At 41.9% G+C, this 144,179-nt stretch overlaps 1 protein-coding gene across 5 annotated transcripts; it reads left to right on the top strand.

The window, feature by feature from the left end:
- Positions 1-55,149: 55,149 nt before the first annotated feature.
- Positions 55,150-140,056, top strand: LOC140201416 (BTB/POZ domain-containing protein 3). Of its 5 annotated transcripts, none has more exons than XM_072265487.1 (6): positions 55,150-55,227; positions 61,752-61,863; positions 110,369-110,585; positions 113,533-113,623; positions 116,537-116,655; positions 132,350-140,056. In XM_072265487.1, exons 3-6 carry the CDS (start codon positions 110,449-110,451, stop codon positions 133,380-133,382), a joined length of 1,380 nt encoding a protein of 459 aa, XP_072121588.1. In that variant the 5' UTR covers positions 55,150-55,227; positions 61,752-61,863; positions 110,369-110,448; the 3' UTR covers positions 133,383-140,056. The 5 variants fall into 5 exon arrangements, with proteins under 5 accessions (XP_072121588.1, XP_072121587.1, XP_072121586.1 ...); XM_072265486.1 differs by lacking the exon at positions 55,150-55,227 and adding an exon at positions 55,413-55,599; XM_072265488.1 differs by lacking the exons at positions 55,150-55,227; positions 61,752-61,863 and adding an exon at positions 109,541-110,195.
- Positions 140,057-144,179: the final 4,123 nt, after the last annotated feature.

Below are 144,179 nucleotides of genomic sequence, written 5' to 3'. Positions count from 1 at the left end.
GCTTAAAGTAAAACCAAAACTAGGACTTCTTCTCCTGGGCTCCTGTCTTTTTCCTATCAATTAGCATTATGTTTGAGAATTACAAAACATACACACATCGAGCCAAATGGCCTGCTTCTAAGTATATAACTCTATGGCTCTAGGAAATACGTTCAAACTTACTAAGCAGCAGTTAGAAAAAGATTACGGACTGAATAATTGTATTCAGCTGGCATGTACACAGTGGGATAAAATACCCTCTTCACTCCATTGCTTATAACTAACACATAAAATATTAACCAAAAGAAGGAAGAAGCTTGTTCAGTACTTTGGCTTTGAGATAGGTTTATTTTGTTCTTTAGCCCAGCACCTCCCATGAGAAACATGGCAGGAGATCAGCTAATATCAGGCAGTTTCCTTTACATAATTACATGCACTTATCAGAAAAAAAAACCTTTTCTAAAGATAATTGGTGTGCTCTGCTGTTGTCAAGATGTTCTTAAATGTTGTTGGCTATAAAATTATAGGTCTAATCTGAAATTGCCTAGTAATAAAATAGTGCACTTGTTATTTTTTATTCCAGTACTAAGACTAAAATTAAACGGTATAGATACCAGCTTCCATGATAATATTACATTTGATTTAATGCAATTTTGATCGATAATAAGAAAATATAATATTTAGATTGAGTGCCAGCAATTATAAACTGCAATTAAAGAGTACAAAAAATCCTTAAGCAATTGCCTTGCTTATCACTCTTGTCAGAGCAGAATAGTAAGATTGGTAGCTTATGATTTGAGTAATAATTGAAAAAAGCAACTTCAGCGAGATCACAGAACATTCTAAAACAGTTTGCAGACAATGAAACACTTTTGAAGTGCAGCTATTATTATAATGTAAGAAATATCAAGCTTCCACAAGCAATGATAATCTTTTGTAATAATGTGATTTAAAATATAAACATTCTGCTGGACACAAGGGAGAACTCCTCTGCCCCTCTGCAAAATAAAATCATGAGTTCTTTCATGTCTACCTCTGCAAACTGCGCCTTGGTTTAACATCTCATGCACAAGATGGCACTTCCCAAGCATTATCCTGAAATACCAACCAAGGTTTGGTATTTAATTTTTTGGAGTTGCATTTAAACCCATAACCTCCTGTGAGATTGAGCCACAATAATTACATGAGTTAGCTAGGATTTTCTTAAAAACTTATGTTTAAGCTTACATTGTCTATGAGAATAAACAATAAATTTGATGCAATTGACTTTTTAAATTTTATTTATTGAGATTGGGTGTGGAATAGGCCTTTCTGGGCCTTTGAGCCGCGCCACCCAGTAATCCCCCGACTTAACCCTATCTTAATCACAGGACACTGTAACATACCGACTGGTATGTCTTTGGACAGTGGGAGGAAACCAGAGCACCCGGAGGAAATCCATGCATTCATGGGAAGAAAGTACAAACTCCCTTACTGACAGCTAACCACTACACTACCGTGTCGCCCTGATAAACCATATAGTGAAATAATTTCACTTTTACCTTCTGGGATGATATAAAGGTTTCTCCTTTTCAATCACAATCCTAAATAAATCTTATTGCTCCTTTTAAATGTAACATCCATTTCACTGTCTTCTAATAATGATGATTGTAGGTAAGGCATGGAAATTGTGGGTGGTCAACAAATGGAGTCATGATTGTTTAAATTGGAGTCACAATAGTTCAAATGAAAGTCACCACCCCAAAGCGAAAGCCACTGAATCAACTCAGGCCTGATCCAACTCCATCACTAATCATGTTCAATGTACTGCAATCAAAGTACGTTTGGCAACCCCTCATTATTTAGGAAACCACAGATTAATTTAGCTATGTAAATGCTCTTTTATATTGTGTACTTCAAAGACAAAATGTCAAAGTCAAAGTAAATTTATTATCAAAGAACACAAACAGTATGTCATCGTATACCATCTTGAGATTCATTTACATGCAGGCATTTATAGGAAATTAAGGAAATACGGTAGAATTTATGAAAAACTATACATAAACAAAGATTGATAAATCATCAGTGTACAAAAGAGACACATCGTGCAAATTAAAATTAAAAATAAAGCAATAAATAATACTGAGAAAATAAATTTATAAAGTCCTTGAAAGAGAGTCTACAGCTTGTAGAATCAGTTCAAAGTTCAGGTTTCTTCTTTTACACAATCAGTGACTTGGCAAAGAATATAGAAGTTCATTTCCTCCCCATTATAGGATCTGTTCCGTAACATGACAAAAATATTGCAGCTCTAGGGATATTAAGACCTGCCAGCTGCCATTCCCAACCTGCATTAATTGGACTGAGAACAGCAAAACCAATTGCACACAGGCTTTCTGCTAAATGTCGCTTTGTTTTCAATGACATTTCCTATGGATAACACCATGTCCTAAACTCTTTGGTATTTGTGCTGAGATGAATTGAAGCTTCTATGGGAAAGCGTGTACTAATTGTAGGGATGCAACTGGAAATGCGGAAAATAGTGCACTTGTAAAAGGTGTTTGCAATGTTAGGAATAATTTAGATTTCTGTGGTGGGAGGAATCGGGGGGGTGCAAGGGGGTGGCAGAATAAATAACTGAATCACCACCTATTTAGCTGGAAATTTGGATTGGTCCTATCATAAGCTGCCATGAGGTAAAGGTGGACCCTGGAGAACTATGAGCAAAGGTTGACAGTTCAGGTGAGAGGAAACTCATTTTCACTTTGAAATTAACAGAAGTAAAAATTAGGGTAGGTATAGATAGGACAATTATTTTATACTAAGACCTGTAGTCTGCAAAGATATGAATCCAGGAAAGTTCCCAGTCTTAACTTTGAGCAGCAAAGTATGACTCTAGGGCAGAATACTATATCCTGTGCTTTATTTTCTCTGAAGTATTTCAACATTTCCAAGGTCAAGAATGCTGAAATTTAAACAGAAGCTTTTTTTTTCCTTTCTGCGGTTTTGTGAATTTTCATTTATCTCAGGGCCTGGGAGTGTGTAGCAGCCATCTCCAAGTACGGCAAGCCAGCCATTTGCTTTTCCCAGTTGATCTTAATTAGAAAAGAGCAGAGGTAGAGATGGAATTTGATAGGCTTGAAGCAGGTTTGGTGATGTTTATGTCACCAAAAGAAAAATGTATGAAAATGTCCATTTGAAGCATTTTTCAAACAAATAAAATGGTCTATGGTCAGCCTTGCTTTATTGAGATAAGTTTAATTAAGACACCCTGATAAAGGTTAACACTGCCTCTGATTTATATATATATATATATATATAGAGAGAGAGAGAGAGAGAGAGAGAGAGAGAGAGAGAGAGAGAGATACATAGAATAATACAGCACAGTACAGGCCCTTTGGCCCACATTGTTGTGCTGACCCTCAAACTCTGCCTCCCATATAACCCCCCACCTTAAATTCCTCCATATACCTGTCTAGTAGTCTCTTAAACTTCACTAGTGTATCTACCTCCACCACTGACTCAGGCAGTGTATTCCACGCACCAGTCACTCTCTGAGTAAAAAACCTTCCTCTAATATCCCCCTTGAACTTCCCACCCCTTACCTTAAAGCCATATCCCCTTGTATTGAGCAGTGGTGCCCTGGGGAAGAGGTGCTGGCTATCCACTCTATCTATTCCTCTTAATATCTTGTACACCTCTATCATGTCTCCTCTCATCCTCCTTCTGTCCAAAGAGTAAAGCCCTAGCTCCCTTAATCTCTGATCATAATCCATTGTCTCTAAACCAGGCAGCATCCTGGTAAATCTCCTCTGTACCCTTTCCAATGCTTCCACATCCTTCCTATAGTGAGGTGACCAGAACTGGACAAACGTGGCCTAACCAGAGTTTTATAGAACTGCATCATTACCTCGCGATTCTTAAACTCTGTCCCGCGACTTATGAAAGCTAACACCCCATAAGCTTTCTTAACTACCCTATCTACCTGTGAGGAAACTTTCAGGGATTTGTGGACATGTACCCCCAGATCCCTCTGCTCCTCCACACTACCAAGTATCCTGCCATTTACTTTGTACTCTGCCTTGGAGTTTGTCCTTCCAAACTGTACCACCTCACACTTCTCCGGGTTGACCTCCATTTGCCAATTCTCAGCCCACTTCTGCATCTTATCAATGTCTCTCTGCAATCTTAGACAATCCTCTACACTACCTACAACACCACCAACCTTTGTGTCATCTGCAAACTTGCCAACCCACCCTTCTACCCCCACATCCAAGTCGTTAATAAAAATCATGAGAAGTAGAGGTCCCAGAACCGATCCTTGTGGGACACCACTAGTCACAACCCTCCAATCCAAATGTATTCCCTCCGCCACGACCCTCTGCCTTCTGCAGGCAAGCTAATTCTGAATCCAACTGGCCAAACTTCCCTGGATCCCATGCCTTCTGACTTCATGAATAAGCCTATCGTGTGGAACCTTTTCAAATGCCTTACTAAAATCCATATAGATCACATCCACTGCACTACCCTCATCTATATGCCTGGTCACCTCCTCAAAGAACTCTACCAGGCTTGCTAGACACGATCTGCCCTTCACAAAGCCATGCTGACTGTCCCTGATCAGACCATGATTCTCTAAATGCCCATAGATCCTATCTCTAAAAATGTTTTCCAGCAGCTTTCCCACCACAGACGTGAGGCTCACTGGCCTATAATTACCCGGACTATCCCTACTACCTTTTTGAACAAGGGGACAACATTCGCCTCCCTCCAATCCTCCAGTACCATTCCTGTAGGCAATGAGGACATAAAGATCCTAGCCAGAGGCTCATCAATCTCTTCCTTCGCCTCGTGGAGCAGCCTGGGGAATATTCTATCTGGCCCCGGGGACTTATCCATCCTAATGTATATCCATGACCTTCTTTGGTATGGTTTCCCCCATTGCATTTATAATGACATTCATGTTTATATAATCTTCTCCAAGACATTGGGCTGGCACAAAAATCAACCTATTCGCTCTTTCTCTGCTTTCCAGTTTCTAATCTCTTACAGCATCTTGAGAAATTATTGTAAAATATTGCCTACATTTTTATATAAAAGTTCCCTGGCTTCTGCTTGAAATGAGTTTCTTGGCTTTTGTTCATCTGGAGAATAATGTATAAGATGTTAAACAAAACAATTTCTCTCCCACTGCAGGAAGTATTTGATTGAAATTTGTATGCAACTTGGGAGCAGCCGAAATGAGATGGACAGGGAATAACATAAGTGAACCCATGAAATCAAATTGGTTTTACTCCATACTCACCATAGCTTAACACAAGCAAAGACTAAAATTGTGTAAGATGTGAGCAGGAATACAGGCATTTGCATGTATGAAGTACTGCTAACATGTTCAAGATATCCAAATACACTTTTCAGCCAATAAAATATTTCTGAAATGCAGTCACTGTTGCAATGCTTTACACAGCCATTAATTTCTGCACATCAGGACCCTTAAAACTGCATAATGATAATGCAGCGGTAGTTTGTTCCTAGTCATGTAAACTTGAGTACTGTATGTGTCAGTGAAGAGCTCTCTGTACACTTCAAATAGGATTTTCAGTTTCACAGACCAGCACTGAACTAACTCCATCATTTTCACAAGTAAAAGCAAAAAAATTTTGGAAACACTTAGCATGTTAGGCAGCATCTGTGGTGCGAGAAAAAAGAATTAACTTTGCAGGTCAAAGACCATTTGTCAAAATCTATATGCAACTTGGGACCGGCAATGCAAGGAATGTTGGGGATAGCCTAAACTAACTGCGTAGGTAGGCCAACTAATTGGCTTACGTGGTTAGTTTTATAGAAATATCTTCCCAAACAAAATGCTTGCTGAGGTTGTAGGCATGAAGACTGTACTCTGTTATATTGACTTCCTGCATATCTGAACGAATTGTTATGCTTTAATTAATCCAGGTATCACATTTTCATTGTAATATATTGGTGTTAGTGCAAAAGTTGTGCAGATATACAAAAATGACATCTGGGCTGCATTGTTTAATTGAAAGGGAATATAATATCATTTTTCAAGATATTTTCCCACATTATCTTGGGTAAGGTCAGCAGGTTTAGATGGAAATACTACTGTTTTATTTCGTGAGAAATTCGGAAGCCCTGCACTGTTCCTGACTGGTGATCACTGGTGCTTTGGAGATCAAATCTGGGTCAAAGAGTAGTGCACTAACTTTCTATAATTCCCCAGCACTAAAGCTGAGGAACCTGCCTGCTGGAATTTAGTGAGGTTGGACCTGCTGCGTGTTCAGCAGCTTTATTCTTCCCAACTGCTGCAAGAGAGAAAAACAAGTTCTTGGTAAGTTGCACATTTTTAATTAATCAACTTAACCACTTTCAATTGCTTTTATTTTTTTCAAATTGTTAGTAACTTTATTAAGAGCGCAACAAAAAGTTTTGGAAGTTAGCTGAAAATAGCTGTGAATTCTATTGAGGCATTTTCTTCGGCAAGGTTTCTTTAACATTGAAATGCCATCAAGGTTGAAGCCAACTTTAATGAGGTGGTTGTTAATTTGGAGATCTTCCAAAGATAAGCACTGACCTAGCTGGCAGTTCAGTACTGCCAGCAATAGAAATAGAAAGCAATTTTTGCTGCTTGAGGAAGCTGGGACTAGGGTACATTATCTAAAAGTTAGAGCTAGTCTTTTCAGAAGTGAAGTTAAGAAATACCCTTACATGGAAGATTGGAACTCACTTCTACAAAAGATAATTGATGTTTGGTCAATTGAAATTTGACATTAATGTCCTTTCTAAACCAATGTTATTACAGGATATAAACCATGTTAGTTACTCAGTTGCCTGAGGCTTGAATAATAGAGTATTATTAAGAGTCTAAATGGACTATTTTCTTCCTTTCTTCCAAAGCACAAATATACCTTTGACTGTTAGCAAAAAAATTAAAAAATACTTCATTGTTTGGCCCAAAGATGCAATGTATATTCAGTTGATCAGGTGCATGCTCTAAGTGAATGTTCAGGCTTGATTCAGAGAAGAAGATATTAGAAGGATTAATGTCTCATGAGAAAAACACAAGCTCAGTTAATAAAAGAGAATTGATTATTTATCACAGACTTGGGTTGCACACAGTTCTCCCGAAAAAAGGCCCTTTCATTACCTGGGGACTGTCTCCAGTGTTAATAAGCAATGAAAAATGAGCAATAGAAATTTAAAAACCAATGTATTACCTACCAAAGTAAAATCATATAATAAGGAGTATAAAAATGAACAATAGAAATTTTTAAATAGCTTATTATCTACCTGAGACTGGAGGACTTGAGTTATTAGGAAAGACTGAAACGGTTAGGACTTTATTCTTGGAACATTGAAAATTGAGGGGAGATTTGATAGAGATATACAAAATTATGAGGGGGTATAGACAGGGTAAATGCAAGCAGGCTTTTTCCACTGAGGTTGGGTGAGACTACAGCAAGAGCTCACGGGTTAAGGGTGACAGGTGAACAGTTTAAGGGGAACATGAGGGGAAACTTTTTGACTCAGAGGGTCGTGAGAGTGTGGAATGGCCTGCCAGCACAAACGGTGCATATGAGCTTAGTTTGGATAGGTACTTGGATGGTAATGGTATGGAAGGCTTCAGTCCCAGTGCAGTTCGACGGAAGTAAGCAGTTTAAATGGTTTTGGCATGGACTAGATGAGCCAAAGGGCATGTTTCTGTGCTGTACTTTTCAATGACTCTATGACTTTCTGACAAAGTAAAGTCATTTAAAGGTGTTTATTTATTACAAATCTGAATATGTTTGCATTTATATAGTGTCTTTCACAACTTTATAATATCCTAAAGCATTTTGCAGCAGATGAAAGAGATATTACAGTGCTGGAGCTGTGGTAATTTAGAAAATGCAGCACCCAATTTCATGACAGTTTTCTCTTACATGAATTGGTCTACTAAGAAATGCTCTAAAATTGTTAATGAAAATTGTTTTTACTGTAAATAAATAAAGAAATATTTTTATTTGTAGCTTTAAATAGATTTGAATACACTTTGCAATTATTTGTCACTCCTTTGAATTTGTAGTTCCAATTTTCTTTCACTGTGCAGAATAAATCAAAATTTTTTATAGTTTTTATATAATGGCTAGAAAGGGAGATGGTGGCGGGTGGCGGGTGGGGGGGGGGTGCTAAGGATGTGGTATGGGGGCCAAAGCGGCAGTAACCCAAAAACATTTGGGAACCACTGGTCTGAGAGAATGGTGCGTTAGCAAGAAATGAGGTGATTACCTGATCATTGTAATCAGTTATGAGACTCTGTGGATCAAATGCTTATATTAAGTACTTTAATTCTGAAATTAAACCTGTAATTGCTCAGATGCCCTCCTTGCTACCAAGCACCCCACCCCACCACCCCTTTACTTTTATCAACCCTTTAGAGACTCCTACCACTCCCGAGCGGTGTGATAGTGCCCAATTTGAGAATCACTGGTTTAATTAGTTCAATACAACATCGTAAGCTGAAAGCTTGTCCTGTGCTTATACTAATCCATGTTCTCTGCTGGATTAGAGTGATGATTCCTTTCTAAAGTGGGGATTGGAGTGTGCGTGATGAGACTTGGACAGACCCCACTTGGAATACCTTGAGCAGTTTTGGGCCCCTAATCGATGAAAAGATATGCTGGCATTGGAGAGGGTCAAAATGGAGTTTCAGGGGAATGATCCCAGGAATGAAAGAGTTAATGCATAAAGAGACTTTGATAGCTCTGGGCATATACTCACTGTTTAGAAGAATGAGGAAGGGATTTCATTCAAATGTATCAAATATTGAAAGGCCTGGATACCGTGGATGTAGAGAGGATGTTTCTTGTAGTGGTGGAGTCTAGGACAAGGGAGCACAGCCCCAGAATAGAGGGACATACCTTTAGAACAGAAACGAGGAGGAATTACCTTAACCACAATGAATCTTTGGAATTCATTGCCACAGACTGCTGTGGAAGCCAAGTAACTGGGTATATTTAAAGCAAAGGGTGATCGGTTCTTGATTGGTCTGAGTGTCAAAGGTTATGGTGAGAAGGCAGAAGAATGAGGTTGAAGGGGATAATAAATCAGCCCTGGAGGAATGGTGGAGCAGACTCAATGGGCCAAATTGTCTAATTCTGTTCTTATGTCTCATCTAGCAATAGAATAATGATCAGACTATTTGATTTTAAGTAATGCTTAAACATTACACAATCCGAGAATACTTTGCTGCATTTCTCAAAAATAGTCTCTTATGACTGATTAGATCCACCTAAAGGATCCGAGCTTCAGTTTACCCCCAACAGTGCAACTTTCCCTCAGGACTGCATAAGGGCAGCAGCCTGGATGTCAAACCCTTGTTCCTGGAGGAACACACAGTTCTGTTATTGAAAGGAGAATGCAATCCAATGGACTGCCAATGACTAACTGTAAAGTTTGATTAAATAAAGTTATGACCTACATATCTGATTTATTATGACAATTTTACCAGCACATTATTTCACTCATCAAAGATAGAAGGAACTTCAAAGTAATTTATTCATGCAAAAAAAGTTGAACCGGGGCAAAAAAACGAAGACTCATAATGATATTATCCTTTATCACTCATTATGGGCAAAACTTCAGAAGTGATACTATGTTTAAAAATTGTATCGATGTTACACGAGAAAGTGATACTAGTAAGATAACGATCCCTTCCTGATTTAGGATGTCACTCTGAAATTGATTCTTAAATTTATCTTTCACAGCTTGGCACCAAGTATACACTCCTTGTGGCAATTCAGCTGAAACCCTAAGTGATATGAAGACATATTCAAACCATAGATCCAGTGGAAGATAAATAACTGAGATGGTAGCCTTCAGAGATAAGCTAGCAGTCTTTTGAATAGTTTTACTGTTTGGCCTGGGATTTCCCATGATATGAAAAAAGTGACAAGGGATATTTCTTTCAAATTCATATCTGGAGGTCGCAGAATGTAATAGACAATCAGATAGTGACAGAATGGATATCATCTGCAGACAACATAACATTGTTCCACCAGTCGATCTCTCTGACAGGTGCGAAGGAAACTTCAAACTTCCTAAAATTCATCTGTGAGTGGAAATGAAAATAACCAGGGATGCTTAGTGGACCAAACAAAAGAGCCTTATCTAGATTGCTTAGTTCCTGCCAAAGAGAAGAGCTGTGACTTCCCAGTTACTTCCCGAGAAGTAAATAATAAATATTACCTGTATGTTTGAGAACAAGATTTGGCTTACCACAGAGACCCCTATGTCACATGTTTTATTGGATGGCACCAGTATAGAATCGATGCCTTAGAAAAAGTGTTCTGGTCAAGGAGTCACTTAAACATGCAACACAAGAGCAGGCAATTTGGTTTGTCTGTGTTGACTTGGTATTTGAGATCTTGAATTTGATACAATCCATTTGCTTTCCGTTATAGTGCATCAGCATGCTCCTTTTCGAATAGATACAGGTGGCCCTCGTTTTCCGAACGTTCACTTTACGACACCTCTTTGTTACGAAAGACCTACATTAGTTACCTGTTTTCGCTAACAGAAGGTGTTTTCACTGTTACGAAAAAAGGCAGCGCGCCCGAACAGCCAAGCTCCTCCCCCGGAACTGCATTCTAGCCGGCATTGCTTAAACACGTGCTTTATCCCTATTTATTTTGTGCATCCATTAGCAAGATGAGTTCTAAGGTATCGGAAAAGCCTAAAATAGCTCGAAAGGGTGTTACACTTAGCGTAAAACTAGACATAATTAAGCATTTCGATCGTGGTGAACGAAGTAAGGATATTGTCCATGCATTGAACTTGCCTGTGTCCACCATTCTCACTATTTATACGCAGAGAGAAAAGAATTTTGAAAGCTGCCGATGTTACTGTTGGTTCTGCTCGTAGCAAAGTGGTCTCTCTTAGTCAGCATCCAATAATGGATAAAATGGAAAGTCTATTGCTTGAGTGGATTGATCGGTGTACAAAGCGTGGTGTTCTGTTAAGTTTTCTTATACTTAAGGAGAAATCAGTCAGTCTTTTTAATAAGCTGAAACAGAAAGCACTGGACGATGGTGATGAAAGTGGAATTTAAAGGTAGTCATGGGTGGTTTGATCAGTTTCTGAGGCGAGGGCAGCTTCATAGTTTAAGCAGTGATCCCCAACCTCCGGGCCACAGACCAATACATTGCCACAAAGAATGCAGTGGAGCAGCGGTAGCCAGAATGCACCCAGCACATCTTTAAGAAAAAAGCCGAAATAAACAAGCTAATTGATTAGGTGCCGCCCAGCACGGAAATGTCTGCCCAGATCAAAGGTGATTGCCGATTGCGTCAGGTGGTTATTCGTATAAGCAAGGGTTTAACTGTGACGAAACTGCAATTTATTGGAGTCTTCCCGATTCCAGTAAGTGAAACTACACTGTACATACGTCATTTCTACTTTATATAGGCCGTGTATTTTTATGTGTAAATTGGTATGATTTGGCAGCTTCATAGCTTAAAGATTACTGGAGAGAGTGTTTCTGCCGCGAGCGCTTCCGCAAGATTTTCGCTGTGCTAGACTGTGCTGCAGAAAAGTATTTCTACTTTATATAACCTGTATATTTATCATATAATTTCTGGTTTTACCATATGTTACTGTTATTTTAGGTTTTGTGTGTTATTTGGTATAATTTTGTAGATTATTTTTTGGGTCTGGGACGCTCAAACTTTTTTCCCATATTAATAAATGGTAATTGCTTATTCACTTCACAACATTCCGGCTTACAAACCGTTTCATAGGAACGCTCTACCTTCGGATAGCGGGGGAAACCTGTATTGTATCTCGTTGTACAAAATAGTGTAGAACCTGTCAAAGAAAACTCTCCTCATCTGCTAATTCTTTATTTTTGCAAGTACCTTACATTTGCATCCTTTGGTTATTAACCCTCCTGTTAAAGAAGGAAAAGTTTCTTAGCATCTTATTAAAGCCCTTCATTATTTTAAAACCCACTGTTAAATCTCTAACTACTTCTGCTCTAAGGCAAACATTTCTCAACTTCTCTAGCCTTTCCATATAAGCAAAACTACTTATCCTTTCCACAGATGCCTGCCTGACCTGCTGAGATTCTCCAGTGTTTCTTTTTATGTCAAGTTCCACGTGCCTCCATTATATTTTATTAACATTTACTCTCATCCTTGGCACCCTTCCATAAATCTCTTCTGTGACCCTTCCAAAGTCCTTTCATCCTTCCTAATAAACAGTGTCTGGAAATGGACACAATGCTCCTGCTGAGGCCTAGCCAGCAATAATAAAATCTTTAACATTGCATCCTAATAGTTACTGGCAACGGAAAAAAATTGAAAGAAATCTAAAGTAATATATAAAAGTGTTTCTGTTGCTTTTTCCTGCACCTGCTAACAAACTAAACTTGGCTTTAATTTCAATTGAAAATCTCCACAGCAGCCAGTATGTGGATATTTCCAACTGGTATGTGTTAAATTGAGCAGACAAATTAATTTGCAGCTAGCATTCCAACAATAATTGGAGGGAATCTTCAACAATTAAATTATAAAGTTTGCATCCAAATAATGTTCCTTTTCAGTCATTACGGACTCCAGCTTTGATGCTTTCAACAGGGCATCAGTATTTCATATTCAGTGGAACAAGAAGACTTTAACACTATTTCAGCAGAGAGGGAGAAGATGTGATGGGGTGCGGGCAATAGATGATGGTTCCCTGAACCACTCCTAGATATGGACTGTTTTGATCATCCAAACAGCTTTCCAGCTCCTCCAGTCTTAGGGAATGGGTAAAACCAGAGGTGGAGAGGATCAGTAACTTTAAATTCCGGGGTGTCACTATCTCAGAGGACCTGTCCTGGACCCGTCACATAAATATAATTACAAAGAAAACATGACAGCGCCTCTACTTCGTCAGGAGACTGTGGCGATTTGGCATATCATCAAAAACCTTGGTAAACTTTTATAGATGTGTGGTGGAAAGAGTGCCGACTGGCTGCATTGTGGCCTGGTATGGGAACACCAACCCCTTTGAGCAGAAAATCCTACAAAAGATAATGGATTCAGCCCAACACATCACAGGTAAAACCCTCCCAACCATTGAATGCATCTGCATGAAACATTGCCATAGAATAGCAGCATCCATCATAAAAGATCCTCACCACCCAGGCCATGGTCTTTCCTCGCTGCTGCCATCAGGTAGAAGGTATAAGTGCCTTAGGACTCACACCACCAGGTACAAGAACAGTTACTACACCTCAACCATCAGGCTCTTGAACAAAAGGGGATAACTACACTCATTCCATTTCTGGTGTTCCCACAACCGATGGTCTCCATTTAAGGACTCTCTAGCTTGTTATCTCATGCTCTCATTATTTACTGCTAGTTATTTATATTTGCATTTGCACAGTTTGTTGTTCATTGATCCTGTTTACAATTACTGTTCTATAGATTTGCTGAGTATGCCCACAGGAAAAAAAATCTCAGGGTTGTATGTGGTGACATGTATGTACTCTGTTCATAAATTTTGCTTTGAACTTCGAGCTTTTTGAACTTTGAAAACCATAAAGAAAAAATAATGGCTCAATATCCACATTCAGAGTTCAAAGTATATTTTATTACCAAAGTCACCATATACAACCCTGAGATTCCATTCCCTGCAGACATACACAGCAAATCATAGAATACATACATAGAATAGTAACTATAACAGGATCAATGAAAGATCAACTGCTGTGCAAAAGACAACAAACTGTGTAAATGCAATATAAATAAACAGTTATCAATAATGAGAACATGAGATAACAAGATAAAGTGTAATTAAAATTTCGTCATTGGTTGTAGGAACAACTCAATAGATGGACAAGTGAGTGTAGTTACCCCTTTTGTTCAAGAGCCTGGTGGTTTTGTTTCAAAGTTCAAAGTAAATGTATTATCAAAGTACATATATGTTACCATTTATTACTTTGAGAATTTTTTTGCATGCAGTTATAGAAAGAAAAGAAATACAATATAATTTAACAAAAAAAATCCATAAACAGACAAAAATTGACAAATACCAATGTGGAAAAGAAGATAAACTGAATAAATAAAAATAATACTGAGAAAATGAGCTGTAAAGAGTCCTTAAAAATGAGCCTGTAGGTCATAGAATCAGTTCAGAGTTGTGATGAATGAAGTTATCCACACTGGTTCAGGAGCCTGATGCTTTTTGATAGTAACTGTTCCATGAACCCAGTGGTGTGGTACCTAATGTTTCTGTAGCTCCTGCCTGTTGGTAGTAGCAAGAAGAGGGCATGGCCTGGAAAGTGGTGATCTTTGATGATGGATATTTGTTTTTTTGTGGCAACGCTCCATGTGAATGTATTCAATGGTTGGGAGGGCCTCTCCTGTGATGTGCTGAGCTGTACCCACCAATTTCTGTATATAGATATTTCTATACCAGGTCATGCTGCGACCAGTTAGGATACTCTACAGAAGTTTATCGAAGTTTTTACTCTACACAAACTTCTGAGAAAGCCGTCATGCCTTCTTTCTGATGACATTTATGTACTGATCCCAGAACAGATCCTATGATATGTTGATGCCAAGGGATTTAAAGCCCGCTGGCCCTCTCCACTTCCGATCCTCCAATGAGGATTGGCTCATAGACCTCCGGCTTCTTCCTCCTGTAGTCAATAATCAGCTCATTGGTTTTGCTGATGTTGAGTGATTGTTATTGCTTGGCACCACCAATCAGATTTTCAGTCTCCATCCTATATGTCATTCATCACCACCTTTGATTCGGCCAACAACATTGGTATCATCGGTGAACTCAAATATGGCATTAGGGTTGTACTTAGCCACGCAGCCTTAAGTTTGAAGTGACTAGAGCAGGGGGACAAGCACGCAACCCTGTGGTGCACCTGTGCTGATGGTGAGTGTGGGGGAGATGCTATTACCAAACTATACTAACTGGTGTTTTGCCAGTGAGGGAATCATGGACTCAGTTGGACAGGGAAGAAAATAGAGGAGTTGCTATGCTCGTGGTACTGGGAAGCCAAGTGGCCATGAATAACACAGACGCGAGAGGAAAAGGTGAGGAATAAACATTCAACTATTTATTTTACTTGTAAGTCATTTACCCAGAATGCCCTCCCAGATTACATTCAGTACTTAACACACAGGAAGGCTAGGCAGCAACCTGTATGGGTCAAAATACACACGAATACAGAACATATCCTCCCCTTTATTCTAATCTAAAGGTTTCTCCCCCTTCCCACACATAGACCAATTGCTGAACTATTAAAAATCAATGGAGTAATCATCAAATTCAACCAACAACAAAAAAATGTGTTTTTTTTAAACTAGAGAAAGAGGGTGGACTGCTTCTATTCCCAGACATAACCCTGGGGATTATTCTGCCCCATGTGCTGAGAGTTAGTTATCAAACTAGTGATTTAATCTGTCTGAAGGCGGCCTGATCCTGTGAAAGTATCAATGACCTGGGGATGACACCAAGGTCATTTTATCTCTTGGTGGTGTATTTATAGATCTTGGCTTGGGCATTGCATTGTCAGTAGGGGACACCTCAGAAAGCTCAGATAATGGGGGAACACTGGCTATGTCATTTGATCTTAACAGGGGTTCTGCATTCATCTCAGAATCCTGTCCCAATTCTACAACTGGATCTGGATTGGTCAGTTGTTATGTTGGTTCTCAGTAGCCTCAGAAGTGGACAACAGCTGATCAACATGCTTTCTCCAGATGTTGTGGTTACTAGTTTCCACTATGTACAACGCAGGACCAGTTTGTACCACCACTGTCGCAGGTATCCGCTTTGTTCCAGAAGTGTAGTTCCAGACAAGTGCTCTCTCTCCTGCTGTGAAACTTCTGTACTTCACTTTGGCACGTCTCTCTTCTTGGGTTTTCTGTTTGTTTAGCACAGCCTGTTTTGTGTTTGGGGGTCTAACCAGGTCAAGCTGGGTACAAAGCTGTCTCTTTATCAGTGCAGTGGCTGAAGTCATTTGGTGGTGGCGTGAGATGTGTTGCAGTATGTCAGCAAGAAAGTGCTAAGACGCTGGTTAAGAGATCCTTTTCCCACTGAAGTCTTGAGGGCTTATTTCATTGTTTATACAAATCATTCTGCAAGGCCATTAGCAGCTGAATTATATAGTGCTGACTTGATGTGCAGGAGGAGAAGATGGCAGTGCGACGCAGCGCGCGCAGCTCTCCAGTGAAATGATACCGTTTCTGTTAAATAGGGGCCATGGACAATTCTGATTTGATGGAGACAGACGTGAAAGCACAGAGGAACATCTGCAGAAATTTCTGAAATGCCGGTTCGTTGCTGCTGTTAATGGGCGATCGAGAATCTTCTGGAGGGAAAGCCCCAAAATCCCCGGCTTTGCCTGCTGCTGGCGACTGAGGCTGAGGTCGAATCGTTCGTATAGAGATGGTCTTCAGTACTTGGTGTCGGAGAGCTGATCGGAGGCTCGAAGTTTTCGGACGACTCAGAGTCGGACTGTGGTCGGGCATGGCAGGGAGAGTTTTCTTCCTTCTCCCGTCTGCGTGAGATGTGGGACATTCGAGAGACTTTGAACTTTTTTACTGTGCCATGGACTGTTCTTCATCAAGTTATGGTACTGTTGCACCGTTGTAACTATATGTTATAATTATGTGGCTTTTGTTAGTTTTTCAGTCTTGATCTGTCCTGTGTTTTTGTGATATCACACTGGAGGAATATTGCATCATTTCTTAATGCATGCATTACTAAGTGACAATAAAAGAGGACTGCGTGTCCTCATAATCTAATCTAATCTAATCTAATACCATTTGCTTCCATAAATGCTTTGAACTCTTCAGACAGGGATTGTGAACCATTGCCACTTACGTGCTACTGAGGAAGCCCAAAACAGCTGAAGATGGAACTTAGGTTCTCAATGCACTTGTTAGATATAGTGCTCTTCATAATGGCAACCTCCGGCCACTTGATGGGTGTGTCCACGAAAACCAAGAATACATGACCTTCTATAGGTCTGGCAAAATCAATGTGAATCCTCTACCATGGTTCTTCAGGCCATTCCCATGGATGCAAAAGAGCAAGCTGAGGAACATTTCTCACTCACTGATAATATGGGAATGCTTTGGCCTTCTCTTCAATGGTTACATCCAGTCCTGGCTACCAGAGGAAGCTGCGTGCGATTCTTTCATGCACACTACGTCACAGTGCCCTGCATGTAGCTCGTCAAGAGCTTGTTTTCTTAATGGTGAGGAATGACAGCACAGTAGCCCCATTGTAAACTTCCTGCTTCAACTGTGAGTTCCTTCCAGCGAGCCTGGTGAGGTTACAATTCTAAGGTTGGCTTTCCTTTCCATTCATGAGTTACCATGTTCACCACTTTAAATAGAACTGGGTCAGTAAATGTACGCTTCTGGCATTGCACCACAGACACTTCCTTGAAGTAAAAGATCATTTTTGGGATGGCTCTGGAGTTTAACAACTATAGGAAGTATGGATAGTCCATTAACATTTGAACAGCTAATTTGAACAGCAGTTTTTGTTGTTCACCAGCAAGTTATCTATTTTCCATTGAGAATGTGTTTTTGAAGTCCATCTAGACAGAACTACTCGTGGTGACTGTACCTCAGTAATCTCACTGCTCAGCATGAGATCCATGTAGATTAGAGATTAGCTTTATTTGTCACATGTACATTGAAACATACAGTGAAACGTGTCGTTTGCATCAATGTCCGAGGAAGTGCTGAAGACAGCACAGAGGGGGTAGAGGCAAGACACTGATAATAGACAATAGGTGCAGGAGTAGGCCATTCAGCCCTTCGAGCCAGCACCACCATATAGTGTTTCTTACCCTCCCTCAAATGCAGCTTGACCTGCTGAACTCCTTCAGTAATTTGTTGGCTCAGATTCCAGAACCTGTCAATTCTTTTGTCTCCATCCTGGATGATTGCTGCTTTGAAGGGGTTCGAGACATTTGATAGGGTATCCCCATCCAAAGCCATTTGGTGACAAACTTATATATTACTGTATATTTTCTGCTGATTACCTCTTTAGCTATTGTGTCAGTAGTTATGATACTGCTTTAGAAAGATTCATTTTCAGGGGCAACATCTTTTGCTTTTGAGAAAGTGGCTAACAACTCAATTGTTATGCAATTGAAAATCAATCTTTTTTCCCCGTTGTGAATCACAACATTGATCATTTCCAGATCGATATGCCTCCCTCCAGAAATTCATCATTAGACAGCCTGGTGCAATTTCCACATCAGTCTCACCCATGATTGTGTCATTTCCTAACGTAAGTCTCATATTGGTGCAATGCAGAGGAACTTAAACCATGATGTGAGGAGCAATCTTTGTTGGTCATTCTTTGAACAACTGAATATTCATATTTCAAAAAAGGTTTGGGGACTTTGCAGTGTGTCTATTACTAACCTTACAACCCCTCACCATATAGCACCCACCAGTCCCAACCCTGGATATTGTTCGTAATCCACAGAGATTCATCCCCCGAGCCTCAGCCCCACCGAGGCATCTCTGGCCACCCAAACAAATGATCCTTGATACTCCCCTACACTGCCCCATCACCCAAAATCATAATTTGCCAATCCTCTACAACAGTGCTCAACAAATCGCAACCACCTCTTAAATTTCCCTTTGCTTCTTTGACAGCCGTACCATTGAACTTCACCACCGTTCTTATATCTCCACACTAGTTTTTTGCCCAATGGATCTCATTACTCCTGTCATTATCTTACTAATTTTAATTTCCAGTGAGCTCATTTTCCTTTCACCTTTCCCTCTGGCTCTTCACCTTCTACTGTGGAGAAAAATAAAACATAATCCATGCAGCAGCTGACACAAGTTCAGACTGCACTAAGTGAACTACTTTCGAAGTGTAGTATTTATTGTGATCTATCATTATTAGCATTGACACAGAAATAATCCACCACATCGATGGCCAAATGGTCTTCCTCTTATTGTGTTTAGGGGATCATTGCTGCTCATTATATTGGGGATAATCTAATTCTTCTTCCTCAAAATGAACTGTGAGTGTATTTATTTATCTTAGAGATACATCACAGTAACAGGCCCATCCAGCCCAGCATCCACACCACTTAATTACACCCACGTGACCAATTAACCTACTAACCCACATGTCTTTATGTTCACCTGACAGAGTAGATAAAGCATTGTTTTATCATCTTACTTGAAGATAACACCAAACAGTGCAGCATTCCCTCTGAACTACACTGGATTGTCAGCTTGGACTTTACGCTCTTCTCATTGTGAGTGAAACCCTCAACCTTCTGACTAAAACAACAGGAATTCTGCAGATGCTGGAAATTCAAGCAACACACATAAAAGTTGCTGGTGAACGCAGCAGGCCAGGCAGCATCTCTAGGAAGAGGTGCAGTCGATGTTTCAGGCCGAGACCCTTCGTCAGGACTAACTGAAGGAAGAGTGAGTAAGGGATTTGAAAGTTGGAGGGGGAGGGGGTGATCCAAAATGATAGGAGAAGACAGGAGGGGGAGGGATGGAGCCAAGAGCTGGACAGTTGATTGGCAAAAGGGATACGAGAGGATCATGGGACAGGAGGTCCGGGAAGAAAGACAGGGGGGGGGAACCCAGAGGATGGGCAAGGGGTATATTCAGAGGGACAGAGGGAGAAAAAGAAGAGCAAGAGAAAGAATGTGTGTATAAAAATAAGTAACAGATGGGGTACGAGGGGAAGGTGGGGCCTAGCGGAAGTTAGAGAAGTCGATGTTCATGCCATCAGGTTGGAGGCTACCCAGACGGAATATAAGGTGTTGTTCCTCCAACCTGAGTGTGGCTTCATCTTTACAGTAGAGGAGGCCGTGGATAGACATGTCAGAATGGGAATGGGATGTGGAATTAAAATGTGTGGCCACTGGGAGATCCTGCTTTCTCTGGTGGACACAGCGTAGATGTTCAGCAAAGCGGTCTCCCAGTCTGCGTCGGGTCTCGCCAATATATAAAAGGTCACATCGGGAGCACCGGACACAGTATATCACCCCAGTCGACTCACAGGTAAAGTGTTGCCTCACCTGGAAGGACTGTTTGGGGCCCTGAATGGTGGTAAGGGAGGAAGTGTAAGGGCATGTGTAGCACTTGTTCCGCTTACACGGATAAGTGCCAGGAGGGAGATCAGTGGGGGGGGATGGGGGGGACGAATGGACAAGGGAGTTGCGTAGGGAGCGATCCCTGCGGAATGCAGAGTGGGGGGAGGGAAAGATGTGCTTAGTGGTGGGATCCCGTTGGAGGTGGTGGAAGTTACGGAGAATAATATGTTGGACCCGGAGGCTGGTGGGGTGGTAGGTGAGGACCAGGGGAACCCTATTCCTAGTGGGGTGGCGGGAGGGTGGAGTGAGAGTAGATGTACGTGAAATGGGGGAGATGCGTTTAAGAGCAGAGTTGATAGTGGAGGAAGGGAAGCCCCTTTCTTTAAAAAAGGAAGACATCTCCCTCGTCCTAGAATGAAAAGCCTCATCCTGAGAGCAGATGCGGCGGAGACAGAGGAATTGCCAGAAGGGGATGGCGTTTTTGCAAGAGACAGGGTGAGAAGAGGAATAGTCCAGATAGCTGTGAGAGTCAGTAGGCTTATAGTAGACATCAGTGGATAAGCTGTCTCCAGAAACAGAGACAGAAAGATCTAGAAAGGGGAGGGAGGTGTCGGAAATGGACCAGGTAAACTTGAGGGCAGGGTGAAAGTTGGAGGCAAAGTTAATAAAGTCAACGAGTTCTGCATGCGTGCAGGAAGCAGCGCCAATGCAGTCGTCGATGTAGCGAAGGAAAAGTGGGGGACAGATACCAGAATAGCCACGGAACATAGATTGTTCCACAAAGACAACAAAAAGGCAGGCATAGCTAGGACCCATACGGGTGCCCATAGCTACACCTTTAGTTTGGAGGAAGTGGGAGGAGCCAAAGGAGAAATTATTAAGAGTAAGGACTAATTCCGCTAGACGGAGCAGAGTAGTGGTCGAGGGGAACTGATTAGGTCTGGAATCCAAAAAGAAGCGTAGAGCTTTGAGACCTTCCTGATGGGGGTTGGAAGTATATAGGGACTGGACATCCATGGTGAAAATAAAGCGGTGGGGGCCAGGGAACTTAAAATCGTCGAAAAGTTTAAGAGCGTGAGAAGTGTCACGAACATAGGCCGGAAGGGATTGAACAAGGAGGGATAAAACCGTGTCGAGGTATGCAGAAACGAGTTCAGTGGGGCAGGAGCAAGCTGAGACAATAGGTCGGCCAGGACAGGCAGGTTTGTGGATCTTGGGTAGGAGGTAGAAACGGGAAGTGCGAAGTGTGGGAACTATAAGGTTGGTAGCAGTGGATGGGAGATCCCCTGAGCGGATAAAGTTGGTGATGGTGTGGGAGACAATGGCCTGGTGCTCCTTAGTGGGGTCACGATCGAGGGGTAAATAAGAGGAGGTATCCGCGAGTTGTCGCTGTGCCTCGGCAAGGTAGAGGTCAGTACGCCAGACTACAACAGCACCCCCCTTATCGGCGGGTTTAATAATAAGGTTAGGATTAGTGCGGAGGGAGTGAAGAGCAGAGCGTTCAGAAGGAGTGAGGTTGGAAAGGGGACAAGGTGCGGTGAAGTCGAGACGATTGATGTCCCGTCGGCAGTTAGCAATAAAGAGATCCAGAGCAGGCAGAAGACCAGAGCAGGGTGTCCATGAAGAAGAGAAGGGTTGAAGACGGGAGAAGGGGTCATCGGTGGGGGTGGAAGAGTCCTTGCCGAAGAAGTAGGCTCGGAGACGGAGAGGGCGGAAGAAAAGTTCCGCATCATGGCGAACACGGAACTCGCTGAGGTGTGGGCGAAGGGGGACAAAGGTGAGGCCCTTAATGAGGACCGAGCGTTCTGCCTCCGACAGTTGAAGGTCGGAGGGGATGGTAAAGACCCGGCACGGATGAGAGCTGGGATCGAGGGGTGGGGGGGAGGCTGGGGGTGTCAATGGAGAGGGGAGGGTTGGGGTGAGAGGAAGATGGAGCCTCTGAGGGCCCAGGAGCTGACGGTGGGATCTGAGGGAGATGGGATTGCAGAGTATTGGTGGGGGAAGGGGAGACGGGAGTCACAATAGCAGCACATAAAGACCCGGCCTGGAATTCAAGGCTGGAGTCGCAGTTGGCGGTTACGCAATCATTTTGAATGTCTCCATGGTCGTTGCTGGAGTCCAGTCCCTATATACTTCCATCCCCCATCAGGAAGGTCACAAAGCTCTACGCTTCTTTTTGGATTCCAGACCTAATCAGTTCCCCTCTACCACCACTCTGCTCCGTCTAGCGGAATTAGTCCTTACTCTTAATAATTTCTCCTTTGGCTCCTCCCACTTCCTTCAAACTAAAGGTGTAGCTACGGGCACCCGTATGGGTCCTAGCTATGCCTGCCTTTTTGTTGGCTTTGTGGAACAATCTATGTTCCGTGCCTATTCTGGTATCTGTCCCCCACTTTTCCTTCACTACATCGATGACTGCATTGCCGCTGCTTCCTGCACGCATGCAAAACTCGTTGACTTTATTAACTTTGCCTCCAACTTTCACCCTGCCCTCAAGTTTACCTGGTCCATTTCCGACACCTCCCTCCCCTTTCTAGATCTTTCTGTCTCTGTCTCTGGAGACAGCTTATCCACTGATGTCTACTATAAGCCTACTGACTCTCACAGCTATCTGGACTATTCCTCTTCTCACCCTGTCTCTTGCAAAAACGCCATCCCCTTCTGGCAATTCCTCTGTCTCCGCCGCATCTGCTCTCAGGATGAGGCTTTTCATTCTAGGACGAGGGAGATGTCTTCCTTTTTTAAAGAAAGGGGCTTCCCTTCCTCCACTATCAACTCTGCTCTTAAACGCATCTCCCCCATTTCACGTACATCTGCTCTCACTCCATCCTCCCGCCACCCCACTAGGAATAGGGTTCCCCTGGTCCTCACCTACCACCCCACCAGCCTCCGGGTCCAACATATTATTCTCCGTAACTTCCGTCACCTCCAACGGGATCCCACCACTAAGCACATCTTTCCCTCCCCACTTCTCTCTGCATTCTGCAGGGATCGCTCCCTACGCAACTCCCTTGTCCATTCGTCCCCCCCATCCCTCCCCACTGATCTCCCTCCTGGCACTTATCCGTGTAAGCAGAACAAGTGCTACACATGCCCTTATACTTCCTCCCTTACCACCATTCAGGGCCCCAAACAGTCCTTCCAGGTGAGGCAACACTTCACCTGTGAGTCGACTGGGGTGATATACTGCGTCCGGTGCTCCCGATGTGGCCTTTTATATATTGGAGAGACCTGACGCAGACTGGGAGACCGCTTTGCTGAACATCTACGCTGTGTCCGCCAGAGAAAGCAGGATCTCCCAGTGGCCACACTTTTCAATTCCACATCCCATTCCCATTCTGACATGTCTATCCACGGCCTCCTCTACTGTAAAGATGAAGCCACACTCAGGTTGGAGGAACAACACCTTATATTCCGTCTGGGTAGCCTCCAACCTGATGGCATGAACATCGACTTCTCTAACTTCCGCTGATGCCCCACCTCCCCCTCGTACCCCATCTGTTACTTATTTTTATACACACATTCTTTCTCTCACTCTTCTTTTTCTCCCTCTGTCCCTCTGAATATACCCCTTGCCCATCCTCTGGGTTCCCCCCCCTCCCTTGTCTTCCTTCCTGGACCTCCTGTCCCATGATCCTCTCGTATCCCTTTTGCCTATCACCTGTCCAGCTCTTGGCTCCATCCTTCCCCCTCCGGTCTTCTCCTATCATTTTGGATCTCCCCCTCCCCCTCCAACTTTCAAATCCCTTACTCACTCTTCCTTCAGTTAGTCCTGACGAAGGGTCTCGGCCTGAAACGTCGACTGCACCTCTTCCTAGAGATACTGCCTGGCCTGCTGCGTTCACCAGCAACTTTTATGTGTGTTACCTTCTGACTAAAGGCTGATTTATACTTGTGCGTACGGGCCACACCGTAGCTTACGCCGTAGCCTACATAAGTGGCCTATGCCGTTGTGAGCATTTATACTTGTGCACTGGTGTGTCTGCGTCACTCTGCAATTCATCGCCAAAATGCTAGTTGGCCGTAGGGTTTATATGCCACTGTGTTGAGTTTTTTCCTGTACTTCAAACAATGGTGATTGAAACTGAGCTCATCATGTTGGAGTTGGAGTTTATGTTGAGCTAAGAATGCTCAACTCATGTTCTTCTTCTCTCTTCTCTCTCAATTCTGAAATGGCGGAGAAGAAGAAGCAACCGGAAATGCGTAGGAGGAAATGTGGTGCTACCAAGTGGACCAATCAGAGTTGTTGCGGTCTGCGTCGCCGCAACGTGTAGTTACATTTTGGGAGAGGTGCGCATTAGGCTACGGCGTAGGGTTCAGCGTGGAGTACAGCATAGGGTACGTGGCTACGTCATACCTACGGCGTATATTTGACGCAGATGTATAAATTGGACTTTAGTGTCAAGATTGCTATCCTATCCCCCGAGCCATGGCTGACAGGTGATAGCCTGTGCTTCCATACACCTGACTGCTCTTCTGTTCCTCACTCTCTTTTGCATTCACTCTTCATCATCTGGTTCACCATTCAGACAAGCAGGATAGAGTACATGGAGCATAAACACAGGAGTCTCTGCGGAGACTGGAAATTTTGAGCGACACACATAAAATGCTGGAGGACCTCAGCAAGTGAGGCAGGGAAATAAACAGTCAGACTTTCAGGTCTTGGCCCAAAACATCAACTGTTTATTCCCCTTCATAGATGCTGCCTGATTTCCTGAATTTCTCCAGCGTTTGTGTTGGTGTGTTGTTCAAGTATATGGATCAGACTTCAATAATATACAATAGTGATCGGTATAAATGGATAGAAAGAGAACACTTTTTTATTTACTGCTTCTTTCAAGTTCTTTTGCAAACTGCTAAAACTTAAACACTGTTATACTCCATATGTTGCAAAAGTTTTATGACATTAACCTGTTTCTGATTATTTTGAAGACAGTTTGTAATTGCTGGAATTTTTTTTTGAATCTTTCAAGGACTTTGTTCTCAGGAGTGATAGCAGTGACAATCAATTCCTAAGGGCCTTTCAAGAAAGTAATAGTCAGCTGCTTTCTTGAAATGTTGCAGTCTAGGCAGTGTTGGTGCTGCGAAGTGGGGATATCAGGCAGTAGTAAATCAAGGCAGCTGGACACTGTGTTATCTAGAAGAGGTTTCACCACTCATCTGAGAGGCTTCTTCCGTTCTGACCCACGGTGGGTAGTTTTGCGGCTTATAAACTCTGTGAGTTGTTTAAAGATATAGCAATCACATGAGGATCGTTAAGAGTCACAGAGGTAATGAGAGGTTCATTAGCCTTACCTTTGCATGAATGGAGGTGTGAACTAATATGGAGAAGCTGGGGTAGATATGCTAGGACTGTACGTTAAGTAGCTGATAGGTGGTGTCGTACTCTACCCTCTCTGTTCAGGGACGGGTTTTCCAGTTGGACAAAGATGGCTTCTTTAACCACTCTCTCAAACCACCTATCCTCCCTGTCCAAAATGTGCACATTGTTATCATCAAAGGAGTATCCCTTGTCCTTAAGGTGTAGGTACGACTTCCGCTGATGCTCAGTTGAATTTGTGCCACTCTTGATCTTCATGGGTAGAGTCGAGGGAGAGTTGGTCACACTGCTTGACTGACGGTTCATACTCATGGATCCTTGTGGATCATCTTCTCCCAGTGTGGCCAACGTAATGTTTGCCGCAGATCCCACCTTGGATTTTGTAGACCACATTGATCCTTTAGTTCCACCATGCTGCAGGTTCACATACAGATCAGATCCTAAATGATCACAGCAATCACCCAAATGCACACAAGAAGAGCTGTATTAAACCCTTGTTCCAAAGAGCAGAGACACACATCAGCATGGCAAAACTCAAATATAAAGAGGGAAAACATGTCTTTAAAATATTTGCATGAAATGGATACTCACGAACTTCATACGAAGATGCCTACAAAGTCAACAAAACACCAACCAAGGAGCAACCAAATGGGCTGTCGTTCCATAGATTCAAAATATGTCAGAAATGTCAGCCCGACTGCTCCAAGAGCATAGAGTTTCAGTTGCATACAAGCCATAGCAACATTGAGGAGCGTACTTTGCAGACCGCAAGAACAAACCAAGCAACTAGGCAAGATCACTGTGGTGTACAAAATCCCGTGCGGTGATTGCAACAAATATTATGTCTGCCAAACTGGGAGAAAACTGTCAACAAGGGTCTATTTACATCAACTGGCTGTAAAGCCGCATGACCAACTCTGTCCATGAAGGTCAAGAGGGGCATAAATTCAGCTGGGCATCGGTGAAAGTCATAGTGCAAGTGAGCATGCAGCATGCAAGAAAATTCCTAGAAGTGTGGTTTCCCGAACAATTCTGTAAACAAGCAGTAGATCTCGATCCTACTTATGAGTCAATGCAGGCAAAATTCCTGACTATAACGCACAAAGTTCACCGCACTGGAAATCAGTGACAAGATTTCCTCCCAACAGAATGACTGAGTTACCGAAGTGACAACCAATCAGATATTGAAAAGAATATGAAGGCCAAGGATTTGGAGGGTACAGCACAAGCAGCAACACACTGACAATGTCTCCTCATATGGTGACAAAACGTTTGCAAGTAAATTGCCAGGATCGGAGAACCATTCAACCTAACCATTAAAGTTTCCCTATGACACTCATGGCTAACATCACCACTTCCACTTATTTCCTTAAAGATACATTTATCATAAGGGAAGGCAAGTTATGCACTCCTCCATGGGCAGTCCAAGATCCACGGAAGTTGAATTGTTCACTGTTAAGTCCCCAAGACATCTAACATGTAGTCCCCCGGAATATCCATCAAATTCATGCATAGAAACATATTTGATTTCCCTGTTGCTGAATGGGTTTCTCCCAGGTACCCTGGATCCCCCCCATATCTCATAGACACACAATTTGGCAGGGTAATTGGTCACTGTGAATACTTTATACTTTATACTTCATTGTCGCCAAACAATTGATACTAGAGCGTACAATCATCACAGCGATATTTGATTCTGCTCTTCGTGCTCCCTGGAGTACAAATTGATAGTAAGCATTAAAAATTTAAATTATAAATCATAAATAGAAAAGGGAAAGTAAGGTAGTGCAAAAAATCTGAGAGGCAGGTCCAGATATTTAGAGGGTATGGCCCAGATCCAGGTCACCTGATATATAGAATCTTGGGAATTTGATGGGAATGTGAAGAGAATAAAATGGGATTAGTGTCAGATTAATATTAACAGGTGAGGTCAATAGATTCTTGACCGATCAGGGCATGAAGGGTTGGGGGAGAAGGCAGGAGATTGGGGCTGAGAGGAAATATGGATCAGCCATGATGAAATGGTGGAGCAGACGCAATGGGCCAACTGATCTAATTCTGCTCCTATCTCTTATGGTCTTGATGTTTGAAGCCAGTGGGTAGGCCAAAGGGTTGTTTTCCATGGCTGTGTGACTCTTTGACTTTATGGCAATAGGCCATCCCATGACTTAAGGCAACCTCGCCATAAATTCAAGGGTTAGTATAATTTGCATGATGATAATAAGCTTGCAATGTAAAGTAATCATCAGTAGAGGAGAATAGGACAGGAATCATTCTAATATACCTTCCTGCAAGTTTAAAAGGCTGCCGTATGCAGTCAACAATTAGAATATGAAAGATGTTGCTTTCAAGAATGTCCATCAGATCTGTGAAGACCTGTGGATTACCCAAAATTCCCAGGCTCACAGGTGAGTAGGTTCCTTCTTCCCAAAACCTATACCGTGTCTCTCTCTTCACAGCCGCTGCCTGATCTGTTGAGCATCTCCAACATTTTCTGTTCTTAGTTTGAGATTTTGTTTTGTTTCTATACTTGTAGCACCCATCTGGTTAATCTGTTTTTGAGGTAATTAAAATAAAAGTGTATTCACTAATTTCCCATCTAATCAAATGCCTATCTTATTCTCCCAGAGTTCTTAGTCTTTCAATTGGCTTCACGCACTTTGAGGTGAATGGTGAAACACATTGATTTGTTCCGCAAAAAGAAACATCTTTGGTTTTCTTTCCAGATGTCGATGACCTGCCAGTGAATAGATAGTCTAGAAACATTGAAATCAACAATGGAGTAGGAGCGTTCCCAATTCTCATTTCAATGTAATAGCCAACTAAAATGTGCAGAGTATCTTAGGAACTGGAATTACACAGTAATAGAGATACATAGCAGGCCATCAGAAACACATATTGCTATAGCATATGTAGCTAAGCAATTTACAGCAGCACATTATCTCCAACCAATAGAACAAAATCAATGTGCACAGCTTGTTAATTATGCTATCAATGTTTACTGCTGAGATCCAAAAAAATTGTTAGAAAGAAAACCCAGCCTATTAGTTTTATGATGGCAATGAGATCATTCAGAGAAATGCATTATAGACCATTTAATTCTATGTCATTGTTCTTAGATATGCCATTTACAGATAATTAATTAAAGGTTGGCATGATGATATAGGCAAGGGGTATGGTGAGGCATATTTTAATTTGTCTCATGATCCCCCTTCCTTGCATGTAGGCAAGGACATGATTAAGTATGCCATACTCAATACCAGTGGCTGCCAAACATTATTCAGGCCACAAATTCCCTGAAGAATGTAAGTTTGCAAACAGATACTTTCTTGATTCTCTGCAGCTATATCTTTATGTTTTTGTCAGAGTTATTGTTGTATCCCAAGTCTGCCTAATGCATTTATGTACCAGGATAAACAGGTTATAACAGCTTTTAGCATTCCTCTGAAGGGTGATCTGATTTATGATACATTCTAAAGTTCAAAGTTCAAAGGAAAATTTATTATCAGAATACATGGATGTCACTACATACAACTCTGAGATTATTTTTTCTGCGGGCATTCCCATGATGACTTAACTTATGAAGACATTGTTAAATCACAGTCAAATGAAATAATTAGAAATTTGCTAATGTTTATTTTCCTACCCAACCTATACAGATTTTCAAATCCTACCAAGTGTTTACATTTTCCTATTTCTTATATCTGTGTTTATCCAAAAAATGTAATTACTCCATCATTGGGGGCCATGTCTTCTGCTACCAAATGCCCTAAGCTCTCAAATTCCTTCTCAATCTTTCTCCCTCTCTATTTCTCTCTCATCATTTATAAGGTTCCCGCAAACCTATTATCTTGACAAAGATATTTTTCCCAATAACTCTTGCTGCAGCTCCTTCAGTGTCAGATACTGCTTGGTTAAACATCTCAGGATGTGTTGCTAAGGATACTACATCAATACAGTCAGTGGTTGTAGATGGAACTTTCTGTAATAATAGTATTGAAACAGTGGAGAGGAGTGACAGAGACCTGTCAAAAAGTTGAGCAGTAAATACAGAAAGAAGAAATGAACAATGTACTTTGTAAATAGGATGAAGTGTCTATGCTTAGAAAGTTACAGAGCAATGAGCAAATCATAAGGGCCAACTGCTAACCGAACATGTTGAAATATTCTATATAACAGAACTCCCTTAACACCACTGAATAACCACAGAAGATTATGTCATTGAAAATAATTGCTGAATGGTCGCATCTTCTGAAAGTGGCCTGTCATTGCATAACGTTATTAATGAGAAGTAGTTGTTCTATTCACTTTGATGGCTTTGCATCAGCCTTTGTGGCCAATTTTGTAGATGATACGAACATAGGTAGAGGGGCAGGTAATGTTGATAAAGAAGGTAGTCTGCAAAATGACCTAAATTAGGGGAATGGACTAAGAAGTGGCAGATGGAATACAATGTAGGAAAATGTACAGTCATGCACTGTGGAAGAAGTTCAAAGCAAATTTATTGTCAAAGTACATATATGTCACTATATACAGACCTGAGATTAATTTCTTGTGGGCATTCACTGTAAATACAAGAAGCACAACAGAATCAATGAAAGACCGCCACCAACAGAACAAAACAACCATCAAGGTAAAAAAGACAAGAAACTATGTTTCATGAATCATGACTGATCCATTTTCCCTCTCAGTCCCAATCTTCTGCCTTCTCCCAGTATCCGTTCAGGCCCTGACCAATCAAGAATCTATCAACCTTTGTCTTAAATATACTTAAATACTTGGCTTCCACAGCTTTCTGTGGCAATGACTTCCACAGATTCATCACTCTCCGGCTAAAGAAATTCCTCCTCATCTCCGTTCAAAAAGGATGCCCCTCTATTCTGAGGTTGTGTCCTCAGGCCTTAAGACTCTCTCACAATAGGAAACATCCTCTCCACATCCATTCTATTATGGCCTTTCACTGTTTGATAGGTGTCAATTAGGTCACCCCTCATTCTTCTGAATTCCAGTGAATGCAGGCCCAGGGCCATCAAACGCTCTTCATATGACAAGCCATTTAATCCTGGGATCATTTTCATGAGCCTCCTTTGCACCCTCTCCAGTTTCAACACATTCTTTCAAAGATAAGGGGCCCAAAACTGCTCACAATACTCCAAATGAGGCCTCAACAGTACTTTATAAAGCCTCAACGTTACATCTTTGCTTCTATATTCTGGTCCTCTTGGAATGAATGCTAACATTGCATTTGCCTTCTTCATCACTGACTGAACATGCACATTATTTTTGTGCCTCAGGTTTTTGTATTTTCTCTCCATTTAGAAGATAGTCAACCCTTTCATTTCTTCCACCAAAGTACATGATCATACACTTCTTGACACTGTATTCCACCTGCCAATTCTTTTCCCAATCTCCTAATTTGCCTAAGTCTTTCTGTAGCATCTCTACTTCCTCAAAGCTATCTGCCCCACCTCCTATCTTTGTATCAGCTGCAAACTTTGCAACAAAGCCATCAATTCCATCGTCCAAAACACTGACCTATAAAGTAAAAAGAAGTATCCCAATACAACCAGAAAAGGCTCCCTTTATTCTCGCTCTTTGCCTCTTGCCAGTCAGTCACTACTTATCCATGCTAGGTTCTTTCATGGACTCATAACTTGTTAAGCAACCTCATGTGTAACACCTTGTCAAAGGCCTTCGAAAATCCAAGTACACAACATCAGCCAATTCTCCTTTGTCTATCCTGCTTGTTATTTCTTCAAAGAATTCTAATAGATTTGTCAGGCAAGTTTTTCCCTTGAGGAAACCATGCTGACTACGGTCGATTTTATCATGTGTCTCCAAGTACTGCAAAACCACCTCCTTAACAATTGACTCCAACATCTTCCCAACTACTGAGTCAGACTAACTGGCCTATGATTTCCTTTCATCTGCCTCTCTTCCTTCTTGAAGAGTAGAGTGACTTTTGCAATTTTCCAGTCTTCCTAACCATTCCAGAATCTAGTGATTCTTGAAAGATCATTACTAGTGCCTCCACAATCTCTTCAGCCACCTCTTTCAGAACTATGGGGTGTACACCATCTGGCCCAGGTGACTTCAGACCTTTCAGTTTCCCAAGGACCTTCTCCCTGGTAATGGTAAATTCACATACTTCCTCCACACTGATAGTGTCTTCCACAGTGAAGACTGATGCAAAATACTTATTCAGTTTGTCCACCATTCCCTTGTCCCCCATTACCACCTCTCCAGCATCGTTTTCCAGTGGTCCAATATCCACTCTCAATTCTCTTTTACACATTATGTATCTGAAGAAACTTTTGGTATCCTCTTTAATATTATTGGCTAGCTTAATTTGGTATTCCATCTTTACCTACTTAATGTATTTTAGCTGCCTTCTGTTGATTTTGAAAGCTTCCCAGTCCTCTAACTTCCCACTAATTTTTGCTCTATTATATGCCTTTTCTTTGGCTTTTATGTTGGCTTTTTCTCTTGCTAGCTATGGTTGTGTTATCTTGCCTTTAGAATAATTCTTCTTCTTTGGGATGCATACATCTCGTGCCTTCTGAATTGCTTCCAAAAATTCTGCTCTGCCGTCATCTCTGCTGGTGTTCTTTTCCAATGAATTCTAGCCAACTCCTCTCTCATGCCTCTGTAATTCCCTTTACTCCACTGTAATGCTGATACATCTGACGTTAGCTTCTCCTTCTCAAATTTCAGGGTGAATTTGATAATATATGATTACTTTCCACTACAGTTCTGTTTACTACAAGCTCTCTAATCAATTCTGTTTCACTGCACAACATCCAATTCAGAATAGATGATCTTCTAGTGGGCTCCACAATGAGCTCCTCTAAAACACCATCTCGTGGGCACTCTTAAAATTCCCCCTCTTGGGATCCAGCACCAACCTGATTTTCCCAATGTACCTGCATATTGAAATCACCCATGACTATTGTAACATTACCCTTTGGCATGTATTTTTTAATCTCCGGTTGTTACTTGTAGGCCACCTCCTTACTACTGTTTGGGATAGGTATATAATTCCATCAAGATCTTTTTACCTTTGCAGTTCCTTAGCTCTGTCCACAATGATTCAACAGCTTTTGATCCTATGTCACCTCTTTCTAAATGATTTAATTTCATATTTTACCACGCCCTCTGCCTTCCTGCCTGTCCTTTAGATACAAGGCGTATCCTTGAATATTAAGCTCCCAGCTATAATCTTCATTCAGCCATGATTCAGTGATATCTGAATCATCATACTTGCCATTCTGCAAGTATGCTACAAGTTCATCAGCCTTACTCCATATACTGCGCACATTCTGTCCTGTATTCAGCCTTTTCGATTTTTCTGCCTTTTACGTTGCAACTCATTGCCTACAATTTTGCCCTGTCATCAACCTTTCCTTGCTAGTAATCTCACGACACATTGCCTCTGTTTGTAAACCAGCTGCCTCATCTTCAGCACTATCACTCCTGTTCCCATTCCCCTGTCAAATTAGTTTAAACCCAGCCACACAACTCTAACCAACCTGCCTGCAAGGATATTGGACCCCCTAAATTTCAGGCATAACCGTCCCTTTTGTACAGGTCATACCTTCCCCAGAAGAGATCCCAATGATCCATAAACCTGTACCCTTGCCCCCTGTACCAGTTCCTCAACCACGCATTCACCTGCCAAATCATTCATTCTTACCCTCACTGGTACGTGGCACAGGCAGCAATCCTGAGATTACTATCCTGGAGATCCTGTTTCTCAGCTTTCTACTTACCTCCCTAAAATCTCTCTTCAGGACCTTTTCACCTCTTCTACCTATGTCATTGGTACCAATATGTACCAAGACTTTTGCCTGCTCACCCTCCCCCTTGAGAATACATTGGACATGATCCTAGTCATCCCTGATCCTCGCACCAGGGAGGCAACATACTATTCGAGTGTCTCTACTGCACCCACAGAACCTCGTCTCTGTTCCTCTGACATAAGAATCTCCTATCAAACCCTGCAGTCCTCGCCACTTCTCTGCTCATCTGGGCCACAGCATCAGACTCAGTGCCAGAGACCTGGTTACTGTGGCTGCCCCCCCCGACCCCCACCTTCAAAAGTTGTGTACTTATTATTGAGGGGAACAGCCACAGATGTACTCTGCACTGGCTGTGCATTTCCCCTCCTTCTCCTGAGAGTCACCCAGTTACCTGTCTCCTGCAATCTAGGGGTAAGTACCTCCCTGTAGCTCCTGTCTATCACCTCCATATGAGTCAAAGGTCAGACATTATTCAGACCACATTTGGAGTATTGTGAGCAGTTTTGTACACCATATTTAAGGAAGGTTGTGCTGGCATTGGAGAGAGTCCAGAGGAGGTTCACAAGATGATCCCAGAAATGAAAGAGCTAATGAATGGGAGCGTGTGATGGTCTGGGCCTGTACCCACTGGAGTTTAGAAGAATGAGGAGGGATCTCATTGAAACCTATTGAATACTGAAAGGAGAATACAAAATTGTCCCTTTAGACCAGAGTTAGGAGGAATTTCTTTAGACAGAGAGTGGTGAATTTGTGGAATTCATTGCCACAGAGGCTGTGCAGGCCAAATCATTGGGTATATTTAAAACAGTGTTTGATAGGTTCTTGAGAAGGCAGGAAAATGGGGTTGAATGGGAAAATAAATCAATTGTGATTGAATAGCAGAGCAGACTTTTGTTTTGGCGTGTGCCTGCGTGCGTGCGAGTCTGTGCGTCTGCGTCTGCGTGTGCGCTCATGCACGTCTGTGCTTGTGCGTGTGCATCTGCGTCCGTGCGTCCATGTGTGCTTCTGTGATGTTGTCTTTTTCATGGCTTTTACAAGGCATGGAGCGAGAGAGAGACTGGGTGGCGTCCAACTCCTCACACAAACACTTTCACAGTATTTTTCCCTTTACGAAGTCGATTTGCGATCTTGATACTCAACCCGGCAAGGATGGAAAGCGTACTCGGGAACGGACCTGACTGGTTTTGAACCTGGGAACCTCCGCTCCCGGGTCCAGCGCCGATGTCATTGCGCCACCAGCCAGCCTGGCTGAGCAGACTTGATGGGTCGAATAACCTAATTCTGCTCCTATCTGTTACAGTCTTATGGTCATTTTTTGATTTGGATACCGTTCTTCAGGGTAACAAGAATAAAACTGGTAAAGGTTCATTCTGCTTGTAATTCATCCTTCTTGCAGGTGAAGATGCCTGAAGTTAAAATAGTTGTAGAGTTGTAGAAAGAGGAAGAGAGGGCTTCGGAATGTATCAACATTATGATATTCCCATTATTTGCACTGTACACCATCCAATTGTGTCTTTGCAGAGAACATCACATTAAGAACATCCTGAATACAGTACCTACGATCTATGCATATTACTGTCATTGTCCTGAGACATACTCTATCTCTCTCCAAAGATATTGCCTGATCTGTTGAATATTTCTTATATTTTCCAATTTCAGTTCTAATTTCCAGCAACTATCTTTCTTTGTATGTCCATGTGGAACTTTCTAGTGAGTGCGGAAAACAGCAATGGTTTAAGGCAAAATAATAGTGGCTTGCGTGATTTTCTCAATGAGCATTTGCAAACCTTCTGCAATTGCCATTCATCACACAACAGCATAAGCCCATGCACCACAAGGTTTTCAGCATCTGCAGGGCAACTGGTTGAAGTGCTGAGGAAGGCACTCAAGATTATTTTTGTAAAACATAATGAGAAAGTTTTAGACAATGCCAGCACTTACTGCCCAAACTAATTATTTCTGAGCTGCGTAGCTTTCTTTGCTATTTTGGAGGGCAGTTAATAATTAATAACATTCTAGTGGGTGCAGTCAGACTGCAAAAAGGCAGCATGCTGCCACCCATAAGGAGTTAGTAAACCAGATGTTGTTTTTATATTTACCATTAATGTACCACCTTTCAAAATCCATATTCACTTAACCACTAACCTTAAATTCACCAGTTTCTGTCATAGAGTCATAGAGTTGTACTGCATGGAAACACACCCTTCACCCCAACTTGTCCATGCCCGCCAGTTTAGTCCCATTTGCCTGCACTTGTTACCTGAGCCACACAGAAAGTGGTACAAGGTTAATTAGATCAGAGAGTTAACTGTATGGCTCAAATACCAGCGTGGAAGAAGTGGGTTTGAATTTATGGGATATTGGCACCAGTATTGGGGAAGGAGGGAGATGTACCAATGGGATGGGCTTCACCTGAAGTATACTAGGACCATGGTCCTGTTGAATTGCATAACTAGGGTTGTGGATAGGGCTTTAAACTAAATAATAGTGGTGGGATATGAACTCAGATTATTGGTTTGGATGTCTGGAATACTAATCCAGTACCATAACCATAATACCACCATATCTCTACATGCCCTACTAATTTGCTGCAGATTTAGGAAAATGGAGAAAATTTAGTAAGTGTTTTAGCAGGTAGGTCATCTTAATAGGCTGCTCATTTCATCTCCTCAATACATAGATTAAAAAGGAAATTGCACATACCTAATTATGACGTACTTTAGTTCCAATGCATAAAATGTCAACTTGTGTAGTGATATTTGTTCACCTACCCATACGCCACAGCGATAAATTACCTGACACACCTAAATACATGAGGTCAAATCAAATCACCTTTTCAGTCAATCACCTATTCCAAACTTGTTGGTTGAACCCAGCTATTTTTATATACCCTTACTCTTACTACATCCATACAAACAGGTACGGCTGCGTAAGACAAAGTCTAGAGGGACTTAATTCAATTCAGATTAGACCTGACTTTGAGTTTGAAGCTGTTGACAACAGTCAGCTGCATTGAAGAATCCCTTGTGCTGACACACAGCAGTGAATCTCTAATATTCGGTGTGGCTTACACCCTGTCTCTGTAGTTCCTTGCACTGCAGTAAATTGAGGGTACACACCCTATAGGCAATCTAATCTTCAGTAATTTTAATGTTTCTCTATTTGATTACATGCTTATACCAGGATGTGAGCAATCACTCAAAAATGTTTTGGTTATTTGATGGGAAACATGGTTCATCCAACAATATACTTCCAGACTTATTATGGACTGAAATTTGATTTGCAAAGACCATGCATAAATACTGAGTGCAGTAATGTGTCATTGTTGATTGATCTCTATTTTCATTTATGCTCTGAGTGTTACGGAGGACCAGAGGGATGGTAGCAACCCCTGGAGTACATCAATGGTGCCACCACATATCCTCGTCAGTTCAAGTCTCAAGGGGAATAATCTCTGCAGAGATTCAATTATATTGTTGTTTTACAGGGCAATGGAACTACACTGGGACCATACAAAGAGACCGAACCACACTGGGGTACAGAGCCACACTGTGATGTTATGGAACAAAGGAACCAAATTGAGATACTATGGAGATAGTGAAACATACGGGACATGACAGAGGGAATGAAATATACAGGGACATGATGAAGAGAGTGGAATGAAAAATGTAATCACTTTGCTGCCTTTGCTCTTTTTGATGGTAGAGTTCAGGTGTTTTGGGCTGTAGGTGAAGAAGCCTTCCTGATCAATTGCATCTATCATGATCACTAAAGATGCACACTGTACTATCTGGGACGCGCCCACTTCTTACTACTGCCGTCACGGAGCAAGTACAGAAGCTGAAGACCCACCCTCAACATTGTAGCTTCTACCCCTCTGTCACCAGGTTTCTGAACAGTCCTTGCACCCATAACCACTATTTCTTTTTTGCACTATTTATTTATTTTGTAATTTATAGTAATTTTATGTCTTTGCACTCTACTACTACTGAAAAAAAACACATTTCACAACATTGAAGTCAGTGATTTAAAGAAAAACTGATACCAATTCTGCATGTTGGATATAGTGAATAAGCAGCCATGTTGATGGTGAAGGCAGCAAATGCTCGGGATGGTGGCTGATGTGCCAGTTAAGCAAATTGCTTGATCTTGGATGGTGTTGAATTTTTATTCAGAGATACAGCATTGAACAGGCCGTACCGGCCCAATAATCCACACTGCCCAGCAAGCCACCTATTTAATCCTAGCCTAATCACAGGACAATTTACAATGACCAATTAACCTACTAACCGGTACATCTTTGGACTGAGGGAAGAAACCCATGTGGTCAGTGGAGAACAAAGAAATACCTTACAAACGACATTGAAATTGAGCACCAAGCTCTGACACCCTGAGCCGTAATAGCATCGCACTAACTACTGCACTACCTTGGTGCCCTGACTTCTTCTGTATCGTTGGAGATGGACCCAACGTTCCATCATAATCCTAACGTATTCCGTGAGGATGGTAGTAAAGCTGCAGCGTATCAGAAGATAAGTCACACCCTACATAATACCCAGGTCCTGCATTTACATGGCTGGTTCTCATGGTTTGTCAATGATATTAATATTGATGGTGATGGACTTGGTACAGCAATGTTATGGAAAGCCGGGTAGTCATATTCCAATGCTTGGCCTTAATCACCTGTGACTGGAATGTTTTCTGGGCCATTTCTCATCAAGTATTTCAATTTCCTTATCTTGAAAATGAAGAGAAGGCTCTTGATAAAAAGAGCAGATAACTGAGAATTGGCTGGGAATAAATTGGGATTAGGGCTCATCAGGAGTAAATAACGGAGGAGGAGAAAAGTAATTGAAGGAAGCTGATGATAGGCTTCAGAAAATAACAAGTAATGACATTTATGGAGATTGATTGACTGTACTGGTTGCTTATTATGAACCATTCACCTCACTTTCCTCTTTAGAAAGAGATATTAGAACCCCTAATTGCATATTCAGAGTACTGATCTCTTTACAGATGGTGCATTCTGAGGATCTTCTGTTCTACATTAGTCAACGATACATCGAACAGGAGCTCATATTGGCTCCTGCCCCAGAAGAGGGTTAAGATATTTAGGTCATAGAGTTAATTATTTCATTGTGCTAATGGATGAAATTCCAAGATATTAAGTGCAATCAGGTCTTAATTAATGCAATGCTTTCAGTTGCAGATGCTGTACGAAAACCTTTCAAATGATGTCAGTAACTCTATATTTTAACGTTAAAGAATAGAGTATAATCAACTTCATTAAATAAGCTGATTGTGCTGCCTCACTATATTATTATTCTTCACTGTTAATGGATGACGTGCCAATGCTCCCCAATGACAGTCATTTTAGGGCTACAATTACCCTGCAGGCTACTGTGTAGATGGAACAGTAATGTTTCCGTTTTGAGAAACTGCATTCAATTTTTTTTTCTCTCTCTGTCTTTGCCCTTGAACAAAATCCAGCACAGCACAACTCATTGGAAAAGCATTCGTCAGTAAACTGGGAAGATTTTCACCATTTTTGTCATAAATTGTATTTGTCTGATAACCTTTTTGTGTGTTGAGAAGTCAATCAATGAATGCCCAGAAGTACACACCACACAGGTGGCCTGTTGTAACCTTGCAGTTCAGAGTTTACACTGGCTCCATTTTTCTTTGATGAGTCAGACTTGGTAATGATCAACATCAGAAACTTCAGTCTTGCACATTGAGCAGCAAGCAAGTCTGCCCAATTTTTTTTAATCATTAATTCTGCAAACCTTCAGATTGAATCTGCATGTGTCTTTATACTTCTTTCCTAGACCTTACTGGTCCTCTGTTGTTACTATAATTGACAATACAGCAGGATTTGTAGAGTGCTTGTCACCCACCTAAGTTCAATAAGGCTAGACCAGCTTAGCTGAGCTGAAATAACCACTTCCCCAACACCCGCAGTGCTGTATACCACCAGGATGGAGGTGTTCAGAACTCTGACCTGCCATGGTATACGTGCCGCTGTTAGAAGATAGCAGAAACAAAGAAAATGCAAGCCTCAACATATGGCACTGACTGATGCATCCATACAAATATGTGGGCAGAATCACATCCTTGAGGTAGCTTCCTTGACACATATGTTCTGGTCTTGCCCTCTTTTGGAAAAATATTGGAAAGACATTTTTGATTATAATTCAGTAGTTTTGCGTATTGATTTACAACCTCATCCTATTACTGCAATTTTTAGATTACCAATGATAGACTTCAGTCATTTATCCCCTTCAGCTTGTCGTTTGGTTGCATTTGTTACATTAATAGCCAGAAGATCCATTTTATTTAAATGGAAAAATTCTAATCCCCCTACTACATTTCAATGGTTTTCCCAAACTATAACATGTTTCAATTTGGAAAAAATTAGGAGTGGTACTACTGATCTTTAGGTTAAGTTTGAAGAAGCTTGGAGGTCATTTATTCAACGTTTTCATATGATATAAGTTGACCTTTTCTGAATCCTTTTAAATAACTTTTTGTTTGTGTATAGAGGAGTGGAGTTAATGACAAATAATGATCTTAACTGATGAAATATTGCGGCCAGTCTTTCTTTTCTTTTGTTTTTTTTAGTGTAGGGAGTAAAAAATTTTTTTAAATCTTTTTCATGTTCAGTTATTAAGAGATTGGGAGATTTAAATTAAATAAATATGTTACTCGGAGTCTGTGTCTGTATACATTAACCGTTATTAATGTAATCCTGATCTCTTTGTATCATTATCATTGTTATGTTTATCAATTTGAAACTCAATAAAAAAAAGATAGAAAAAGAAAGATAAAGGATTTTTTTTTTAATATTTAGGCTTCTATCTTTCCATAGTTGCTCTGCTGTGAACTCTGACACCGGCATCTACAAAGGGTAAGTGTCACATGATTGTCATTAAAACTGAGTCAGATTACAGTTACTCAGAAACAATACATTCTCATAGTATTATTATTAGGTTTCCTAAGAATTGTCAAGCAAAATTTGATGGTGACCAGAGGGAGAATTTCAAGGATTCAAAGTACATTTATTATCAAAGTATGTGTACAGTATTCAACCCAGAGATTTGTCTTCCCGCAGGCAGTCACGAAACAAAGAAACACCATGGAACCTGTTCAAAAAAAACATCAAACACCCAATGTGTGACAAAAAAAAAGAACAACTCATGCAAACTGCAAAAAAAATGAGCTAGTGACACATAGAATATTAAACATCAAACTATCGAGTGAACTAGGAATATTCAGTTTAGTTCAGTTCAGTTCAATTTAGCGCTAAGTCGTTTGTTGACTGCAGGCAGCAGAAACTGTCCTTGTCGAAGAGCCCTGATCAAAATTGCATAAAAAAGAGTAACCAGAAACACGTGTAACATGAAGAGCAGAGATCTCTAACATTGACTCCAATCCATGAGCTGCACCAATCAAAATTTGCCCGAGACCCAAGACTCCCAGCAGCAGTGGGTGAGAGGGAGAAGGAGACTGGTCAAATACAGGTAGACAGTGCTGAACACCTGTTGGCCTTCCACTCTTGTCCTTGTCAATTTCAATCTTGCTCAATGCTATAATTGGCAACAAGGGTGTGTAATGGAGCCGATTATGGGATCGTGCTCCACCAACAGGCTGTACACTCCACTCTCAGTCTTGCTCTCAACCACGCTAAATTCCCCTAGAGACAGCAGAAGCGCCAGTTTGCTCAGTCAGCCCAAAAACACATCTTCAAAATGTAAATTACAGGCTCCAATCACATGCAGTTTAGTAGTGGAAGCATATTTAAATGAAGAAAAAGAAAAAGGAGAAGGAAAAAGAGACAGAAAGTCAAATGCTGATCAATGATGCTGATTTAGGAACTAGCTTAAATAAGAGACTTAATGATGAAATTATAAAGCTCACAGCCTTGACGCCTGATGGACATCTACAAATGGACAAGCAGTTAATGAACTGAGGGCTCAGTTTGAGAAGAGCAGAGAGACAGGTCAGTTGGGAGGCATTACAACAATAGTGAAGGGAGTACATTGAAGGCATTTGAGAGGGAGGATGAGTTTTTTTTTGATCAGAAGTCGATACAGGTAGAAAATAGGATATGTTTTATGGGTGCAGGTGGCTTTGTAAGATAAGGATAAGAAGCAAGTAGCGGGTCACCTCAGGCAGATTCGAAACAGTAACGTTGGTAAGCTGATGAAAGCAGTACATTTCACTGCTTTTGACATGGGATTTTTTTCTCTGAAGATCAATAAACTTGGTGAAGTTTGATCAGAAACAGGCCTACCTTAGAAACAAAATAAAAACATGGAAGGGAAGCAGTAGTAAGTTACTTCCAAGTTCCTACATTCATTAGTCTCATGCAGAACGACCTAAGAAAGGCAGTCAAAATCAACTTGCCTGTGGATAGCCACTTTCAAGTGGTACAACTTCCCAACGCACATCCCAGAAGTGATTCTCAAATTTCTCATACATTCCCAGAAACCACTTTTCAAGCTGTGGTATAGGATTGCATCTGTTTTAACTCCCGATTATTTTTTTCAGATTAGCCTTATTCAAAAGAAGCTTATTTAAGATACCTGACAATACACATTACACAATTCAAATTATGGTTTTCTCATGCGGTTGCATATTTACAGCAAAATTGAAAATAATTGCAGAAATAGGAGGTCATGCAACTTCAATCAACAAGGCAACACAGCAAAAGCAGTCATGTCTCGTATCAGGTCAACAATGAAGAGGTGCTTTTAGGGTTGAATTAAAAATTCCTTGCCTTATAAATTATTGGACACATAAATAACAGTGTGCACTATTATCCCAGTCTTGCTCTTTAATCAAATTATGTCTTCAAATTAAATGATTTTAATGAGGAAATCATAGTAGATGGGATTCCGAGTGACAGGATTACCTGCATTTGGAAAGGCAAGGACAGATTAAGGACAGTCTGCATGGCTTTTTTCATAGGAAATTGAGACTCCTGAACTTGATAGAGGATTTTGAAGAGGCGAGCAAGAGAATTGACATTCTCTACATGGACTTCAGCAAAACTTTTGACAAGATGCAGCATAGGAGGTTGATCCAGCAGGCCAGATCACATGGATTCCAGAGTGAACAGGTCAAATGGACACAAAATTGGCTTGGTGGAAAGAGACAGAAGGTGGTGGTGGAGCTTTTATTTTTCAGACTGAATTCCTATCTAAGATTACAACAGATCCAGATCAATGGAAAAGTGGGCAAAGGAACGGCAAATGGAGTTTAACTCAGACAGGTGCAGTAATGCATTTTGGGAAGTTAAACCAAGACAGGACATCACAGTGAGTGGTAGGGTTCTGGGCACTGTCGAAGAACAGAACGGTCAAGAGGTCCAAGTAACCGATTCCATGAAAGTTGTGATGCACTATCAATTACTCCAAAAGACTGGAAGTAGAGTAAATACTGAAAGGCTTTTATTAACCGTAAATGGACCAACGTCCATGCTGAGTATCTGTCCTGCACTGACTGCACTGAGGGAGGAGCAGTGACACAATCGCTTTTATTCAGGGGTCTGTGGGAGGAGCCACAGGAGCAGTCAGCAGAGGGGCGTGTCCAGGCATGTCCAGACAGGTAACCCAGTTACAACCTATATATATATGGTTTACCACAAGTTGTGACACTGACAAAAGAGCGGTAAAGAAGCTGCTTGATACATATATTAATTGGTTGGGAACATCATGTTACAGCTGCACCAGACACTGATCAGACCATACTTGTAGTGTGCAGTTCTGGTTATCTAGCCAGAGTAAGGTTCACAATGGTGTTGCTGGCATTGGACAGCTAAGGAGAGATTGGATACGCAGTGACTGTCTCCTCTGGAGCAGAGGATTCTGTGGGATGACCTTACAGAGATATATGAAGTCAAAAGGGGCACAGATAAGCTGGATGATTACCATAATTTTCCCAGGGCAGTGGAGTGTTAAACTAGAGAGCATAGGTTTCAGGTGAGAGAAAAATTTAAAGGGAAAATGAGGGGGCAACGTTTTCACACAGAGTGGGGGATATATGCAATGAGTTGGGGAGTGGGGGATATATGCATTGGAATTTGTTGCCACGGGCAGCAGTGGAGGCCAAGTCATTGGGTGTATTTAAGGCAGAGATTGATAGGTATCTGAGTAGCCAGGGCATCAAAGGTTATGGTGAGAAGGCGGGGGAGTGGAGCTAAATAGGAGAATGGATCAGCTCATGATAAAATGGCGGTGCTTACTCGATGGGCCGAATGGCTGACTTCTGCTCCTTTGTCTTATGGTCTTATGGAGTTTCCAGAGAAAGGGCAGAGGCATGGACAATCACAACATTCAAAAAAACTGGTACATAAAAGGAAAGTTTAGAGAGACAGATGGGCCAATCACAGGCAAAAGGGATTAGCTCAGATAGGAAGCTTGGTCAGCATGGATGAGTTGGACTGAAAGGCCCGTTTCCAGGATGGATAACCAGTATCAAACATTCCTTGTAAATTGGAGTGTGTGCTGAGGTGTACATAGAGACGTCTGGGTCCAGAGAACAATATCTCACATATGCAGCTATTTACAGCCAGACGGTTACCAGGCTTTTTGCCATTGCTGTATGAAGCTGGTGTTTCAGCTTCTAAACTTGACTATGAGAGCATCAGAAAGATAAACTGAGAGTATAGACTGGCTGACAATTTGTGCAGGGGAGAAAAACCTTGAAATTTCATGCTATTATATCAGCAGGAGTGGTGATTCATTCAATAAGATCAACTACAACCAACTAGGCCTCCGTCTCAGACTGGTATTCTCCTGATAAACAACACATTGATTGTCCAAATTAATTAGGAGTCAGGAATAATCAATTTCACTGAGATACATCAAGAAGATTATTATGCATCTTTTCTTCCTTTGCTGGAGATGCCAAGAGAGCCCATGATTCTAACCTTGATGTGTCCCATGAAAATATGGTTCAATTGCTTGCACAGTTATTTATACACTTGACCGAAAATATATTTAGCAAAATGACCTGCATATTTTTTTCTTGAACTGAGATAATAGAATCACTGTAAAGGGATGATAATAACCATCATTAATACTAATTAGATAAAAGATTATCATGAAATCCACCAGGATCAACTACATAATTGTGCACATTGAGTTTGTAGTTTTAATATTCACAGTAACTTCTGAAACATTTGTATATGAGAAGTTCGAATTTGTTCCATTGTAGGGGATAGCTTGGGTGTGGAAGTAAACCAGACACGTCTTTCATATAGCCAGCCAAAGCAGAATAGTTTTAATGATCTCCTTCAATATTTTCATATACTTTGATTCTAATTTATGTACATGGGACTTTTGATCACAGTGGTTATGCCTTACTGGTATGAAATTCTACTTACAGAAGAACGTTAGACAGCAGCAGCTCAAGTGGATTAGTTTTAGAATGCAGCTTGAGAAGTTTGACAACTTTATTCATGTCTCACAGTATTACAGGCTCATTAAAAAGTACTGTTCATCTTGCATGTCTAATGGGTGCCTGCTGCACTTTTGGTAAAAGTAGGATGACATGATCGTCTGTGGCTCAGAAGATAACATATTATCTTTAAGTCGTACATCAGAGGTTGTCCTGATTAAGAAATAAGTGAACAACAATCTAGCTTGGTGCTGTAGTGTGGAACTGAGGGGCAGCTGCATTATTGAACCTGTCCTTATTCAGATGCGAGGATGAATTGAATTGAATTGAATTGAATTTATTTATTAATCATGTAACAGGAGCCCTTGGTATAATTAAGTATCCCACCCATCCATCCAGCATCCTCTTTGACTTTCTACCATCGGGCAGGAGACTATGATGCTTAAAAACAAGGAAAGTCAGGATGAGAAGCAATTTCATCTCCCAGGCCATTAGGCTTCTGAACTCCCAATCACATCATATTTGAAGTATTACTGGTTAATCTGTTCGGTACCTTACAGTATTTAATATTAATGCACTTTAGTTTGTTATTTTTGTGTGATTCATCTGCAGATTTTATCCTTACCTTTGTAAGTTATCATGTGTTATGTGCTTTAAGACCATAAGATGTAGGAGTAGAAGTAGGCCACTCGACCCATCGAGTCTGCTCCGCCATTCAGTCATGGGCTGATTCAATTCTTCCAGTCATCCCCACTCCCCTGCCTTCTCCCCATATCCCTTGATGCCCTAGCCAAACAAGAACCTATCTATCTCTGCCTTAAATGCACCCAATGACTTGGCCTCCACAGCTGCTTGTGGCAACAAATTCCACAGATTTACCACCCTCTGACTAAAGTAATTTCTCCAGATCTCTGGACGTTCTTCAATCCTGAAGTCGTGCCCTCGTGTCCTAGACTCCCTACCACGGGAAATAACTTTGCCATATCTAATCTGTTCAGGCCTTTCAACATTCAGAGTGTTTCAATGAGATCCCCCCTCATTCTCCTGAACTCCAGGGTATACAGCCCAAGAGCTGCCAGACGTTCCTCATACGGTAACCCTTTCATTCCTGGAATCATTCTCGTGAATCTTCTCTGAACCCTCTCCAATGTCAGTATATCCTTTCTAAAATAAGGAACCCAAAACTGCACATAATACTCCAAGTGTGGTCTCACGAGTGTCTTATAGAACCTCAACATCACATCCCTGCTCTTATATTCTATGCCTCTAGAAATGAATGACAACATTGCATTTGCCTTCTTCACAACCAACTCAAAACCTGGAGGTTAACCTTTAGGTATCCGGCACAAGAACTTCCAAGTCCTTTTGCATCTCTGCATTTTGAATTCTCTCCCCATCTAAATAATTGTCTGCCCATTTATTTCTTCCACCAAAGTGCATGACCATACACTTTCCAACATTGTATTTCATTTGCCACTTCTTTGCACATTCCCGTAAACTATCTGTCTCTCTGCAGGCTCTCTGTTTCCTCAGCACTACCTATTCCTCCACCTATCTTTGTATCATCATCAAATTTAGCCACAAATCCATTAATCCCATAGTCCAAATCACTGACATACATCGTAAGAAGCAGCGGTCCCAACACCAATCCCTGTAGAACTTCACTGGTAACCGGCAGCCAGTTAGAATAGGATCCCTTTATTCCCACTCTCTGTTTTCTGCCAATCAGCCGATTCTCCACCCATGCTAGTAACTTTCCTGTAATTCTATGGGCTTTTATCTTGCTAAGCAGCCTCATGTGCGGCACCTTGTCAAAGGCCTTCTGAAAATCCAAGAACACCACATCTATTGCATCTCCTTTGTCTATTCTGCTTGTCATTTCCTCAAACAATTGCAGTAGGTTAGTCAGGCAGGAATATCCTTTCAGGAAACCATACTGGCTTTGGCCTATCTTGTCATATGCCTCCAGGTATACCGTAATCTCATCCCAACCGCTGATGTCAGTCTAACAGGTCTATAGTTTCCTTTCTGCTGCCTCCCACCCTTCTTTTCCAGTCATCCAGTACAATGCCAGAATCTATCGATTCTTGAAAGATCATTGTTAATGCCTCCACAATCTCTCCAGCTACTTCCCTCAGAACCCACAGGCGCTTTCCATCAGGTCTAGGAGATTTATCCACCCTCAGGCTATTAAGCTTCCTGGGCACCTTCTCAGTTGTAATTTTCACTGTGCATACTTCACTTCCCTGACACTCTTGAATGTCCAGTGTACTGCAGATATCTTCCACTGTGAAGACTAATGCAAAATACATATTCAGTTCTTCTGCTATCTCTATGTCTCTCATTACAATATGTCCAGCATCGTTTTCTATTGGTCCTATATCAACCCTCAACTCTCTTTTGCCCTTTATATACTTAAAAAAGCTTTTAGTATCTTCTTTGATATTAGTCACCAGCTTCCTTTCATAATTCATCTTTTCCTTCCTAATGACCTTCTTAGTTTCTTTCTGCAAGCTTTCCAATCTTCCATCTTCCCACTAGCTTTGGCTTCCTTGTATGCCCTCTCTTTTGCTTTTACTTTGGCTCTGACTTGTCCGCCACAGTAGTGTCCTTCTTCCATTTGAAAATTTCTTCTTATTTGGAATATATCTGTCTTGCACTTCCATCATTTTTCACAGAAACTCCAGCCATTGCTGCTCTGCTGTCCTTCCTGCTAGTGTCCCTTTCCAGTCAACTTTGGCCAGTTCCCCTCTCGTGCCATTGTAATTTCCTTTATTCCACTGAAATACCAACACAATTTAGAATTTAGTTTCTCCTTCTCAAATTTCAAAGTGAACTCAGTCATATTGTGATCACTGTTCCCTAAGAGTTCCTTAACTTTAAGCTCTCTTATCACCTCCGGATCATTGCACAACATCCAATGCAGCACAGCCGATCCCCTAGTGGGCTCAACAACAAGCTGTTCTAAAAAGCCATCCCTTAGACATTCTACAAATTCTCTCTGTTGAGGTTCAGTACTGGCCTGGTTTTCCCAATCCACTTTTATGTTAAAATCCATAACGATTATCATAACATTGCCCTTCTGACACACCTTTTCTATCTCCTGCTGTAATTTGTAATCCACATCCCGGCTGCTGTTTGGAGGCCTGTATACAACTGCCATTAGGGTCCTTTTACCCTTGCCATTTCTTAACTCAACCCATAGAAACTCTGCACTTCTGATCCTATATCATTCCTTTCTAATGACTTAATATTATTTTTTATGCACATGGCCACACCACCTCCTCTGCCTACTAACCTATCTTTCTGATACACCGTATATCCTTGGACGTTCAGCTCCCAATGGCAGCCATCCTTTAGCCAAGTTTCAGAGATGGCCACAACGTCATACTTGCCAGTCTGTAGCTGAATTTCAAGATCATCCATTTTCTTTCTGATGCTGCATGCACTCAAATATAATATGTTGTCCAGTATTTGTTGCTTTCTGTATTAATTCTGTATTAATTAATTGCTGAAGGAGGCGGGAGGAGAAGATGGCGGCGCGACACAGCGTGTGCGGCCGTTCTGAATTGATATCGTATCTGTGAAATAGGATGCCGTGCACAATCCTGATTTGATAGAGACAGACGTGAAGAAGCACGGAGGAACATCTGGAGTAACTTCTGAAATGCTTGCTTCGCTGCCGCTGCTACTGCGCGATCGAGAATCTCCGGAGGGAAGGCCCCAAATCCTCGGCCTTGCTTATCGTTTGTTGCTGGGGCTGGGGTTGAAACGCTCGGTGCATCGGTGTCGGGGCACTGGTTGGAGGCTCGGGGTTGGACTATGGTCGGTTGCTTCCAGGATGCTGCATCGGCAAGTTTGCGGCGCTGGAGGTTCACCGTCTGCGTGACATGATGGGACTTTCGAGAGACTCTGTGATTTTACTGTGCCCATGGTCTGTTCTTATCAAATTACGGTATTGCTTTGCACTGGTGTAAGTATATGTTATAATTATGTGGTTTTTGTCAGTTTTTCAGTCTTGGTTTATCATGTGTCTCTGTGATATCATTCTGGAAAAACATTGTATCATTTCTTAATGCATGCATTACTAAATGACAATAAAAGAGGACTGCGTGTCCTCATAATCTAATTGTATCAGGCTTCTATTGCACTGTAAATCATCCCACCGGCTGTGATTATGCCTTTTCTCCTGCCTGTCCTTCCTATCATATCTGTTGCACACTATCTTTGATTTATTTCTGTTTTCCCCTTCCTCAGCCCCATCACTCCAGTTCCCATTCCCTGCCAAATTAGCTTAAATCCTCCCCAACAGCTCTGTTAAACCTGCCTGCTAGGATATTGGACCCCCTTGGGTTCAGGGGTAACGTCCTTTTTGTACATGTTGTACCTCCCCCAGAAGATGCCCCAATGATCCAGGAATCTGAAGCCTACACCAGTCTCTCAGCCATGCAATAATATGCCTGATCATGCTATTCTTGCACTCGTTAGCACGTGGCACAGGCAGCAATCCTGAGATTACTACCCCGGAGGTCCTGCTTTTCAGCTTCCTACCCAACTCCCTGAATTCTCTCTTCAGGACCTCCTCCCTTTTTATAACCATATAACCATATAACAATTACAGCATGGAAACAGGCCATCTCAGCCCTTCTAGTCCATGCCAAACGTTTATTCTCACCTAGTCCCACCGACCTGCACTCAGCCCATAACCTTCCATTCCTTTCCTGTCCATATAGCTATCCAATTTTACTTTAAATAACAATATCGAACCTGCCTCAACCACTTCTGCTGGAAGCTCATTCCACACAGCTATCACTCTCTGAGTAAAGAATTTCCCCCTCATGTTACCCCTAAACTTTTGCCCTTTAACTCTCGACTCATGTCCTCTTGTTTGAATCTCCCCTACTCTCAATGGAAAAAGACCATCCACGTCAACTCTATCTATCCCCCTCATAATTTTAAATACCTTTATCAAGTCCCCCCTCAACCTTCTATGCTCCAAAGAATAAAGACCCAACTTGTTCAACCTTTCTCTGTAACTTAGGTGATGAAACCCAGGTAACATTCTAGTAAATCTTCTCTGTACCCTCTCTATTTTGTTAACATCTTTCCTATAATTCAGTGACCAGAACTGTACACAATACTCCAAATTTGGCCTTACCAATGTCTTGTACAACTTCAACATTACATCCCAACTCCTATACTCAACACTCTGATTTATAAAGGCCAGCATACCAAAAGCTTTCTTCACCACCCTATCCACATGAGATTCCACCTTCAGGGAACTATGCACCATTATTCCTAGATCCCTCTGTTCTACTGCATTCTTCAATGCCCTACCAATTACCATGTATGTCCTATTTTGTTTAGTCCTACCAAAATGTAGTACCTCACATTTATCAGCATTAAACTCCATCTGCCATCTTTCAGCCCACTCTTCTAACTGGCCTAAATCTCTCTGCAAGCTTTGAAAACCTACTTCATTATCCATAACTCCATGTATCTTAGTATCATCTGCATACTTACTAATCCAATTTACCACCCCATTATCCAGATCATTAATGTATATGACAAACAACATTGGACCCAGTACAGGCACACCGCTAGTCACCAGCCTCCAATCTGACAGATAGTTATCCACCACTATGCTCTGGCGTCTCTCATCCAGCCACTGCTGAATCCATTTTACTACTTCAATATTAATGCCTAACGATTGAACCTTCCTAACTAACCTTCCATGTGGAACCTTGTCTAAGGCCTTACTGAAGTCCATATAGACAACATCCACCACTTTACCCTCATCAACCTTCTTAGTAACCTCTTCAAAAAATTCAATAAGATTTGTCAAACATGGCCTCCCACGCACAAATCCATGCTGGCTGTTCCTAATCAGACTCTGTCTGTCCAGATAATTATATATACCATCTCTAAGAATACTTTCCATCAATTTACCCGCCACTGACGTCAAACTCACAGGCCGATAATTGCTAGGTTTACTCTTAGAACCCTTTTTAAACAATGGAACAACATGAGCAATATGCCAATCCTCCGGCACCATCCCCTTTTCTAATGACATTTGAAATATTTCTGTCAGAGCCCCTGCTACTGACACACTAACTTTCCTCAAGGTCCTAGGGAATATCCTGTCAGGACCCAGAGACTTATCCACTTTTTTATTCCTTAAAAGCGCCAGTACTTCCTCTTCTTTAATCATCATAGTTTCTATAACTTCCCTACCTGTTTCTCTTACCTTACATAATTCAATATCCTTCTCCTTAGTGAATACTGAAGAAAAGAAATTGTTGAAAATCTCCCCCATCTCTTTTGGTTCCACACATAGCTGTCCACTCTGATTCTCTTAGGGACCAATTTTATCCCTCACTATCCTTTTGTTATTAATATAACTGTAGAAACCCTTTGGATTTATTTTCACCTTACTTGCCAAAGCAACCTCGTATCTTCTTTTAGTTTTTCTAATTTCTTTCTTAAGATTCTTTTTACATTCTTTATATTCCTCGAGCACCTCATTTACTCCATGCTGCCTACATTTATTTTAGATATCTCCCTTTTTCCGAACCAAGTTTCCAATATCCCTTGAAAACCACTTCTCTCTCAAACTTTTAACTTTTCCTTTCAACCTAACATGAACTTAAAGATTCTGTACCCTCAAAATTTCACCTTTAAATGACCTCCATTTCTCTATTACATCCTTCCCATAAAACAAATTGTCCCAATCCACTCCTTCTAAATCCTTTCGCATCTCCTCAAAGTTAGCCTTTCTCCAATCAAAAATCGCAACCCTGGATCCAGACCTAGCCTTCTCCATAATTATATTGAAACCAATGGCATTGTGATCACTGGACCCGAAGTACTCCCCAACACAAACTTCTGTCACCTGACCTATCTCATTCCCTAACAGGAGATCCAACACTAGTTGGTACCTCTATGTATTGCTGCAAAAAACTATCCTGTACACATTTGACAAACTCCAAACCATCCAGCCCTTTTACAGTATGGGCTTCCCAGTCTATGTGTGGAAAATTAAAATCTCCCACAATCACAACCTTGTGCTTACCACAAACATCTGCTATGTCCTTACAAATCTGCTCCTCCAGTTCTCTCTTCCCATTAGGTGGTCTATAATACACCCCTATAAGTGTCACTACACCTTTCCCATTCCTCAATTCCACCCAAATAACCTCCTTAGATGAGCCCTCTAATCTATCCTGCCAGAGCACCACTGTAATATTTTCTCTGACAAGCAATGCAACACTTCCCCATCTTGTCCCTCCGATTCTATCACACCTGAAGCAATGAAATGTAGGAATATTTAGTTGCCAATCACACCCCTCCTGTAACCATGTTTCACTAATAGCTACCACATCATACTTCCAGGTATCAATCCATGTTGTAAGCTCATCCGCCTTTCTTACAATGCTCCTCACATTAAAATAAATGCATTTAAGAAATGTTCCACCTCTTACTCTCTGATTATCACTAACAGTGCAAACAACTTTACTATTTTCTTTTTCTTCCTACTCCCCTACATCTATTCCTACAGTCTGGTTCCCCTCCCCCCCCCCCCCCCCCCACCATCTTGTATCTAGTTTAAATCCACTGGAGCCTCTCTAGCAAACCTACCTGCAAGAATATTTGTCCCCCTCCATTTCAGATGTATACCGTCCCGCTGGAACAGTCCCACCTTCCCTGGAAAACTGCCCAATTGTCTATAAATCTGAAGCCCTCCCTCCTGCACCATGTCTTCAGCCATGTGTTGATCTTGCCTATCTTACTATTTCTAAACCTGCCTGCACGTGGCACTGGTAGCAATCCTGAGATTGCTATCCTGGAGGTCCTGTCCTTTAACTTGGTGCCTAACTCCCTAAACTCACCTTTCAGCACCTCCTCACTCTTCCTACCCACGTCATTGGTCCCTACATGGACCACGACATCCAGCTGCTCACCCTCCCTCTTGAGAATACTGAGAACTCGATCCAAGATATCGCGGACCTTGGCACCAGGGAGGCAACAGACTATCCGGGATTCTTGATCTCTTCCAGAGAACCTCTTATCTGTCCCCCTAACTATCGAATCCCCTATCACTACTGCTCTCCTCTTTTTTCTCCTTCCCTTCTGAGCTGAGGGTCCCATCTCGGTACCAGAGACGCAACCACTGCAACTTGTCCCTGGTAGGTCTTCCCCATCAACAGTATCCAAAATGATATACTTATTATTGGTAGGAACGACCACAGGGGTGCTCTGCTCATTCTGTCTATTCTCCTTCCCTCTCTTGACAGTTATTCAGCTACCTGTCTCCTGACTCTTAGGGGTGACTATCTCCCTGTAACTCCTGTTTATTTCTGCCTCTGCCTCCCGAATGATCCGAAGTTCATCTAGCTCCAGCTCCAGTTCCCTAACTCGGTTTGTCAGGAGCTGCAGCTGGATGCACCTTTCACACCTTTTCTACCAACGTCATTGGTACCAACATGTACCAAGACTTCTAGCTGTTCAGCCTCTCCCTTCTGAATACCCTGCACCTGATCTGAGACATCTTGTACCCTGGCACCTGGGAGGTAACACACCACGCGGGTATCTCTATCAGGCTGACAGAACCTCCTGTCTGTTCCCCTCAGTGATGGAACCCACCCTCATTCCTCATGATCTTCTCTCCCTTCTGCACCATGGAACCAGGCTCAGTGCCAGAGACCCAATAGTCATGGTCATCCTCTGTCAGGTTACCCCCCTCAACAGCATCCAAAACAAGACAACGATTACTGAGGGGGATGGCCACAGGGATGCTCTCTACTATCTGAGCTCTTCCCTTCCCTTCCCTGACAGTCACCCACTTGTATAACTCCTGCAGCCTCCGGGAGACTAACTCCCTGGTTTGAAGAAATGTCACATTTCTATATACCTTACATGATTATATATGTTGTAAACCTGTATGTAGTTAAATGACAATAAGCTTCACTTGCCTTGACTTGATACATTGAATATACTGTGACCTCCGGAATCACCAATCTCACACTTTGACCTTCAGAATCACAAATCTCAGGTTTTGACCTTGGGAACCAACCACAGGCTTTGACCTCCAGAATCACCAATCTGAGGCTTTGACCTCCGGGCTCACGTATCTCAGTCTTTGACCTCCAGACTCACCAACCTCAGGCTTTGACCTCCAGAATCACCAATCTCAGTCTTTGACCTCCAGAATCACCAATCTTAGGCTTTGACCTCTGGGCTGACCAGTCTCAGGCTATGACCTCCGGGCCCACCAATCTCAGGCTTTGACCTCTGGGCTCACCAATCTCAGGTTATGACCTCCGGGCCCACCAATCTCAGGCTTTGACCTCAGGAATCACCAGTCTCAGGCTTTACCTTCTCAACTCACCAGCCTTGGGGCTTTGACCCCAAGACTCACCAAACACAGGCCTCTGACCTCAGGACCTGAGAAAGGCAACCTGTTTTCCCCAGTGTCCTGACAAGCATTTCCCCTCCATTGCCTGTATTCCGTGAAAATTTGCTGCCTTGCTCCATGCACTATCAGAATGATTCTACTTAAGGTGTATTGAATTGATTGTTGCTTGTTTTATGATGACTTGAATTGATGAAAGGAGCTAGAGGAATCCAAGCCTTTAAGAAAATGTTCCATAATGGTCAAAACTGTATGATTTTTCAAACTTTGCAAGATGTCACCGATCCTCGGAAGTGTGCATCAGTTTCTGCTGCAGTCTTGGCACGTTCAGACTAACAGAGTGGTAGAAGCTCCAAGGAAATTAAAGGGCTTCATTGTTGTTTACTGGATACCTAATATTTTCATGCATGATTTTGTTAAATGACCTTGTACAGACTGCATCTCAATGCCTTTGTATTCACTACTGTAAAGCAGCAAAGAGTCATGCTGCTCTAATAGTTTTGTGAATAAGTCTTTTATTCAAGGATAACCCATCTTAATAAAGGAAAATACTTGAGAGTTGTCAGTTCAGCTCAAATCTTGTCCACATTGCACCTAAAACTCAGGTAACCAGAAGTTAACAAGTGGGGTACTTTGACAGCCTCATTGATGCCCAAGCCTGACCTAAGGCTGGATTCCAACTGGTTTCCACAACTTCACAGGGGAGCATAGTCTGCCCTCAGCAACCACTGTTGAGCAAATTGAGATTCTGCACCCCCTGCGGGGACTTGATAAACAATTAGTTTCAAACAACAATCACTCGCAATAGCCCATTCCTTCACTGAATTTGACCATATCTGCATTTCATTAACAAAAGAAAATCTACAGATGCTGTATTTCATTATCTTTGTTCAGGGTCCTTGTCTAAGTCTTACTACTTTTCTTACTACTAGTTCCTACTTTTCCTATTCGTCTTATCCAAACAGCAGTTATTATGTAAATAAATAAACATCAAGAAAAATCTTTTCCCACAGGTACTGCATGAACTGTTCAGTTGTTCCAGTATTTTCTTTTTTTTTCCAGATTTCCAGCATCTGCGGTTATATTTAATAATGTTCATCTTTGGGGCGTAAAGGGTGGGAGTAGGTGGGAGTGTTTCAGCAGCAGTTTTACAAGTGCAGCAGTATTTCATTGAAAAAGTTTCCTTGCCTTACTGATAGCCATGAATTCTGTGTGTTGGGGGCAGCCCAGTCAGTGAGTAAGTATGTCGCGTTGAGTCGCTCAGCCCGGCTGCATTGTTCATGTGTCTGGCTGAGCAACAGGAAGAGCTAATCCTTTAAACTCCAATTTACGAATTCAAAAGCTGCAGTGAGGCCCAGTGATGGGGAGCGCAGATACCAGTGAACGCACAATTGAAACCGCTCGCAGAGGTGTTCCCGTCCTGGGACGTTCCATTCTCCCCCTCTCCCTCCCTCCCCAGCCCATTGAGGCTCCGCTTGCTTTACAGCTGAGATAAGAGGATGGGTGATTCCGACTGGACGGTGCGGTCCTTCACTCGTGAGGGTTGGGAGGTGGGGAAACCAGTGATCCTACCCCTCTGCCTCCACACCCGATTTTGGCGACGGAGCAGGTCAGTGATGCTGTACTGGGTTAGTAGAGGGCCTTGGGGCAGAGCGGTTCCGAGCCGAGGAAGGGTACTTGGAGGGAAAAGGTGGGGGTAGAGGGTTGAGGAGGTGGCTTCATATTCAGAATCGCAGTCCACGGGGAGCGGTAGCGGAGGGGGTGGTGTGTGTGTGTGGGGGGGGGGGGTGAATTAAAAGCGCCAGCGCAGCACTTGCTCGCCTCGTTTAACCGTTGCTTTGTTACACTTTAAATTAGCCGTGCTTTTCCGATTTTTGTTTTCGTATTATGAGAGATGGAGAAGCTCCACAAAGAAACATAGTGGGTTTGACAGGAGGAAGGGGAGGTATTGTGGGTTCTCCTTTATTTGGGGTCTGAATCGTCCCGCAAGATTTTAGTTTTGGAAATAGAACACAAAGTTTATTGTTTTCCTTCCCTTCTTTGTTTTGCCTGGTGCTGGCGAGAGGGTGTTTCCCCAACACTTGGAGTACAGTTCCGAAGAGAAACACCCTGTTTTGTTCTGTTTATGGTACTGCCTACAGTTCCATCCCTCGCTTCCTCACTGACCATGGGACAAAGGCTGCTCTGTGTAGGCAAGAACCAAATTGATGGTACGGACCCACTCCTAGGTCAAATCAGAGCTCGTGTTTACAAGGGCTGCGTTTCGTGCAGAGACTGAAGTTATTAGCACGTGAACCAAGAAAAAGTTAGATTGCAAACAAGTTAAGTTAAACTAGCGTTAGAAAAAAACGGACACCTGATTTATGGAATTACAGTATTCCGGTTTCATTTTAGAATTTTATTTCATTTATGCACTATCTTTCACAAACTCCAAGCATCTCAAAGAATAGCATTTTGGAGTTAGTGATTTTAAAATCCAGGAAGTTTAGTGGCCTACATCTGCACAGCTAGCACCGAAATGATTAAAAGTCAGCGAGGCCCCTATAATCAAAGTTAACAATGCTGACTAATATATTGAACGGAGTATAGGTGTAATGTTTCCGTTCAAGATAGCGTCTTGGGATTTTCTTGGGATTTTGTTGTTGCACCAGAGAGAACATATAAGAAATCAGTTCAATGCTTATTATGACACACCACGGAAGGAGTCAAACTCTAGTTCATAGTCATGTGCACCAGCAGGTCTCTGCACAGGTGCAATGAAAAACTTGCTTGCAGCAGCATCACAGGTTTTTCACATCAAGTAAGTAATGCTCCCTAAATATGAGCCCAGGATTTTGTGTGGAGATCAGTCCTCCAGAGCCGTCAGCACTAACATCTAAGCTATCTGCAGTAATGGTCTGATTCTTTCAGTTAGCCCTTGACTCACTTGCTTTGTAAGTCCAGTAAATCCAATGACCATCTCCATTTACGCCACACTCATTGTCTACAGTGTTAACTGATACCCGAATAAAAATCATTCACCTGAATGTCCAACACACGGTTTTCAGAAGCATAAAATGTGTCCTGTGAGGAACTGAGAGCAGAGCAAAAACACCATTATGTGAACAAAAAGTGATTAGACCTGATGGATTGATTAATCAAATTATCTGATGTATCATTTTATGATCCCAGTGCATGTCAAGTATTAATGAAGGGAACAATAAAAGTAAATTTTAACTGGCTCAGAAAAGCATGATATTCTTGGTGCAGTTCACACTATTTTTGATATCTGTTCCAGCGTAAATGAATCCCATCACTTTCTATATGCATCCGGGGTTACCCTTTCAGAGGAGATCCATATATTTTGTTATTGCAAAGGCCCCACACCAAAATTCTTTTAAATTGTTCAGTCAGGAAAATATTCAGTTTCCCTTGGTGTTATATCCATTTGGAGGATAAAATATTTGCACAGAAAGATCACTTTAAATTGATGAAATTGCTGTCCAAAAGCACTTACAAATAAAAAGCTACTTAGTTATGCAAGGTAATGAGTCATATAATTTAAAATGATGATATATAATTTGTAGTTATTAAGTTGTGCCAGTTTTAAATGCAGATCTTTGGGAAAACTTTAGTTTGCTAAAATCTCTGCTGCCAGTTCCTTAACTCATGGTCAATTTCACTCACACATCGTGATGCCTGACACCGTCTTTTGCAGTCTCCCTTTTTAGCTGAGCGTTTGATCATCTCTGATATCTCCTCATGTGGCTCACAGTTAAAATTTGCTTGATAATTTGCAACATTTTACTGTGTTGAAGGTGCTGAATTCAGACAAGTTGTGTTACGTGGTGCTGGACTGGAGCCCAGCTATTCAGGTCTCCCATCTCCTTCATTCTAACCCTTATTTGGTTTGGTCTGAAAGGGACTCAAGACCTAATGACATGATAGATGCCTTCTGCATAATACTCTAGTAAATCTTTCAGCAAAGACAGCTTTCATTTATATACAGAAGAAATGCTGTAGATGCTGGAATACAGAGTAACACATACTGAACACTGGAGGAACCCAAGAGGTCAAGCAGCATCTATGGAAATGGATAAACACTCAACATTTCGGGAAGAGATGGCCTGAGACGATAACAGTTTATTGATTGACATAGATGGTGCCTCACCTTTATATTTTTATATTTATATTTTCCCTTTGTCAAAGTAAGACCTTCCTCAGCACTTCACAGGAATGTTATCAAACAAAATTTCACACCTAGATACCGAAAAGAAAATCTGGGGGCAGTTGATAAGAAATTTGATCAAGTATTGTAAGTAGATTCTGATAAGCATTGAAAATCTGAAATAAAAACAGCAAACAATAGGAGCACTCAACAGGTCAGTCAGCATCTGGCAAAAGAGAAATAGTTAGCATTTCAGGTCAAAGACCCCCAAACTGACAAAGAGAAGAGATACGTTTGATTCGGGCAGAGAAACATGTTAATCTGAAATCTAACTTGTTTCTTTGTTAGTTCTGGTGAGGAGGCTTGGACCTGAAATGTTACTCTGTCTTTCCCCCCAGATGCTGCCTGACCTGCTGATTGTTTCTTGCATTTTCTGTTTATATTTCAGATTTCACCTCTGGGCTTATGGTATCTTTATTTGCAATAGATTCTGGGGGCCATCTTAAAAAAAGAGAATTTTGGAGAATTTTTTATTTAGATTATGAGAACACTCTGTCCTCTTTTATTGTCATTTAGAAATGCATACATGCATTAAGAAATGATACAATGTTTCTCCGGAGTGATATCACAGAAAACAGGACAAACCAAAGACTAACACTGACAGAACCACATAATTATAACATATAGTTGCAGCAGTGCAAAGCAATACCATAATTTGATGAAGAACGAACCATGGGCACGGTTAAAAAAAAGTCTCAAAGTCCCCAAGTCGATCGACTCCCGAGTCCCCAATAGCAGGCGGCAAAAGGGAGAAGCTCCCTGCCATAAACCTCCAGGCACCGTCAACTTGCCGATGCCTTGGAAGCAGCCGACACTGAGTCCGTCCGTCCGAAAACTTAGAGCCTCCGACCAGCACCTCCGATACAGCCTCCCGAGCGCCTTCGACCAAGCCCTGGCCGCTGAAACAAGCAAAGCCGAGGATTCGGAGCCTTCTGCTCTGGAGATTCCAGTTACAACACAGTAGCAGCGGTAGCAAAGCGGGCATTTCAGAAGTTTTCCAGATGTTCCTCCGTACTCTCACGTCCGTCTCCATCAAATCAGAATTGTGCACGGTCCCCTACTTAACAGATTACAGATAACATTCACCGGAGAGGCTGTGCACGCTGACGTCGCACTGCCATCTTCTCCTCCTCCGAATTTCAGAAGGATATTCCGGAGTTAAGTCCCAAACAGCTGAAGGCACAGTCACCACTGAAGGAGCGATTAAACTGAGGAGTACAAAACACACTGGAATGGGTGAAGCGCAAAGACCGCAAATGGTTTTGGGGCTGGAGCTATGGAAGTAAAATAGGACAAGAATCAGAAGAAAGACAGAAAACAAGATTAAAGTTTTTAAAATCCAAGTTGCTGTATACCAGTTCTATTCAAGTTGATCTAATATAGATCAGCAAGAACAAAGAGGAGGCAGCATGGTAGCATAGTGGTTAGCACACCGCTTTACAGTACAGGAGACCCAGGTTCAATTCCCACCGCTGCCTTTAAGGACTAACGAGAAAATCTGCAGATGCTGGAAATCCAAGCAACACACTCAAAATGGTGGAAAAACTCAGCAGGGCAGGCAGCATCTATGGAAAAGTTGACGCTTCAGGCCGAGACCCTTCGTCCAGCATCCTTTACATAGATGCTGCCTGGCCTGCTGAGTTCCTCCAGCATTTTGTGTGTGCTGCTGCCTGTAAGGAGTTTGTACGTTTTTCCAGTGACTGCGTGGGTTTCCTCCGGGTGCTCGGGTTTCCTCCACGTGCTCTGGTTTCCTCCCATATTCCAAAGACCGACCTGTTGGTATGTTAATTGGTCATTGTAAATTGTCCTGTAATTAGGCTAGGATTAAATTGGGGGTTGCTGTGTGCTGTGGCTCAAAGGGTTGGAAGGGACTGCTCCACACTGTATCTCAATCAATCAATGAAATAAATAGTGTTGATGTGTTAGGACTCAGAAAGCAGAGTACTCGAAGGTTAAAGATAGGAGACAGGCCAAGAAAATAATGAGAAACTATGTAAGTTGGTTACAGAAGAACAGCAATAACTGTCAAAATAAAGATACTTATCACCCCTGCACAACTGGGAGAGTGCAATATATGTGATCTTGCAACACTGTGAGTACAAGTACTGTATTTAAAATGTCTCAAATGAAGGAGTACTTTTGTTTTTGGGTTAAGAGGAGAAAAGCCCACCAGAGAGGATCCTTTGACTAATGCATTATTGCTTTCTGGAAAGTTGTTGTTAGCAGAAGTGAGACTAAACTTAGGTGCCAATCAGAATAAAGGATTGACTCATAAAATGGTAACAGTAGCAAAGGAGCCCATTCAGCTGTTCATATCCAGGCGACTCTGTACAAGGATGCCAGGAATGAGCCCCTGTCCTCTGCTCTTTACCTGTAGTCCTCTGATTTTTTTTTTCTTTTGTTTTGAAAGCCCTAGTTCAGTCTGCTTCCATGGGCTGAGAGGTAATGCACCTGCCGCTTTGAAGTGTTTTGTCTTGCATCTCTTTTTTTCAACCAAGTGCCTTAAATCTGTGTTGCTTGCGTCTTTCGTATTATTGGAAACACCACCTCGCTGTCTAGAAGCCTCATTATTCTTGAAATTGCCCCCAAGACCTTTGCATTTTTCCCAGTGACCGGGACTGAACTTAATATTCCAGCTATGGCAGTGGCATGGTTTTATTAATATTCATTCTGACTTCCTCATTTTTTCACTCCATGTATGAAGCCAGGATCCTGTACATTGAAAATCCCTAGTGGTAACATAACCCATCAATCTTCCCTGTAGAACCTGAAATATGTAGAATCACCAAGGTACCGGAAGGCAGGTCATGCATATGGATCTGTATGGGGGAAGGGAGGAAAGGAATTAGGGTGGCGAAAGACAAGGAGAAAGGGTGATATTGGCCTGAAATTTCCATTAAAATGTCAGCAGTCCCATGTATACTGCTGTCAAATCCTTAACTATGTGGTTGTTCGGGACAGCCATGTAAGTATGCATTTTTCATTGATCCTGTTATAGTTAATACAGAATTCTATAGATTTGCCGTGTATGCCCGCAGGAAAATGAATCTCAGGGTTGTATATGGCGACGTATATGTACTCCGATAATAAAAATTTACTTTGAACTTTGATGTGCAGACGTCTTGAATTTCTGCACAGCCGATCACCTTTAGCACCTTGACTGTTCTGTGCCTAAAGCCGCAAATAAAATGACAGTTCCTACAATATCCTGCACTTTGGAAGGGTTAGCAGGAGAGGGAAACAAAGGGGAAAATAAAGCATGACCAGTAATCTCCCACAGATCCTTGCTAATTGATCACATTTTTGACCCCTTTTCAATATATACAGTCTATGTATATAATAGTTACTTGTACATTGTGTGTTTTAGGATTGTTTTTATATTTATACTTAATTTTTTTGTTATTTTATTGTGTTCTTTATGCTTATTGTGCTTTTTATGCTGCTGGACTAACAATCATTTCTTTCTCTTTTACACTCGTACTGAAGAATGACAATAAATAATCTTGAATCTTAAACATGTGAACCACCTTTTATTTTCATTTCTTTCTTCTCAGGACTTGAGCTTTGATGGTAAGGGGAGCTTTAACAGCCATCCCTTCGAAGTGAATCGGTTTTAGGCCATTTCAAAGACAGTAAAATCGGTGGGTCAAGTCCACACCAGACCAGGTAAGAACATCAGTTGTGTTTTTAGAAGTAATTTTGTGGTAATATTTACCACTGAATCTTATTTATTCCTTTAGTTTAAATTCCAAATTATTAATGAGATTTAAATACCATCGTTGATTTCAACTCATTTCGCCCAGGCCTCTGGTTTACTAATCCAGTAATATAACTGCTGCCCTTTCACCTAAAAATAATTATAGCTTTTCTGATTTCTGATGGCAAATTTCACAATATGTAAACCTTGACAGCTAGGCTGAAGGACGCATAGACTTTATATTGCTAGTTATGCGTTATCCTTTTCATGAACTGAGTTCAAAAAGTTAAGAAATATTTTTGTCAGGCGCATTCACCATATTAGAGGGCCTCTTTAAGGTGGGTGGAAACATGTTTTCCTGTCATTTTAAGGGCTTCCTGTGCTTTGCTTCTATTGCAACTCAGTACCATGTGGTACTCTGGTGTGAGACAAAAGGTCAATGAATAATCAGCATTATCACTGTTCATTTTTCTGTTGGCCAAGTCTTGGAAATGCTCTGTAATTTAATCTGGTGAGGTTTGATTTTAAATACACTCCTGAATTACAAGCAGAGAGGAATTAGTGCCTGGGAAACACATTTTTGAATAAACATTTCTACAAGAACATATGAGCTGAAGAAATGCAGGCAGAAGTAGGCTGCTTGACCTTTGCCATTGTCCTGCTATTCACTGAGTTGGTGACTGATCCCAGTGATATTTCCATGCACTAATCCCACATTGTTCGATTTTCCTTATGTATAAATTGCAGTGGGTCTCTGCCCATAAGACATAGAATCAGAATTAGCCATTCATGTCATTGAGTCTGGTCCACCATACCATCTGGCTGATTTACTATCCTTCTCAATCCCATTCTCCTGCCTTCTCCCACCCCATGACTTTTAAACTTCCATTTTAAATATACCCAATGACTTAGCCTCAACAGCCATCTGGTCAATGACTTCTGTAGATTCACCACCTTTTAGCTAAAGAAATTCCTCCCAATCTCTGTTCTAAGGGGGCATCCTAGTATTCTGAGGCTGTGCCCTTTGGTCCTATACTTACTATGATAAGAGTGTTTAATATGAAATTACCCCCACCTCCCCATTCTTCTAAACTACTGTGAGTAACAGGCCCAGGACCATCAAACACTCCTCATATGTTAACCTTTTAATTCCCAAAATCATTTTTGTGAACCTCCTCTGGACTCTCCCCAATCCTTTCTTAGATTGAGTTCTTCTTCATGCCTTTTGGCACAGTAGATGGCAACCATGCCATTTCCTTAGCCTTTGTATGTTTTATACAAGGCTGAATTGCTAGCTCGACACTCTACACAGCACAGATGGAAAGCATACGAGGAGCCGGCCGGTTTCGTATCTGGGACCATTCATCTCGATGTCTGGTGCAGATGCCACTATACCACCAGCTAGCTTCCTTTCTTAGATAAGGGGCCCAAAACTGCTAACAATTCTCCAAGTGTGATCCGATCAGTGCCTTACAAAGACTCAACATTACATCATTGTAGTCTTCTCAAAATGAATGTTAACATTGCAATTGCATTCCTTACCAGTAAGTCAATCTGCACAAGGGAATCCTCTGTAGGGATTCCTCCACAAAGAATCCTCTGATTTCTGATTTTGTTCCCTGTTTAGAAAATAGTCCATACCCCTTATTCCATCTACCAAAGTGTATGACCATACACTTTCCTACACTGTATTCCATCTGCCACTTCTTTGCCCATTCACCCAATCTGTCTAAGTCCTTCTGTAGACTCCCTGCTTCCTCAGCGCTACCTGCTCCTCCACCTATCATTACATCATCCGAAAACCTGGGGTCACAATCAATTCTAACATCAAAATCATTGACATGTAACATGTAAAGAAGCATTCGCAGCACCTACTCCTGTGTAACAACACTAGTCACTATCAGCCAATCAGAAAAGGGCTCCCTTTATTCCCACTCATTGCGTCCTGTCAGTCAGCCAATCTTCTATCCATGCTGGTATCTTTCCAATAATACCACAAGCTCTTATCTTTTTAGCAGCCTTCCCACTGACCTCTTTCGTTTATCCTGCATGTTATTTCATGAATTCCAATAGATTTTAAGGCAAGATTTCCCCTTTAGAGCACTGTCGTGACTCTGGCCTATTTTATCATGTATCTCCAAGTACCCAGAAACCTCATTCTTAATAATGGACTCCAACAACTTCCAACCACTAAAAACTAAATGGCCTATAATTTCCTGTCTTTTGCCTCCCTTTCTTCTTAATTAGATGAGTGACATTTGCAATTTCCCAGTCCTCCAGGACCATCCTAGAATCTAGTGATTCTTGAAAGTTCATTTCTAATGTCTCTACAGTCTCTTCAGCTACCTCATTCAGAACCCTGGGGTAAAGTCCATCTGGTCCAGGTGACTTACCTACCTTCAGATCAGTCAGCTTCCCAAGCACCTACTCCTTAGTAATAGCAACGACACTCACTTCTGCCCCTGACACTCTCGAATTTCTGGCATACTGGTAGTGTCATCCACAGTGAAGACTGACTCAAAATACTTATTATGTTCATCTATTTTTTTGTCTCCTATTACTACTTCTCTAACGTTATTTTCCACTGGTTGAAAAGCCACTCTCACCTCTCTTTTATTCTTTATATATCTGAAAAAACATTATTTTATATGATTGGCTCGCTTACCTTCATATTTCATCTTTTCTTTCCTTACTGCTTTTTTCATTTGCCTTCTGTTGTTTTTAAGAGCTTCCACTAGTTTTTCCTATATTATATGACTTTACTTTTGCTTTAATACCATCTTTGACTTCGCTTGTCTTCCCTTTGGAATATGATGAAACTATAATGCAACTTCTGAATTACTCCCAGAAACTCCAGCCACTGTTAGTGTTCTCTTCCAATCAACTTTGGCCTGCTCCTCTCTCATGCCTCTGTAGTTCCCTTTATTCCCTGTAATTCTGATACATCTGATTTTAGCTTCTCTCTCTCAAACTGCAGGGTGAATTCTATCATATTGTGATTACTACCTTCCTGAGGGTTCTTTTACCTTAAACTCCCTAATTAAATCTGATTCATTATACAACACCCAATCCAGAATTGTCTTTTCCCTAGTGGGCCCAACCAAAAGCTGCTCTAAAAAAGCCATCTTGTAGGCATTCTAAAAATTTCTTCTCTTGGGATCCAGCACCAACTTAATATTCCCCAATCTGCCTGCATCTTAAAATCCCCCATACCTATCATTATGTTGGGCTCTTTACATGCCTTTTATATCTCCCATTGTAATCTGTATTCCACATCCTGCCCATTGTTCAGTGGCTTGTATATAACTCCCATCAGGGTGTTTTTACCTTTGCAGATGCTTAAATCTACCCACAAGGATTCTACATCTTCTGATCCTATGTGACCACTTTCTGAAGATTTGATTTCATTTTTCACTAATAGAGACACACCACCCTTTCAGCCTACCTGCTGGTCCTTTTGAAGCAATGTGCATCCTTGGATGTTAAGCTCTCAACCATGATCTTCTTTCAGCCATCACTCATTAATGCTAATTGCTTACTGTACTACAAAATCATCTACCTTGTTACATAATACTGCGCGCATTCAAATATAACACCTTCGGTCCTGTATTCATCACCATTTTCAATTTTGCCCCAATGTTACAGGAATATAAATTCTTAATCCTTTCTAAATTTCTTGTTCTTTTATTTATCCTGGAGGCTTTCCAAACCTCTTCTGCGCTCTCCTTCCCTTTTACTTTAGCCTTACATTTCCAAACTGTTGAACTGTTGAACCTTGTTTAGTTTAAAGAGACACTTCAACCCATCCCATTGACTGCAACTTTGCCCTTTGAATTACCTATCCTTCCCCACAATCTCACCACACACTGCATCTATTTGCATGACAGCTGCTCCATCCGGTTCCCTTCCCCTGCCAAGTTAGTTTAAAAAAGTTAAGGTCTGTCCCGAGCCTTGTGGCCCATCAGGCTGGTGCTTATGTCGGTTTCTGTGGCGTGAAGCGACTGAGAGTACGAGACTTCCCCCTGGGATAGGACACCAGTCTATCGCGAGGTTAACCCCCAGCATTTGCCGGTGCCCATTTTCAGCTGGGGGGACTGGAGCAGTGTGTGGTTAAGTGTCTTGCTCAAGGACACAACACGCTGCCTTGGCCGAGACTCAAACCCACGACCTTCAGATCGTGAGCCCAACACCCTAACCACTTGGCCACGCGCCACACCAAGTTAGTTTAACCGCCCCCCCCCCCAAGAACTCTAGCAAACGTGCCTGCAAGGATATTGGTTTCCCTCACGTTCATGTGTAACACGTGCTTTTGTACAGGTCGTACATTCCCGAGAAGAAATCCCATGATCCAGAAACCTGAAACCCTGCCCTGTGCACCAGTTTCTCAGCCACGCATTCACTTGCCAAATCATCCTGTTCTTACCCTTACTGGCGCATGGCACAGGCAACACTCCAGAGATTCCTACCCCTGAGGGCCTGCTTTTTAACTTTCTACCCAGCTCCCCATATTCTCTCTTCAGGAACTCACCCCTTTTCTTACCTATGTTGTTGATACCAATATGTACCATGTCTTCTGGCTGCTCAGCCTACCCATTTAGAACACTGTGGACCAGATCGGAGACATCCCTGACACTAGCACCTGGGAAGCAACATACCATTCAGGTCTCTCTTTCACATCAACAGAATCTCCCTTCTAGTTCTCTAACTGTTGAATCCCCTATCACCATTGCAGCCCTCTTCTCTACACACACCCCCCCTTCTGAGCCACAGAGCCAGACTCAGTGCCAGAGACCCAGTTGCTGTGGCTTTCCCCTGATAGGTCATTCTCCCCCAACATATCCAAAACAGTATACTTATTGCCGGGAACGGCCACAGGGATATACAATGCTGGCTGCCCCTTTTCCCTTTCCCTCTCCTGCATATGCCTCCTGTGACTTGGGGGTGACTACCTCCCTGTAGCTCCCACCTATCACACCCTTGAATGTAGCCCGTGACTGCACACCCACAATCCTCTTTGGTAAAGAGTTCCAAAGACTTTGTGTGTTCCTTGTATTTTGAGCAGCACATCATTTCACGGAGAGCATTGATGTGGTGCTTCTTTTACTGCAGTAGGGCCTGGTCTAGCTAATGATCTGCAGATATGAGCTCAAATCCCACCGTGACTCTGGCAGTTTAAGTTCAGCACATTAATTAAATCGACAGTCAGACACTAGCACTGGTAATGGTAATGATGGAACTGCTGAAAAATTCAGAATGTTTTTTTAAGGAGGTAATCTGCTTTCTTTGTTCATCCTGGCAAATTGCGATGTGGGAGACACTGAACTGTCCTTGGAAGTGGTTGTTTTCAGTTCATCTCAAAGGCAATGGGTGGGATAAGCAAGAATGCTTACACAAATACCTCATAATGACATGAATTAACTATGACTCAACCATCCTCCCAGAAATTTCAGTGTCAATGGTCTGATATTTGGTAGGAATATATGGAGGAAAGCCCAGTGATGCTGGCTAACTAAAAGCTGGTATCACCCTTAACACTAGGGCATTTTAACATGCCAGAGGTTTAGCAATCTGCTAAATTGGCAGATGGATGGGAGCAAGCAGGAATTGCAAACTGCTATTTCTAGCTTATGAAAAGTCACCTATTTCTTAGCTCTCTTCTCAATCCTGGCATTCTGGCCACTGCGTCTCATTCCATCATAAAGGCATCCATTAGTCTTGCTAGACCATGGATCTGTTGATCTGCATCTGGAAAGTTTTCACTCTCCAAGGCGCAGGCCTGAGCAAGGTTGTATGGAAGACCAGCAGTTGCTGCAAGTCTCCCCTCTCCACGACACCAATGTTGTCCAAGGGAAGGACATTAGGACCCATACAGCTTGGCACCAGTGTCGTCGCAGACACTGCTCAAGGACACAACAGATTCTCTTGACTGGGGCTCGAACTCATGACCTTCAGGTTGCTAGTCCAATGCCTTAACCACTTGGCCACGTGCCCATTCCATCATACCATGATTTTAATTAGACCCCTGCACCCTCTCTGTGGGCTTATTCCTGCAGGTCGGGCAGCATGGTGTTTCTGCTCCACAATCCTTCATTTAAAATGAAGACCTGATTTCCAGTGAGTGCCTCTTAGCAAAAGTGACACAAGTCAATGTCTAACAAGTAGAATAACAACCTTGATAATTGTGCTTGTCTGATTAGTTGAATTTTTATGAGGCTTTATATTGGAACCCAGGAGAGATTGATTAGTGGCAATGTAGTTGCTGCAATATTTTCTGCCATGACAAACACCACTGAATGTTTGAGGCAGTGGTTCCCGTTGTGCTTAACACTGATGCAGACAGGGTTTGTTGCAAGCCCTAATGTTTTCTTTAAATCCCAGGTGGCAGGTATTGGAACATATTGCTTTGACAGTGACACTCCCAGCAGAACTGTTTTTTTGTGTGATGTTTGCTGTGTAGCATTGCTACTTAAAGGGATGACAACTTTTGCAGACTGCTGCTCAAAAACATTCAAGACATACATTTTGACTTCAAGGCCCCGCCTAATCATTTCGGCCACATTAACAGCATTTACAAGTCCTCTTGACATTTGGGTATGGGAGCTGTTGTCCTTCTTCATCCACTTCCTCCAGGACCTTCACATCTCTCAATGGTTGTCAGAACACACTGATCCTCCCTATGCCCCTGTCAAATAAACACCATTTCCTTGTTGGAACAACCCTTCTGAGGTCGGTAGTTCATTTTGTTTGACAAATAGCTGACAAGTATTAAATATTGGACTTGTAAAGTTCCTTCCCACACCTTGATAGCACATGGGGCCGTTTCTTTACTTTTGTCTGTTTCATGAGGCTGAGTTGCTATTTCAATGCTTAACCCAGCACAGGTTGAAAGCTTGCAAGGAGCCAGTCAGATTCGAACCTGGGACCAAAGTCTGGGTGTGGATACCACTACACCTCCAGCACAGTCATTGGACTTGTAGCAGTGCTCAAAATACTCTTTGTCACTTAAGGCAATGCAAATGTGATATGTTGATCTATGAATGCCAGCATATTTATGTCACAATGGAAGCAGTACCTCCATAAGTGACACATATTAAACATGCTGCAATATTTCTGTCAGCTGCGTCCAATACCTAAGCCGACATACATTGAGAACTGCATAGGCCTATGTACATTGAGAACTGCGTAGGCCTACGTACATTATGAACTGCGTAGGCCTAAATATATTGCTGACTCTCTGGGCAGAGCAAAAAAAAACACAACAGACTTATAACATCGTAAATCAACGAGTTGTTTGGTATGTCTCCCCTCTTGCTGTGAAACGGGGACTCCCCTTTTTCCCTTATTAGGGAGAGAGAGAGCTTGTGGTATGTCGAATTACTGGGTGAACGAGTAGTTTTTGGTTTACCGCAAGCCTGTGTCTTTATTGATGCTTTTGCTGCACGCTTGAGTGCTCAGTGGAGGATGTTGATTTTTTTTTGCTGGTGGGGGGGTGGAGGGGTCTTTGCCTTGCTGCTGTTTGTGTGTGGGAGGGGGAGCTGGGGGGGCTTTAGGGTTCTAAGGTTTTAACTGTCATTCATTCTGTGGGGCACTCCTGTTTTCATGGATGTTTGCGAAGAAAAAGAATTTCAGGATGTATAATTTGTACATTTCTCTGATATTAAATGTCAGAGAAATACTGAAACCTATTGAAACATTGAGAACTACAATGGCCTACATACATTGAGAACTATATAGTCATACATACATTGAGAACTACAGTGAAATAATGTAATTTTTTTTGGATTCTCATTGAAACCTATGGAAAAGATGTTAGGAGATCCATTGACACATAGCTCGCACAGCTGCTGCCTTGCAGCTCCAGCAAGCCAAGTTCAAACCTGACCCATCAATGCTGTCTATGTGGAGTTTGCATGTTCTCTCTGTAAATGTGAGAGTCTCTACATGCTTCAATCTCCTCCTACATCCCAAAGAAATGCATGTGGGTAGTTGATAGCCGGCTGTAAATTGCCGCTAAATGCGGGTGAGTGGTGGAACCTGGTTAATGGGAATGAGGGGATAATTAAATGAGTTAGTGCAAGTGGGTGCTTGATGGCCAGTGCAGAATCTGTGAGCTGGAGGCCTGTTTCCACTCTGCATGACCCTGTTGCTCTCTGACTACAACATCGTGCCAGTCGTGCATGCAGCCTGGTATAGCCGTTCCGATCAGTATTCTTACTTTCTTCTTCACCCAATTTCCCTCGGGATTAATAAAGTATATCTATCTATCTATCTATCTATCTATCTATCTATCATTACTAGTTAGTGACTGCTTCTTTCCTCTCACTGATTCTGTGTGAACCAGTGAGTCCTTCCTGCAGATTGATTGTTGCGCTAACATTCTGCAGCAACAAACAATCTGGAGAATCTTGGTGCAGTGGGGAGGGAGGGTTAGAAAGGAATTGCTGACATTTTAGGTCAAAACTCTCATCAACCCTAACCCCACCCTTCATCCCCACCATGGGCTACCACTTTATGTGTATGTTCTGCACCTCATTCCTACACTGACACAGTCACTGTCCCACTGTGTTTTCATAAGCCCTGCTGCTACCTAGCAGAGTTCCTCTGGTCAAATATGACTTTGTCACTTTGTCATTTCCTATCAGTCACCTTATACAGATATTCCTACACGCGTCACTTTAGGTATATACAGTCTGTGTATATAAGCTAATCTTATGTATATATACGGCCACACTCAGTCACTTATACATTGTGTTTTATAGGATTGCATTTATATTTATTGTGTTCTTTATGCTTTTTCTTTAAATCTGCATTGGATCTGGAGTGATAATCATTTTGTTCTCTATGCTTGTGAACTGAAGAATAACAATAAACAATCTTGAATCCTGAATCAGTTGCTCCAGATTCCAGCATCTGCAATCTCTTGTGTCTCCAGTTTGTCTTCTGTGATGAGCTCAAAACACTTTACCCAAGTGCAATGGTAACAATTTTGCAAATAGCAATTAGTACTCAATCAGCCGTTAATTTTATTTCTGAAATTGATAGAGTTTGTTAATCAAGTGAGTTGAAGAATTCTGTTGCATGAGGGTTGATGACAGATCAGTCACAATCTCATTGAATGGTGGAACAGGCTCGACAAGCTAAACCGCCTACTGTTGTTTCAATGTTCCTATCCAGATGGCAATTTACAGCAAACAAGCTTATAATTACCAGAGCCAGGCAGATAATCAGAGTACTTTTACATTTACCTCATGAATAAACTTAATAATGCGGTTTAAACCTATTGTCTGATGTTCTTTGTAAGTGATAACCAATACCCTGGTGGGTTTAAGGTAATCCAGTTGCCGGGGTTTGATGAATAATGTATTTCAGTTACGTTCCTCCTGTTGATGGTGTCATTCCAACTTTTGATTTCATTACTGCCTTGTAATTAAGTCTTTTGTAAATTTTCATTATGTCATTCAGAAGACAAAGGTATCGCAGTAATTACACAATGTTGCTGTAAGAACATAGCTAAACTCCATAGTTGTGTGTGTGTGTGTGTGTGTGTGTGTGTGTGTGTGTGTGTGTGTGTGTGTGTGTGTGTGTGCACGCGCGCGCGCCACCTGTTTTGTAATACACGCCATGGCACATCCATGGCACATGCATTGGGTACCATCGTAGTCCAGTGGTTAGCAAAACGGTACAATGGTATTACAGCTCAGAGCATTTCGGAGTTCAATTCTGGTGACGTTCCGTAAGGAGTCTCTGTATGTCCTCCCGGTAAATTGCATGGATTTTCTCTGGGTCCTCTGGTTTCTTCCCACTATCCAAAGACGTACCAGCTAGTTCAATTGGTCATTGTAAATTGTCCCGTGATTAGGTTAGGATTAATCGGGTTTGTCGGGGGTTACTGACACGGTGTGGCTTGAAGGGCCGGGAGGGCTGACTCTGCACTCTCACACTAAATAAATGAATAATATCTCAGCAAAGCTCCCACATCCATGACCTCTGACATGGAGAAGGGCTAAGACAACTGGAGTGTGGGAAATTCTTTGCAACCTCGACAGTGACAGAGACACGCACTGCTTTGCAGATGGGGCAAGAGATGGCTGATTTATGAGGGTGTGTACTCCTCCTTCTGCTTGTGTAATGATTCAGTATGCATCCAGTGAATAGCCTTAAACTTCTCAATGCTATCCCAAATCCTCCATCTTCACGTTGAGCAATTGTGGCCCAGAGATTCCAAGGAGACTCTAGGAGACCAGGAGATCCAGCAGGCGGTGCGGCACGGCAGCAGCGGCCTTTCGGATCTGGTGCTACTTTAATTTAGTTTTTTAATTTAATTTTAAGGCACAATTAGGGTTTAGGGCAATGGATAACAGAGTGACCATCTACCATGGCCAGATACTGCAACAATACAGAGATCACCCAAAAACAAACCTCATGAAGATCTTAAAAACGCGAACAACAGGAATTCTGCAGATGCTGGAAATTCAAGCAACACACACAAAAGTTGCTGGTGAACGCAGCAGGCCAGGCAGCATCTCTAGGAAGAGGTGTTGCCTCGCCTGCTGCGTTCACCAGCAACTTTTGTGTGTGTTGCTCATGAAGATCTGCTGGTTAAATTGCACAACCTCGGCTTGCTGACAGAATCAGGCCTGCAGTCCTCAGAGTCACCTGATGCCAGTGGCCGGAGGTGGGGACGTCGTAAGCGGTGTGCGAGGAAGCGGAAGCGAGGCAGGAGTCCGTGCCAGGAAAAAAAACAAGCCCTAGCCGGCCGGCTCTCCCGTCCATTCTGCTCTCCAATGGACATTAAATTGGACTACATTCGACTCCAGTGAAATACTCGGCGGGAGTACAGAAACGAACAGAATCCCGGACGCCACCATTCAGCTGTTTATTTATATAACAGATTTTCCCCCAAGCCATCAGACTACCAACCTACTGCTGTGCCTATTGTCTTGTTTATTATTTATTATAATGCCTGCACTGTTCTGTGTAATTTATGCAGTCCTGGGTAGGTCTGTAGTCTAGTGTAGTTTTTGTGTTGTTTTACGTAGTTCAGTGTAGTTTTTGTATTGTTTCATGTAGCACCATGGTCCTGAAAAACGTTGTCTCATTTTTACTGTGTACTGTACCAGCAGTTATGGTCGAAATGACAATAAAAAGTGACTTGACTTGACTTAAGGAAACATTACAGACAGTTGTATATATGTCCACCTTCCACAAGAGTTTGGAACAGAGTGTCTGTTTTGGGAATCTGATGTTTGGCATGGGAATGACATGGCCTGCACAGCATAGCTAACTGCAATGTCTAGGGCCCTCTATTCTGGGGACACTGGCCTGGTAGAGGACTCAAATATTTGTTTGCTTGGCCTAGGTTTTGGTTTATTGTACCAAGTACCACTGAAAATCTCGTCTTGCATACTGTTCATATAAATCAAATCATTACACAGTGTTTTGAGCTAGAATAAGGTAAAGCAATAACAATAAAGTATAAGTGCTACTGAAAAAGTGTTGTCCAGGTAAACAATAAAGTGCAAGATCATAATGAGGGAGATTGTGAGGCCAAGAGTCCATCTTGTCATACAAGAGGTCTGTTCAAGAGTCTGATAACAATGGGATAGAAGCCGTCCTTAATCCTGGTGGTACCTTTTTGCCAGGCATCTCTAGAAATATGGCTGGTTAGTCCCTCGCTAATAAGCCAATGGACCCAGCGGTGAGAAATCCACCTTTATTGAATTCCATACGTCTAGGGTCAATATGACTTGGGTCCCATCAGACCTTCGATCTGAGATGTTTCAACCACCCACACCCTAATCTTAGCGAATACTGTGTAAATGCTGCCCACTTGTAATTACCCGCTTGCAAGAAGTAACAAATTGTATGCTGCATACAATTATAAAGAAAGTATATTTATAAATTTCAGCTTGATCGAACAATTAGAGGGAAAATAAAAAGAAAAAAAATTAAAAGGGCCTATTACAGTTAACACAGTCCAAATGTGCACTTAAGTTGGAGCTCATCTTTAAGTTGTCTTTAACTCACGGGCTGGACCCACAGTCTGCATGGAAGCACACACCATGTTTCGGATGTCGCTCAACATCCATTTCAAATAAATTGGTCTTTCCTCCTTGAAGCCATTCATCTGCACAAAACACCCTATGCAGCAGGGACGGTATTCTCAGCCATCTTCCTTCCTGTCTTCTCCCAGCTCCCGCAAAAAAGACCTCGACCCCACACCAGTGTCCTTCACTAAAAAACACTCCGCTCAGCGTTCTCTGGAACCTCCTCCCAATTCCACCATCCTGACTGGATGATACTACATTCCTAAGCTTGAACATTACAACCCCCTATTTTTAGCTAACACCCAAACATGCTAAAAGCAGAACAGACTGGCTCTTACAGAACTGCTAAAATGAAAGACCTACAGCATAGCAGTAAAAATCTTAACACATGCTTTCAGACTTTTGTATCTTCTGCCCAATGGAAGAGGGAAGAAGAAAGGGTGAAATCTTTGATTACGCTGGCTGCTTTACAGAGGCAGCAAAAAATATATACAGAGTCCATAGTAGGGTGGCTGGTTCCCAGTTTGTGCTGAGCTGTGTCCACATCTCTCTGTAATTTCTTGGAGTCACGTGCAGAACGGTTGCCATACCAAGCATTATGCAGCTGATCGGATGCTTTCTATGGGCTATCAATAAAAGAGGGTTGTTGGAGATGTGCTAGATTTCTTTAACCTCCTGAGGAAGCAGAGGCATTGGTGAGCTTTCTTGATTAGAACCATAGAACCATTGAACACTACAACACAGAAAACAGGCCGTTCGGCCCTTCTAGTCTGTGCCAAAACTTTATTCCATTAGTCCCATTGACCTGCTTCCATCAATGTGGACCAGGGCAGGATGTTGTTGATGTCCACTTTGAGGTACTGCCCCTCCAACCCCTTTCTGAAGTCAGTGACCAGCTCTTTTGTTTTCTTGACATTGAGGAAACTGTTGTCATGACGCCATGTCACTAAGCTGTCAGTCTCCTTTCTGTACTCCAAGCTCATCATTATTTGCGACATAGCCCACTATGGTGGCATCATCCGCAAACCTGAAGGTGGAGTTGGGGCAGAATCAGGCCCTGCAATGATGAGTGTACAGGGAACAGGTTAGGGGACTGAGGATGCAACCTAGTTGTGCACCTTTGTTTCTGGTGGACCTTCCAGAGAACTTAAAGGATTTTGCATAGACCATGCTGGTGGGATCTTTCCAGTGCTGTGAGACGTTTGTTGCGGATGGTCGAGGTCTCAGAAACGCACGGGAAAAATAAGGAACACCACTGCCATGGATTCCACAAGTTTTGTACCATGTCTGAAGTCCTAGTCTTCAAGCACCCTTGTCATTAGTCGACCAGAGTCTGTGCAGCACATTGAAATCAGAGGTAGATTCCATCATCAATGCCTGGCTTTGCTGAGTGGTGGTTCCTGAGATATAGAGAGTGATCCATGTTTTCCAGGTCCCGCTGTGAACCTTTGTTGTTTGAGGGCAGTGTAATGCAGCAGGGGGCAGCTTCGCAGACGGCCTTGCCCTTGTGCAAGGCCACCCTCTCGCGGGCATTGACTTGAGCTGGCCATGCTGTGGAGCTTGGCCTCGCAGCACGAGCAAGTGCATTGCCCTCTGAAACCTGCAGCTTGATGGCTGAGATTCAGCAACCGGAGTATACACCCCACAGACTGAACAGGTTCCCATCAATTCTGAGGATGAGCTCTACTCCTTAGGGATGTTGGAGGTGCAGTGTTATGGTGTGTATGAATGGAGAGACAATGAGGCAGCCTTGCTTGATATTATTGGCTTTGAGACTGATTCTGTTGTAGACTCACTGGATGGCATCGTGGCTTGCATGCTGTCATGTAAAGCACAGGAATAAACACACCAGATACTTGATAAATCACATACTCCTTGTTATTTATTATTGCTGGGCAAATTTCCAGAGCTCATTTCTTAATAGCACCCGCAGGAGAGCCCAGACCAGACGGACAACAACGGTTCATCACCTGAAGGTGGACTCATCATATCAAATCTAACAGGGGATGACCGAAATATGATGACCTTGCCACAACATCCCCATCCGACTGATGAACGAAACAAAAGCCTGGGGTTTCCTATAATCACTGAGCTTGCAGTATCCTTGACAACTTGAACTGAATTGGCAAATTGCAAAAACCTTTTCGACACAGTTGTGTAAAGAAGCTCATTTTAACAACACCGACATCTGATGTCGGTTGTTAGGAATGCTGATTCAGAATGAAGGTGATTGAAATTCTCAAATAGCTTGAGGTGATCATTCTCATTCTCTGAGAACTGAGACATAGTGGGGAAAAGGCACACATTCCCATAGAACATTCCTCAACCTTGGGAGTGCTTTACATTTGAAGTACAGTACTCTTGTAATGTAGGAAATGCAGTAAAGCTCCTATTAACAGTGATATTGATGCAGACCTAGTATATTGTCTATAGCAATGGTTCCAGTAGCAATAGCTGCCATGGTAGTGTAGCGGCTAGCGTGATGCTATTACAGGTTGGGGTGTCAGAGTTCAGAGTTCAATTTTGGCATCCTCCGTAAGCAGTCTCTGTACTGTGGAATGTGTGGGTTTTCCTGGGGTGCTCTGGTTTCTTCCCCCAGTCCAAAGACATATTGTGTAGGCTAATTGGTCATTGTAAATTGTCCGGTGTTTAGGTCAGGGTTATGTGGCTGTTGTCGGAGGTTTCTGAGGCAGCATGTCTCAAAGGGCCAGAAGGGCCTACTCCACACTGAATCTCTAAATAAAGTAAATAAAAGTTCCCTATTTAAAAGGACTAATGTCTATCCAAGAGAGGAGCCTGGGACTTGATTTGAAGTCAACATCTTTGGCATATAGTACTCCCTCAATAGGGCAGCACAGTAACGTAGAGGTCAGCATGCCAGTGATTCGTGCTCAGTTCCTCCCTGACCTGCCCAACATCTCTAACGTCCTGTATTTCAGGTAATTGTCGCAACCAAGAAGCAACTACTTGGAATGCCATTCACTTAAGTAAATGCTGTGATAATTTGTCCATCTTAAGGTAATTATATTAAAGTAATGGGACATATTAATGTCGAGTTTGTACGTTCTCCTGATAACCATGTGGATTTCCTCTGGATGCTGCGGTTTCCTCCCACATTCCAAAGATGTACGAGTTAGGGTTAGTAAGTTTTGGGCATGCTACACTAGCGCCAGAGGTGTGGTGACACCCGTGAGCTGCCCCCAGCACGTCCTTGGACTGCGTTAGTCATTGACTCAAATGACACATTTCACTGTATGTTTCAACGTACATGTGACAAATAAAACTAATCCCTGTCAAATCTCTCTTACTGGAGTCTCAGCACAGAATATATTTGCTTTGAGGGCTCTGGGGTGAGATTTAAACCTTCCGTTTCGAAGGAAGGAGAGCCGCCCATTGAGCCACATTACTATTAGGATAATAGAATATATCTGCTAAATACAGGTACTCTCATGCTATTAATAATAAATTATGATATGAGAGTATTTGTATTTTGGAGATACATTTTTAACATAGCAACAGCACATTAGTATGGCCCATTACTGGGACATTAACTTAATTAGCACAGCACATCAGATAAAATGGCCCAATTATCACTGCATCTACTTAAGGAGTATAGCCTCCCAAGTAGTTGCTTCTCGATTGCAGTAACTAATTAAATAAAAATGAAACATGGGTAAGTCAGGCAGCATCTGTGGAGACAGAAACAGAATATTTCAGACTTTGAATTTTCTTTGGGGGCTTGACTTCTTGTCAAGATGGCGCCGGTGAACAATGATTCCTCAGGCGATATCTTCCAGATAGTCAATCATTTCAGCTTTTCTATGTCTTCTGCTTATTCTTTTTATCTTAGTTTTGTTTTTGAAACTATTGGAGCCTGTGACTTACAGTCTGTAGTTCGATTGAGTGAGCTCGCACTCTGCTGTCCCCAAGAAAAACTCCAGGAGAGAAATGCGAACACGAGCTACCACGAGGAGAACCTCAGAGATGAGGGTCCATGATCAACTACATTTCTCGCCGATTAAAGCATCAAGGTAAATGCAGAGGACAGCGAGTGGTTCTCGGAGAGGCCACTGGTTCGTGTCACTTTCCTCAGTGGGGCCTTTGCTGCCGGAGGGGCCCACGGTTTGAGCTGCTGCCGTCGATGGGGATGTTGCCACTGGTTTGGACCACTGCCACTGGTTCAGGCTGCTGAGCCCCAATGCTGTTGGAGATGTTATAGAAATTCTGAGATTTATGGATTGGACTGAAGTTCAAACTAACTGTTGTTCATACCGACCTTTTTCAGTTCTATTTTTTTTAAAGTTCTCACCTATTCTTTCTTGTTGCTGATTGGCGGGCTGGGGGTTCGGGTGATCTTTTTTTAGATTATGAGGACGCTCAGTCCTCGTTTATTGTCATTTAGGGATACATGCATTAAAAAATGATACAATGTTCCTCCAGAAAGATATCACAGAAACACAGGACAAACCAAGACTAAAACTGACAAAACCACATAATTATAACATATAGTTACAATAGTGCAAAGCAATACCATAATTTGATAAAGAGCAGACCATGGGCACGGTAAAAAAAAAGTCTCAAGTCCCGATAGACTCGTATGGCTAGATTTGAGAACAGCTTCTTTCCAACTATGATAAAACTGCTGAACGGATCCTGACCCGGATCTGGCCGTACCCTCCAAATATCCGGACCTGCATCTCGGTTTTTTTGCACTACCTTACTTTCCATGTTTCTATTTTCTATTTATGATTTATAATTTAAATTTTTAATAGTTACTATCGATTTGTAATCCAGGGAGCGGGAAGCACAGAATCAAATATCGCTCTGATGATTGTATGTTCTAGTATCAATTGTTTGGCGACAAATAAGTATAAAGTATAAAGCCCCATCATCTCACGCAGATGGTAGAAGGGAGAAACTCTCCCTACCATGAACCCCAACCGCAGCAGACTCTGAGTCTGTCCGAAAACTTTGAGCCTCCGACCAGCCCTCCGACACCGAGCACCATCTCTGCCGAGCACTTCGACCCCGCCCCGGCTGCCGAGCAACAAGCAAGGCCGAGGACTCGGGGCCTTCTCCTCCAGAGATTCTGGATCACACAGTAGCAGCGGTAGCGAAACAGGCATTTCAGAAGTTTCACCAGATGTTTTTCCGTGCTCTCACATCTGTCTCCATCAAATCAGGATTGTGCACGGCACCCCACTTGACAGATAACAGATATCATTCACCGGAGTGGCCGCTGCGTGCTGCGTCACGCCGCCATCTTCTCCTCCTCTGATCTGCTTGTTTTTGTGCAAGGGAGGGGGTGGGGTGTTTGGGGTTTGCGAATTTTTGTTTTTTTTCTTTTCCTTCAGGAGGTAGTAACGTCTTTCTTTCAACCACTTGTATGGTTTTCTGTAATCTGTGGCCATCTGGAGAAGACAGATTTCAGAGTTGTATTCTGCATACATATTTCGATAATAAAGTGAATTTTTGCGGGTCTGTGACAGGGCAGAGATCAAGAGAGCCTGTCTGACACAAGTGGCGATGGTAATCTCGAATGGTGAGAGGAGATACAACTGAAAGGAGTTGAGTAAGATCAGATGGCAGAAAAGGTACTGCTGAAACAAACATGGTTTGATTTGAGTGTTGAATTAATATTTTTGACCTAGTCAACAGATCAGAGTTTTTCCAACTGACTCAGGAGTTGTACATATTAAAATTTCTGAGGTTCCATTGAAACTGGTTATCATGCTTTAAGATAATTGAATTTATCATTAATGTTGAAAGGCTACATTCATAGATTGTTATGAATTCGGCATTGCTACATTGCATTTAGCTGCTGAAGTTTGACTCATGTGCTTTCTCAAAGTACATCTCCTTATAAGGCAGTGTTCAAGTGAATAATTTCAAGTTCCTGGGTGTCAAGCTCTCTGAGCAGCTAACCTGGTCCCAACATATCGATACAGCTCTAAAGAAGGCAAAACAATGGCCATATTTCATTAGGAGTTTGATGAGATTTGGTTTGTCACCTAAACACTCAAAAATTAACATAGATGTATTGTACCCTGACAGACTGCATCACTGTCTGATATGGGAGTGGGGGGAGGTGGGGGGGGTGGGGTTATACTACTGCACAGAACCAAAAGAAGCTACAGAAAGTTGTAGAATTATTGAATTGAATTGACTTTATTACTTACATCCTTCGTATGCATGAGTAAAAATCTTTACGTTATGGCTCTGTCTAAATGTGCAATGTGCAATTTATAGTAATTTATAATAAATAGTATGTACAACAGGATAGTCAATATAACATAGAAATACAAACACAAAATAATCTGCAGATGCTGTTGTCAAAGGAACACTCACAATGCGCATAGAAATACAGTTGTGTCAGCATGAGTTAAGCAGTCTGATGGGCTGGTGGAAGAAGTTGTCCTGCAGCCTGTTGGTCCTGGCTTTTATGCTGCGGTACCATTTCCCGGATGGTAGCAGCTGGAACAGTTAGTTTGTGGTTGGGGTGACTCGAGTCCCCAATGATCCTTCGTGCCCTTTTTACACACCTTTCTTTGTAAATGTCCTGAATAGTAGGAATTTTACATCTACAGAGGCACTGGGCTGTCCACACCACTCTCTTCAGAGTCCTGTGATTGAGGGAAGTACAGTTCCCATACCAGGCAGTGATGCAGCCAATCAGGATGCTTTCAACTATGCCCTTATAGAACGTTCTTAGGATTTGGGGGTCCATACCAAACTTCCTCAACCATCTGAGGTGAAAGAGGTGCTGTTGTGCCTTTTTCACCACACAGCCAGTATATACAGACCACGTGAGGTCCTCCGTGATGTTTATACCGAGGAAGTTAAAGCTGTTCACCCTCTCAACCCCAGATCCATTGATGTCAACAGGGGTTAACCTGTCTCCATTCCTCCTGTAATCCACAACCAGCTCCTTTGTTTTTGCAACATTGAGGGAAAAGGTGTTTCTTGACACCACTGTGTCAGGGTGATGACTTCTTCTCTGTAGGCTGCCTCATTATTATTGGAGACTAGGCCAATCAGTGTAGTGTCATCAGCAAATTTAATTAGCAGATTAGAGCTGTGGGTGGCGACATAGTCATGGGTATACAGGGAGTAAAAGAGAGGGCTTAGTAAACAGCCCTGAGGGGCACCTGTGTTGAGGATCAGAGGGACAGAGGTAAGGGAACCCACTCTTACTACATGTCAGCAATCTGACAGGAAGTCCAGGATCCAGCTACGTAAAGCAGGTTGAAGGCTGAGGTCTCTGAGCTTCTTGTCGAACCTAGAGGGAATTATGGTGTTGAATGCTGAAATGTAATCCAAGAACAGCATTCTCACATAAGCATCCCTCTTCTCCAGATGTGTAAGGATGGTGTGTAGAGCTGTGGCTATTGCACCATCTGTCTTATCGGGTGCATCAGTAGGCGAATTGTAGGGGGTCTAGTGTGGGTGGTAGCATGCTGCAGATGTAGTCCCCGACCAGCCTCTCAAACATTTGCTTATTATTGAAGTGATTGCCACAGGACACCGGTCGTTCAGACAGCTGCATCTTGGGTACTTGCCTCCATCGTACCCAAGAAATCTTCAAGGAGCTGTGCCTCAAAGAGCCGATGTCCATTATTAAGGACCGACATCACCGAGGACATGCCCTCTTCTCATTGTTACCATCAGGACGGAGGTACAGAAGCCTGAAAGCACACTCTCAATGATTCTGGAACAGCTACTTTCCCTCTGCCATCCGATTCCTAAATGAACATGGAACCCATGAACTCCACATCACTTTTTTAAAAACATATATTATTTCTGTATTTGCACTATTTTTAATCTATATATATATTTACTGTCATTTAATTTGTTTTTCTTTCTGTGTTATCACATATTGCATTGAACTGCTGCAGCAGCTGCTGAGATAACAAACTTCACTACACATGCCGGTGACAATAAATCTGATTCTTATTCTATTTGTGACGTACAATTATTGGGGGAGTTAGATCTGGTTAAAACCCATCAGTCTACGGTGCCTTGGAAAAAGTATCCAACCCACAACCCTTTGTTCACATAAATGAATATTACAACCAGGGAATTTGATCAGTTTAACTGAGAAATTTTGTTTGTGAATCACATGCTTTTTTCACAGTAGAGCCCAAAAACAAACAAGGAAAATTATAAAGAATGAAAAGCTAAGAAGTCAGATACTGAAGTGTCAGCAGTTCAGAAGTGCTCAGCATTTAGCTGAATCACCCCTTGCAGCTATTATAGTCAGTGGTCTTTTTAGATAAGTCTCCATTAGCTTTGCACAACATGATGGAGCAACATTTGCCCATTCCTCCTTGCAAAATTGCTCAAGCTGTGCCAGGTTAGTAGGGGAGTAGAGGTGGACAGTATTCTTGAGGTCTTGCCAGAGATGTGCCATCGGCTGAAGGTCAGGACTGCCTGGGCCACTCAGGGACATCAATTTTCTTCATTTGAAGCCACTCCACAGTTGCTCTGGCGGTGTGCTTTGGGTCGCTATGCTGATGAAAGACAAACTTCCCCTCTCCAGTTTAAGCTTTCTGGCAGAGGCTAGCAAGTTTTTACCCGGAACCTCTCTGTATTTAGCAGCATTCATATTCCCATCAATCCTGACAAGATGTACAGGCCCTGCTGCTGAAAAGCATCCCCATTGCATGATTATACCTCCATCATACCTTACAGTAGAGGTGGGAATACCTGGCTGATGCACTTTATTAGATTTATACCATACATACCATTTAGTGTTGAGGCCAGGAAGTTCCACTTTAGTCTCATGCGACCACAAGACTTTCTTCCACATCTTTTCATTACCTTCTAAGTGACACTTTACAAAGTCTTTATGGGCAAGGATATGCTTTTTTTAAGCCAGGGCTTCTTCCTTGCCACTCCTCCATTAATACTCATTTTGTTCAAGGCCTTAAAGATTATGGAGACCTGAAGTTCATCTGCAGTTGCAGTGACTGACTTCCGCAGCTCACTCAGAGTTATTTTTGGCCTCATAGAACAAGTGCCATTCTCCAGCGACAGCCTGACCTAGGCACTGTGTTTGTGGTTTCATATTTTTTATCCACTTTTTCATGATAGACTGCACTGAGCTCCGAGGAATGTTCAGTGCCTTTGGGATGGTCTTGTACCCTCCCCAGATTTGTGCTTCTCTATTATAATTTCCCTGACTTGTCTTGAATGCTCTTTTTGTCTAGATTTTGGTTTGATCTGTTGAAAATCTACCATACCATTGGACCTTACAGAAAGAAGGGGTATTTATTCTTATGATTTCCTTCAAAACAGTTGATGCTCCAATTTTCTACATCAGCAAACTGGGTGAGTTGGTAAGGTGATGCAAAACATTCCACCTGATGAAAGGTAGCATAGTAATTACAAAGGGTATGAATACTTTTTCAGACTCACATTTGTAGTTTTTAATTTTTAGTTAATTGATAACAGGTTTTGGAATATTTCTTTTGATTTGATATGATGCACAATGTTTTGTAGATTAGCTCAAAACAATCCTACTTCAATATATTTTACATTTAGAAGATGAGATAGTAAAATGTGAAAGTAGTTGTGGGGGCTGAATACTTTTTCAAAGCACTGTATTTCTCTTTCCACTTTTGTTATATTTCTCTCTCCTTCCTCCTCTGGGCATCACATCTATCCTTCCAGTTACCAAGTTGCAAAAACTTCATGCTCAACATTTTGAAACTTTGAACACCTCAACACCTTTGAAACTACTGATTCTCTTCATGCACAGTTTCATTGCTCTAGAGGTAAATAGGACACTGTTTTATTTGCACTTTGACATATTAGAGGAAGAAGAAAGCCCTTAACTCTGAGTGGAGTCATTGCGACGCCATCATGACAGAGTTTTTTTTTTGCAGGCTTTCTTATTTTTATGAGGCTGAGTTGCTAGCTCGACACTCAGCCCAGCACGGATGGAAAGCGTACAAGGGAGCCGGCTGGATTCAAACTCGGGAGCCTTCGCTCCAAAGACCGGCACTGATGCCACTACACCACCAGCTAGCTGACTTTGACATATTACCTGATGCTTAACCTGTGGTGCTGATTTCCTTCCTCATCAGGGTAATGCACAAAGTCTTATTGTACAGTTTATTTCCACTGTCTCTCAACCAGTAAGTTGCTAGTGTAGCCCCTTTACATAGCAGATTTGGCCTCAAGTACGTAGCATTTCGCTTTAGACAAGACACATTTTTTTAAAAAAAGGAGGGGTCTATAACTAACAGAATTAGTGACTCCTGCAAGGTACCAAGTAAAAACAAGACAACATCATGAGCCAAATGCAGTGAGAGAAAAAGAGCGGCTTTATAAAATGATGTCCATTAATATCCTTGCCACTTGGTACTGCAGTTTCTAGGTGTGATTGTTAGGTAGATTGCCAAACACCTCCATTTTGGCTAAGAATAGAGGGATCAGCATATATATTCGGAGTGTGCCTGATGGACCTGTAAGCATCTCATACAGACTCTTTTTTTAATTCCTAGATGAGATGAGGGAATCACAAGGAAGCTTAGCATGCAGCATGCATCCTTTTTAAAGATTGCGGAGAGGCACCTCAGTTCTTGTTGTGAAGGCATTCCCACTGTTGTGGTAGATTTCAGGATTTGGGTACGGGGTGATTGAAGGCATGGCCATATATTTCCAAACCAGGATGAGTGATTAACCTGGAAGGAAAATACCAGCTGGTGTTCACATGAATCTTCTCATTAAAGCAAGGGACGTTTCTCAACTTGCATCCTACACTTCCTTAGATCCAAGTTAAAACTTGTCAATATTTTTTTCTCTCCAACTTTTCTCTCTCCCCTTCCCCTGGGGCTTCACACCTATCACTCTAATTATCAGATTGCTAAAAGTTCAGGGCAAGTATCTCGGGTAATAATGAGTTTGAGTACAGAGAGGAAACTAAAATCCTGGTGGCATGGTGCGAAGACAATAACCTATCCCTCAATGTCAGCAAGATGAAGGAATTGGTTGTTGACTTCAGAAGGAGTAGCAGACCACACGACCCCATTTACATCGGTGGTGCGCAAGTGGAACAGGTCAAAAGCTTTAAGCCCCTCGGGGTCAATATCACAAATGACCTGACTTAGTTCAACCAAGCAGAGTCCATTGCCAAGAAGGCCCACCAATGCCTTTACTTCCTGAGAAAACTAAAGAAATTTAGCCTGTCCCCTAAAACCCTCACTAATTTTTATACGAACGTTTGTAGATGCACCATAGAAAGCATTCTTCTAGGGTGCATCACAACCTGGTATGGAAGTTGTCCTGTCCAAGACCAAAAGAAGCTGCAGAAGATCTTGAACACGGCGCGGCACATCACACAAACCAATCTTCCATCCGTGGACTCATTTTACACCACACGCTGTCGGAGCAGTGCTGCCAGGATAATCAAGGACACGACCCACCCAGCCAACACAGTTTTCGTCCCTCTTCCTTCCGGGAGAAGGCTCAGGAGCTTGAAGACTCATACAGCCAAATTTGGGAACCGCTTCTTTCCAACTGTGATAAGACTGCTGAACGGATCCTGACCCAGATCTGGGCCGTACCCTCCAAATATCCGGACCAGCCTCTCGGTTTTTTTGCACTACCTTACTTCCCATTTTTCTATTTTCTATTTATGATTTATAATTTAAATGTTTAATATTTACTATCGATTTGTAATCCAGGGAGCGGGAAGCGCAGAATCAAATATCGCTGTGATGATTGTACGTTCTAGTATCAATTGTTTGGCGACAATAAAGTATAAAGTAAAGTTCAAGGTACATCAACCCAAACTACTTTTGAAACTATTGATTCTCTTTGAGCACAGCTCTGTTCCTCTGGTAGTAAATAGCACTCTGTTTTATTTGACTGCTGTTTGACCATTGACATTGATTTACTTTCTCGTCTGGTCAGTACCTAGAGGCTTATTGTGCAAATTATTTGTCCTTCAAAATGGTAGCTTTGTATCATAATAAATTTTATTCATAATAAAAATTATTTTCATATGGTCCCCAGCATATAATAATTGAGGGGATTCCTGTCCCAGATTAGGCCCCTTCCTATCCAGTAACAGAAGAACCCTATTTTGTGGTTTTCACCCACTGAGCCCATGTGGTAGCTGCACCAAGCTTCAGTGCAGCTCTTAGCATGTACAGTACTCCTGCAGCCTGGAATATGACACAGACATCTTGAAATGGTAGTTGCTGTGGCTTTTAGAAGATATAATCAAAAAAAAAGCACAACTTTGGAAAATAGCTACAGTGCACTTTGCAGATTGGATACCCTGCAGTCACAATGCACCACTGGTGGCTAGATTGCATTCTCACAGTGGTGGAAGAGGTTTCAATCAGGTGGGCTGCATTGTCCTGGATAGTACTGTTTGATTACCTCTTATCCAAAATGCTTGGGACCAGAAGTGTTTCAGATTTTGGATTCTTTTGGATTTTGGAATATATAATGAGGTAGCTTGGGATCGCCATAATTTCCAACTCTGAATTCGTGCATTGCTAGTAAGCAGTCTTTGTTTTACAGTTGTTCGTCACACATATATACTTAACAGTAAAAATTATTACATACCGTTAATGTAATGACAATATAATGTGTGCAGGGTAACAAAAGCAGCACAGTAGCATTGGGAAAATACCTGAATCAGCTGTTTAACAACAAGAAATAATGGCAGGCTTTCAGTCTCCACCTACGATGTCATGTTTTGATTAAAAGGTTACAGTACACTGTAATTGTATTTTTTTAGGTTTTATGTATGGTTAAAAAACAATCAGCATTGTAGTTTTGATCTGGTGTTAGATTTTCATCAGTGATGTTGGCAACTCAATGTATGCTGCTTCGTGATTAGCAGATGCTTGATCACCTCAAATATTTAAAAAAATTGATGCCATGCCTCTTCTTAAATTTCTGCAGCCTGCCTGTTGAATATTCACAATAACTTTCAAATTTCAGTTAAGAATGATAGATCTTTCCTTGTTTCAGGATCAGCATACCATCAAGCTGCACATGTTCACTCTGACGCTGAATCCACTCTTACAATACATGTTGAGATCTTCATTTTTTACTTTATGCAGTGCTTTTCTATTTTTCATTAACTTCTGTTCATTAAAAATGTGACACTACTCAGAACTGTCTGTGGTGCGCAGAGACCTCAGCATCGCCTGGGAATCTTCCCAGTACCTTGTGGAATTTTCCATTTGTGGTCAGGGCTCAAAAACAATTTGGATTTTGGAGGTTTTAGGATTTTGGATTTTCAACCTGCACTAAGCATCTTGATTGTTGTTGCAATCATCCAGGCAAATGGACAATATTCCATATAGTTTTGACTGGTGCCTTGTAGATTATCCAAAAGATTTGATGGAGTTAGTTGGAAAGTCATTCACTGCAGAATACCTAGCCTCATCTTCAACAATTGCTCAGTTTGATTTTTAAATACCATTGCTTGGGCTTTCTTTCATACAGGGATATAAGCACTTTGCTAGTCGATAGTTCAAAAATTCAATTTTTTTCCATATTGCCATGATCAGTCATTCTGCTTAATCCAACTTTCTGCTTAATTCAACATTTTTTAAGAACAAAAATAATCAAAATTTTACTTCTTTTAAGATTTGTCTCATTAATAAAGTCAAACAGGACTTTTGTAGTTTGCAAAGGTTCTTTTTTGAGGTGAATCTCTTTTCTAAAATAAAACTTGCTCTTCACAAATTCATTTCTTAATGCTAGCATGTATAATGAAGTTCACTGTGCACAAAATACGTATCTGTTCAAAGTCAGTTTGATATTTCAGGGAATTGCACTGTGTTTTTGAAGTGCTAAAACTTGCACAAATCACAGACCCATCTACTTGCTGCTGTGTGAGAGCACACCTTTTTGAGAAAATCATTCTTCTGCAGACTTTCTATAAAATGTGAAATAACAGATGGCTGAGGGCAAAATACTGAGTTGCAAAAATGTTCTGTTGGGTTTGTGTTTTCCATACATCTGTGCATCAAACACAGCTAAGCCCAACGCACAGGAGTGTCATGTACCATACCACACTGTCCGTTCTCTAATGCACCAGTGAAAAGAAATTACTACTTTAATACCTAGAAAGTAGACATATCTGATTTGGAAAGATGTGTTTGGTAAATATGGCAATAAATGATTAAAATATCAGTTATCATAGTCACAAAATGACATAGGGACCAATTTCAATACAATCCTTTCCCTTCCCAAATTAGATATACTGAGTCAAATTGGAAGTTTTCTGGATGTTGTTTCATGTTTAATTTCACATTTAAAAACTCAAAAGCATTTTTTCACTCTGGTCAGTCTTACAATGCAACTACTTCGAGTAAACATGAAGCAAAATTTATCTTCTGTGTCTCTGAAAAAGTGCCATTGTGATGTCACAAATGTGTTACATATTCAAGACCACTTTCATTTGTCTTTCTACAGAGACTTTAATCATTTGTTTATCTAATCTGAGGTTCTATATTTTATGGCGTAGGTACACCATGCACAGCAGTAGTGAGCAAGCCTGGGGAATTCTGAGCAACTCAGAAAAATTACAATCGGCATAGAAATGTTGTGAGAATTTTTGGCTGCTGTGTCCCTAGGTCCTCATGGGCTTCATCTTAAAGTCTTAAAAGAAGTGGCAAACCCCATCTTCTTACCTCCTTAATAGATATAGAGATCCTCTTGTCCTCGCCTACCACCCCATAAGTCTCCATATCCAACACACAATTCTCCGCAATTTCCAACATCTTCAATGGGATCCTATCACCAAACCCATCTTTACTTTCCCCCCTCCCTCACCCCCACTCTCCGCTTTCCACAGGGATTGCACCCTCCATGATTCCCTTATGTATTCATCCCTCCTCACTAATCTCCCTTCTGGCACATATCTAGACATCCCACCTCTCCCGGAAGTTCCGGGAGTCTCCCGCATATCGATAGTGGCTCCCTGACGCCCAGAAATTATATACAATATCCCGGAAATAGATTTTTTTGAGAGGGAGAGGGAGAGCGAGAGCAAGCATCCTGATTGGTCTCTCTTCGTGCTAGGAGTGGTCCCCAACCACCGGGCCGTGAGGAAACAATATGATTTGGCGATATGAGTCAGCTGCACCTTTCCTCATTCCCTGTCACATACTGTTGAATTGAATGCACAAGAGGTCATCAGTGACCCGAGACGTGCAACGAAATGGGTCTGTGACCCATTTGTCAATGTCCCCGGTGAATCATCCACGTCAGCGCCGGAAAAAGATCAACTCCTCGAGCTTGCAAATGACGGTGGGCTGAATAGAATCTCTGCCGGCATTCCGGATCAAAGACAAGGCTGAATATCCTGAGATAGCCACAGAAGCACTGAAAACGTTGCTTCCATTTCCAACATACCTCTGTGAAGCGGAGTTTTCTGCAATGAATGCATCGAAAACTAAACTGTGGAATAGACTGGACATAAGGAACCCCCTTTGAGTATCGCTGTCTCCCATCACCCCTCGATAGACCATCTTGTTGCAGGAAAACAAGCCCAGGGCTCCCACTGATGCAGCGATATTGGTGTGTTGCAATGATTTTATATGTTCATACGGGGAAAATATGTGCTGTATGTTTAATATCCAAACGTTACTTAAAATGTTATGATGCAATTGACTTATCACCTACATTCCGGTTGTGATTAACACCCCCGCCCCCGGTCGGCCGATCCCCAAGAATATTGTCAATATTAAACCGGTCTGCGGTGCAAAAGCGATTGCGGACCCCTGCTAAGTAGACCTATCAGTTTTCTCTGTGGGCAGGCTTTACAGTCGACCTCAAAAATAATGACAGTGTTGCTCACTGCACTGTTTGCAACAGTGACTTCTCTATTGCCCATGGTGGGTTAAAATGTAAAAGACATGTTGAGGTGAGTTTAACAGGTGTCATTCGCTCATTAGCATAGCTAACGTTATTTAAACTAGCTGGCTGGCTGCTAAGGAGCTACGCTATTGATGTCCTACTTGATGAGGCTAAACTCCCTGCAGACTTGCTTAAAGTTGTAATAGAATAAACATGATAATATAATATAAGTACATATTTTAATATCACATTTTCTGTATATACTCGATTTGGTTTACAGATTAGACAAAATCACTAAACAAAGTATTACATACACCCTTGGAGGTCGACCGTGGGGGGGAGGGGGGGATATGGGGTTGCGAGGGGTGGGGGTGCTACCTCCTTGAAATGAGATTTTGCAGGGTGGGATGTCTGCATATCTCTGTAAGCGACAAAAATCCAACACCTGCCTTTCACCTCCATTCACGGCCCCAAACAGTCCTTCTATGTGAGGCAACACCTTGTCGAGCACTTCAGCTCCATTCACAAAAAAATAAAATGGAATTTCCTGATGGCCAACCATTTTAATTCCTCTTCCTATTCTCTATCCAACATGTCGGTCCATGGCCTCCTCTTCAACCATGATGAAGCCTCCCTTAGGGTGGAGGAGCAACACCTCGTATTTCGTCTAGGTAGCCTTCAATTTGATGGCATAAACATCGATTTCTCCTTCCAGTATCTTTCCCTCCCCCTTCATTCTTCTGTTCCCCACTCTGGCATCTTACCTCTTCTCGTCACCTGCCTACCATCTCCTCCAATTACCCTCCTCCTTCCCTTTCTCCCATCGTCCACTCTCCTCGCCTGTCAGGTTCCTTCTCCTCCAGCCCTTTACCTTTCCCACCAACCTGGTTTCACCTATCATCCTCTAGCTTGTCCTCCTTCCCTTCCCTTCAACTTTTTATTCTAGAATCTTCTCCCTTCCTTTCTTCCTTTCTATTCCTGATTAAGTGTCTTGGCCTGAAACATCAACTCCCCCCCCCCCCCACACCATTTCCGTGGATGCTGGCTGACTTGTTAGGTTCCACCAACATATTGTGTGTGTTGCTCTGGATTTCCAGCATCTCCAGAATCTCTTATGTTAATGATATGAGATAGTTAATGGTTTGGTCTTACTTTTCCAATGTTACCTAGATTCAGGAAATTTGTTTGTTTCACACAAAGGGTGGTAGGTACCTGGAATGAGCTGTCAGAAGAAGTAATTGAGGCAACTTATAAAATACAGTTGGACAGGTCGATAGTTTGTAAAGGTTAGCAGGGTTGGAAAGATTTATGGGCCAAATAATAGCAAATGTCACTGGCTTGGATAGGGCATTTTGGTCGCCATGCACCATTAGGTTGAAGGGATGTTTCTGTGCTCTATGTGTCTGACACTGGGAACTACTTCATTCATAAAGGGAGAGACAGACAGAAAATGATAAACCGCAGGCCAGTTAACTTAGCATCGGAGAAGCTATTAGCAAATCCATCAAGACTCGGGGACATAACAGTTAAGAGTTCCAACAATTTGCTGAGTACCATTTTGTTGACAGTATGATTTTCCCAAGTTTCTCCCTCTCTTCCAATTCCCTATTAGCATCAATTTTATGATGTTACTTGTATCCTCCATTGTGACACTTCATAAAATTGAAGGTAATTAGATAAAACCACCATGGCTTTGTGAAAGGGAAATCATGTTTGACCAATTTATTGTAGTATTTCAGAAAGCAGCTGCTGCAGATGAAGGGATATTGTGTACTTGGGATTCCAGAAGGCATTTAATATGTCACTATATCAAAAGTTTTTGCAGCAAGTAAAGGCTCATAGTGTTGGAAATAACGTAATGGGCAAGTAACAGAGAATAGGAATAACTAGGTTTTTTTCTGGTTGGCAAGGTGTACCATGTGCTATGACATTGGGATATATATACTATAAAAAGTATTCATCCCCACCCCGCCCCTGGATGTTTTCATGTTTTATTGTTTTACAACATTGAATCACAATGGATTTAATTCTGCTTTTTTAACACTGATCAACAGAAAATACTTCTTTGTGTCAAAAGTGAAAACAAATTTCTACAAATTGGTTCAATTTTTTTGCAATTATTAACCACAAAATAATTGATTACATAATTACTCACCCCACTCAAGTCGGTATTTAGAAGATTCACCTTTGGCAGCAATTACAGCCTTGAGTCTGTGTGAATGGGTCTCTACCAGCTTTGCGTATCCGGACACTGCTATTATTCCCCATTCTTCTGGACAAAACTGCTCAGACTCTGTTAAATTGCATGGATATTGAGAGTGAACAGTCCCCTTTTCAAGTCCAGCCACAAATTCTCAATTGGATTGGGGTCTGGACTCTGACTTGGCCACTCCAGGACATTCACTTTGTGTTTAAGCTATTCCTGTGCAGCTTGGGCTTTATGTTTGGGCTCACCATCTTGCTGGAAAGGAAAGCTTCTTTCAGGTAGCAATTCTACAGATTGCATTGGGTTCTCCTCCAGAATTTCCCTGTATTTTGCTGCATTCACTTTACCCTGCCTTCACAAGCCTTCCAGGGCCTGCTGCAGTGAAACTTCACCACATCATGATGCAGCCACCACCATGTTTCATGGTAAGGATGGTGTGTTTTTGATGATGTGTGGTGTTTGGCTTACTCTGAACATAGTGTTTAGCCTGATTGCCTAAAAGCTCAATTTTGATATAATCAGACCCATAAAATCTTCTAGCTGACTTCTAGCAAACTCTAGCCAAGGTTTCATGTGAGTTTTTTTTTCCCAGCTGTGGCTTTTTCTTTGCCACTCTCCCATAAAGCTGTGACTGGTGAAAAACCCGGGCAACAGTTGTAGGCGCTGTCTCTCCCATTTCAGCCACTGAAGCTTGTAACTCCTCCAGAGTTGTCATAGGTCTCTTGGTGACCTCCCTCACTAGTCCCCTTCTTACACAGTCACTCAGATTTTGGGGACAGCCTGCTCTAGGCAGATTTACAGCTGTGCTATATTCCTTCCATTTCTTGATGATTGACTTAACTGTACTCCAAGGAATATTCAGTGACTTGGAAATTTTCTTGTATCCACCTCCTGACTTAAGCTTTTCAATAACCTTTTCTTTCTTTATTAATCTTTTTATTGATTTAAAAGGAGCATAAATACAAACAAGAGGAGAATTATCTCAAATATATATATATATATATCAAGAACAATACAAACAAAGAGTGAAATGGACATTATCAAAATCGTACATAGTGTTAAGCTAGTATGTAGTATATAATAAAAAAGAAAACAGCTAATTCTCTTATCAATTCATGGAGAGGAAAAAAAACTTGAAATTTTAAATGGAAAAAAACCACTACACTATACAAAAGAAAGGAAGGAAGAAAAAAAAAAGGGACTGGGCAGTCCATTCTGAGGATATGACCAAAAGAAAAGAAAGACTTTCTGATCAAATCTAAAACTTCGAAAAAAAAATTGGAAGGGTATCAGTAACCTTTTCATGGTGTTATTTGAAGTGTTCTTTTGTCTTCATGGTTTAGTTTTTGCCAGCAGTTGGACAGGTTTATCCCGATACAGGTGTATTTTTACTATAATCAATTGAAACACCTTGACTGCACACAGGTCTCCAAAAACAGATCTCCATTTAACTAATTATGTGACTTCTGAAACCAATTGGCTGCACCAGTGGTGATTAGTTGTGTCATATTGAAAGGGGTGAATACTTATGCAATCAATTATTTTGTGTTTTATATTTGTAATTAACTTAGATCACTTTGTAGAGATCTGTTTTCACTTTGACATGAAAGAGTCTTTTTCTGTTGATCAGTGTCAAAAAAAAGCCAAATTAAATCCATTGTGATTCAATGTTGTAAAATAATAAAACATGAAAAGTTGCGGGGGTGGGGGGGGTGAATACTTTTTATAGGTTCTCTGGGGAAAGAGGGATGATCCAATGTAGCTAGCCATGAATAACTAGGGCAGCCCTCAGAGAGGCTAATATTTGCTTGGTTATTCCTCTGGTAGACTTTGATTTTGCTGAGGCAGCAGTATTGGCACCTTTGCAGAGTCTTCAGGTGTCTGTAATGGATAGTACAGGTCACAGAGCCACAGAGCAAGACAGGGATCACAGCTGACTGGCAGGCCATGACCGAAGCAGGAGGGAATCTCCGCAGGGGCATCAGGGATGCAAAGCGCAAATACAAATTGCGCATTGAAAATCAGCTTGATTACAACAACCCCCGTAGTATGTGGAAGGGCATCAAGGCGCTGACAGACTACAAAACCAATAACCTGCTGCCAGATGATGACGCCGCACTGCCTGATGTCCTAAACCAGTTCTTTGCCCGTTTTGATACTCAGAGGGAGGAAGCATCAACCCACCTGACGATGAGTCTTCACTGGTCCTTAAGCAACATCAGGTGAGATCCACGCTGAGGAAAGTGAATGCGAGTAAGGCAGCTGGCTCAGACGGAGTACCCGGCCGGGTACTGGAAGCATCTGCCGACCAGCTTGCTGAAGCGCTTACAAGTATATTTAACCTCTCGCTACAACAAGCTGCTTAACCAACATGTCTTCAAACCTCCACCATCAACCCAGTGCCCAAAAAATCAACTGTGAAGTGCCTGAATGACTATCACCCTGCAGCGCTGACACCCATAGCCATGAAGTGCTTTGAGAGACTTGTGCTCTCACACATTAAGGCTATAATCCCACCTGATCTGGACAAACACCAGTTTGCCTACCAGGCAAACCACTCCACAGAGGATGCAATCACAACAACCCTCCATATTGCTCTGACTCACTTAGAGGAACCGAACACTTATGTGAGGAGTTATTTGTGGACTTCATTTCTTCATTTAACACAGTCATCCCCCATAAACTGGTCAGCAAACTGAACACTCTTGGCCTCGGTTCCTCCCTGTGCTCATGGGTCATGGACTTTCTCACAGACCGACCACAGCAAGTCAGAATTGGTCAGCATACCTCCACCACCCTCATCTTTAAAATAGGCACCCCGCAGGGCTGTGTGCTGAGCCCTGTACTGTACACACTCTTCACACATGGCTGCACCCCCATCTACACCTCCAACTCCATAATTAAATTTGTGGATGATACCACAGTGGTTGGCCTGATCTCGGACAAGGATGAAACAGCCTACAGGCTTGAGGTGGATCATCTGACGGAGTGGTGTAAGGACAATGACCTGGTCCTTAACACTTCTAAAACAAAAGAGATGATCATTGGCTTCAGGAGACCAAAGGACAGAGTACACACCTCCCCTCCATATACATGGAGAGGTAGTGGAAAGTATGGAAAACTTAAAGTTCCTTGGAGTTATGTTGTCAGAACAGCTGACATGGACCACCAACACCTCGCTGCTGGTAAAAAAGGCACAACAAAGACTCTTCTTCCTCAGAAAGCTGGAACAGGCCAAACTCCCACAAAAGCTGTTGCTTAACTTCTACAGAAACACAATTGAAACCATCCTGACCAACAGTGCCACAGTGTGGTATGCCGGCTGCACAGCCGCTGAGCGACAAGACCTGCATCGCGTGGTGAAGGCGGCCCAGCGAATTGTCAAGATGGAGCTCCCGGGACTGGACACCTTCTATTCCAGCAGACTCAGGAGGAAAGCAATCAGCATAACCAGAGACACCACACACCCCGGCCACTCCCTGTTTGACCCGCTGCCGTCCAGCAAAAGGTTCAGGACACTAAAAGCCAGAACAAATAGACTGAGGAACAGCTTCTATCCCAGAGCTGTGGCCCCCATCACACCACTCCCACAGAACGATGACTGAAACTGTGAGCACACACATGCACACACTAGGACTCAAATACTTGCACTAACAGCACTTTGTGCATTACTGTGATATTCTGGTGCTGCTGCAACTTACTATCTGCTACTTATCAATTTAATACTGTTTTTCTATTACTGTCTTGTTTTTATCTACCGCTTTATTTAATTGCCTGAGAGGAAGCCAAAGAGAGTTTCATTGTACCTATGTATAACGACAATAAAGATCATTCAATTCAATTCTGCTGGATGTGGGGTCTTGATCTTAAAGCACCCATTTTCTCAATTAACTAGAATGGATAGTGAACTTTATTATTAAAGTCTGTCATCATTTTGCACCATTGCAGCTGAGATACACTTTAAACAATGATCATAAATGCAAGTTCCTTCTGTTTTGAACACGCTGCCACTGTCTCTCTCCCTTTTTGAGCCTTTTAACATAAAATAGAGATAGGTTTATTTGATATTTGGTAAAAGGAATCAAACCAGCTTTCTCGGCATTTCAGTAAATGTTTAAGATTTACCTGTATATATGCTTGACAAACCAGATTATCCATCAGTTTATCAAAGGCTCCACTTTATTTCTGTTTTCCAGGGTCATTTTTTTTATTACCATGAATGAATCATGCAGTTTCTATTTATTATTAAAAATTTAACAAATTTGATTCTGAAGGCAGCTCTCCATTAGAATCTAAATATCAGGGCAAACTTTTATACTGTGCTTGGTACTCTGCATGGGAGATAAGAATGGTATACAAATTTTTGAGCAACTAATCCTTTTAACTACCCTGCTCAGCAGAGGCTGGTATTAAACAGATCAAAGCATTTCTGCTAGCATTGTTGCCAAACTATCTGTGACTACAGAACTGAGAAGCAAGGAGTACTGAACCATGGTTAGACCACATTTGGAATTCTGTGCGTGGTTCTGTTCTCCTTACTATAGAAACGATATGAGCATTATTGGAAGAGATTGAACACACAAAAATTCTCAAGAATTATACCATCTTGTGGAGATTACAGTAAAGGCCATTCAGCCCTTTAAGTCCACATCAGCTCATTCTCAATAGTTCCATTTCTGTACTTACTTCTCTTTAACTTGCACTTGGTCTGTCTTATACATACCCATCAGCCCCCAGTTGTTGCTTTTTGCCAGTAATCTACACTGGGAAAATTTACTCGATGAATGCTCTTTATATTTAAATTAATTCCCAACTAAAATAATTTATTGGAGCTCTGGCCACCTTGGCCTTTAGTTGGAGCCTTTCTGACAAGTACATGTATTCATTACCCTTCGCTTCTAGAGATTTTTAAAATTTCTCTCTGGTTGTTCTGGGTACAGGTATGCATTTCCTTTTATAAGACAATTGCCTGCTTAACTTTATTTAATATCTATCAACTTCCATCTGTTGGAGATTTTTCTCCAGTTTAACTGTTACCACTTGCTGCATTGTGAATTCTCCCTGGAATTCTTTTGCTAAACCTCTTACCTCTCCACCTTTACATTTCTTTGTTCACCTGTCCTCCTACAACTTAATGGAGGCAGTGGCAACTCCAGGTTTGATGATGCTCCTGTAACATTCCATGGGATTTTTTATTGTCTCTGGTGGTTCTAGGTATTGTGTTGTTTACTTAATCTTACCACAATGGCAACTTCTATAGCCACCGAATACCAGCTTTGTGCATTTACAACTTTCATTGTAAACTTTCCACTGAACTCGGTAGCCCAACACCCATCATTAGAAGAGGTAGTGTTTCATCCCACATTTCCCTCTGATGCCTTACATCCTGAGGTATCAGTGACCCTCCATTCCTGTACCTTCATTCACATTCACCCATCTGTCTAACTCCTCCGCAGTCGCAACACGTCATTGCTCAGCACTCCTGGACCAAGTAAGCAAAACAAAAAAGCTGCGATCTCCTATAATAAGATGCTTGTTTTCTTTGACCCTAATTAAACTATATTTGAAGAAGGTTTGACAATGTTAATACTGAAAGGTTGCCCCTGCCTTAGCCATAAGATCTTGAACCTGGTGCTATGGTCTTTGGATAAACAATCACCACCTAGAGCTGCAAAAAATAGAATCTTGTTTTTTTTTAATTAGGTAACAAGTGTTCCTTGCCATTTGCCCAGCTGTTAGCTTGCAGATGAATGGATAAAAGCCAGTCTGAAGTATTGTTTATCTTTCCCTTCTGAATCCAAGTTTTTTTGCACAGATTGTTTTATTTTTAAGGCTATATGGTAGAACTATAAAGAATTGTATGGTATACTCACACACTGCAGGCAGTCTAGGTATAGAGCTTTGAGTTATAGATTACAAATTTTACTTAGTGTCAAATCGTTGGTAGGTTAGCTGACTAAAGTTTGGAGACCTGAGTCCATCTGTGTGGAAGTATCTCCTTTTGTGATAGGAGTTCATGAAATTGTTTTCCCATCGCAACCCTAAATGTGTGGAATTACTCACAATGTGCTCCGCAGAAGTGATAGCCATTCTGCCCAACAAGTTTGTAACTGTTTAGTACTCCATGAAGATGTTCTCCAATTTTATCTGTCCTATATCGAGTGTTTCATCAAATCTTCCCATCTCTCACATCTGATTTCGAATGGAAGCGTGAAATCAGTTTTCCACAGCAACTTCCTGTGGTAGAGAATTTCACATTCAACTCACTGTCTCAGTAAAGACAATTCATCTTTCTTTATTGATGTAACAATAAAATGATAGCTGAATATTGTATAAAGTGCTTTATCAATATATTAATTCCTTGTAAGTTATTTTCCATCATGAGGATTAGTCCTTGAATGGTGTTAAATATAGCCATGTCTTCAAAATTTCTGTGGGGTAAGTTGCTCTTTGATCTAAATTGCTGTCTTTTCTGTTCTTTTCAAAGTGGCTAGCTAAGGCATTATTATATTGGACCATAGCTGAAAATGTAGCTGATAGCTCACAATGGTCAACGTGCATAGAAGGACGTGATGTTGGAGCGAATGGAACTTGTAGCCTTTAGCGCATAGGTTTGCACAGGTTTGCAGATGAAAACTAGAAGAACCTGGTCCAAAAGGAAATTACAAGAAAGTGGGAGGTGTAAGTTCAGAAAGTTGTCTTGGCTTCCCTTTTACAATATCTCTGAGGTTACTTGCAGGATTTCAGCTGTAATGGGAAAAAAAAAGCTTCAATAATGATGTCACAGTTGTCAAGGTAAAGATTTTAATGCTCATCTGAACTCTTGGTTCCTCAGGTCACCATTAGCTGTGGCCTCACTACTCATTACTAGCCTTTTCAGCTTAACTTCAGAATCTAACAGTCCCTGGGCACACATTTTGCACTGGTCTCACCAGGTTTGTAATCGTGACCACCTAAGTGAACAAGATGAGCCCTTTCTCTGAATGTTACACAGGACAACCATTAACAGCCTCCATTCTTTCTTGCAGGAGAATGTTGTGCACAAACCATGGCAGTGGACAGAAAATAGAGAAGACCCAGGTTTCCTGTGCTCCTTTTCCTCCTGAGGAGTCTTGCTAGTCCCCATGACTGAGAAGAGCAGTAACACAAGCAAGATCATCACTTCCAGGGTTACATCTACCCTTAACTCTATCTTCATTGAACATGACATGTACTTGTCTGTCCCTCTTTGATTTACTCTCTCATTCTTGCCCCTTCAAGTTTAAATCTAAAACCTTGTCCTTTTCTTTAGTTTCAGATCAAGGGTTCTGAGCCACATAAGGAGAAAGGAGCAGGGGTGGGGAAACCTGCGGTAATGCCACATTACACCAGGCACCACTCTGAGTTTGCCACCATAGACAATACGGTGGCCGGGCTGCAAGGAAGCCCTCATTGCTATGAATCACAGAGTGCAAGCATACAGGAGCATGGAGAGCAGAGTTTGCCACATGTGCCCGTGAGTGAGCCCATGTACCACCTCTGCTCTGGAGGTGCCATACACCAGCTCGAGGTGCCCTGTGCACAGAAAATGGCTGACCAGCACCACCTACAAGGAAGTGCACAAAATTTAACTTCAAGTTTTAGTTTTATTTCTCACATGTTCATTGAAACACAGTGAACTGCATTGTTTGTATTATCAAGTCAAGTCAGCGAGGATTCTACTGGGGGCAGCCCACAGTGTCACTACGCTTGTGACAGCGACAGAGTGTGCTTACAGACTCAAACCACATCACTGGAATATGAAAGGAAACAGGAGCACCCAGAGGAAACCCATGCAGTCATGAGGAGAACATACAAACTCCTCATAGATAGTGGCGGGAATCAATCCCTGACCTTACAGCTGGCGTGTAAGGTGTTGTGGCAACTGTGAGGCCGCCATGCCACACTTCAGAGAAAAGCAGACCATGAAGACTTGATAGAGCTTATGGTCAGCTCTCCTTCAGCGTGATAGCAGGAGCAGCATAATGGAGCATCTGCTGTTAGTTCTTGCAGTTTCCTGCAGGCTAAGAAGTTTTCATGGCCACCACTTTGGCTCAGTGAGTGATACAACATTGGTGAAGAGTGTCGTGCCTCATCCATGAGCGGGTCCTGTGGAGAGGTGCAGTGCAGTGCCAGGACACTGACCTTGCCTTCACTGGGCAGACAGCCGTTGTCCTCTCTCAGGGTGACAGCAGGCCTCTGCTTCCCCCGGCATCCATCAGCCCAGCCAGGTCTCTGCAGTCCAGGCCGATGTTGCAGAGAGCAGACAGGAACTTGTAGCCCTGAGGGACTGGTTGTTCACTGTGGCTTTTCCATGTATTCTCAATGGGAGTCCAGTAACATTGCATCTCTCTGATCCCAGGCCCTGTTGGAGCTCTAGAAGAACATCAAAAATAGACACCATAGGTGAGATGGTGTTAATTACTCCTGATGATCAGTAAACACAGATGGGATAACGTTAGTAGATTACTAATCTCTATTGCCCTGTTGCTGCTGTTACTATTTCCCAGAAATCAGGCTAAGACCCACTACACGTGAGTAAAAGTGGGCAAACAGACACTAGATGTGCTAAGGGTAATGGGATTGACAGTGTAGATGGAATTGGAAGTTTGATTCACTAGAAGTGACCTTGCAATAGTTACTGTGGGAATCATTGACATCTGGGTAGACTTGCTGGTCATCCCCTTGCTCCTGTACTTCCTCCTCTTCTTGTACTTGCCGTTGAACTGCTGGTGATGGAAAGGGCTGCTCCCTCAGCATCGTAAAGTTTAGGCAGCACGACTACAAATCCTGATGGACAGTCAGGGCCATGATGCTCTTGGATGATCCAGGAAGGAGAAACAATACTGAGGTCTACCTACTGGCTGTATGGTGATAGTTCTGGACCAGCCCATGTTCCCAGCAGGGGATCCTGAACCTCCCTTGGTTACCTCTCTGTCGCCTGATGTTCAGATTGGGACAAAGCCAGCAGGAAGGAATTGCACAATTAGACTGAATCTTATCTGCTGTAAGTAATCCAGGAAGAGACCTGAGTAAAGTTCTGCTCACTGCCACAAATCAGGCAGCCATCCGGTGACTGGAGTCTCATCCCATTGGGAGAAGCATAGGGACCGTTTAAAACCCCTTTGTACTAACTGGATGAATCCTTATGTTCTCTCATCCTTCTTCACCCGGTTCTTGGGAAAATAGCATCAAGATCTGTTATAGTCCTAATGCAGGAGTTCAACCCAATACGTGGACAATTTATTCAAGACCACTCTCCATGCAGATGCTGCTCAGTCCAGTTCCCATGGTGTTGCAGTTGAGAGCTGTATTGACTTGGACAAACAGCGCTGTCTGTAGTTGGGTTTGGGTTTCCAAGTGTGACAGGACAGAATTGAATACCTTGCTAGCATCCTCCTTGGGCAAGAATGTATTCCATAAAATTGACTTTGGAAATTATATCCTTCACAGTGAATCTCACCACCTCTTACTCCCAGCTTCCATGATTCCTTCCTACAAACCTCATGGCTACCGTTTATCCTGTGCCCCAAATGTCAGACTTAAGAGTAATAGAATTTCACAATACTGCAGAAACTTGCCCTAACTGATACTTATTGGCAAAGGTGTCTGCCTAAGTTAATCGGGTTTGACCAATGTCCGTTAAATGTTCCTGTGCATCAAAGTGCAAGATGAATTTGGAATTCACTATCCTTCTCAACTATCTTTACCATTATCCTGGCCCTGCAAAAGCTAGCCTCATATTATGTTTGGAACAGAATAGTGCTGAAGGCAAATAAAAGCATCTGGTTACACAACAGTGAAGGGAACACATCGTAAGAGGAAAGGGCCTAAGGAATTCAAAGTAAGCAAATGAAGTGACTTTTTAAAAGTATTACATTAGTCATTTTCCCACTTGCAAAGAAATTTAATCACAAAACAGTGCAGGTTTGAAATAATGAAAATGAATAAAACTGCAGATGCTGAAATAAGAAGAAAAAACGCTAGAAACAGCCAGGAGGTTGGTCAGAATCTTTGGAAAGAGAAGCAGTGTGAACGCTTCTGGTCAAAGGCCCAGGTTTTGAAAGAGTTCACAGCACTTTGCCAAAGTGGAGGTGGTGATGTAGTTTTGTGCTGGGTTTGGGCAGGGAACTATTTTGACTTCCTGCCACTTGAGGGAAGTTTTCACGCTACTGCTGGTTGTAGGAAAGAAAATGCCTGTTGACTGCATTAGCTGATGATTTATGATATGTACATGCCCAGTTGAGAAAAGGGAAGTATAAAATGAAATTTTATATCTTGAAGATTGTTCTAATATACATGTTGATTTCAGTGGATGACTACAGTTTCAACCTAGTGCCCTTAAACATACATCACATTTTCCTTTATTGCTGCTCTCTCATGATCCCCAGGTACACAAAGTCATTGTTTTGGTAATTACTATAGTCATGCTTTAGCACCTCATCTCTTTAAACTCTGTAATGACAATGGCATAATTGGTAATTGCACCTGCAATGTCAAATGGTCTAAAAAGTAAAGACTTGTCTTTTGTATTGCAGCATTCAGAGTCATAACTACTTGGAAACAAGCCATTATATGATCAAGCAGAATTTGCATAAATTCTTCACTAATCCCAATTTATTCTCCCCACATTTCTATCAGCATCCTCCCAGATTCTCCACTCAACGAAACACTTAAGGCAATTTGCAGCAGCCATTTAAGCATGTGACCTACATAGCCTCAGAATAGAAGGACATCCCTTTAGTGGTGAGAAGGAATGTCTTTGGAAATTGTGGAATTCATTACCACAGACAGCTGTGGAGGCCAATTCATTGGGTATATTTAGATTGCTAGGTTCTTGATGAGAAATGGCGTCAAAGGTTACATGGAGAAGGTAGAAGAATGGAATTGAGAGGGAAAATAGCCAAGATTAAATAGTGGAGCAGACTCACTGAGCCAGATGGTCTTACTCTATGTCTTATGGTCTTTAGGATGTGAAAGGAAACTGGAACATCTGGAGGAAATTCAATCTGTTTTGGTTGCACAACAGTGAAGATAGCCCGTCCAAAGAGAAAAGGGCCTAAAGAATGCATGCAAGCAGAGTGTTTTTTAACCCATCAGTTTCCTGCTTCCAAAGAAATCATATCACTAAATGAAGTTCTGAAATGATGAAAAAAAATGCAGATGCTTGAAATATGAAGTAAGAAGACATAATACTAGAAACACCCAGGAGATCAGGCATAATCTCTGGAAAGAGCAGCAGAGTTAACTCAAATGTGCAAACTCCACCTAATTAGCACCCAAATTAAGTATTGAACACAGGCCACTGGAACTATGAAGCAGCAGCACAATAGCTACACAGCTGTGGTGTTTATGTCCCTTTTTAAACTCCACAAAACACTGCAAAATGACACAGTGCATTTCTTCACCTATACCCCCTATCTTTTTCTTCAGACATGAGCTTTGCCTTACATATTATGTTGGAAAAGAGGTGGGATTTACCTTTCATTTGGGAGTGATGACAATATGTCTCTTTTTGGCAAGGCATCAAAAGGTCAGTTTCTATTGACATCACTGCCAGCCAATGAGTTGTGGGCAGGATGTGCCATCTCAGTAAGCTCAGACCAACTGTGGATTGTGCATGAAGCAAAAACAATTTATTCAGAAAACAGTCTGTTTAAAGAACAGAGGGAAGAAAACTCTTGACAGCAATATCTCCCAATAAAAACAGGGTAATTTCTGCAGAGAAAAAATGCAGTGACTGGAGGCTGGTTACATTATGTGTATAAAATCAATTTTAATCACACTTGTGGGATACTACTTGCAAAAGTAATTGGGCCAGCTGGCCTTTTATTGTGAATCTGTGACATCACCAATGATATGGGGAGGAGTATCCACACATCGATTACCAGTGCTCAGCTCTAGGGATTATAGATCATACAGAAGTCTTCCTTGACCCATGACACTGACACTGCTTCCAGCATCACCGGCCAAACTCACTACATGAGCACACTTTCAGTCTGTTAGTCTGAGAAGATCCCAGTTTAGATTTTCGTTGAGTGATTATTCACATTTTTATTTCTTTTGTTTGTACCTTAATAATTTTATCCTTTGCCACTACCTCCAGTTAAGAAATAACTTGCCTGCCTCCTCACTTAATCTTACAGAAAAGAAAGTCTTAATACAGAGCAGACTTGATGGGCCAAATGGCCTACTTCTGCTCCTATATCTTATGGTCTAATTTTTACTTTCTGTGCTTCAGCTGCATATTTTGCCTTACGTAATTTTGAATCGATTAGCTGCTGGCATAATTATTACAACTAGCAACTATCTTCTTCTCTCCCATATTCCATACAAAGTGCAATAACACATATTCCTGTTTCTCCTCTTCTATCTTCTTCAAAAAGAAAATCTGTGGCATGGATGAGTAAAACCATTTTATTTTGCTCCATGTTGCATTCTATTTGGAACATCATGCTGCAAAGAATGAACTTCAAACAGTGAAAACCTTGTTTCCCACCAAACTCTTCCCCCACACCCTCAAATATAATTGCCAATCGAAGCTCTTGATGCCAGGAAAGTCTTTTTTTACACTTCAACAGTAGTAGTTACATCATTGTGCACTTTAGTATACATTGGCCTAATGTTCATTTTGTCTGGTAGAATTCTGATCAAATCATTATTTTACCCACCTGTTGAAAGCATCAACCATGCATACGTGTGGTGCACCCTAAGTATTCCTTGTGCGTCTACGATCTGTGCTCCCTACTGCCCATTACGGTGCTGGTGTTTCGGGCAGTAATCAAAGTCCTCCATCTCTGCCAGTCCTCAGGGCTTCCTTCATCATGTCATTAGCTCAGTTTTCATTACTGTCAATCATGCAGATTCCAAGAGGAGACACAAAAATACCATCGCACTCATATGTAGAAGGATTTTTCATTGCTGTTTCTGTAACAATTTTGTTTTACTGGTCAAGTTGTTAGCCCTGAGCTGAACCCCCAAACCTGGAGGAACGGTGAACTACTCTTAGTCTGGCCTCTACCTCATGACATGTTTGGCATGGGTGACCCTACCAAAAGCCAAAGCATTAAAGCCCTGACTCCAGCCAACATAGTTCTCCGAGTCATTGAGACATACAACCCTCCAAGTGATGACAAGGTTGTAGTCTTCTTGGAAGACAATCTGTGCTAGTAGAAGTAAAATATGCAACTTTTTTTTTAAAAGAACATAGTCAGCCTGCAGATACTCACTGCAAAGTTCTGTATTGACAGCAAAATGCAATTTGATTTGAAAAATCCTCCAAAATTTGCATACTTGTGGAAAATGAACAGCCAATTTGTGACATTGAAAATTGTAGAACATCCAGTTAGTTTGTAGGTTGCTGGATGCCTTGGATATAAATCATTGAAATTCGTACTGCTGGTGATGCTGAGATTCTAATAGCGAAATTTCCTGCATATTTATATACAAAATGCTTCACCCACTGGAGTATTAAACAGCCTTTATTGGTTGTGCCAGTGTTGTGAAAAAGGAATCAACCTCCTCTTGGAAGAACATTTGTAAGGTGGTGCACGATCTGCCATACCTGAATCATTAGAGAAAGCAAGCATGAATGCTGAAGGTCATAAAATACAACTACAATAAGTTATGGTATCAGCAATGCTCTGGCCATATAATAAGCAGGCATACTTTTTTTTTACAAGTGCAAACAATTGTATAAGATGCTAGTTACGTGGTCTGCGATTGCTTTGCATTTAAACTAGCACAGCTAATTATATTTCTAGACCTTGTATGCTGTTTGCTATTAATAGGAAGTAGAACTATTTAAATGAAGCATCACACAGGAACCTCACCAAAGGAAAACAAATCCAAAATACTGCTGATGAAGGAAATTCTCAGCAGGTTGGGCAGTATCTCCAGAGAGAGAAAAAGAGTTATATTCAGGTTCAGATTAGCTTATTTTCACTTACACCAGGGTACAATGAAATTTCTTTGCTTGCATGAAACTCACGGTGTAAACAGTAAAAATAAATACAATATACAGGGATGAAGACAAAAGCAATGGAATGGTGCAAAGTAGTACAAAACGGACATCTGGAAGTAACAATATTGGAGGAGGTAGAGTTAAGGGTTTGTGAATGTGGCAGTTCAATTTTCAGGATGATCAGCTCTCATAAGTTTTGAATTATGCTAATCACAATGCCTGTACCCTCTCAGGGAGGAGAAGTGCAGCTGTTCAGGAGCCAGCATTTATTCCACTAACATAAAGAACAAACGTTGATGAAAGACTGCAGATGCCAGAAGTATGGACCAATATACACAAATTGCTGGGGAACTCAGCAGGGCAGGCAGCATCCATGGAGGGGAATGAACAGTGACGGCCCAAAGTACCTGACCTGCTGGGCAATTCTCTATGCCATCACTCCATTGCATCAGTAGGGGTGTGCTGCATTGTAAGAAGTGCCTTATTTTAGAATGGACAGTAAGCAGTATGCCTCTAAGGTGGACAGAATATGTCCCACAGACCTATTTTGAAGACAAGCATGGGAGGTTTCTGCAGCATGGTTACCCCTTAGCCAACATCTCGGAAACAGATTTTCTGATCATGATCATGCTGTTTATGTGAACTTGCTGGGCACATATTGGTTACTGCATTTCTTAATTATAATGATTACACTTTATTGGATGGGAAGTGTTTTGGGAGGTCCAGAGGTTGTAAAAGTGGCTATGAAATGCAATTCTTTCTTTATGTCCATTTCATTGTTAGTCTTTGGGCTATTAACTGCAAACATAACCAACTCCATGCACATCAAATGACCTGCTTTACAAGAGACAAACTAAATACTTTGGGGGATGCTTGTTTAATCCTCTTTTTATTAAAGAGGGCAATTCCTCCTTCCTGTGAACCTTGTAGCAATTCTACTAGAGACAATTGTGCTTAATCTCCATCACCACCCATGGCTGATTGTTTCTGAAAGATGATTGAAAACATGCAAGACTTATTAATACGTTTCCTAGAGAATAGATAACCCTTTATACAGTATTTATTGTGTGTCTGTGTCTTTCCATCATCTTCAATGAATGTCCCACAAAAGTCTTCTGTTAACTGAGGAGGCAATGCATTAAAAGTGGCTGTAGATCACACTGATTGGACCCCTGATCTTCTCTTTTTCAATTTTTATTTAATATGAATGGCAGAGTTTACCATTTAAAGAGTTTTTAATACTTCCTGTTGTGTCAAATAAAGTGCTCTTCATCAGCCTCCACAATAAACATCCTGAGCCAGAAGCAAGATTGAGTGCTTCTTACTGAGTGACCCAGGCACAGCCACTACAGTCATAGGCTATTGTCAGTCGTGAAATTCTCTGGAGTTTGATCTGAAGAGAACCAGAATTATTTTGTTTCCATCGACTATTTTTGATTATTTCTTCTAAAATGAACAAGTGCTATTTTAATGTCAAGAATAGCTGTCTTTAAAAGTGGAAATGTAGCTTTTGCAAACATATAACAAACTGAATTGTATGTAGATTTCCTCACAGTCTAATTATATACAAAGAAAACCTCTTTTCAAGAGCAGACCACAGTGATCTTGAATGGAAAAAGGTCAATCTGTATGTCCACATGTGCTGCTATGTTCAGTCATATCTGTGTGTTATGGTCTCAGTATCAATATGATATATGAATATAAAGCAGAATTCATATTGCACCACCAGTGACTTAATGGTGGGATGAGTTTTAGAGTAAAGCCCATAAGCAGACTGCATTCAACTAGCACAGCAGAGCAAACAGTCTACAGCATTATCACTTGTCAACTTGAACTCCTCACCCTCTTCCCCAACCCCCACCTTCTTGTTCTGGCTTCTGCCCACTTCCTTTCCAGTCCTGATGGAGGGCCTCGGTCCAAAATGTCGACTGTTTATTCCCCTCTGTAGATGCTGCCTGATTTACTGAGTTCTTCCAAAATTCTGTGTCTACTGCTGACAATTTACAGCATCTGCAGAATCTCTTGTGCTTATAGTCTGCAGTGTATTTTTTAATATGTCTTTTAACAAAACTCTGAATCTGAACTGCAGCAGTTTCTCTTGCTGAGGCTGATTTTCCGAGAACAGTGGGTGACGTATTTCTGTATTGAAGTTTGGTGATCTCCCAGTGGCCACCCATTTTAATTCGACTTCCTATTCCCATTCGGATATGCCTATCCATGGCCTCCTCCACTGTCGTGATGAGACCACACTTAGGTTGGAGGAGCAACACCTTGTATTCCGTTTGGGTAGCCTCCAACCTGATCACCGATTTCTCAATTTTCTGGTAATACCTGCCCACCCCCCCACCACTTCTTCATTTCCCATCCCCTTTTCCCTCTCTCACCTCATCTCACTAATCAACTTCCCAGCTCTTTACTTCATCCCTCCCCCTCCCAGTTTCACCTATCACCTGGGTCATCCCCTCCCCCACCACCTTTTAAATCTACTCCACAGCATTTTTTCTCCAGTCCTGCCGAAGGGTTTCGGCCCTGTACTCTTTTTCATAGATGCTGCCTGGCCTGCTGAGTTCCTCCAGCAATTTGTGTGTGTGTGTGTTACTCAGTTGTTCCAGCATCTGCAGATTTTCTGTCGTCTGTATTTTTATGTTTTTTTGAAAGGACCTGATGTTATGTCGCAAATGGTTGCTCCATTCCCACATCTAGTATTCCCACTCCTAATATTCAGATTCCTAGTCATAGTATCACACAGTGTAGACATGAGCCATTTACCTTATCATTTACGGTACATGCCATACTCATCCCCTATACCAACCTCCAAAGCTACCTTTGCCTTGGCAATTCAAGTGATTTTTGAGAACCTTTTTTAAAATGCAGACGCTATCCTGAGGCAGCTTGATCCAGATTTCAACCATTCTCTTGTGTGAAAAAAAATCCCACTCAGATCCCCTCCAAATCTCCTACTTCTCGCTCCATATAAATGATGACATTTTAGACACCTCCCCCCCAAGACAGACACACAATTCCTGCCGCCTGGAATTTTGTGATCAAGCTAGAGGATGCAGTCCAGAAAAAGTGTACCATAGCAGTATGAAAGAAAGACTTGTAATTATGTGGTGCCTTTCATGAATTTGGAGCACTCCATATAGGCAGTACAGTACTTTTGTTATTTTGTGGAAAACTCACCCGCAAATTTTGTGCCTCGGTCCCACAAAAAGCAAGATAATGATATTGGAGCTTAATATTGGCCAGGATAGCAGTGAAAATTTCACATGTTAGTATTGTAATGGGGCAATGGGATTTGTCACATCTGCCCGAGAAAGTAGTTTAATGTCTTCCGACAGCGCAGAATTTCCCTCAGAATCGTGCGGGGGTGTCAGCCTAAGATCTTTGAGCTCCAAATCTGGAGAGGAATTTTACTCTTAGAAACCTTCTCAGAACCGAAAGTGCAAATCAAGGCTGACCTAACTGAAAAAGACAAACGTGGAATCATTCCCAGTCACAACATTGATCGATGAGGGAATGCCCAATAATCCCCATTCCGGTTTGGCTATGCATTGTCTTCATGGGGAGAATCCGTCCCGCAGTACAGTATATTGTTTAAGCTTTCCGAAAGAAGTGATGTGTTGTTAACCTGACGAAGTGTTTCTGCCGAGGGGAGAGAAGACGATGCTTTGTGCTGAGACACAGGATAGCGGTGTGTGTCTGCCTACGAGTGCGAGGCAGCCCTTGCCCCTTTAACTGCTGGCGCTGTGCATTGACTCTGGGTATTTACAGTAGGTGTCAGTATAGTTTCTTGCCCAGTCGCTGCCGGGGCTCCCAATGCTGGCTGGTAGCCACTCTCCGTCTGCAGGAGGACAATCTCGATCGCTGTTTTCTTTCTCTTTATCGTTCCCCGAGGAAAATAAAAATCCTCAGTAACTTAAACATCATCCGACAGTCGCCGCGAGAACAAGAACTGAACTCTCAATAGGAATTCGACCAAGTGCATGCAACAGAGAGAGAGAGAGAGAGAGAGCAGCACATAAGAGAGAGAAGCTTGTTTATTTTAATCCGATCTGCGGCAGGACCCAATTCATAACAATTAGTCAGCCGTAGCCGGAAATATCCCCAGTTCCGCGCCGCTGAAGGAATAGTGCAGGCTTACAACTGGAAACTGGATGAGGATGCTGGAGTTACAACCAAGACAGCGATTCCTGACCTCGGATCACACTTGAGCACAAAACAGGGAGTGGGGTAAAGGTCTTTATACCTGCAAGGAAAATTCGGGGGAGAATTTAAGTGCTCGAACATCAGCCCACCTTAGCTCCCCCTGCACCTACAGCCTGCCGGCTGCCGTTCACATGCACCCATGGTCGATACCAAGAACAGAAACATGAAGTGTCTGACTTTCTTCTTGATGCTTCCAGAGGCGGTGAAGAAATCCAAGAAGGCATCGAAGGCCAGCCGGCTGCCGGTGTGCTACGAGATACTGACATTCAGGAAGAGGATGGCGGCGGAGATGTACAGCGCCAAGAAAGTGGCCGGCCCTAGCGTCAGTGTCCAGAGTCATCAGCAGAACCTCAACAACAACAACACCATCCAGGGGACTAACTGGCAGGGGCTGTACCCCACCATCCGAGAGAGGTAAGAATAGGAGATCTTCGACTCGCAACTCTCCGGTAAAAGGTGTTTTGTCTGCCGACGATCCGAGTAAGCTGTCCCTTTTTCCCTCAACTATCAGAGCCTACAGGTAACCAAGCACATCTTTCCTTCCAGATCCTAATCTTATCGATGTCGGGTTGCATTTTCCGTTTTAGATGGGAAACAGTTTGTAAACTTACGGTCTTGCGAATTTGCTTCATTCATTCATTGAGGGCATGGACTTAACTGTTTTGTTGTTAACTGTAACTAAACAATTGACAGTAATCAACCCGCCCTGGATAAGGTTTTTGATTTAGAAGGTTTTTCTTAATATATTTTCCTATGCTATACCCTTTAGGGCAGAGATGAAATAATTGGCACTGGTTGTCATGGAAGCCCTAGAAAGGAGCTGTTATTTAAAGGAAACTGCTTACATCGATGCTTTTCCTTATTTTTATTAATGGGTGATATCTGTTTAAAACTCTAAGCAGCAGTCAAGAAAAAAAAACATCTGCCCCCAAATAGTAGAAGATTGTGCAATGCGCTTGTCAAAATTGGCTAAGTTCTGTTGTTCTTTTTAAAAATAAATACACTGGCCGTTAACTTGAATAAAATTCTTTTAGCTAAAATAACAATTGTGTTGGGTGCAAGCTTTAAAACCTGCCAGCTGCCCAATGAGTGGTAGGGAAATGGTTTCTCAGGAAAATGCAACCAGGACCGGAAGGCATGGTTTTAAGATCACTGCTAAAGATGCAGAGGGGAGAAAAGAAGGAATTTGTTCCTCCTCGGGTATTTTCTAGGGATCTTCTTGAACGGGTGACAGTTGTTACTTCCACAATTGATTTTAAAAAGGAATTGTGTATAAGATAAGTGCAGGACTATGAAACAAGATTGTACAGTGTGGGTGTTGTGGAGGTGGTCGGCTGGGCAATGGTGGGACTCTCTTCCTCTCTGCTTTGAAAGAAAGAAGGTACAATGATCAGAATGCCCCCTCTCTGGGCTGTATCAAGGTTAACAAATGTGTAGAATCATGGCCAACATGTAATGCAGAAGTAGGCTATTTATCCTGTTGTGTCCACACCAAACTGTTTAAGAGCCACCCAACCTAATCCCAACTTCCAGCATTAGCCGCGTAGTTCTACAGGTCTCCGTTCTTCATTTCCACATTAAGTATGTTTCAGATGTGATGAGGGTTTCTGACATTGTCAAACTTCAAGTCAGTGAGCCTCACATCACTATCATTGTCTGGTTGCAAAAAAAATTTCCTCAAAGCTCCTTGAATTCTTCTACTAATTCAGCACAGCACAGTGGTGAAGGTAGTAGAACCATGGCTTCACAGTGTAGGAGATTGGATTTAACCATAGCCGGACATGTGGAGTATGCTGCTCCTCTTGATGAATGTGTGCATTTCCCTTGAAATGTGGGATGTAGTTTCTTCCCACATCCCACGTGTGGGTTGATAGGTTAATTGGTCCCTAATGTGAAGCTGAATGGTCAAAACTGGTGGTGGGGGTTGGGGAAAATAAATGGGGTTAATGTAGGATGGTTGATGGTTAGCACAGACTGAGTGGGCCAAAGGGCTTGTTTTTCTCTTATGATTAAATTACCTTGAATCAATGGAGACACAAGAGACTGCAGACGCTGGAGTCCAGAGCAACAAACAATTTGCAGGAGGAACTCAGCAAAGTGAGCAGCATCTGCTGGAGGAAAGGAATCAGTAACGTTTTGGGTCTTGATGTTGTTCAGCCTGCTAAGTTCCTCCAGCAGATTGTTTGTCACTTTAAATCTATGTTTATGACTCACTGTTAAAGGAAGTCTATTCTTATTCATTTTATCTAAGCACCTCACATTTTCATATATCTCAATTTAATCTCCCCTCTGTCTCTCCTGATCTAGTGAAAGCACCCTGTGCAACTCCCTTACAATTAAAATTTTACAGTCCTTGTTACAAACTCATAAATCCCCTTGGCAACAATCTCCAGCACAATCGCATCTTTTCTCTTATCTTGCAACTTGAATTATGCACAGTACATACACCATGGCTTAACAGTTATTGCACAGAATCGTAACATCATCTCCCTGCTTTTATATCCTATGCCTTGGTGAACAAAGGAAGGCATCTCATATACCTTTTAACCCATCGTCCTACCTTTACAACTCCATGGAATTGCTTTCCTCTATGACTTCCCACCTGACATAAGACTTATTAACTAAGTCAGCTGGCAAATGTACACTCAGTGACCATTTTATTAGGATTGGAAGCCGATGTGGTCTTCTGCTCCTATAGCCCACCCACTTAGAGGTCCAACATGCTATGTGTTCAGAGCTGCTCTCCTGCATGCCACTGATGTAGCGCATAGTTATGTAAGTTACTGTCACCTTCCTGTCAGCTTGAACAAGTCTGGCCAATCTGCTCTGACCTCTCACTAACAGGCATTTTTGACCACACAGCTGCCACTCACTGGACTTTTTTTTTGTTTCCTGCACCATTCTGTGTAAACTGAAGAGACTGTCGTGCATAAAAAAATCCCAAGTGATCAGCAGTTTCTGAGATATTCAAACCACCCCGTGTGGCACCAGCAATCGTCCCATGGTCAAAGTCACTTCAGTCATATTTCTTCCCCATTCTGATATTTGGTCTGATCAACGACTGAAACTCTTGACCATATCTGTATGTTTGTTCGCATTGAGTTCTTGGCACATGATTGGCTGATTAGATATTTGTATTAATGAGCAGGTGTACCTAATAAAGTGGCCACTGAGTGTATTTTCTGGGAGTGAGATTAAATGTTGGGAGACTTGAAAAGGGGAAAGGCTTCATTGGACATCTTAGTTTGAATTAGGTTAAATATTTGTATGGACATCCTATTACATGGGGTGACATTGCAATATTTTCTGACAGAACACTTATATAACCTTTCTTTCTCTCTGCCTCCTTAATCTACTCTAGAAATGCTGTGATGTTTAACAATGATTTGATGGCAGATGTTCATTTTGTGGTTGGACCACAAGGTGGGACCCAGAGGTTGCCAGGACATAAGGTAAGCAACATACAGTATGTAATGGATGTTAAATGATTATTTAACAAGCATCAACATACACCGTTAAATGAATCAGCAATCTATTTGCTTAAAAGGAGCCATTTTTGTAACTGTAAGTAGTCATATACTAAGCTAAAGATGTTCTTTCTAAACATCTCTTTCTTGAGATGCATATTTGCAACACTTAAGGTTTTATAAAAATCTCAAAAGAGTATATAAAATAAATAGATTTGTAAACATCATGGTCTCAGAGTAAATCTGGTATTTGACTACAAACCATTTGCGTAAGACACATCCTTTAGGCAACAGGTTTGTGCTAATTATTGCAACGTTAGTGCTTGGAAAATAAAAGTGTGGGGGGAATATACACTTGTTATAAAGAGCTACATTTTTGCAGAACTTTGCCTTGGAATACATAATGCTGACATTTACTGTAATAAGTTTATTGCTGTTCCATTTCTGTCGTGATCCTGTTCAACAATCAGGACTCTGTTGAGAATTTTATAAGAACAGTATCCAAAAAATCCATTTTGTCTCAATGTACACTATTGTACAAAAGCCTTGGGCATGTGTAAAAATAAACTCTGTAACGTGAAGATGCTTTCCAAAATAATTGAAAAGTTTCTAAATATCAGAAAGTTTACTATAAAGAGCAGTAAACAGTAAAAAAAAACTAATATATGGTCTGACCACCCTTTGTCTTTAAATCTATATTAATTCTCTTAGGTACATTTCATGCAGTTTTATAAGAAAATTGGCGGTTAGGTTGTTCCAAGCATCTTGGAGAACTTGCCATAGTTCTTCTGCAGACGTTGACTATCTTGCTTGCTTCTGTCTCTCCAGGAAATCCCAGACAGCCTCGATGATGTTGAGATCAGGGCTCTGTGAAGGCCATACCATTTGAGACTATATAAAAAATCTAGGGTGCCAAAACCTTTAGTACAGTACTGCATTGTCACATGAAGCAATGCTTTTCCTAATTAAAGGTAACATTCAAAGACAAGCAAGCCCACCTAGTTCAGGGCAGGCAGCATCTCTGAAAATGAATGAACAGTTGCCATTTTGGGCTGAGTCTCCAACAGAACTGGAAAGGAAGGGGGAAGAAAAACAAGTGGCAGAAGGAGAAGGAGGACAAGGTAGGAGGTGCTAGGTGAAGTCAGATGGATGTGGAAGTTAAAGGGCCGGAGCAGAAGGAATCTGAGGGAGGGGAGAGAGAACCATGGGATAACGGGAAGAAGGAGGGGCACCGGGGGAGGTGATAGGCAGGTGAGGAGAAGAGGTAAAAGGCCAGAATGAGGAATAGAAGGTGGGGGGGGGGGTAGAAAAAAAAGAGAAAAAAAATTACCAGAAGAAAAAATAAATGTTCAAGCCATCAGGTCGGAGGCTACCTAGATGAGGTGTTGCTCCTTCACCCTGAGAGTGGCATCATGGCAGAAGAGGAGGCCACAGACCAACATGTCAGAATGGGAATAGGGATAGGAATTAAAATGGTTGGCCACTGGGAAATTCTGCTTTTGGTGGCTGGAGCAGAGGTGCTCAACAAAACAGTCCCCCAGTATAAGATATGTCGGGTCTCACCAGTGTAGAGAAGGCCACATGAGGAGCACTGGATACAAAGAACGACCCCCGCAGGTTCGTAAGTGAAATGTTGCCTCACCTGGAAGGACTGTTTGGGGTTCTGAATTGAGATGAGGGAAGAGGTTAATAGGCAGGTGCAGCATTTCTCTCCTTGCAGGGATACGTGCCAGGTGGGAGATTAGTGGGGAGGGACGAATGGGCAATGGAATTGCAGTGGGAGCAACCCCTGTAGAAAATGGAGGAGGGGGAATGTAAAGATGTGTTTGATGGTAAGATTCCTTTGAAGGTGGCGGAGATTGCAGGGAATGAAGTGTTGGATGTGGAAACTCAAGGGATGGGAGGGGATGGGAGGTAATGGGAAGATGGGGTGAATGCAGATGTCTGGGAAATGACACAAGTTGGGAGACAGCTTTGTTGAGCATCTCTGCTCTATCCACCAAAAGTGGGATTTCCCAGTGGTCAACCATTTTAATTCCTATCCACATTACGGTTCATGGCCTCTTCTTCTGCAACAATGAGGCCACTCTCCGGGTAGAGGAGCAACACCTCAGATTCCATCCAGTTAGCCTCCATCCTGATTTCTCCTTCCAGTTCACTTATCCCACCTGGTTTTACTCAACACCCACTAGCTTGTCCTCTTTCCCCTCCCCACACTTGCTCTTCTAGAGTCATTCTCCTTCCTTTCCAGACCTGATGAAGAGTGTCAGCCTGAAACAAATACTGTTTGTTCATTTTCATAAATTCTTCCAGCACTTTGTGTGTGTTACTCTGGATTTCCAGCATCTTGTGTTTAATATCTTCTTCAGGTGGGAAACTGGCTATCAGAACTGCCCACACTTTTTTTTTACCCCATTTAGACAGTCTGATTTTTTAAATAATTGCAAAAGATTATATATCTTTTCCTCTGTGCTGGGGCTGGCAGGAGAGAATTATCTGTCAAATCTTTTAATCACATTTAAGCACCACATGCAGTGTGTACTGATTGGCCTCCTTACTATAATATGCTGTGTTTCACAGCTCTGTGACCAATGCAAAATGACTGGGAATCCCTCTGCACCACAATCTGGGTCATCATTGTGTCTGTTGTGTGGGATCAATGTTCATGGTCGAATCATAGTATATCTTCAGGAAAGTAACGTAGTGCTACAAATTAGATTATTTTAGCACCATATAAAATTGCAATTCCATCTGCAGTTTCTTGTTAATGCCTTGGGGTGCAATTTATATATTTTTTTGCAAGCACAGATTTAGTCTTTTGCACGTTGGTGAGTATTTGTGTAGGATTGAAAGTCCATACTGCCGTTTGATTATAACTAGTCTCCTTTCCTCTTGAAGTACGTTTTGGCTGTTGGGAGCTCAGTATTTCATGCAATGTTTTATGGGGATCTTGCTGAAGATAAGGAAGAAATTAGAATTCCTGACGTTGAGCCCGTTGCTTTTCTCGCTATGTTGAAGTAAGTGCTGTTCTCTGTTAATTAACTCTGTTCAACTCCTTTGAGTAACGAAGTTTTGTTACAAGGGAAATGGTGTCTCAGCGATATGAGAGTGGGAGTGGATTACAATAAAATTATATAGCGTCAAATACAACCAGACACGTTGTACGCTTGCTAAAATGTCTTTAAAGTTTATTCAGTTGCTCAAATTTGTTGCTAAAATTAGTGACTTAGCTTTGAACTTCCAGCAGACTTTATTTATTACCCTTAAAAACTGTAGGCATGAAAAGTTTAAGCACCATCATCTATTAATCTAGAATTCATATTGTATTACTTATCCAAACACCCAACAACAAGATACAGCTTTTTAAAACATATAGGGGATATGGGCTTCACAAGCTGAGCTGATATTTAATTGCTCACCCCAGCTGCCCTTGAGAATTGCCCATCCCTAGTTGTACTTCAAATACTTTTCTAAGTTAAGAGTGTCAACTTCTGTAAGGTAGGAGTGAGCATACTTAATTTAGTAAAGTATTTGAAGGCTTACCACAGGAATATTATCAAAAGTTTCACCATGAGCCACTTGAGGAGAGCTGAACCAGAGCTTACAGTCCAATCAGCATAAGACATTTTCCCATGTTGATATCTGGTAGTCGATAAGAAGAGTAGCATTGCCACTAAATATAATTGGGGAAATAGGACTTTTCTTTTCATGAAAATGAGCTTCTATAGTTAGAACAGCAAAATTAGTATTATACTTCCTTGTTCTTGACACATTCTGTATAAAAAAACAGATCTCTACAGTTGTATAAAAGTTTAACAAAATGTAAGTTTGTAACTGAAGGCAGAACATCCTCAATGTGAGTTCCAGTTTTCTGAATGTGAAGTAGATCAAGAGAACTTTGGCTATAAACAATCCAGCTCCCAAAGCCAGCTGGACTTTTAGTACATTTTTATTTGAATTCATAAGGTGTATTGATTGCATGCTTCCAAGGCTGAATGCTTTTTCTTTGTTGGTAATGAGATCACACTAAGGGTCTCAAACTTTAGATGTTAACTTCCCATGTAAACTGTTGCTGCTTACAAAATGACATTATGTACAAGTAGCCCTAATGTCATCAAAAACAACTTTTTTTTAAAGGGTTTGATAATTAACATGTCTGAAAGTAGTAGTTAGAGCTAGATGCCTGTGTGTGTGTGTGTGTGTGTGTGAGAGAGAGAGATTTGATATTTGTACAGATAATATTTACGTTCATATTAAATTCTAAATGGGTCATGCCAGGGAACCCTCTTGATTTGCCCTGAGGTCTCTGTTAATTTATAAAAGTTAGCATACTCCAGGGAATTCAATGTGAGCACAAGGTCAAATGGAAAGAAAATTCCATTATGCAAAGTACTGAATCCTGAGGCATTTTGAGAAAAGTTACTTTAGATACAAGTGTCTCGACACAAGCTCTTGTGGGATTTGTAATTTAAATGAAAATTATTTGCTGGAAATAAAAAAAAAAACATTTCTAGAAATACTCAGTTAGTCAGGCAGCATCTTTGGAGGGGAAAACAGGTAAATTTTTAGGTTACAGGTTTCCCCCGTCATCTGACGGTAGAGCGTTCCTATGAAACGGTTCGTAAGCCGAAATGTCGTAAAGGAAAGAAACAATTACCATTTATTTATATGAGAAAATTTTGTGAGCGTTCGCAGACCCAAAAATAACCTACCAAATCATGCCAAATAACACATAAAACCTAAAATAACAGTAACATGTAATAAAAGCAGGAATGATATGATAAATACACAGCCTATATAAAGTAGAAATACTTTTCCACAATCATTACTGAGCTGTTCTCCGTAGTGAAAATCTCACGCAAGCGCTGTCAGCAGAAAATCTCACGCAAGCGCTGTTGGCAAGAACACTCTCTCCAGTAACCTTTAAGCTATGAAGCTGCCAAATCATACCAAATAACACGTAAAAATACACAGCCTATATAAAGTAGAAATAATGTATGTTCACGGGAATCGGGAAGACAGCGAGCACACTGATGATGGTGTGTTAGACTGAGTCGTTGCAGGTTGGGGTGGTGCAGTGGCTCCCCACCCTCCAGGCCGCTGAGTGATACATTGCTGCGAAGAATGCAGGGGTCCAGCGGTAGCTGGGAGGTACACAGCACATCTTTAAGAAAAAAGCTGAAACATACATGCTAATTAACTAGGTGCCACCTGTAATTGTTGGCCCAGATCAGTGCCGATTTCTGATTGCGTTGTCTCTGATCTGGGTGGACAATTACATGTCGGCGGCACCTAATTAATTAGCATGTTTATTTCAGCTTTTATTTAAAGATGTGCTGTGTGCCTCCCAGCTACCTTTGCATTCTCCGCGAATCGATATCTGTCCATGTCCTGGGGGTTGGGGGTGGTGGGACACTGGGGTGTCATCTCGTCACCTGTTTCCATTAGAGCAGGCATCTCATCTTCTTCTACCTCTGCCCACCTCGATGTCGAAGGTCAAGGTTCGTCGTCTGCTGTGGCTGATGTGGAAGGCTTGCTTGACTGCTGAGCCTCGCGCATTTTTCTATCACACAGTTCTTTAATAAGGACTCAAACCATCCTGCAAATATCCCCTAAACCGACGTACCCTTTCAAAATTAAAGTCGTACTTTATCATTACTCATTCAGTTTCGATTGTTATCCTTTTCTCTTCCAATTGCATCAGCTCTTCATCTGTCAGTTCTTGGTGATGGGATGCCAAAACCTCTTCAACATCATCTTCCACAAGCCAAACTCACGTTGTCCTTACTTCGTTCACCACGATCAAAACACTTAATTATGTCTAGTTTTACCGTAAGTGTAACACCCTCACGAGCTCTTTCAGGCTTTTCCGATACCATAGAACTCATCTTGTAATCGGCTGCTCACAGGCACGTGTTAAAGCAAAGCAGTTCTGAACCCAGGGAGAGCGGCTGCTTGGGGCGCGCTGCCTTTTATCGCGCACTGATTTTTTCGCACACTGATTTTTTATCACGCACTGATTTTTTTTTTCGTAACAGTGAAAACACCTTCTGAAAGCGAAAACAGGGTACTAATGTAAGTCTTTCGTAACAGTGAGGTTTCGTAAAGCGAACGTTCGAAAAGCGGGGGACACCTGTACTGATCATTTGCAGAACCGTGAAATCTGTAGTTCTGTTCTTGCTCAGCAGGTTTCTAGTTTGAAATACTGCGCCATTGGATTTGGGTGGGGTGGGCGTAGTAACGGCAGAAATGTGAGTGGTGTTATGGTACAATGGGCAGGGTTGCAGGGATATTGTGGAGTTAAGGTGTGGTGTGGTGATGCGGGGATGGGTGTGTGTGTGATGAGTTAACTTGGCCTATGATGACTTTGTAGTTGGGTGAATGTATTGCTTTAGGAGGGATGTGGTGTGGTGGGCTAGCTTGTGTGGGCAGACAGGTTTTAACAGGTTAGGTAGGGATGTGGTGGAGTTGTGGTGAGTCTGCTTCGGTGATATACATTTCCCAAAATTGTAGCAGCTGTCACAAATAATTTGAAAATCAACTGGTGATGCAAAACACTTGTCATTAGTAAGACTTTTCTTGAATAACTATATTTGCTGGGGTATATTTATTTAAATATAATCACCATTTAAGTAACTATTTATAATTGTAAGAAGTAGTTCATATTTCCTGTCTGATAGTATTTCATAATAACTGCTTTATGTACTCATTCCAAATGCTTGTCAGGCACTTACCATTTTAATTGAACTTTGAGACTTGTGTATAGGCACATCTGTCTAGGGAGCCCCAAGTTTCATTGACAGCCTCCAGACACACTTCACTCCACCCCCACCAGAGCCAATCTCTCTCACTCACTCTATTGTGTACACACACACACACAATCCCTAGTCAGAACTTACATCTGTGGCCCGAAGAGGGTCATTCTTGGCTCAAGTTTAATTTGCTTCATCGCTTTAGCTTTGAATATATGAAAAGTGCAGTGTTACCGACGTTGATGATGCTATAATTTGTACCTCATTTTCCACTACCATGGATGCTCCACTCCTGGAGAAAGCTTTCCGTGGCAGTGAAGACTTGCCGCCCAAGCTCAGTGTGGATGAGTGGTGGGTCCAGATGTTTAATTCTCCTTCAGAGAGCTGGAGTTCCTTAAAATATCACTTCAGAGAGGGAAAAATCTACACTTGGCTTCTTTCAATCCCTTCAGGCTGAAATCAAAAACAGGAATAGTGAAAGAATTTGCACTTATGTATGGTCCAGCACTGCCAAAATGGCTGTTGTGATGTGTCCAGTGTGGTAGTGTAGTGGGTAGTGCTTGTCGCTCTCACTTCCAGCTTCCATACGTAGCGCACAGGCCCACCGGTGTGTGGACACTCCCTGGTGCTCGTGAACCAGATCCCCAGCTATGGATGAGTAACCTCACTGCCTTGTGACAGCCTCAGGAGACATAACGGCTAGGGGAACAAATCCGGAGTGGAGCCCCTGAGGCGGCTGGACATCTTTGAACATCTTTCTGGCAGCTCCTGCAGCCAAGCTGGTGCCAAACATATTGCTTCATAATCTTTCCTTTGGACTACACTGGTGAGGCTGAGAGAGGGATCTTCATAACTGGGCATCTCAGGATCTCCATACCTTCCACCCAGGCTTGTGATAATGATCATCATCGCCCATTGTCCCTCAAGACAGGCGGATGCCAACCACCACTGTATATGGTTTTCCTGTATGAAACAGCACCAGATTGCTCACAGCAAACTTCCACAAGCAGCATCATGATATTCATCATAAAATCTGTCCTCTTTTGGCAGTGGTCCCCAACCTCCGGGCTGCGGACCCATACATTGCCGCGAAGAATGCAGTGGTGTAGCAGTAGTCGGACCGCACCAGCACATCTTTAAGAAAAAAGCCAAAATAAACAAGCTAATTAATTAGGTGCTGCCCGGCACGTAGATGTCGGCCCAGATCAGAGGCGACGCATTCGGCAATCGCCTCTGATCTGGGCCGACATTTACGTGCCAGGCGGCACCTAATTAATTAACTTGTTTATTTCGGCTTTTTTCTTAAAGATGTGCTGGGTGTGTTCTGGCTACCGCTGTACTGCTGCATTCTTCGCGGCAATGTATGGGTCCGCAGCCCGGAGGTTAGGGACCACCGTCTTATGGTGCCAATTGAGGTGCATTAGGTTCCTTAAGGTTGTCATAATCAGTGGCTATAATGGAGATAAGCTCCCACCACCTACTAAATGCTCCTCATGGTGTGCGTCTCAAGCAGCCTCTGACAACCTGGCCTTCATGTGTGGCTGAGCTACTGAGCCTGGCTGAACCATTTCTACTGACAGAGAGAGGGACAAAGGCAGATGATGGGCACCATAAAACCAGTCGCTTTGGGCAAAAGGTGCTCGTCAGCCAAGGCGGGCAGATCACCTTGGAGAAGGAAGACCGTGATCTCAATCCTCCATTGCCCTGCAGCTATACTCACTCATGGGGCAGTCTTCGGGAGTAAACCTCGAGGGAAAATCTGGAGCTGGAGTTCCTAAGGCACTCCGATGTTGAGTTCAACTCCTGAGATGCCGCTGGAGCCCAACTGTGTCGATCTCTGCCGTTCCTTTGGATTCATCAGCTGAGTGGAGGATGGAGTGGGGAGCCTGCTGTGTGGGCATCTGCTTGCTCTCCGTGTTGTGCTGCCCTAGCGTGTATATCATGGGGACAGCTAGGATGCAATATGCATTGTCAACCCCAACCGATGGAGGGCCTCAAGATGAGGTGTATGTTGCCAGAATACAAGAGATATTATCCCAGCACTTCCACAAAATAGTGCCATAGGGTTTTTAATATCCAGCTGCTGAGAGGGTGAAAGAGGCTTTGATTCAATGTTTCATTCTGAATGAAGGCACTGAATACAGCTCAGTAATCTCCCAATATTGCACAAAGATAATAAGCTACTTTTTCCTATGTCTAAGACCCTGGAGTAGAACTTTCATTCATAGCTCTGTGACTCAGGTAAGAGGACAACTAACTGAGCCACACTTACTGAGGTGACTGAGAGCAGCAATAATTGTGTCAAAGTCTTCCACTAATAATTTGGGTTATTTGACAATCTACAGCTAATCGTGGGTTTACTGTTGTTTTAATACAGTAATCCATCTGAAAATAAGATTGCATTTGTTGTAGGGCTTTTGGATGTCCCCAAGCACTTTGAAACCAATTAAGTATTTTTGAAGAGTAGTCATTATTAGCAATGCATAAATCTTTTCTTTTAATTTTGAAGGCAAAATTTAACGCCTGTGAATTGGAAAGTCATTCAAGCATTCAACATGACGATATCAAGGCTATATCCTTCTTTAATTCTGAGGTGCATTCAATCACTGGCAATAGAATTGCTAATTACTTAAGAGCTGTAGTCTCTTTAGTCCTAGCTACACAATCTGAATTCACCAGTCTCTAGTTAGATTTTATAAAAATTAGCAGAATTGAAATAGCCCCAAATGGCAGTCTGGGGAAAAAAAGAAGAATGAGAGACAGATTGAATTGCTACTTTGAATAAACTGACACATAAAGAGCTCAAATGTAGTTAGGACGTGCGAGAAAAGATGTTCCCAGTAAAAAAAACATCCATCTTTATAACTTGCAAGAGCAAGTAAAATTAGTTCTGCTTGGCATGCCAGTGGATAATAAACTGGTCAGATTTTCATTCTTGCCACATGGCAAGTTTGATTGTGAAATACAGAATGGAACAGGGCCGATTACAGTCAATAAAATAACTGGGTATATAGTGTATAGCTGAGAGATTCTTTCATGATATGTTCCAGATTGGGATGCTGCATAAATTCCCACCTGTAGGGTTTTACATTGCATCAACGATTCACTCTCACTCCCTTATGATTAAAATCAATTAGCTTTATTTGTCCATGAAAAGTAATCTCAAGTTGATTAAAGTGGTTACAGGTTACAAAAACAAAGAAACCTGGAACTGTTCAGCAGGTCAAATGTGGTGGGAAAGATAGGCAGTGTTTCATATTGCCCTTCATCAGAAATGGAAAATGAGAAGACAAACATGTTTTTAAGTTGCAGAGAGGGAAAGAGGTGGGGAGAACAGTGGGAATGGCTCTGGTAGGGTGCACACCATGGTTGTCAAAGTAACAACTACTTCAAGAACTGACAGAACAAAATGGCGCAGAAACAAGTTGAACTACAGACAATCCCTGCATTATGGTCAGTCAGATGACAGAAATTCTCCTTTACAATATTTACAAGTTATGCCTCAGAAATTTGAGGTCTATAGTAAAATTTGCTGTCACAGAATTTCAGTGGAAAAAAATTACCACACTATTTACTTTCAACTCACATTCCTTGACACCTGCCCAGATGATGTGGTTGCACTTTGCAGAAAATTGTGATGCAGATCTTTTTTTAGGATAGAAACACTCCAGAGCACAGGGATTGCCTGCATAGCAAATTGAAACAGAAAGGCACAGCCATGTCCATGAAAATGGGAGGCGGGTTACCTAAAATTCTCAAACTCGATGTTAAATTATGAGAGTTCTGCTGTGCCTAATCAGCAGATGAGATGCTGTTCCTCAAACTTAGGATGGATATCAAAGGAGTAATATTGGACATCAAAAGCAAGATATTAGAGTGGGACAGGGGTAGAGACTGGCAGGTAGAGGCTCAGGTTCACTCTTGTGAACTGAATGGAGGTTCATTCCTAAGTCATCAGCCTATTTACTTTAGGTTTCTGCCAAAACATTGACTCTCACCAAATGATGCTGTTTGACTTACTGGACTGTTTCCAGCATATGTGGTTTTATGTTGCAATTAATTAGTGGTCCAAAAAAAGCAAAAAATGCTGGGGGAAACTCATTAAGTCCAGCTGCATCTGCGGGAAAGAAACAATCATTATTTCAGGTCTGCAACCCTGCATCATTTTTGTTTTTTCTATCTCTTTTCAATTCCTGTCCTTCCCTGATCTCTGAGTAGCTGACTACACTTTTCCTTTGTTCTGACAAAGGGCCGCAAGCCCACAACTTTGACTGTTTCATGTTCCACAGTTGTTGCCTGACATGCTGAGTTTTTACCAGCACTTTATGTTTTCGTTCAGGTTTCCAGGTTCTGCAGTTTTTTGTTGCCATTAATTAAAATGGTAGTGTAGAATACAATAATAAGGTTATTATATGAACAGTTAAGTCTTGGGTGGAGGAGAACTGCCCAGTAGCTGTTGTAGGCTGAGCTCCGCTGAACGTATAACAAAGATATCAGCATTGTTTTCCTAGTGAGGTTAATAGGTTAGCCCTAATCCAGCATCGATTCCTCCATAGCTCTTGCAGAGTCAGAGTTTTGACATAATGTTGCATTTTCCCATTCTCCTTCTACAGGGATATTCCTGTTGCTCCTTTCACATTAAATTTCATGCTAAAATTTGCTTGTTTCCAGCAGGCAATCGTTTATGAATTGATAATGCTGAGTCCCTTGGTATCCACAGCACTATCTCTATCTAACCTTATCAGCTTTGTTGATTTCTGTTCTCTGTGTCTTCTTCTCGTATCTACCAGTGACTAACCACATTTTTCCCATGTGCTGATAACATTTCTTGTTTTCCCATCATTGGCTCCCATTGCTTGGTAACATAGCTTGTACGTTTATTCTCACAACATTATATCAAAACTCTCTGACAAACCCTCAGACTCCATAAGACCTGGAAATAAAAGGTTGGCATCAATAGAAATCAAAACTATTGGAGTGTTGTAAATATCCACTGTCTTCCAGGGTTGGAAGACTGCTACCCTTACCCATCTTGGGCTTATTAAGACTCCTGTCCCAAACCAACTTGGTCATTCTCAAGCAAAAGAAGAAGCACTATAGGAACTCCATAGGCCAGGCATCGCCTGTGGAGGATAATGGGCAGTCAATGTTTTGGGTTGAGATCCTTCATTTGTATTTGCCTCTTAAGTAACCTCTGAACTGGTTTGGCAATTTTTTCATGTGTAGACAAATGCATGTACCTTCTTTCTTCTTTTTGAATACCCAGATATATTTATGCCTTACATTGTTTTCTGTTTGTGAAGATAATAGTTTTCCGATCCCTCATTGTGGTAAGGGGAGAGAATGTCGATAGTGTGGCCAGGAAATGCAAAAGATTGGTTTATCCCTTCTGGTTTTTGTAGATCGTGTCATTTCCTACAAGAAATCAGAATTATCAGAGAAATGTCTCTTCTTGGAATGGCTAAGCCTGAAAGGTTTTTTACAGTTTCTTGATAGAAAGAAACAGATTGACTGAAAGTAAAGATCAGGAGATATGTAAGTCAGGCTGTCAATTCACTGTCATCTGGTTTGCAGTGTCACACAACTAGAGCTCTGCTTCAGAGTGTTAATGATGTTACTCAAGTAAAAATAGGCTTGTTGTTTAAATATTATAAAAAGAAGCTGTTCCTTTTGTAAATGGTTCAAAGACCTGGAAGGCCAGATTCATTATTTTGACCAGAGGTACACGGGCAGCATGTGAAGAAATACCTGTATGCAGAGCAAGGCTGTAATGATGGTAGAATGAGAACCAATCTGATCCTTCAAAGGTAAATTGAAGAGGCAATTCAAGGACAATAATTTTGTAGGGGGGACAGTGAAAGAGCAGGCAATCATACTTGTGGGACTTCTCTGTTAGGAATCACCATGTATCTGATGTGTCAAGTATCCTCTTTCAATTCCATTAATTTTCAATGATTCTAATGACTCTAAATAACTAAATGAGACAATGAAAGTGCAATTTTAAGCCAAAACAGTAGACCTCTCATTCTTGCCTCATTGCTCCCTCATCTTTCTTTCCCACTCATTCTATTTACTTAACTTTAATGTTAAGGTTTTATCTGCCTGGGTTAAGTCAGTCTACATTATGTTCTGTTTTTATGTTCTAAGTTCTTTACTTGATATATTTCTGTTTCTGTATTAATTTATGAAATAGAGCTGTCACTGAACGGCTTCACTCCTAAATGCCCTTAAGAGTGCTTTGGCCATTCCAGTAAGATGGCAGCGTACTTGGATGCAGCAGCCTTTCTAGGTCCAAACACAAAGGGATAATTGTTCATCTTTTATGTCATTTCTATGACCGCAAGACGTTGCTGGATATTAAGAACACCGAGGACTGTAGGTCTACCCCACTAGCGAGTTGCTCAGCAGCAGTGGAGCTGGATTTGATGTGCACCGTATTGCAGCCTGCTCAGCCACCCAGGGAAGAAGGCAACAGAGACAGTGCATGATGGAACATCTGACTGTCTTGGATGTTTGTACTGTGATTGCAAGATGCTGTTAGGCATTGTCATTGTAGAATATTGCGAGTCCGATTCACTGGTTGATTGGTGAGACCAGTGGCCGAGGAACTGCATGGCCTTGATGTTGCGTGGACCAGGCCCTTATGCCTCGGGGTCGCCTGTTGCAGCTGCCAGGGAAGGAGATGCCGGAGCTGGCTGTGTGCCACTGGATTCTGTGCTGGTTTTGGGGCTGGCCCTCCCATCGGTGCTGCTGTCCAGTGCATTATTCCGAGGCTGCACTTGCGCAAGATGAGAACTGCTGAGTGCTATTTCATATAGAAACATGGCTCCAAGGCATCTTCCATGCACCATCAATCCACAGGCCATGATGCTCAGGAACTTGGGCTATATTATTATTTTTATTTGCTTTGTTTTGTAACTATGTTTCTCTACTATCATAATGATACGTGCTGTTTGCTGTGTTTTTGTTGTGTATGTTGGTACCGTTTTTTGCGCCTTGGCCTCAGAGGAACGCTGTTTCGTTTGGCTGTATTCTTGTGTATGGTTGAATGACCACAATTAAGTTTCAACCTGAACTTGAACTTGGCTTCCTGGCCCCTTCTGTGGAGAGTTAAATGCCAAATGCATTGCTGAAGATATGAAGCCGTACTTACTCGTACAAACTATTATCTATCTAGGGACAGTATTGAACCAGATGGGCTTTAATAACAAACTGGTAGTTCCATGTTTGGCCTAATGGATAACAGCTTTTCATTCCAAGTTTATTTAATCTACTGAATGCATTAACTTAGGTGGATTTGACTGATTATTAGTCCAGCCACAGAAACACTCTGCAGTAATGCACTCAGTTTGTCACTATGCTAATAATTTCCCTCTGCCCGCATTCTGCATTTTGAAGTTGGGACTTATAAACATACCGGCTTTAATTTGGGCAGAAATGAGAATGGAAAAGTTTAACTTTTCTTCATCCAAAGCCAAAAGAGTAATAAAGAGCAAGATTGATAATGGTTAATATATTAAAACATGGCATGTATAGGATGGCAAACAAGAGAATATCTGCAGATTCTGGAAATTCAAGCATCTACCCCCACCAGCAAGGCCTCAAGGCTCTCAGTTTCTTTCTGGACACCAGATCCAACCCGTTCCCCTCCACCACCAATCTCCTCCACCTGGCTGAATGTGCTCACTCTCAATAATTTCTCTTTCAGCTCCCCCCACTTGCTTCAAACAAAGGGTGTAGTCGAGAGCACTCACATGGTTCCCAGCTTTTTCTGCATTGTTGGTGGCTACGTGGAACAGTCTATGTTCCAAGCCTGCGCTACCCACTCCACTACTTCTACTATATGACACTGACAACTGCATTGGCGCTGCTTCCTGCACCCATGCCTAGCTCCTCCACCCAGCCCTGAAATTTACCTGGTCCATTGGGAGACGGCTTTGCCGAACACCTACGCTCCATCCGACAGAAAAACAGGATCTCAGTGGATCTCCCAGTGGCCACCCATTCTAATTCCACTTCGCAGTTCCATTCCCACATATGAGTCCATGGCTTCCTCTACTGTCATGATAGGACCACACTCAGGTTGGAGGAGCAACACCTTATATTCCATCTAGGTACCCTCCAACCTGACGACATGAACATCAATTTCTCAAACTTCCTGTAATGCCCCCCCTCACCATTCCCCATTCCCATTTCTCTTTCTCACCTTATCTCTTTACCTGCCCATCGCATCCCTCTAGTGCTCCTCCCCTCTTCTCCATTTTTTCTTCCATGGCCTTATGTCTTCTATCAGATCCCCCCTTCGCCAGCCCTGTATTTCTTTCACCAATGAACTTCCCAGCTTTTTACTTCACCCCTCCCCCACCCCCACCCCCTTTGCTGGTTTCACCTATCACTTAGTGTTTCTTCCTCTCCTCCCCCCACCTTCTAACTCTGACTGCTCCTGATGAAGGGTCTTGGCCTGAATTGTCGACTGTACTCTTTTCCATAGATGCTGCTTGGTCTGCTGAGTTCCTCCAGCATCTTGTGTGTGATGCATAGAATGGGCTGTGCCAAACAACTATCCACAGCAGATGGGCAGGGACATGACAATTATCAAGTTCCAATGCAGTCACAAGTTGTCAGATTGGTCTGATGTGCAGCTTATCACTTTAAATATTTACTAAGAACTTCCCTTAGATTAGTGCAGCAGAAAACCGGAATTGTTTCAGAGGTTTTGATTGCTGGGAATCAATGGAATACCATTTAGTATAAGGTGTAGCAAAGAAGGTAAACAGATTGAATCCGCCATGATCTAGTACAGCGGTCCCCAACCACCGGGCCGCGGACCGGTACCGGGCCGCAGAGCATGCACTACCGGGCCGCGAGGGAGCGATATGATTTGGTGATATGAGTCAGCTGCACCTTTCCTCATTCCCTGTCACGGCCACTGATCAGCCATTACGCATGCGAGGTCATGACCTGCGCGTCATCGTGTCAGGGCGGGAAGGCGATCAACTCCTTGAGCTTGCAAATGACGACGGGCTGAAAAGTATGTTTGATATAACATCTCTGTCAGCAGTTTGGATCAAAGTCAAGGCTAATTATCCTGAGATAGCCACGAAAGCACTGAAAACGTTGCTTCTATTTCCAACATTTTTCTGCGAAGTGGAGTTTTCTGCAATGAATTCAACGAAAACTAAACTGCGGAATAGACTGGGCATCAGGAATGCCCTTCGAGTATTGCTGTCTCCCATCACTCCTCGATAGGATGGTGTTGGTGCAGGGAAACAAGCCCAGGGCTCACACTGATTCAGCGATATTGGTGCGTGGCAATGATTTTATATATTCATATGGGGAAAATATGTGCTGTGTGTTTAATATCCAAATGTTACTTAAAATGTTATGATGCTATTGACTTATAAGTGACATATATAACCGTATAACAATTACAGCACGGAAACAGGCCATCTCGGCCCTTCTAGTCCGTGCCGAACGCTACTCTCACCTAGTCCCGCCGACCTGCACTCAGCCTATAACCCTCCATTCCTTTCCTGTCCATATACCTATCCATTTTTTTCTTTAAATGATCATATCGAGCCTGCTTCTGCCACTTCTATAGGAAGTTCGTTCAATACTTACTTCAAGTTCCCCTGATAATTAACTTATCATTATATTCATGCGAGGAAAATATGCGCTCTGTGTTTAATGTTAAATTTGTTAGATAAACCCTTTTAGAAACAAAATTGAGTGTATAACCCGCTTATAACCTATATTCCGGTAGTCATTAACAGCCACCCCCCATGAACAGAATCGCCAAAAAGGATTTGCTGGGGGGGGCGGGGGAGGAGGGAAATCAGCAAGTAACAATGGGCATTGGTGCCCACGCAAGGCTTCATGGTCATTGTAGTCTTTTGGGTAAACAACGTATTTGGCTGCTACCCTTGTCCATTGGCAACGCTACCACCCCCGCCCCCCCCCCCCCCCGGGTCGGCTGGTCCGCAAGAATATTGTCAATATTAAACCGGTCCGCAGTGCAAAAAAGGTTGGGGACCCCTGATCTAGTAGATTGATGGAGTGTGCTCCTTTGAAAATAAAGCTGAGAAGGTCACTGATGTGTGCCTGGGGGGAGTACTTTGGAACCATAATTCTGTTAGTTTCAAGATAAATGGAAAAAGATATGGCTACAAATTAAAGCCCTAGATTTGAGGTAAAGCTAATTTTGACAGCATTAGACAGGATCTTGCAGATGTTGATTGGGGGAGGCTGTTAAAGGAGCGTCTGGCAGGGCTTTTAAAATGAGATAGGACAAGTGCAGGACCATGCTCCTGTTCCAATGGGAGATTAGAGAACCCTGGGTGACAAGGAATACTGGGGCTATGATCCGGAGAAAGAATGAGGTTTATATTAGTTTTAGGAGGCTGGGATCAAATGAGTCCCTCAAAGTGTATAATGGATGTAGGAGTCCACATAAGAAGGAAATTTGGAGGGCAAAAAGAGGGTCAGGAAAGGAGAATCATAGAAAGGTCTACAACATAGTGGACAGTGAAGAAGATTGTCTAAGGACACTGCATAATCTGAATCAACTCAGTAAGGAGGCAAGGGAATGGCTGATGGAATTTATTTCAGGAAAAATGCAAAATGGTGCATTTTGGGAGGTTAACAAGGCCAGGGCATATACAGCAAATGGCAGGGCATGGAGAATCTTTGAACACTGAGGCCTTGGAGTGCAAGTACATTGTTCCCTGGAAGTGATAAAACAGGTAGACGAAGTGGTGAAGCAGCCATTGGGTATGCTTGCCTTCCAATGGCTGAGGCATTGAGTACAGGAATTGGCAAGTCATGTTACTGTTGTTCAAATCGTTGATTAGACCATACTATTGTGTGCCGCTCTCTCTCGCCACATTAAGGGTTAACTAAGCTAGATGCAATATAGATTCAAAGGTATGCTTTCTGCATGGGAGGGCTTGAATTATAAGTAGAGATTGAATAGACTGGGATTTTTTTTCATAAGCTGGAGGCTTTGGGTTGATTTTATAGAGGATTATAAGATTATGAGAATTACATTGGGTTGATAGTCTTCTCAGGGTAGGGAAGTCTATAACTAGAGACTGTAAATTTAAGGTGAGGGGAAAGATTTGGAAGGTATCGAGGAGCATGTTTTTATTACCACACTGACAGCAGTGGGCATGTGGAATCAGCTGCAGAGAGGTTAAAGGCCTGGATGGACTGCGCTTAGAGACGATATTTCCAGTTGTGGGAGAGCTTTAAGACCAGAGGGCACAGCATCAGAATAGAAGGACACCCCTTTAGAACAGAGATGAGGAGGAATTTATTTTACCAGAGGGCAGTGAATGTGCAGAATTCATTGCCGTAGACCGTTGTGGATGTGGGCTATATCTAAAGTGGAAGTTGATAGTTTCTTGATGTCAAAGTTTAGGGGAGAAAGTAGGAGAAAGGGGTTGAGAGGGAATAATAAGTCAATCATGAGTGAAAGGCAGAGCAGACTCAATGGGCTGAAAGACCTAATGCTACTCCTGTGCTTTATGGTTTATGGTCTTATAGAGACTGGTACTGCTACAACGTTTATAAGACATCTGGGCAGATGCATGGACAGGAAAGGTTCAGAGGGATAGGGGCCAAATACAGACAATAGACATCTTGTCAGCATGGATAAATTGGGAAATTGGCCTGTTTCTCTGCTGTATATCGCTAGGGATCTTTGATAAACGATAAGGCCAACTTCTGTTAAGAGGTTGCTAGGATGAGGGGGCTGAGGAAGGTAGATAAGCATATTTCTGTCTTTAATGGAGGTTTAATCAGGTCCCCATACCCCCATATTATAGTATCTGAACCAGATCTATTATGCTGGGATAAACCAGTTCATAGTAGGTGTCCACCTTGGGATAGCACAGGTAGTGAAGCATATAGATTGCATTCTTTCTCCCATGGTTAGTCACCTCTTGTTCTATTTTTGCAGGTACATCTACTGTGATGAAATTGAGCTAGCTGCAGATACGGTCCTGGCCACCCTCTATGCGGCCAAGAAGTACATTGTCCCTCACCTGGCTCGAGCTTGTGTTAACTTCCTGGAGACCAGCCTGAGTGCCAAGAATGCCTGCGTGCTGCTGTCCCAGAGCTGCCTCTTCGAGGAGCCCGACCTGACCCAGCGCTGCTGGGAGGTTATTGATGCCCAGGCTGAGCTGGCTTTGAAGTCTGAAGGTTTTTGTGACATTGACTATCAGACATTGCAGAGCATCCTGAACAGGGAGACTCTCAACACCAAGGAAATCACCCTGTTTGAGGCGGTGCTGAGCTGGGCAGAGATGGAATGCCACCGGCAGGAGCTGACCACCAGCATTGAGAACAAGCGCAAAGTCCTGGGCAAGGCACTGTATCTGATCCGCATCCCGGCCATGACACTGGACGACTTTGCCAATGGGGCGGCCCAGTCCGGGGTGCTGACGCTCAATGAGACCAATGACATCTTCCTGTGGTACACGGCGGCCAAGAAGCCGGAGCTGGAGTTCGTATGCCGGCCTCGCAAGGGCCTGGCGCCCCAGCGCTGCCACCGCTTCCAGTCGTGCGCCTACCGCAGCAACCAATGGCGCTACCGGGGCCGCTGTGACAGCATCCAGTTCGCTGTGGACAGGCGGGTCTTCGTTGCCGGCTTTGGCCTGTATGGCTCCAGTTGTGGCTCAGCCGAGTACAGCGCCAGTATCGAGCTGAAACGGCAGGGTCTCATTCTGGGCCAGAGCTTCAGCAAGTTCTACTCAGATGGTTCCAGCAACACCTTCCCCGTGTGGTTCGAACACCCGGTGCAGGTTGAGCCAGACATTTTCTACACAGCCAGCGTGGTGTTGGACGGCAATGAGCTGAGCTACTTTGGGCAGGAGGGGATGACTGAGGTGCAGTGCGGAAAGGTCACCTTCCAGTTTCAGTGTTCGTCAGACAGCACCAACGGTACAGGCGTACAAGGTGGACAACTCCCAGAGCTAATATTCTACGGCTAAAGGGCAACAATGACACACTGGAAAGCCTTCCAATTCGCACTTCGGTCTGCCTAGTGTAACCTGTACACAGTATGGAAATAATTGTAAACTTAAACACTTGCAGATGAGAAAAAGACACACCATGCTGCCTCTATAAGTGCTTTCCAGTCCAGTCCCAATCTCAAGCTCTCGGTCCAAAGTTTGCAAATTGCAGCATGTCAAGCGAGCATCTAAGTACTTTTTCTAAACTAGCAGCTCCGAGGTTTTTTTGCCTTGGAGCGTTCACAGGGAAGGAGAGCAGTCAGGGGACTATCTCCCGCTCCCAATTATTGTAAAGCACATTCAGAAAGCATGCATATGTATAGAATATGCCTCTGTTAAATGTGCCGATCCATAAGTGGTCAAATTTAAATTTATGCACATGACTTTCCTGCCTATTTTACAGGCAATGAATTCCAATTTTCATCGCATTTGAATGAGAAAAATTCTCCTAAGCACACCTTTTAATACACTTTCCAATCCCCTTTAATCTATGCCCCGATAAAGAACTCTCAAACACGTAAAGTAAGATCCCCTTAATTTAATATGCCCCTATTTTAATCTCTTCTCATACTTTTTGTTTCAGTTTTTCTAAATATTTAAAATCTAGCAAGTATTACAAATTGATGGTCTCTTGATCAACAGCTTCAGCTACATCCATATGCTGTTCTAAAAGCAACGCTAGCTGTTTCCCTTTTCTACGCAAATAATGGTTTATTTAAGGAAAGATGTACTGTCAAACTGTTCAAGTTGATTCCTGAGCTAAGAGTGCTAATTTATGAGCAGCTTGAGCCTGTATTCATTGGAGTTTAAAAGAAGCAGTTGTGATCTTACTGAAACCTGTAGGAATCCGGGGTGTGGCACTGACAGAGAGGTTGGGTGCAGACAGGGCAAACAGTGGACTTTTCCCCTTCCTGCATAATCTAGATTTATGAAGCATACTTTTAGGACACGGTGTCTCCTAATTTAACAGGCAGGAGGAAGAATATCTTTGAAGTTTTTTTGAAACGCTTGCTTCAGAATTCTGTGCAGGCTGAGTCATAAAATCTGTCCGAGGCCGAGCTAGATTGATGTTGGTTTTTAGGGAGTTAACTGTTGTCGAACTAGATAAGAAAGTGGAACTGAGACCAAGATGATGTCAGCCATGATCTCAATGAATAGTGGAACAAACTTCAAGGTAATTCTGTTCCTTTTATGTCCATGTATTTAATACTGTTTGGCTAGCCTATGTGTAAAAATTATATTCACCTATTCACCAGCAAAGGTGAAAGGTCTAGGACGTTCATTTTGTAATGGATTACTATAGCTATTGGGATACTGCCACAGAATGGACTGAATGGTCTGGCTTCCCTTACCTCCATCCTCTGCAAAGCACAGCTACAAATTTCTCCATCTTTCTTGTCCCCACTTGTCGTGATGTGTTGAAGTACCTTTTAATGGAGAACATATTTGACTTTGTTGCTGCCAAGGTAATGCAACGGGAGCACAGATAGCATGATTGAAATGGATAAACAGAATTTTAATATGTGCATGAAGGGATGAAAGCTTGTCAGCTGAAAGAGTGGGTGTAAGGATGCTCAAGTCTTCCAATGAGAGTTGAAGGGGTATACAACAGGAATTCTGTAGATGCTGAAAATTCAAGCAACACACATAAAAATTGCTGGTGAACGCAGCAGGCCAGGCAGCATCTCTAGGAAGAGGTGCAGTCGACATTTCAGGCCAAGACCATTTGTCAGGACTTTGTCTGTTTGTCCTGTTGAAGGGGTATAATCCTTTGTTTTTTTTTTACTGCACAACCAATGCTCAGGATAGAACATGAATCAGAAATTGTAGGTCGAAGTTACACTACAAAAACTTGAGCACAAAATCAGCCTGTCTCTCTATTCTAATAAGGGAGTGTTGATCTGCCAGAGGGACAGTCTTTTGCATGAGACATTAAATTGAAGCTCTGTCTGATCTCTCAGGTAGATGTACTAAATCATAAACACAAGACTGTCTGCAGGTTCTGGAAATCCAAAGCAACACACGCAAAATGCTGGAGAAACTCAGCAGGTCAGGCAGCATCAATGGAAATGAATAAACAGTTGATGTTTCAGGTCAGGACTCCGAATAAGGGTTTCTTTCCATAGATGCTGCCTGACCTGCTGAGTTCCTCCAGCATTTTGTGTGCGCTGTTTCAGATGTACAAGATACCCCGATGCTATTTGGAAAAGAGGCAGGATGATCCCCCTGGGATCCTGTCATAAGTCAATCAGCATTGGTAAAATAGGAAATTTCTAAACATTGTGAAAACAGTTTTTGCAAATCCTACTTGGGCAAGATTGGGTGGCGCATTTCCTCTGTTAGAAGAGTAATTAGAGAGGATGAAGGGTGATGTGGAAATCCCTTTTCCGTTTACCCATCTCAGTTAGAGTAACTGGGTTCTACCACAATTTCCTGTTGCTAGAATCACTGAATCCTATAATTTTGGTCAGCCTTCTAGACACTTGTCAGCAGTGATAGTGGGAGATCAGAATGCATATTCTTTGCTTCTGTCTCACCCCTTCCCTTGACAATCTAATGTAGAAGCAAAGGGACAGTATCTATTCTGATATGAGATCATGGACTTGAAGCATTACCCTTGTTTCTCTCTTTATTGACGCTACCTAACCTGCCAAGTCTCTCCAGCATCTACTATCGTTTGTACATTTGTGGTATACCAGTATCTACCTCTAGTTTACTTGAGTTGGTCTGTAGACCGATATGACCATTTTTCCTATGCATAGAATGTGTTAAAGAGAACAAAAAACTGAAAATCAAATTTGCAAGAAAATGTTTTGAATTACAGTAAATGTATTTCATCTCCAGAATAATTTAACTGATCAGAATGTGCTGGCCATTGTCCTATTAAATTGTGTGGGAGGATGAAAAGGCAGCAGAAATCAATGGTAGGTTGATGTAATAAAGAATACTGTAATCATCTTCCAAGAGTCCTTCATACAAAGCAAATGAACCTTGTAAATAGAGATTAGTTTGGCTACACTTTTTACAGTCTAATAATTAAGACCTTGCAAGGTCTCTGGAGATTTTTTCCCTTTTCGTTCACTAGCCACTGGCAATACATTTTTGATCATATAGCAAGATACAAGAAAAAGAGAAATGATAATACTTTATTAATTAAGTTAAGAGAAACTTACTGAAACATTGACATGAAGCTTGTATGTGCTGACAGTTGGGTAAGGCTTTGCCTCCAGTCCCCAGTTCACCTAATATTAGTTCAGGGGTGATCTAGTTGAACAGTTTCAGATATTTAGAGGACTTGATAGTAGACAGAGAGAGACCATATGCTTCTCATTGGAGAAATCCAGAATAATTGATTAGAACCTTAATTTGAATGGTGTCATTTGCTGTGTTAGGGTGTCAAGAAGCACTTCCTCACACTAAGAACGGTGGGAATCTGGAAGCATCCTGCTTCAGAGCTGCAACCCCACCAACACCTAACCCCAACATTCTACCACCACCTACCCCAACAACCCTGCTGTCTCTACCAAAAACAAAATTTCAACTCTGGAGATCATTGAAAAAAATCAAAATAGAAATCATTTGGCTTTTGTTTACCAAGGGAGTAAGGGTTAATAAACCAAAGTAGTTGGAAAGCCAATGTCCAGAAAACCCATGATCTAATAGAATGATGAAGCAGACCCAAGGAGATAGATCACCTCATCCCATTCCTGTCATCTGAAGAGCAAACTACTCCATCATTTGCCTAGATAATATTCAAATATTCATATTTTTGAATTGCATGCTCAAAATAAAAATATATTAAATCAAAGGAGAATATTTGAAATTGCCATCTGTGCACAGACTTAAGGAAAAATGTGAAAGTCTAAAAAAGACCATATTGTTATCAGGGCAGAGGAGTCAGTTATATCTTGTATTTGTTTGTGGATCAGAGACAGCACTGGTAAGGCAGACATTTATTGCCCATACTTAATTTCATCTGAATTAAGTGACCTATTTCTAAGCAGAGACCATCAAACATGTTCAGTTCTTTAGAGAGATTGGGATAGGGTTGAGAAATAACCAAACAAGATTTTTCAAAATGATCACATTTGAAAGTAATTGATTATAGATCAACAATCATAGTTATTGGCCAAAGAGCTTGACAGTTAATTCCATAAATAATTTTGAAAAAAATTGAGTAAGGAATTGAGGATGAAGAACTTATCAACTTTGAACAAAAAATGAGGGTGATGAACTAAGCACATCTTTTTCAAAAGGGTCTACATTGACCCGATGGGCCAAATGGTCTCTTTTTGTGTTCTAGATTCTTATCATTTCACAATCAGCTTTTGGGGAAAGTTTTAGCACGATATTGTTGGACAGCTTTTCAAGGCCAGCATTCATTTTGAAGTCTGGAAGGGGAATTATGGTGTCAGTAATTAATGAGAACAGACAGTAACTACTGATTTAGCTCATCTATACCAGATTAAAAATAGCAGCTTCAAAGTCTAATGGACATAATGTGCTTAGCTGACAGAAGCCATGAAATCAGGACAGATACCCTTGAAGTTATTTGTTAGACACATCACGAACTTGCATCAAAAACGTACAGTACCACTTGGGACAACTATCTCTTTTAATCGGCTTCATAAAAGCTATAACAAAGTAATGGATGTCACTTCCTTCGGTTACTTATCTAAATCTTATTATGGGAATCAATCATAAAACCAATGAATGACAGAGAATGGAGGTAGGAGGCCATTCAGCCCAATATACCTGTGCCAGCTCTTTAAAGGAAATAACTAATAGTCCTTCTCAGTATTAGGTTTATTTTCCATCCTCAAATAATGTGTTTTTTAGGAAGTTACTACTTATTCTGAAAATTAGCATGCAGTTGCACCTGGTAATAAGGAGTGAAATGTGAGTCTTTATTGCAAAGAAAATGGAATGCAAATATAGGAAAGAACGGTGCTGAGACCTGGTTAGGCCACACCAGGAGTACTACAGGTAATTTTGGTAAGTTTATATAAGGAGGGGTTTATTTGCCTTTAAAGTAATACAGGGAAGGTTTACTAGGTTGATTCCTGTGAGGAAGCAGGTAATAGATTAATCAAATATAATTTGAGTTTATAAGATTGAAAGGTAGTCTTTATTGAAACCTGGGTTTCTTAGGGATCTTGACAGGAAGGATTTTTCCCTGGTGGGGAAGTCCAGAACTACAGGGCATAACCTCAGGATGAGGGTTGGTTACTTAAGGCTGAATTGAGGAGGCATTTCTGAAGATTTAAACATTAGCTTTATTTGTTACATGTGCATCGAAACGTATGGTGAAACGCTTCATTTACGCCAATGGCCAACACAGTCCAAAAACGTGTTGAGGGCAGCCCACAATTGTCGCCATGCTTCTGGCACCAGCGTAGCATGCCCACAACTTACTAATCCTTAACCGTATGTCTTTGGAATGTGGGATGAAACTGGAGCACCCATGGCCACAGGGAGAATGTACAAACTCCTTATGGACAGCGGCAGGAATTGATCTCTAATCGCTAATCCCAAGCACTGTAGTAGTGTTACTCTAACTGCTACGCCACCGTGCTGAGTGATGTAAATCCTTAGAGTTACCTTCTCTTGAGAGCTCTAAATGATGAGATAGGTTTTCAGAATACTGTGGGAACTGAGGAATATGGGGTAAGGCAAGAACGTGGAATTGAGGCCAAAGGTCAAATCTGCCATGAATTTAAGTGGCAGAATAGGGTCAAGGCATAGGACCTACCCGTGTACTTACATGTTATACTGCTGCATTCATCTCCATTCTGATCAGGATATGTTGTGTCACCTCATCTTTTAAATAGGATCTTGGCCATTCCTAGGAATAATAATACATCACCACATTTTTAAAAACCTTGGATTTCCTAATAGTTCTCCCAGTTTTGTTTTTTTTACGTTAATGGCTAAATGATACCATATTTCAGTTTATTTAGACCAAATGGTCTTGTAATACAGATAAGCCGCCAAAGTTAAAACTACTCCCCGTTATAATAGTTGCTTTGAAGCTTTGCAAGTAAATGATACAAACTGCTTGTGGGAGTGTATCACAAATTTGCTGATTATTGCAGCTCTGCATTTTAGTTTGATTTGCAAACCATAACAGTTATATTTCATACTTGAACAAGCATCTGGCTAGACCAATGCTGTTTCGATAGAAGAATTAAAGTGTTTATGGACCTACTAACTGAAGTGAAATGTGATTTCTTTTTTTCTAAAAAAAAATGGCAATTTGATAAGGAAGAATGTTATTGTGGTATGTAGTTAATTTCACAGCTTTTTTAAAAAAAGAAACATTCATTTGTTACTGCATTGTATATTGCTCCTGTGAAAATGGTGAAGTAACAAATTTTATTTGTGCATCAGTCTGGCACTGTATGTTTCAGTGAAATCTATACATATCTATAACTAAAATCGTTTCCCAAAGTACATATTTGACACTGATTATATAGTTTCTTAAATTGTGGTTGGCAACTGAAGTCTTTGTGAAGATGATAAAGTACCTCAAGCTTGAAATTGTTGTACCTTCACATGCTGTAATGAAGCAGTTTGAATGTTGTTAGACAGATGAATGTGTAGGATTTATTAAAATTTCAAAGGGAAATAAAGAAAGCTGGTTCTTTGTTGTCTGCTAGATGCATCTAAAATACTGCATTTTCACTTTGTTCATCCTTTTCTTGCTACCTGGAAGCCAAAATCCATGACCTTTTCCTTTGCTTGGTGTTCATCTGAAAGAATTTCTTTCAGTGCAGTTTTACGGAGGAAGGTTTCCCTTTTATTGATACTTATTTGCCAGAATCTAACTCTTATAAAAAGAACTTGAGTCGTATTCATGAATGGTGAAACATGTCCATTTGTGGCATGCCCCTAGCCTTGTAATTTCTTTTGGAAGAGAAAATGTGAGAAGACCGTGGAGGACATACTTAGTCCTGTTCTAGTGCACCAGTAATGTTAGCATTGGCATGTGTACGGTGCTTCTCCAGGGAGACTTTAGACATACTATCGAGTTTGAAGTCACCACAGGGAATTATGGCAATAATTCCATGAGAACATATGAATCTTTAGCTTCCTCTAAATCATTATTGTAGAACTCTTTCCAATAGTAACAGATGCTGTATTGTATTGACTTTTACTGGAAAACCATAAGTTGGATTGCATGAACATCACCCCTAAAATAGTGAGGAACACATCAATACTGCAACCCGTTATTGTGACCATTTCAGGGAAAATTCTGATGAAATTTGGCTTTAATTTCTTATGGCAAGTTTCCAACAGATTACACTGAACCATTAACTCATCACAAACCCAACTATCAGTATTAGCACTTAACTATTTATAACTGAGGATGTTCTTCTATAGAAATGTGTCAAAAAAAAGCCTTTTAAAGAACTGTGAAGAATCCTTAAGCATCATAGTTGAAGCAATATAAATCCAGATCCTCAAACTCAATGTACTGCCCTAAATTCAGATATTAAATAACCTACAATATACAGCATAGAAATACTCATATCGGGAAGAGTTTCATGAAAGCATCAAGTTGTTCTTCAAGGCAAACAACTGACGAAGGGTCTTGGCCTGAAACGTCAACTGTACCTCTTCCTAGAGATGCTGCCTGGCCTGCTGCGTTCACCAGCAATTTTGATGTGTGTTGCCTAAGTTGTTCTTCAACATGAGATGCTGAAAATCCAAAGTAACAAAAGGAAAATGCTTGAGGAACTGGGAAGGTCAGGCAACATCTATGTGGAGAAATGAGCAGACTCAGCCCAAAACATCGATTGTTTGTTCCTCTCCATAGATGTTGCCTGATATGCTGACTTCCAACAGCATTTTGTGAAATTGTTCTTAAACCCAGCTAGTTTACCGTTGTTCTATAGGGAAGGAAATTTTCCCAGCCTGGATTTCTATGACTCCAAACCTACAATAATGATTGTTTGGTAACTTTTGTCTGAAAGGCCAACATAATTATTAGTTACAGTAAGCTGTCCTCTTCATCACCTATACAAAGGCAATTTGAGCATGTGGCTCATCACTACTTTCTCAAGGGCATTAAGGGCTGCCCTTGCTCACAAATTCACAAGTACCTCAGGAGAACTAATAAAAGAAGCACATGGGATCCTAAAGAGACAGACACTAAGTACTTATGTAACAAAATACAAAAAACTCAGAATGTGGTCTTGTCCATTTCATTCGCTCCAAGATGTTTCCTTGGAGGTGGAGGGGATAGGTGTGTACAGGTGCCGGTTACTGATCTCAGATTGGAAGCAAAGCTATGGGAGAAATATCATCCAATCTGCTTCATTGGAAAAGAAGAAATTACTGAAAACCAGCATTGCATGTACAGTAAATAAAGGACTCAATACCGGACATAGGACTCCTCAAGGAATGAGTGTGGCAGGTGTTCCTTCAAGATCCTTCCTGCTCCATTATCCATAATAGGTACCACTGCACCATGTAGACACTACTAGAGTTTCCCAGCTCCTCACCATTATGAAGTCTTGGCTTATTGATCTACAACACAGAGCCAAAGAGTGGGTACAGCTCAGAAGGAGGTAATTTGTTCCATCGTGTCATCACAGGTTTTCTACCAGAACAACTCATTAAATCCACTGCCAAGCACATCCATCTTCCCAGCCACAACTCTGTTGAAGGGCTGGGATTGGGATGGTGGATGGGAGTGGAACTAATGAGTTTGTAGCTTTGCAAATATTTCTTCGCCATGTATTTACTCAATCCTCTCTCAAATGCTAAAGCCAATCCTGTCTCTCCACAACATCAGCAGGCAGGTATTCCAAACACGTACTGCATATTCCTCATGTCACAGTTCATTTTCTTTCTCTTTATTATTACACCCGTGACTTTTAGTCCTTGAACATTGCATTCACGGGAAAAGTGGAAGAGCATGCTGTTACCCACTCTGTTCTACAGTCAGTGGTCACTTTATTTGCTACTCACTGTACCTAATAAAGTGACCACTGAGTATGTTTGTGGCCTTCAGCTGCTGTAGCCCATCAAAGTTTGACATGTTTTAAGTTCATAGATAATCTGCATGATTATTTGAGTTACTGTCAGCTTGAACCAGTTTGGCCATTCTCTGACCTCTCTCATTAATGAGATGTTTTCTCCCACAGAACTGCCGCTCACTGGATGTTTTGTTTCTGGTACCATTCTGACAGTTGTGCATGAAAATTCCAGGAGATCAGCAGATTCTGTGATACTCAAATCACCCTATCTGGTACCAAAAATCATTCCAAAGTCAAAGTCACTTAGATCACATTTCTTCCCCATTCTGATGTTTGGTCAGAACAACCAAGTCTCTTGACCATGTCTGGATGCTTTTATGCATTGAGCTGCTGTCACATGATTGGCTGATTAGATATTTGCATTAACTAATAGCTTACGGGTGTACCTAATAAAGTGGCCACTGAGTGTATCTATTTCTTTCAAATTACCACCCCCCCCACCTCCATTCCACCTCAATAAAACAGGTCCACCCTCTCTAATTTATCCTAGTAACTTAACTCACTTGGCTTAGGAGCCATTCTTGTATATCTTTTCTGGACACTTGCCAATGCTTTTCTATAATGTGCTGGCCAGAAATGAATAAAATACTTCATTTGAAGCTGGACAAATGTTGTAAAGGTTCAGAATGGCTTCCCTGTTTTTATACTCGACACCTCTACTAATAAAGCACAGAACTGTGTTTGCTTTATTAACTACTTCTCAACATGTTCTGCCACTTTCAATGCTTTATGCTCAGGTCTCTCTGCCCCTGCACGTCTGCCAGACTTTAGTCTATTCATCCCTCTGAATCTTTGACTTGACTTCAGTCAGTCATGACTGGCAAAGTGTTTGAATTCTTCATGAATTTACAACTAGGTCTATTATTCCGTTTCACCATGCCACTAGAGATCAGTTTTGGTCTTGTGGAACTCAGCTGATCAGAATCCACTTAAATGCAGCAATCTGATTCCATGGTATAAATCAACCAATTGACAGCCGTTATATCAATTCTGTGATGCAGTTCAGTATTTTGTTTTGTTTCTCATAGAATACTACCAGTATCGGGAAGAGTGACATGAAAACATTCAGCCCACAATGTTGTGCCAATCTTGATACCATTTTATATTAAATACCCTGTGTATCATACATATCCATGCCCCTCATTTTCATGTATCTATCTAAAAACATCTTAAACTCCACCAGACTTTCTGATTCCATTACTGCTCTTGCTAAAAATATCTAGCCCCTCGTGTCACCTTTAAATACGTACCCCTCTTCTGGTGTTTGACATTTCTAGCCTGGGGAAAACATTCTGACTGTCTAGCTACTTATGCCCCTTATAGAGTAAAAACTTCTATCAGGTCTTCCCTCAGCTCTGATGGTCTAGAGAGAACAACCAAGTTTGTCCAACCTTTCCTTATAGCTCATACCCTCTAATCCTGGTAGCATTTTGGTAAACCTCTTCTGCACCCTCTCTATAGCCTCCGTATCCTTCCCTTATGGGAAAACAGAACTGCATTCAATACTCCAAGTGCATTCTGACAAAAATTTTATACAGCTGCAGCATGACCTCCTTACTTTTATACTCAATACCCCTACCGACGGCAAGCACACCATACACTTTCTTTACCACCTCATCTACTTGCATAGCCACTTTCACTGAACTATGGACCTGAACTCAAGATTCTTTTCTGCAACAATGCTGTTAAGGTCTCTGCCATTAATTGGGTACTTTCTTCTTTCATTTGACTT

The sequence above is a fragment of the Mobula birostris genome, chromosome 8, assembly GCF_030028105.1.
Source record: "Mobula birostris isolate sMobBir1 chromosome 8, sMobBir1.hap1, whole genome shotgun sequence".
NCBI lineage: Eukaryota > Metazoa > Chordata > Chondrichthyes > Myliobatiformes > Myliobatidae > Mobula > Mobula birostris.
Note: the sequence above shows the minus strand (reverse complement) of the source record. Positions and strands in the feature narration are given on the sequence as shown.

Bases quoted from the DNA above. Each gene is read 5' to 3' on its own strand.
- LOC140201416 (XM_072265485.1), top strand. From the start codon at position 110,311: ATGGTCGATACCAAGAACAGAAACATGAAGTGTCTGACTTTCTTCTTG. The intron at 113,624-116,536 runs GTAAGCAACATA...TTCCTCTTGAAG, and splicing joins AGAGGTTGCCAGGACATAAG to TACGTTTTGGCTGTTGGGAG. The intron at 116,656-132,349 runs GTAAGTGCTGTT...CTATTTTTGCAG, and splicing joins GCTTTTCTCGCTATGTTGAA to GTACATCTACTGTGATGAAA.